The 121,041-nt window shown below is 32.8% G+C and overlaps 2 protein-coding genes across 2 annotated transcripts; one reads left to right on the forward strand and one right to left on the reverse strand.

Moving 5' to 3' along the window:
• Positions 1-240: 240 nt before the first annotated feature.
• LOC136971604 (alanine aminotransferase 2-like) lies at positions 241-21,120 on the forward strand (the record flags this gene model as incomplete). The annotated part of the gene is given in 9 exon segments (XM_067266079.1): positions 241-354; positions 3,261-3,390; positions 7,396-7,475; positions 9,565-9,698; positions 15,116-15,224; positions 15,313-15,378; positions 16,477-16,632; positions 19,593-19,705; positions 19,925-21,120. Coding segments are annotated over 9 exon segments (942 nt in total). The 3' UTR covers positions 20,016-21,120.
• Positions 21,121-24,363: 3,243 nt separating this feature from the next.
• LOC136971614 (zinc finger protein 423-like) lies at positions 24,364-117,432 on the reverse strand. Its single transcript, XM_067266091.1, has 21 exons — positions 116,917-117,432; positions 116,508-116,609; positions 74,446-74,660; positions 73,031-73,369; positions 70,366-70,566; positions 67,026-70,110; positions 62,130-62,269; positions 37,576-37,748; positions 35,809-35,893; positions 34,536-34,633; positions 33,291-33,400; positions 33,053-33,196; positions 32,815-32,960; positions 32,687-32,734; positions 32,503-32,599; positions 32,215-32,321; positions 31,974-32,116; positions 31,057-31,193; positions 29,929-30,170; positions 26,693-26,866; positions 24,364-24,519 (listed from the first exon to the last, which is right to left on the reverse strand). The coding sequence occupies exons 1-21, from the start codon at positions 116,954-116,956 to the stop codon at positions 24,409-24,411; spliced, it is 5,937 nt and encodes a 1,978-aa protein (XP_067122192.1). The 5' UTR covers positions 116,957-117,432; the 3' UTR covers positions 24,364-24,408.
• Positions 117,433-121,041: the final 3,609 nt, after the last annotated feature.

The raw sequence follows: 121,041 nt of genomic DNA on the forward strand, positions 1-121,041 counted from the left end.
ATTTATATAATAAATGATTTTAAAGTAAAATGAGAAATTTTGATAAAGTTAAATAGATTTATTTTACTTATTGTTGTATTGGACAAAGATACAATTTATACATATAATTATTTTGTATATCTCAGTAGTTATTCTTTAATCATTTTGTAAACTATTCCATTTATAATTTTGATAATTCTTATAGAATATCTCTAGATTGTTTTATGTTATATTTTCAATGTTGGATATTTTTTTTAATAGTCTGTCCTCAGCTTATTGAATTATTCTGTAAGTGATAAATTACCAGGTGTTATGACTCCTATTCCTCAGTATCCATTATATTCAGCAACATTAGCAGAATATAATATGGAGCAAGTAAGTTTATTTTAACATAATTTAAACTTATTTTTATATATGAAAAATACATTTATTTTCAGATGAGATATTTTCAGTAAACAATTGATTTTCTAAAGGTTATATATGAATAAATATAAACATCCACAACAAATCCAATACATATAACAATAATTATTTGCTATGTGAATGAAAATAATAGTTTTTTTCTATAAATAAAAAGAAAAAGTATACTTAAAAAATAGCTATGGACATTAAATATGTAAATAATTCTTATATTAAAGAAGAAATAAATGTAATAGTAAAGCTAGATTAGTAATGTATTTTCTAGTAAATTCTTATATAGGCCTATTCATAAAGGAATTTTTTAGATAAAATACAACAACTATATTAACTGATTTTCCTAGAAGAACTAATGAATCCAAAACAATGCTTGCCTTGTAAAACACTTTTATTTCATAAACTGCTATTCAATAGCCATAACAGCCATAGATTTCCATCAATATGGATACTAAATGGCAATTTTAAATAAAGGTATTTGACAAGGAAGGCATTGCTTTGGGTATATTAGTTCTTATAGCAAACTCAATAAATTAAGTGTCATAATGTGGTTCTGGAATTGACTGGAGCAACAATATTGTAAATTCTCCTGAAAATAAATTAAGTATAATGATATTTCTGTTACTTTCATATTTTAGTAGATTTTCAATGAACCACTACTGATCCAATGTTTATTTATCAGGCTATATTAAGATAATTAATAATTAGATATAAAGTAATTTGGCTACATGTATTTTACTACTGAGAAAGAGATGGAATATTTAGACCCATCTCTTTCCCAGTAGTAAAATGCAATAATTAAAAATAATTTAATAAATTTATCATGATAACAGCCTAGTTGTGTACCTCTAGCCAAATTGCTTTATATTTAATTATTAGATATAATACAGCCTGATATAGCCCAGTATATAATCCAGTAGATTGCTTGGCAATACCAATTGAATTGAATTGTTGTATACATTTATTTATTTGTTGGAAATTTGTTAAAATACGGGGGGAAAATGTTTAATAATAGGAAATCTTTTAAATAATGATAAATTTTTAATTTACATATATTTACTTTATACTTTAGTATCATAATTAAAAATTATTTATTAAAAACTTCACGTAAATGCAGTCTCTGAAGAGTGAACTATACTCTTCAGTGCAAATGCTTTTCCAATAGAATAAATATCAATAGAGAATGAGTAAATCAAATTCTCAACAAATTTTTTTACGTACACATAAAAAATTAATTATTTAATTAAATGCATATATAAGAATCTATAAAATATAAGAAGTTAAATTATCTTATAAAATGTAGAAATTATTTCACATAAAATAAGCTGCTAACCATTTTAAAATATTGAAATGTTTATCAATTTGACAGTACAGTAGACCCCCCTATAACATGGTAGATACATTCCGTGTTATATGAATCCGTGTTGTACGAGTCACTTAAATACATGAACCAATCACAGCCCGGCATGTGTGCAGCTTAGAGGCTACGGCTGTTTGAAAGGTTTTCTTCCATAAAATTAACCGATTCTAGACTAATTTGACTCAACATTTCCAAAACACGTGTAATTTTTTGGGAATAATCCATATAAACTATGCTATAAACAAAAAATTGTAGGATTACTTACCGAGTATGCACCATTCGACGATGCCATTGCTTAAGCTTGTTTTCATCACGGAGTGGCTCGTCGAACGGCGGGTGTGTGTTTTCTGATAAGTTATTTTTCTGAGAAAAATTCACTGAACTTTGGAGACATCATTAATATAAATATAATTTTTATGGCCGTTAAATAATAAATGGTTTTTAGTAGGTCCACTGCTCGTTTAAACTCAATGGTTTGGTCAATGTCCACTATTGGTCCAGATTCGACCAATCCCGTCGCGACACGAGTCGGCGATGACGTTTTACCGTGTTATATGAATCTCTTTTAGCGTGTTATACGAACACAATCGCAATTCTTTCGCCGTGTTATATGAACCCGTGTTATAGGGGGGTCTACTGTATTGATTTCTCGAATATTAACAGTTTATTTATATTGATGGAATTTTTTGCATAAATAATCCTAATCTAATAAATAATTTTTATCATATTTACATTACTCGTGATTTTTTTTTCTTTTTGCAGTTTTGAGTAAAATCATTTGTGTGTGATAAATAGTATATACTAAATTATAATTTATGTTTGCATACAATTTCATAATTGTGTATAAGCTGACATTTGGAATAATTTTAGATAACTTCATAAATTTATTTACATTTATGAAATGCTCTAGCCAACTTGTATGATGTACTAGAAATTTAATTTGTTCGATTTTCTACAATTACTTGTTTGGCAGTTTTCTAGAACAACATTGCAATTGTAATTTGCCATTTTAAATATTTGATTCTATGGTAATATTAGAATGAATAAGAATTACAAAATTATTCATAAATATATTTGTTTGAAGATTCAGGTTTAGTAACTTTATTAGCGGGGAAAAAAATTATTGCTGTACATATAAGAGTAAAATAAGAAATAAATTGAATTATTTTAAATTCTCTATAAATGATTGAATTTATAAAAACTTGATAATTTTCATATTATCTAAAAATACACAATTTTTAATTCAGTTTGATTTTAACTATAAATTTCAATAAAATCTTTTGTTTTTTATAAAGAAATTTTAATAACTAATAAAAAGTAAAAGTATTTTAAAAAGAATATGTGCAATACAACGAATACAAATATAATGATATGTTGTTAAATCTTCACTTTTGATTTATTTTTCATAAATATATACTTAAATATTTAAATAAAGAAGTCATTTTTCAGAATAATAAATATTTTATTTTAAGTTTTCAGGCTTTAAATTTCAGTACTTATATTATAGATTGGTTATTATTTGGATGAAGATAATGAATGGGCATTGAGTATTGATGAATTGAAAAATGCAATTTCTAAAGCAAGAGAAACTTGTGAACCACGAGCAATAGTAGTAATTAATCCAGGAAATCCAACGGGTAAGTAAAAAATACTTTTTGTATCTTGCCGTATTGATAATAAAAGATAATTGTGGTTTATTTAATTTGAAGTTTGCAATATTATATAATACATTACATCTTACTGTAAGATAAAAATAAAATACTGTATTAATTTATATATCAGGTAACCAAAAAAGTTCATGCACTTTTACAAAGTTACTAGTTTTAACCTTAATTATGTAGTATTCCTTGTAGATTGCATGTTATTGTTATTGCCATTCTAAATTTAAACTTTCACAACAATTTGTTAAAAAAATTGTAGCTGTGTAATTGTTTATAGTAAATGTGAAAAAAGATTGCAAAATGTCAGCTTCAAATACAGTTTTCTGAGCATGCTTACTTTATAAATTTAAACTTGAGACAAATGATGTATAAGCTCCAGAAAGATATGCATAGCATTCAGAGAAGGGTGGTTAGTGATTGTCTAGCCTAGAAATGGAATAGAAAATTTGCATCAGAGGATGTCTCTTTTGAAAATGCTCTCCATGAAGCATGTAAAACAGTCATTAATAACAATAAATTAAAAAATGCTATTGAGCCAAACTGGAGTCAAACATATAGACAGCTTGCATAAAGATTTGGTATGAATGACAAAACCATTTGTCTGCACTTGTATCAACTGAGAAAAGTGTACAAATTAAGCAAATGGATTCCAAATGAACTCTCAGCAAAAAACAAACCTATAGATTTTCAATTTATTTATCTCTTCTTTTTATCATAAGAGCAAGCTGCTTTTGGACAGACTACTGATGTGTGATAAAAAATGGATTATGTATCAGGTCAGTCCATAAGTTCATGCATATTTTTATCTACAAAAAAAAGCAGCAAAAAATTTTAATTAAATTTTATTTCAATCTATAATGTATTCACCATTATTTTGTACAATTTCTTGCCATCTTAATGGTAGCTTTTTAATCCCGTCTTCATAAAATGATTTCGGTTTTGAATCAAAATATTCAGAAATAGCCTTTTTTACATTGTTCTCATCCTCAAAAGTTTTCCCTTTTAAAAAATTCTGCAAACTGTGAAAAAGATGATAATCACTGGGAGCAATATCTGGCAAATATGGTGGATGAGGTAAAATTTCCCAGTTGTAGCTTTCAAGTTTCTGTACAGTTATTTTTGCAGCGTGTGGTCTGGCATTGTTATGCTGCAAGAGAACCTGCTTTCGGTTCACTAACAACGGTCGATTTTTTTTCAATTTTTCATTTAAACGCTCTAATTGCTCACAATACATTTGAGCTGTAATTGTTTGATTAGGTTCTAACAGCTCAAAGTGAATTACACCTGACATATCCCACCAAACAGACAAAAGAATTTTTTTTGGATGCAACCCACCTTTTGCAGTCGGTTTTGGCTGCTTGTCGCGATCCATCCATTGTCTTTTTCTCGTCACATTATTATAGAGGATCCATTTTTCGTCTCCAGTAACCAGCTTACCAAGAAAAGGTTCTAAAGCAATACGGGATAAAAGAGACGTGCAAATGTTTACATGTTGTTGTCGGTTAGCTATTGACAGTTCGTGTGGTATCCATTTTCCTAGCTTTGAAACTTTTCAGATTTGTTGTAGGTGTCTATGAACAGTTCCATGGGATGAATTTAAACGTTCCACAATTTCATCAACTGTTAAAGATGGTTCTGCTTCAACTAGTGCAGAGAGAGCATCATCAAAGTCAAACGGGTTTTCCAGTACGAGCCTTATCCTCCACACTAAAATCATTGTTTCTAAATCTTTCAAACCACTTCTGCACAATCCTTGCACTAATTACAATTTGATTATGTACAGTATTTATTTTTTTAGCTGCATTTGTAGCATTCTCACCACTTAAAAATGAAAAGTATAAAACATGTCTTTTATATTCGTGGGTTACTTCCATTTTAACGAAAATAAACAACTGAAATGTTTACAATTCTGAACAGTATTATATGAATGAGATCCAATTTAACACTTCAGTGTAAAAATTATCACATTAGACTGACATTTTTAACAGCAAAACAAGATTTTTCTCAAGGTCATAAAAATGGGCATGGACTTATGGACTGACCTGATACTAACACTAAGTGATCTTATTATCAGCTACCTTCCAGGAAATTTGGGCTTGCTGTGTCATAATCTGCACTTCAACAACAGATTTTGTTGTGTTTGATGGAATATAACAGGTATTGTTCATTATGAGCTCTTATCCTCAAACCAAACAATCACAGGGAAAGTTTACTCTTCTCAGCTGCAATGTGTGCATAAGAAGCTTTTCGTGCTGATTAATTGCAAAGGTATTGTTGTTTCTCACACTTCAAGAGTGACTCGGGAAAAGCTCCACAGCCATTCTTGGAAAATTCTACCCCACCCACTCTATTCACTAGACCTCTTATCATCTGATTTTCACCTTTTCTTGTCACTTGGCAATTATATTCAAAATGAATAGAAATTAGAAAAGGAGTTAAATGAGGATTTTACTTCTAAAAACAAACAATTTTATAAGATTGAAATTTATAAATTTGTTTCCGATTGGAAAAACTTATTGTGATGGTGTTTATTTTACAGAATAAAAATATTCTTGTTTATTTGTATGATGTTTTAATTGTCTTAACTAAAAAATTTGTGCAGTTTTTCTATCTGATTAAATATGTTAGTTTGCTAAATTCTTTTAAGAATATTTAAAATATCAATCACGATGATAAAATTATTTAATTTTTGGTCTTAGTCAAAAATTTAAATTAATTGGTAATAATTAAAATTTTTAAAACAGTATGAATGACATAAATTTATTACATGTAAAAGATGATAGCATTGTCTAAATACAGTAAGGCTCCATTTTTATGAACTAATTGGTTCCAGGAAAACTATCATTAATCAAATCATCTTATATCCTATAAACTCGGGTCATAAAATTGAGATTTTGCTCTTGAAATGAATTTTAACAACCAGCATATAATACTGAAAAATGATGATTAAAAAACATATTTAACGCCATTTATTTCATACAGTCATATCCTTAGGTACATGTAAAGCAACTGGTTGTAAAATGGGCATTTACTTTATATTTTTTAAATTTTGCTATTACTATTTTTATTACTACATTTTTTAATGTGTTATTCTAATTACAATAGAAGCACCACATACAAGTCATTTTGCATATTCATGATTTGGTATTTGTACCCATTTTTCATATTCACAAAGCTAAAATTTTCTTATCTGTGAAAGAAAGAATCAACAAATAGTAATGAGACAATTGGCTCACTCAGCTGCATCAACATGATAAGTCCTGTACTGGTAAATTTTGAAACTAAATTTTTCCCCTACAGAAATCCCTTCTGCATTCTGAAACAACAAACAAGATTTGACTATATTTAGACTGTTATACATGCAAAGTGTTGAATATGAGTATTTTAACTGTAATCATCCTGTATGATAAAACATATTTTTAATTTTCACAATGCCTTTATACTAATTAGTATCTACACTCATGTCAAGATTAAAGCAATACACACAAACATACGTAGAAGAAAATCAGAAATGAATGGTCCCTCAATGCAATGAATCAGTCAAATGCCTTCTCTGAAACATGTCTAATAAGCAACAGATGTACCACGAACACTTCCTAACTGTTAGTGGTCCTAGCAGATGAATGCTTGTCAGAAACAATTTTCTGACAAGCATTCATCCGTGACATAATGCATTTGGGTGCACTGCGATTGTGCCTTATTTGCATGATGGCACTTTGCTGATTTACATATGATGTACATTTCAGCTACTTATGTTTAATGGTTTTGATTTTTACACAGGTTTTATTTGTTACTTTAATTTTGGACAGCAGTATATAATGATATATTAACCTATTATGTTTTTTTATTTTAAACATCTTATAATAGGTTAATTTAAGTAATAAATATTTAGTTGCAGCATTAAACAACTTGATTAATTTTAGTAATTTCTGCAGTAATTATAAAAATTAATTTACTCACTCATCTTTTTCATAATAATAGGTTCAGTTTTAACAAGAGAGAATATTGAAAAAATTATAAAATTTGCATATGAAGAAAAACTTTTCATTTTGGCTGATGAGGTAAGTAGTGATTTAAAATCAGTTTTAAACAATGTAAAAATATACATATATGTGGATATTAAAGTCAAGCTAGAATTGTTTTGCAAAAATAAAAACATTATTATATCAATTTATGTTTCCAAACTCCTCTTTTTCTGTAAGTTTGCTCCTTGTTTCTAAAGTGCTGATGAACAGCATTCTGAAATGTTGACTATCCAGGAACATGCAAAGGATATAAAACTATTTACCATCACAATTTATCAATGAAAAATTTCTTAAAATATAATGTATAGACAAGCACTTTCCTAGATCAAATAAAACATATTTTGTGATTATTACAAAATCTTGGAAAAATATCTAATTACTGTTGATTGTGGAGTTATGTTAATTTCATAGATAAGCAATTTTTTGTTCCTCATTACTATTATTCATTCAATTTTGCAGAATTTTCAGGTTCACTCAAACTCATACCCCAGTTTATGTATGAAGAATAAACAAAAGTTTATTTGCAATTCATGTACACTCTTTGAGTATGAACAGTCAACATTGTTATCCTGACATCTCTCCAGAAATAAAAACAATTTTACATTAGGTGCACAATATTATGTCAAATCATAACTTTAATTAAAGACATGACTAAGTTTTGACTCTTCTTCAATTTCAGCAACAATTTTCTATGCGTAAATTGAATGTTTGACCATTATTTCAACTTTTCCAAAGTTGACTGGATTGATTGAACCACCTACTTTCTGAAGTCAGCAAGCAAATGACAAAATCTCTATTCCTAAATGAACTCTTCTTCAAACTCTTTTACTTGGCCATATTTCAAAGTTCTATGATTTATTTTAAAAACATTCTACATTTTAAAAATCAAATATCACTTGCATACATTTGAATCTTGACAATATCAAGTGTCAGGAATTTGTATCATCAAAACTATCTGTTAATGAGACAATGATTTATGTCTACTGCTTGAAGGAACATTTTGATTATAATAATACACTCAAACCTGTTTTTGTGCGGTATACCAATTTTACTGAAATTCATATACCACACAAAAAAAATCGCACAAAAACAAGGTTTGAGTGTAGATTGATGTTTCATCACATATAATATAATGAAAGGACTAAGGATTTAAAAAAATTATACACTTTATTACAAATTAACTGACAGTGACTGAAACTTGTCTTTTTATTAGTCACGCTATAAATCCATCATGAACCTCATGCTTAGAACAATAAGTCTTATTAACTTTCATAAAACCTATGATGAACTCTTCCAAGAAAACCTGAAATGCATGTTGCTATCATTGATGTCAGAAATATGACAAAGTTAATAAAACATTTACTGTTCTGAGCCTAGGATATGTGAGTGGTTTATAGTTTGGTGAATAAGAGTTAGTAAAGCAACGAATTGTTTTTACACTTACCATTCAGACTTTTAGACGAAAATGTTCATGGGTTAGTACTATCTCCACAACAGTTAACATACTTAAAATCATTGCTTTATTTGCTAGTACGATTACATGTTCATGCTTAATATATCCTATAACTTAGGTGTAGTTATTTTAAGAATTGTGAATCTAATAAACATTTCTAATCTGTTAAACATTCTCTACACATAATGATCAGCTTCTGTGGTTTTTTTTAATCAAAAAGTTTGCAATTTTCATTGGTCTGAACTTACAAAAATAATAATTCAACTTTCATGCAAACCACATACTCCTGATGATAATTACTTTTTAAAATTTTTTATAATTAATGTTTAAACTAGTTTAGCATGTTAAAATGTTAGTCCCTGCAAAATAATTAAGATAAATAAAATTATAGTTTCACACAAATTATAAAATCCTGAGTTCTTTATATATTTGATGAGACATATAATTTCGACTTATGCATATTTTTAATTGAAACTATTTATGATTAAATAATAATAATTATTATTATTAAATTAAATTATTATTAGATTAAATTATTTTTAACTAAAAGTTATGTAATTGAAATTATAGAAGTAAATTGCAACATCTATGAATAGTAATGTTATTTGACAAATGTCTTATCTTTTATTTATAATAAAATTGAAACTAATGTATACTGTATTTTATTCCTAGGTTTATCAAGATAATATATATAAAGATAAAATGCAGTTTCACTCTTTTAAGAAAGTTCTCACAGAAATGGGTTCCCCATACAAAGAATTAGAACTTGCTTCTTTTATGTCTGCATCTAAGTGCTATATGGGAGAGTAAGTTTATTTTATGAATTGCATAAATTAAAGACAAGGAGTTTTTAAAAAATTTTCATAACTATAGAATGGATAAAAATTATGTAAACGTCCCATTAAAAATAATGTGGCACTCTATTTGGATTCATTCACACAAGGAATAGAGCTACTAAATGTTTTATAAATTTTTATTGCTGTCAATTTCTTAAAAGATGCATTTTGGGCCAAGCCCCTCGTCAGTTTGACAGAATTTCCAGACCAGCATTTTAAACTGTTGAGGGGCTTGACCTGAAATGCATTTTTGAGAAACTGACAGCAATAAAAACTTCTAAAACAGTTAGTAGCTTTACTCCTTGTCTGATTGCATCTGAATAGAGTGTCACATTATTTGTGAATAAACCTCAACCTTAATAACAAGTATATATGGATTTTGATACTCATTGAAGGGTTCTTATTAAAAGTATATATTACCAGCTGAGATATAAAGCATGCTTCCCTGAGGGATCTTGTTTTGGGATTCACTGCACTTCAGCAATTTTCATGGGTGGTCAGGACTCAACTTAAACCATTGTGAATTTCAGTATCCAGCAGTGGCGTGCCATCATTGGAAGCGATGGAAGCGCCGATTCCACCTTCCAATGACCTTCCCTTGAATTTTATAAAATATAAATTTTCATATTTTAACGTACTTTGAATTAATTAAAATTAATATTTTATTATAACTGCATTATGTATCTTTTACAAATTTCTATACTACATGTGAAAAAAAAACGATAAGATTGCTATTGTATATTCGAATAATTCGGTGGCAGAAGGAATGTCGAAACCGGGTCAGTCTCCAATCAGCCAGATTATATAGGTATTAGCACATGCGGTTTACAGTGCTCCAACCTCACCCGGTTTAGCTGGTAGAAGCGACACACTCGTAAAGAGTACAGCTTTATATCCCGGAGCGGTTGTGGGCTGTTATCCGCCTGCCTGTCAACTTCCAAGCAGCCAGATTATAGGCATTGGCGCATGCGCTTTACAGAGCACAAACGTCACGGTTTAGCTAGTAGAAGCGACACACGCGTAAAGAGTATGCGACTTTATATCTCGGAGCGGTTGTGGGCTGTTAGCCGCCTGCTAGATATTCGGCCACCCTCGCCCGATTATGTGAATAACGAGGAGACTAGATCAACGGCGGGCAACCCGCGGGCCAGCTACGGCTGGCGAAAAGTTTCTATCCGGCCCGCAAGATCTTTAATAGATTATTAAATTGGAAAAATAATTAATAGTTATTTTTCCAATTCTTTGTAATTTTCGAAAACGATAAGAGAAATAAATGTAGTAATTAACTTTTTATTTATTTATTTCATATTTGCAGACTAAAAAAATTACGAGTCACAAGAAGGCGTCAATTAACTACTACGGCGCGGAAAAAAACGTAAAATTTATTCTGGCCCATGTTATAAAAAGGGTTGCCCACCCTAGACTAGATTTATAACAACCCAACCGATAGGAGTTTACTGGCACGTTTTTATGATAGTTCTGTATAGTTGACAGGAGTTTAAAAAAACTCCATTAAAATATTTGATATATTTATTCTGCGTTTATTCCGCTCTCCCATCTTATATTACTTACGGATTTCGATGTTAAACCGGTGATATTACGATTTAGTATGTCCCATCTGTAAGGGGATGCAGAAAAAACGTGTACAATTCTAGTACAGTGTTAAAAATTAACTGTTACTTTGGCAGCATCATTTACAACCAAATTTAATGAATGAGACGTACAGTACATACAATGGTACCAAAAAAAGCTCTAGAATTTATTTTCCTTAAATTTACGATTTATATATCCGTTGTCATAAAAATTTGTCTTTCCACTGTTTTCCCAAGACTACAGATATTCAGGTACAAAGTAACTGGTTTCGACTTATTTCTACTTAAGAAGTGACTAAATAATTAAGAGATTAGAATAAAACCCTGTTGAAAGAGCCAGAATTTTACTTAAACAAAAGCTTAACCAATTACTAGCTCAGTACAGTGGGGAACTGATTTCTGTGTACACCTGGTACTAAAACGAATTACAGTAGTTAGAAAACAAATGACTATTAAGTTTAACATATTTACATCTATGGTGAGAAACGTTTAAAATTTACAACAGCCCTGTGGCGTCCTTTGAGATATACTAGTGATGCGACAAAAGAGGCATTTGACATTGACCGGTATCGGCACCCTCGGGATTTGGCACGCACACACTCACTACACACCTACCTGGACCGTCACTAGTTCCATCCATTAGCTACTCGTATCAAGATATTTGACTAAGTGGATTGTTTTAAGATTTAAAAAGTAAAGACTATTTTATGTTATTTTTATGTACGTTTCTTTACAAAGCTATATTTTAATTATAATTTTCTTTAAAAGTATATTAATACAATCGAACAATACATTGTACCAGGTATGTATATCCACCGCACATTTTATTTCACCGAGTAAGTTTTTATAATTTATTTTTAATTTTAGCCCTTATATCGTGGCTAGCGATTCAGAATGTAATTGTGATATTAAAAATACATTTAGAGAAGTCTACAGTTTTTACTGGCTTATCGAACAAATGAATACGAATGGACCCTAGACCAGTGATTCTTAACAGGGGGCCGCGGCCCCTGGGGGTCCATAAGAAGTTTGCCGGGGGCCGCCAAATTATGCAAAATTTCCTTCGGAATATAATAAAAAGAAAATTGATGTATAATCCGAATATCGTATTGAAAAGTGAAATAAGAAAGATAAAGTTTTCCTATTTAGTTTTTATTTATTTATTTTGTATTTCTTCCTACATACAACTTTGTTAGTACAGAAGAAATAAATGTAAATATGCTACTTACACCGCAGTATTTACTTCTTTTATTCCAAAGCAATTTTAAGAAACTATTAATGCTTGGAATTTTAAAAATAATTAGGAAAAAATAGTAGGCTTTGAAAATTTAAATATTTTTGCAAAAGTTATGCAAAATCCTTACAAGTGGGCGTTTTAGTTTTAGTTTAGTTTTAGCATCGACGTTGGATCGATTTATCGACATGTTTCTTATTTTATTTTCTGTTAAAAATTAATGAGTTTTCGTGTTTAATTGTGAAGTTTGAATGTTATTTAAATAGATAATGAAATAATAAAGTTATGATTTACATTTATTATATAAAAAATAAAGCAATAATAAAAAAATCAATTTATTATAGATAAATTATCAAATTATCAAATATAAATTATTACTAAAAAATGGGGGTCACAAAAAAATTATGAAATATTTGGTGGGCGGCGAGTATAAAAAGGTTAAGAACCACTGCCCTAGACCATCACTGACGCGCAATTAACTGATTGCCCCTGGAAGTCGGCTTCTTACAGAAACACAGCTTCCCTGTCATCAGATGTCACGGCACGCCACTGGTATCCAGATATCTTAGACCAATTCTGCAAATCTAATTACTATCAATATGCAATCTAAGGAACTGGATCATCAAAATAATAGATACAATATATACATCTATTCACAATGTATTGATTTTGCTTTGTTAAACATACACACAAACACATTTTTTTTAGTATGTATATGTATATATAAACAAATACATATACAGTTCCTACTAAGTTTGGAAAATGAATTCATAAAAGAAAAGTTTTTGGCAGAAATGATTCAATTTAGTATCAGTCTTCAACATACACTCCTTCCTGATCTGGCATCTTGTGATTATCAGTTTTCTGGCCTTCTCAAGGAGTTAGCAGATCATCGCTTTGAAAGTCACAAGGTGTAAAGACAGTAGTTCAACTGTGGCTACATAAGCAGACAGACACATTCTATGAAGTGATATCTGAACACTTGAATACCACTCTTATAGAACTGTCTTAGAAACCAGGTGGAAAATAGACATCTAAAGCATAGTTCATACCCTATTTTTCAAATTCTGAAATAACAGCCATATTTCAAGAAAAACATAATTGGCAAAGAATTTTCAATTTCCCTTCATACATTATTTTATTTATTTGAAATTTTTTAATATGTTATTTCTTCTGGAATCTGTTCCAGTATACCTTCTGTCTCACTGAGGATGACTGTAGAAAGTTGATAAGTACACAAATACCTTTCAACTCTCTCCAATTATCGTCAAGATTCCAGACACCAGTTAGGATATAACAATTTTGTGTCCTAACTTGCAAGTAAATTATTTCTCTTTTCAAGTGGCTAAAGATGTTTAGAAACAGTTGAAATTTTAGGAAGATTTACTTTAAATACATGCATTATGTGAAATATGTGAATTACGTGGGCCGACGATAGGCATTAAATCCAATGTATTAGAATATAACTATATTTATCATACAGGATTATACATAAATGAAATATCTTAAACTATACAAGAATAACATGATTGGGTTCAACAATTATACAAAGGAGGATTTTTTATCCGAATCCATTAAATCTATCCTGACAGAGAGAGACATTGCACTTGTACTATCAGTTTCAGAGGAACCAAACTGTTTTCTCTTCACCACTAAAAGAAAGCTCCCCTTTTTACTTAATTTTTCTATCAAAATAATTTTCTTTTAAATATTATTTTAACAATTTTGTTAAAATAAATCCCTTAACTCCAGATTCTCACATTATAATAGAATCCACTAATTGAAATGTGTCCATATTTTAATAAAATTTGTCTGAGAAGAATAACTAATGAAATTATTATTTGGTTTGGTAATTGTGTAGAAAATTTTAATATTTAAATTATTTGAAAAACCATTATATCTATAATAAACTTTATTTCAGTTATAAATGATAGTTCTTAAAGATCTAGTAAACATTATCTATATTGTTTATGGAGTTTTCCATTATAATATAAAATTTATTATTAATGTTTTACTATTCTTCATTCTTCCCAAAATGTTTAATAACTAATGCATTGCTGCAGCATTCTCAGTTTATAAATGTATCTTGCAAATAGAAATCTTATGAATGTCAATCAAATGCTCTCTACAGAGAAGTCATGTTTAATGGCATTAGGAATGACATTTTCAGTTTAGAACTATGATAGTCAGAATTTATTTTATTATAAGCATTATATTGCAATTTTCTTGTATATAATCCTAAGAAGGAAAATTATATTAACTTTTATTGGGGTCACAAACCTACAACATAGATGTCCATAGTTCTTTTTCATGTGTTTTGCAGATAATTAGAATATCTTTAATTTTCGAGATTGTTTATAAAATAAAATTGCATATAAATATTTAATATTTGTGTTTAATGCCTTTGTTCATACATTATTCTCCATTAAATTTTCTGTTGTTATAAAATATGTAAGATTGGTTAAGGTATCAAATAGCAATAGTTTTAAATAATATATTAATGTATTTTAGCTTAATAACCTGTTAAACAACTAAAATTATAAAATATTACTTAAAATTAGATGTGGACTAAGAGGTGGGTACTGTGAAATAATAAATTTGGATCCTGATGTCAAAGCTATGTTACTTAAATTAATATCAGCTCGTCTGTGTTCCAGTGTTTTAGGACAGGTAATTTCATTTTGTTATACTTTAAATAATGCATAATTGTCCTCCCAAATATAATGTTACTTATTATGTTACAAAATTGTTTATTTAGGCAACTATGGATTGTGTAGTAAATCCTCCTCAGAAGGGAGAACCTTCCTATGAATTATTTATCAAGGTAATTAACTAAAACTGTTCTTATATTAATTAAAGATTTTGCACTTATATTATTAACAGAATTTGCATATAATAATTTCCTTTAGGGAAGTTAATTTTCAAGTTTCAAAGTTCATTAATTGAAATGAATGGCTGGATAAATTTATTTTTAGGCTGTTCTCACTATCTAATATTTTAGGCTATAATAATTGATTTTTTTTCTAGCATTATACATTTTGTATTCATTAAAATTTCTAAGAATGCCTGTCTCTTCTTTCATTTTCAGTAATAAATTATGTCATTGATAGCTCATATTTCCAAAAATTAATAATATACAATTTATAATTTAATAAAAATTTCCAAATCACTTAAATATCAAATTGTAGACATTTTAATATACAAAACTGTACAATTATTCTTTATCAAACAATAAATTTTAATTAGGCTGCAATTTATTGATTAAATCTTACATCATTGTTCTCATATATTTCAATATGCTTCTATCTTTTAAAACCTTTCATACACATCTCATATAAAATTGATTTCCATGTGTCACAACAAAATAATTTTACTGTGTCATTTTCGATGGCATGAAAAATATTTTAAGAAATCTTTTATTGCCATTGCTATTTAATGTGACCTACAGATTATTGTGTAGATACAATTTGATAATAGGTCACATTAAGAGTGATAGCAATATTGGTAATCCATTCCTGTTTCTCTCACTAGAAAATAGCTATTCAAAAAAATCATATAGATTTAGTATTAAATTAATACAGTGACTTATCGTTCTTCTCATATGTCATATAATCGAAGTGCTTAGTGGAAAAACGGCGTATCCTAAACACTACAGAATAGTTATTAACAGATCGATAGAAGATTTGGATTTGTACATCATCAAAGAAACTTTCACAGTTTAGTTGCATGCCCCACGGCTTACATTAATAAAATGTTGGTGAATTGAAACACAAATCCTTCTTTTTCTCAGAAATTTCCTAATGTTGGATATGCCACTTTTCCACCAAGCCCCTCAATTACTAATATGCATAGAAAATTTATTTTTAGCTGTAATACAAATCATATGAAAGAAATAAAAACTGAAACCTTTAATTAATTGTAGGAAAAAACTGCTATTCTGAATTCTTTAAAGGAAAGAGCAAAATTAGTAGCAAACACTTTTAATAGTATTGAAGGTATTAAATGCAATGAAGTTGCAGGAGCTATGTATGCATTTCCTCAACTTTTTTTGCCAGAGAAAGCAATTCAAAAAGCTAAGGTAATTATTTTATCTAATTAATTAAGTCAAAATATTTATTTGATGATTGTACTAATTTTATTTTTTCATATTTTAAGAGTGTTTAATTTTCTGTAATTAATATATCAGAAGCATATATGACTTATCCATATAATTTATATAATATTGTCTACTTATTCAATTTAAATGTTTGAAAAAGAATGTTAAGATATTGATAATACAGGTACCCATGCTCAGAGTCGTAACTAGTCTTTCATGCACCCGGTGCAAGCTTCTGTAACTACGCCCCAAAACTATGATATAAAACTTGGTCCAGGTCATTTATACACCCCCTCAGGGACTGCGCCCTGTGCCTGGACACTGCCCTAGTTACAGCACTGCCCATGCTATCCAAAAGTACAGCATTTCTGTGAAATCTTTATTGTTAATTTATATCAGAGAAATTTTTGAACATTTCCCAACTGAAAATTCAGTATTTATCATGTTATTTGATATGATTTTTACTAAATCATATCAAATAACATGATAAATACACAGCGTATATAAAGTAAAATATGAATACGGTGTAGTCTGTGAAACTACACCAGAAGTACTCTCTCCAGTAATAACCTGTAAGCTATGAAATTACCCTCATTTCAAAAGCCAAACAAACATTCATAACACTTTTAAATTCCACTTTTACACAATACTTTCACCATCCTTTCTGATTTCTTGTTATTGATGGATGTACTGTACAAAGCATAGCAAAGCTTGAATGAATTGAGGGGTGTACAAAGTGTACGCACCTCAATTCATTCAAGCAATAAACTTTCCACTTTATTTTGAGTATCCATTAGGTAAAATAAAATGTTAAATCAACATACTGTATCAACTCAAATGTAAGATGCACTATTTTTCAGGTTGTGTGTCTTAGAGTTGATGTAATATGGCATAATTAGCAACCTCTAATTTCATGCATCTTATTTCTGTCACATCATTTTATTGATTTTTATTAGACCAATATTAGTAATAGAAAATATTTAAGAGGTAAACTTAGCTCAGTGTCATAAGTATTTGGATGAAAATTGCAAAAAAAAAGTTGTGCGGCACTTTTTCAAAAATTGTTGCATTTCCAATCCTCCTGGGTATAGGCATATTCCAGGTTATAATCATCTCATGATAAAACAAACCACAGGCATCATATTTCTACCCCTACATGATCCAATACAATGCTTCATCCATTTCAAGTGTTGCAACCTGTCCAGTTTTGAAAGTCAATTAATTAATAAGTCATTTATAATAACATTCCAAAGTAGGGTCCAGATATTGAATCTTGAGGACAGCCATTATTTAGGGAACAGTTTTTTTTTTTAAGAAAGCCCAATTTAAGCTCAGCTGTTCTGTCTTTTAAGAAATCCTTGAGCAAGGAGAAAATATTTTGTAGTCTTTGGTATCTCTGATAAGTTTTAAAATTGAAAACCACCATGTATTGTCAAATGTGCCTTTGATATCTAGAAATATTAACATAAATCTCTTCTTTCCTTGCTGTAGAGTATCACATAATTTAATAAAAGAATCCTCTACAGAATGCTGGACCACGAAATCATATTGGTCATTACTCAAAAACTTTCCATGAGGCGAAACTTTTTGAAATAAAAGAGAATGTACGGGAAATGGCAATTCATGATAAAACCATTCACAATACAACCACTATTTGATGGAATGTATTATGTACCTAACCCAAGGTATACCTGTATAATTACATGTGGAAAGATGTGAACATTTAATTCAGTGTTCATTATTTTAGTAAACTAAAATTTTAATGTTTATTCAGAAAAGCTCTAACATGGCAAATTAAGAGGTTTCTGATTTCAATACCACTAAACACAGTGATATATAACTTACATTACTTGCAATAAATACTGGTGTCATTGACATAAATTTGTCTTAAGTTGCCTATTAAAAAATAATTCATAGACGAGCATGTAGAAATTAAGGTGCATCTAGATTTGAGTAAATATGTTAAAGCACAGATGCTTTTAGACAGTTCAAAACTAATTTATACTTAAATCGTTTATTTTGGAGCTATAAATATAACAAAATATTTTAAAAAAGAAACTAGTTAATAGTATTATGCTAAATATATTAGAAAGTATGTTTTAAAGAGTATATGCCTAAGTGATCAAAAATGAAGTTTTATACTAAAACTCTCTTGATTTTAATGTAGAAATAAGAATTTTAAATGATTTAAATATAAAAACAAAATTCACTAATTTTTATAATAATACTCACTCATTTCATTTTCCATAACAGATGTTTAATCCAAATTAGAATATTTATACTGTATGATGATAGTTTAACAATAATTAATGTGAATGAATTGGATATCATCAACTGTAATTTTTATCTGCTAAAAATGAATTAATATTTTTATTTACTATAAAAATTTTACGAGAGATTATAAATCGTATTTTTGTTATCTCTATCGCTTTGTTTTGCAATTATTCCGCAATAACATTCTATAAAATCAATAACAACTTACACTAAGTCATAAATGTTTATTTAAACATAGTTATATTTGTAACTTTGTAATCATCATTGCCAAAGGATGGTAAACTTTCAGATATCTTCTAATTTAATTTAGTCTACAAACAAAGACCACACTGGACCGGGTAGCATAATTGGCAATGCAGCTGCATTATAAACAGGAGCTGCAAGTTCAAATCCTATTCCGAATCAGTCTTTTCTTCCATAAAATTCTAATTATTAAATTAAAAACAAGATAGCAATTAATCATCTAACTTTAGTTCAATAATAAATCCAACTTGATTAGTAATGATCTGGCATTATAGAATTTGCACAGAGTTTTGTCATTTCCAAAAATGAAGTTGACAAAATTGACATCAGAAAAGTAGTAGAATGATTTAAGAATTTTAGTATTTATTATTTTCAATAAAAAATTTTTTACAAATTAAATAAAATTTTGATATTTCGTATCGTAGTCACTTAATCAAGAACCCGATTTTTTCTACGCAATGCAATTATTGGAAGATACTGGTATTTGTATTGTACCGGGAAGCGGATTTGGACAGAGACCGGGAACTTATCATTTCAGGTAATTTAAATATTTAATAAAAACTGTAAAATATTTGATTTGCATTAATCAAATGTAGATTGTGGTGTTACTGTAATAAATTTCATCATCGAAATTAGATGATAATTAAGGAAACATTTTATACTTTACCAATTATTAGGAAATGTTTTCAAAGTAATATATAATGTATGGAAATATAAAATTTAAACAGTTCATATAATTAAATTGTTTATGTTTTAGGACAACAATATTGCCTCAACCAGATAAATTGAAAATTATGATGAAACGTTTCAAAGAATTTCATGAAAAGTTTTTAAAAATGTATAAGTAAGTATTTTGATCTCTTTGAAATCTAAATGGACAAAGAGAAGCTCCACACCTATACCAGCAACAAATTTACGTATTGTCACACATCACACACTTCTTATTTGAATAATTTTGTGTCTTTATACAAATAAAAAAAATAGTTTGGACACAAACTTCACAAATCTCACAAAAATTGGCAATATTCATTCCATATATTAACATCATTCCCATTATGCTAATGATTTTATAAATATAATTTCATCAAAATTTAAAATTTATAATCAAGTATATGTTTTAGGGATTACAATGAATGAAGTAAAATATGCATTCATAAATTAATGTTACAAAAATATTTTAATTGACCAAATTGTCCAAACTATTTTTGTCATTTTCTTTTTTATCAAATGTTTTTTAAAGTAAAATAATACAAAAAAAATTTACTATTACTTAAAATGTTTATATTCTATACAATAAACAATTTTTTTAGTATTACATAAAGTGATTTAAGTGTTAAAGTGTTAATCTTCATACTTTCGTTTATTATTGGGACCACAATTCTTACGTGCCGAATAAGGAACAGATAATTTATTCAATGTTAAACTATCGGTCCACGTTAACGGAAATGTACGTCGAGTGTAAATATAATTAAAGAGATCAAATATTGTCGTAGCCTTAGTGCCTTCGATGTGTAGAGAAAAAGTAAAGTACTAACCGTGGAGTCACGAATGTAAAATGTACATACTTTATAACGTCAATTGTGTGTTTCCCGTACGTTTTGGAATGTTTACGTGAGTGATAGGAATGCTCAAGTTTATAACACAAATACACATATCTGATGCTTCCATATTATTTAGACAGAGTTATATGTTGTGTAATTAATATATTGTCGTTAAACAGTCTTAAAAAAGACTGCCTTTTCGGTATAATATTTACGTCAAAAATCGGCGGCACAATTTTCGGAGGGAATGAAAATTTCCGTTTAAAGAGAACTGTTACACCGAATTAAATAAATGCATGCACTAAAAATGGTTATAGTGTAGAAAAGATATGTTATTCTAATTGTTAAAGCAAAATTAAATATATGTTACAATTTACAGATGTATATTTTGAAATTAAATAATTACATTCCATCCTGTCTTTTCATGTTTGTATTTTCAAAATAATATAAAATTTAGCTGTCTTCTAAAGTATTATTTTTGAAAAATTGTAATTTAATAATTATGATTATATATTCATTCAGATCAACTTCTAAATCTTTCGAGATTGGACGTTTGATCTCATATTGATTATTTTACTATTGATAAATGTTCAATACTACGAAATGAATCATCTAGAAATAATTTACGTAGCCTACAGTAAAATAAAAATATCAATATTGTATATATATTGTCATTAACAAGCTATTCATAATAAATTTATAAACCTCGACTAACTGTATATTTTAAGAGGAATTGTTATTGCTTGCCTCATTTTTTCAGTTACAAGTTCATACGTTACATGCTTTAAAGAAAACTAGGGAATAAATGTATTTCATAATAAGTAATTATTATTCTTTGTGTACATAGTTAATTTTGTTTTCATTCAAAAGTAAATAATACGTAAACGAGCAATTACATGTTGTGACATCGTCACAATGCCGGGCTGCAATTTTTAATCATATTTTTAATTTATTTAATTTAAAATATATGCTCTCCACCTCAAATTAGTAGTGTCTTGCTCGTGTATGTATAACATACTTTTCATTAGACAATCGGCACAACTCTATTGTTAATCAGAAAATTCTGAATTGACGTAACGCGACTTTCGGTTTGATTCGTATATAGTCGATTGGGCCTCCCACCCATAAAGTTTCGATATCTGGTCTCGATTTTTTCAAATTACAGCCCAATAATCAAATTTACGTGATATTCTAACAGCTATAGTGTTTTCCAAGTGCTTATTACAAACTATTCTCAATTTACAAACAAAATCTATTCCTACAGGTTTTTTTTGTCATGTTTAAAATACCTTTAATTACTTAAAACAAAAATATATATTTTTTTAATTCTGCTACTTAAAAGCTTATAAAACAGAACATTTATTACTGTTTTCTATCAGTGCTTCATTATCTGATGCAGATAAAGTAGATGGAAGAGGATCTGATAAAAAAGTGGATAGACCAATTACTTCATAATATATATTATTAGAGAAAATTGCAAAGTTAGAGAGGTTTTTCATTAAAAACTGGTGACTTACTGCAGTCTCGACTTCCTCGTCGGAGCCAAAGTTTTGACCCAAGGTCTTCTTTCAATTTAGGAAACAAGTGGAGATCGCTAGGAGCAAGATCTGGGCCGTGGGCCATAGGCAGGAATGTGAGACTAATCTATTGCATTCACTGGCCTGCTTTTGGTATGTCACTCAGACTTGCTTCTCCCCCCACCCTCCACCCCTTTTTGTGCTTAAACTGTCCTACCCATTGTCTGTGTGCTCATATTGGTACATTTATTGTGATTAGAACTAGAACATCTCATTAAAAATCATGTAGTTAAAAAAAAAACTACATGATTGTTAGTGACTAGATGTCCTAGCTCTAATTATATATAAATGATAATGAATATAAGTGGAAAGAATGTTTTCAGCAGTCAAAAATTCAATAATGGCATATTGTCTGAACTGTGCACCCCCATTCCATTTTGACTGGTACTGAGGCAAAGTCCTATAGGTTATGTATAGTGGAGGGGAGATGCAGAGCTGGTTTTATCTAGTTCTCACTACTCAAAACAAAAATATGACAGAGGCGGAAAAACACTTTTCAGCCTACCTTTCTGTGTGTGTGTGTGTGTGTGTGTGTGTGTGTGTATTGTACATAGATACATTCATACAAGATGCTGAAAAATGATCAGAAATCAAAAAATAAATTATGGTAAAACATATAATCAGCACTTTTCTCTTAGTCTCTTGGTAACTTTTTAATAAAATACATTTCTTTGTACTTGATGGAAGATATTAACATATTGACAAATAATAATAAAGATGAACAAAAAGATACTCACAGTGTTACCCAAACTCCAGCAAATAAACCGGTGCACGAATGTTTTCAACTACCTTCCAGTAGGCATCTTTAGACGTATTACAATGATTCTACAATGAAATTCTTCATTTCGAATTGCACACGCCATCTAATAGGCGTGGCGGCCGTCTATTGGTGGATGCATACGACGTCGTAGAATTTGTGCCAGAGGGAACATTGTCGGTTAGTGTCGACGAATGTAGAATTTTCGGGCCCTCGAGAACGACCGTGTCCTTGCGGTCGATGCCACATTTCTCGACAGAAGCCTTGTATATCTCGTATTTCTCCATACGTTCCGTTAAAACAAAGAAATCCGTAACTTTGTCGAAGTTGCCCCACGGTTAAATGGAAACGCGTTCTTAGAAAGCAAATGTCTTGTACAATTTCAAATTGTTTGAATAGCCCAGAGTATAAAAAAACTTCAGAAATTATTTATGTACAGTATTTCTTTGATACAAAGATCACTGTCAATTTAAAATGGAAAGTATGCAAAATGTGGCATAAATTTATCCATCGAACTATCTATCGATAATTATTATTTGGATTGAAGCACTACAATAAATGAATTACAATACATTATACTCCAGATTATAGTGCTGGAGCACATTTATTTGTGCTCCAATGCCATTTCCATATTCTTTTTGAAGACATTAACTGATTAAAGTAAATACAGTATATACAGAATCGGGTTCAAAGTTATCATATAAAAAGTTAAGTTATATGTAATAAAATTTAGAGATTTAAATTCAACACTTATTAACAATGAATATGGGATGTCTCAAACCTAGCCCCATAGGAGTTATGATGTTGATGTTTGTTTATTCTTTTGCAGGTAAAATACAAGTAAGGAGGAAAGAATTAGAGTCGTCGATCCTCGGTCGACGTAAAGTCGTCAAAAAGTTTAAAACGCTACGTCCAGACTGCCATATACCGTCGTAGGAAGTCTGGCTACGGCGCGTTAAACTTTCTCTGGCAACTTCGTGCCGACCGAAGGTTATCGACATCAAAATAAATTTCGTTCCCCCTTACTCGGTGCCATAGTTTCCTGTAAAAGAATGAACAATCATCAACATAACTCCTAGGGACACTCAATATAATAGGATGACAGATACCCACGTACGAGTAATGACGGCCGTGACTCGGTTTCCTCTTCCACGGCTACTATATTGGCAGGACTCCTTTAACGTTGAACATAAAACGTGTCTCGATTTCGGCGATATTATAATAGAAAAGAGCATTTGTATTAGTACTGAAGAAATATACTAATAATATGAAATTCTACATTCAAAATATTTTCGTACAGATCAAGACAGACGCGTGCAAATTCAACAATAAATTTATTTTTATGTAAAATATACAGATAATCAATTCATCGACTGTCGTAATAATTCGTCTTATACTTAATGAAACGTATAAGATTCGTTTTTGCCGTCATAACTATGGGGTAATGTTCGCCCAAATTTTTCTTCTTTACGTTCATCTGAAATAACAAGTTCGTTCATTTAAATCAAACTTTATTGGTAAATTTTTTTGATATCTTAGAAATTTTGTTTTTATTAAGTGAAATCGCAAATAAAATATTTAAATTAGACATAAGTAGAGAACTAACTAACATCTTTGTTATTGGAAGAAAAGCTAAATATCATCGATTTTCTGTTTTTAATTCAATTGTGCTAGTGTTTTTAATACTTGTTTCAAGCAATCTATATACACCCGTATCTCAAACAAAATAAAGTCTCGGTAATATATGGTACCGTTTATGCCGACTCCGGAATTGCCATTTTTACTTTACTGCTTATTAACACTGGACCAAACATTTTGAAATTTGGCAGGAATGCTTCTACACGAGGCATTGATGCCATTACAGTTTGGATATTATATGTCAAAGGAGGGGATAGAGGTTTAGGGTGGTCTTATTTTATACCGTAGCAGAATCGAAAATTATCAAACCTGACAGTTTTGAAAAATAAACACTTCTAAATTTCGGGGACGAGCTCTACAAAGTCATCAATGAGCCGATAGACATTTGTTTTCACTTAAATTCTATTGTTGAGACCAAAGAAAGAGGAATGTATAGTAGAATTTCATTAATTTGTCACTTATGGGAGTGTAGTAGTGCCAGCTTATAGGTAATTTTGTATATTTTCAAAAACTTCTATAAGTTATATGCTATCCGAATATTGCAGACACTATGCGCTACTGTATGTTTTCCATTTGTCTACACACATTCTGATGATACGTTGCATGACTACTGTGTTAAGATTGACTGAAGATATGTAAGTGTTAATAAACATGCTTACAATGATTTCTATGCATATAATATTTATTTTCCAGGCATGTATTGTATACTTAAGTTTCGCAAAAGCTACGTGCGTACGGGATACTGGCATGCTCGATTATTCTTGGACAATTCCGGATTATCGGCTACTTTTCCGAGGATGCCCGATTATATATTTAATAGAATAAATGATACGATAGAACTATAACTAGTCATTTCGATTTTAGGAAAATCTTATTTGAATTTTCTGATATTTATCTCTCGGCTTTTCTCTATTCTTTAACTTTTTAATACGGTGGAACCTCGCTTAACAAGCATAATTCGTTCCAGAATCTTACTCGTAATGTGAAATGCTCATTGAGCGGAACAATTTTTCCCATATAAATTAATGTAAAATACGATAATGCATTCCATGCCAGAAAAAAAAACAACTCAAATATTTTATGTATAACGTTTATTTAAAGAAAAGTATACAATATACATTGTTAAGGAGCATGAATTGTCGTCGTCTTTTCTTATAGCGCAGAATAAACTAACCTGCGATGCGAATTCGATTTGCAGAAAAGAAAAAACAATACGATCAATAATATCAGAGATACTATGTCTGATAAACACACCAAACAATGTGGCAAATTCTTGGGCTATGTAAAGGCTATAATTAAATATTAGAAATTAATGAATTTGACTAGAGATAGGCAGTTACACTGCCATCTCGTATTAATTTTTAATTTAGACATTTCTAAAATTTAATTAGGAATTTAATTGGTCATTAAATTTAACACAAGATGGCAGCGTAACTGCCTATCTCTAGTCAAATTCATTAATTTCTAATATTTAATTATAGCCTTTACGTAGCCCAAGAATTTGGCATGTTTATTATATAATGGGCTATGGTTATTGACGTTTATACGTAATATGCGTGAACACAAGTGTTTGGAAAAATGCGTGATCACGAGCACCTAAAGTGCTAGCAGAACAAGTGCTAAAGACAAACTGATGAGAGCACGCACACAATCTGGAACTTCTCCTCTCCTCGTCACTTGTTATGCGAAATGTTGCTCGTTAAGCGAGTCATTTTCTTACAATTTGTTATGCGAGGTTCCACTGTATTAATTTATCTTGAAATAAAAGTCATTTTGGCTCTTATTGCTTAAGTCAGCATCAGAATATATTATTTAGAATTTGAAAATGTTAATCCTACTGAGCATATTAAGAGCACTTTTATTTTTTTGTACATTCATAAAATAAGATTTAATTTCAAACATGTAATGAAGATTTACAACTAAAAGTAAGAAATTATCGAGTAAATTATTATGCAACTTGATGTCGAGCATCATTTTCAAGTTACATTTAAATAAGAAAAGGAAGTACTTACTTTTCCTTTTAATGCCGAAAGAAGATGTTTTAGCCTCTCTAATAGCTGGATCTGTTGCGCTATGGGATCGACATCGTCTTCGGCAAATACGTCGAAGAGAGCATCCAGCGCCTCTGCAGAAACGTGAAGTTCTGCATCTTTGCTACTCACTTCTAGCAAATACAGACCGATCGTCTATAAAAGAAGAAAAGAAACCTAATCGAACTTGATCTTTTGCCTAGACTTTAAAATTAGACTAGACTGTAAATTACTTTAAAATTTACATGTTAAAATGAAATTAACATTTTGAATTTTAGAAGTATAGAATAGAATATTTTAATTGCTATCAAATACTATATTTATAAAAACAAAACAATAAATCAAAAATATGTAATGTTGATGTTTAGATTAGCATTCTTAGACACAGCTTGCCAATACAGAGGGGAGGGTCATCATTGTTCTCCTCTTTTATTGGTTTGCACTGACTTTCTTTGGTTCATTTCTCAAGAAAAGAGAGAGAGGAAAAAAGTGAATTCTTTAATTACAACTGTAAGGAAGGCAAATTTTATTTTTTACATAAATTTCTATTATGCGTGTAAAATTTTCCTCAAAAGACTGCAATTCGGTAGTAATTTGAGTTTGTTAAAATTTAGTTTACTTTGATTCCCTAATGTGATAAGCCCTCCGATTTATTATAGCTGCACTTAATTGGGCTAATCAATTTAATCTCAAATTATGTTGCGAGCTAGAAGCATTATTTAATAACTAATTTAAGTAGTAAACCAAAACTTTTCTGCTGTAAAAAAATTCATTTCTTTTACAAATTCTCACCTTTCAGAGAATCTTCAGTAATAACTTTCATAAAATTCAAATTATAATTATCACTTTTAATAAATACTGCATAAAATCTTTTAATAGATGATAAGACTTATTGTATTATCTTAAAAGTTTTATATTGATTCTTATAATTAGAAAATTTAAAAAATTATAATAGTTATATCTTATAATTTCATAAAATTTTATAAGTAAGACCCTACTTAAGTCGATATTTGTGATGAAGAACATTCAAACTAAATTTGACCAGTAAAAAGATGGGAATAAAGTATAGTAATACCTCGGTTTTTGTTGACTTCGGTTTTGATTTTCGTCAATTTCTTCTGTGAAAAATTTGTCTTGGTTTTTGTCGGTTGCCTTGGATTTCATCGGCAGGCCCACGTGACCTCACTGCTAATTTTACAAAAGCAAAGGGCAACCGAACCGTGTGATTTCCTGCTCGGTGTGGCATTGTTTCTTGTTGCACGAGCATTACCCCACACATCTAGCCAAATAATTCCATTGCTTTAGCTCCATCGTGGGACCAAGACCAAAGAAAGTTTTCAGAGCCAGCAGCCCTTAGAATGCCATGTTAAATGTTCGTTTATTCTTTACCTTAGTCTTTTATATTCATTTTATATTAATTTCTTATTGCTTTTAGTATTAAACACTATTTATTTCCTATAAAATGTGTTTTTGGTATGTATTTTGGAGTATCTAGAACAAATTAATTGGATTTACATTGATTCATATGAAAATAACTGACTCGGTTTTGGATTTCGCCAATTGTTTTCGGATGGATTATTGACAAAAACCAAGGTATCACTGTATATATTACTAGTCTATATATCATTAATAGTCCTGTATATTATTTTAGTATCTAATGTACTGACAGTTACAGAAATATGTTGGTGTACAGCAGGCTTAAAATCTACTCTAAGAAAAAATGCATGTGGCTCACTGGAAGCTACAAAGTCTCACAAAGAAAGTATGCATGCAACCTACATCCAGAAGAGTTTGATCTAAATAACATTAATAACAAATGTAATCAAGAGACAAAAATTATGTAAATTAAATTAGTGTAGAAGAATACACAGAAACTGTCATAAGAATTTGGAAGATTTACTTTATTTATAAATTATATCAAAGTATATAAAATACTTCTTTTGATTTGAATGACTAGTTTAAATATCTAGCTACTTAAATCAATATTTTGTTACTTAAACACAATCGTGATTACTCAATAAAAACAAAATATTTGATTGTTAATACTTAATCAGAAATTGGAATTTCAAACTCAATCAATTATTATGTATAAATTTGCTTAAATTTTCAGAAATTTTCATTTAATAACGAAAAAAAATATATTGCTACGGTGCAGAGGTTTAAACATAAGAACATTTGACAATAAAACAAATTCATATCAATAAATAAGTTCATAAAAGTAAGTAACAGACAGACATGTATATTTATCATTTAGAGATTTTAAACTATGGACTTGCCGCTCTGGATTTAGGTTTTCAGACTGTCAGATTGTCAAATTTTACTATGTAGTTTGAACCCATATATGTCAGGCTCCATCTCTCACCACTAGCTCACATGTGGATTTGTTCAAATCCATGATGGACATGAAAAACACTGCATTAAGAGGATTCTTTTTAACCTTTTTCTACCTTAATAGTGCCACCCCAACTTTTAATTTTTTCTTGAGGTTCTTTATATGTGTTACCGACAAAACTGGATTTTACGCCAAACTAGTTTAGAATTATTCAAGTATATTAATGGTTCAAATAAAATTAAAAGGCAATCAATTAGATGAACAACATTTATTCAAACATAGTCTACTTAATTATAAAAAACGAGGTTAATGTTACCGTAGATATCAAAGGTGGCGGCTCGTCTCCGATTCCGGCAATCGGAAGACAGGGAACAGTGAGGACGCACGTTCTAACCTAACCTAACCCATTCTAAGAAATTGCATAATTATTAGCAATCAAATTATTTTGCAGCAACTTGGAGTGTTGTGCCGTGGCAAACAAACTAGGTTGATGCAATGACCAGTTAAAAATTAGTGTTCGCAGAGAATGGAGTTAAGTAAGAAGTAAATAAATCATGTATTATTAATATTCGATATTTTACTTTCATGTAATGTGTATCTGAATAATAGAAAATGTTCCTATTTTGCTTGAATTCATTTGTGTTACAAAAGTAATATCTGTTTATATATTTTAATAATATTACATTCCTTTTTATATACTTATAACTAAAAATCTTGAAATTACAAATGAAAAAGATTTTAACTTTATATAAATGTATTTGTTTTACAAGATGAAAGCATGCCCATTTTTTGATCATAATTTAATTACCGATAATTAATTAAAATTAAAAGTTGTTAAAAGTTTTTCGAGTGTATTTTGCGTAAAATAATTATTCGTAATTCTTACCTTTATAATTTCTGAATAATCGTCGCAAGATTTATTTAAAAGATTGCTTAAATTTGCAAGTATTCGAATGACGTTAATCCTAATTCTCGTGTCGGAAGTCTGACGTCCGATGTTAATCAAAACGTGAACGTCGTCCAAAGTTACTTGCTGCATCCGAGAGTTTGCTTTGCTTTCCAGGAGTCTTTGTAATATTGCGCGTACGGCACTACTGCTTGCCTCTAACATCTGAGTATTATTTACATCTGAAAAAGTAAAAGAACTGAATTTTTCAGAACTTTAATGAATATTTTCTTTCTGGTAGAAAAATATTTTATTTTTAAATTTAACTATCAAAAAGAAAATTAGAATAAATGGAATTTTTAAAATAATAAAAACAATTTCAATCTTTTAATAATTTAAATATAGAAAATTTAATAACCATAATCATTATATGCGAAATTTGTCATTATTAGAAATTTCGATAATTTACATTGTTTTAAAGTATAATAAACCCCCCGTTTAATCATAGGAGTGTCCGCTATTGACAAAAGTCCATTAAATTGAATTGTTTTTTTAAAAACGTGTACATTTTAAGTTTGAAGTTACTATAAGATGTATTCAAATGTACCTCAAATGTTATAATAATGTATAAGTATGAATAAAATAATAATATAATGCACTGTACCTCAAGTGATTTATATTCATTGACTCATTGTTAAAATCTTTTAGCGTGTTCAATGTTCATAAATAAAAAAAGTTTTAAATTTTTCCTACAGGAAAGAAATTTTTATCTGCAAAATCAAGGAGTATTGTATTGGTAATTACTGATTATAAATGAATAAATTCAGATATTTACAAGCTTGTGATTTTTATTAAATGTAATTTTTCAACTACTTCGGTTACGATATTCAATTGCGTTAAAATTTTAAACTTCTTTCAAAGCATATTAGTCTTGAAATTCTTCATAATAAAAAAATTAATAACCCTAAGTGTCTAAATTTATTTGTTTATGTAGAGAAACGACATACAGTCATTACTTATGAGCGTAAGATAATAATTGTACAGATATATTAAACCCGTTAAAAGGGTGCAAATTTCGCCAGATGATTACGATCATTAAATCTGCGGTATTTGAAATTGCAAGGCGACCTGTATCCTTGAAAGCTAGTCTTGCCAAATTCATCCAAATCTGACAGACAGCATCCACTCCTCCCATATCTTCCATATCTAGACACTGTACAATATTACTTATGCATAACAGAGCTCTATATTGAATTCCTTGAATCCTGTAAGAGAAAATTTATTATAATTAAAAAATATTAAGTCATCCTTAATTTTAAAAACATTATTGACAGGAAAGTGATAAATTTTTATGCACGATTAAACCTTTTAATATATAAAGTACTACACACAAAATACTTTAAGTTTATAACTTACGTTCTCTTTCTTTTGATATTAAGGATTCGTGAAAACACAAAATTTCCTAAACTTTACTTTTTTTATGAATTCAAATCGTCTACTTTTAATTAAGTTCAATTAAATTTTAGTTTCAATATTTTTAATAAATTATCATTAATTACATTTATATTCATACAACAAACTGAATTAATTAATTATTATGTATAATATTTTTTATGTCCAGAATATAAATATCACTGTAAACGGTTTATAAAAAGAATTTGATTTCTACGAAGATTCGGACAGTCCATAAGATGCCATCCATTAATTATATGTACAATTTTTGCCACTTTCCACTCTCTCCCTCCCTGTTGCATACAATGATGTATGTTTAATTACATATACAGATCCCCAACATTGAAGAAATGACTTTAAAAGGTTCTGCAAATATTTCCTAACTGACAGTTTATTCACATGACTAGTAAATAGGCTTGTATGAAAAACTTTGTATGCTACTGCTAATACCACTAAGAAAGTCCATTTAAACTACGATTCAACCCTCTCCTTCCCCACTGCATACAATGATGTACTTTTTGTGACCCCCTTTCCCCTTAAACTGTACGTGTAATTAATAGACAGCCCCTAAGTTATAAAGCTTAACATTTTACCTTTTCAAAAAATCTCTACTTTGTTTAAAACTTTGTAAAACTGTGGAAATTTCTTCGGCCGGTCCAGCAGCAAAAGAAAAAATTTTTTGTAACAGTGACTGGCTGACAATTGCCTCATGTAGTTCGCAAGGAATATTCAAGAACTATTTAAAAAAACAAAGAAAAAAGTTTCTTATCTTGATAACTTTATACTTTTAACTTTATGCTGTATCAAAAAGAATCTCTCTTCTTGTTATATTGCCTCAATTACTTTATGAAATTCGTCGGTTTCTTCGCCATCCATTGAAACGTCGGCGACGTCGTCGCTCGTATCGCTACTGCTCAGATTATCCCATTTATCGGCTCCGTCTAAAACAAATTTTCGTATTCTTTATATTCGAAACGTTATTTGCCTCGTATTTCAAACATTACACTATCTCTAATAACTGTCGACAATTTCACAATTACGAGTAAAATTTATCAGCAAAGATACGGAAGAATCAACATACCATTTGTATGAATTTATGTCAGGTTTACAATCAAAACTCACCTTCACAAGCACACAAGTTTGTTAATAGTTCTAAAATAATATGTAGAGCATTCAACATGTCAGACGACCGAGATAACATCGTCTCTAGTACGGCATCCTGAAACAACGAAATTGTCGTCGTCATAAATAAATTTTTATTACCTTAATTTGCGATCATAATATAATTGAAATATTTAAATTTTACATTTTTTTCAATTTCCTCGGCCGTTTTATGATTCGTTTTCTTTCCTTCCTGAAAGAGTAGACTTAAAATCAGAAAATTAGCATTTAATAATTCACAAATTGAAACTTCTTCATGCAACCGATACATACCTTATAGCTAACTATCATCTCTGCCAATGATTTAAGTACAAGACCCACTTCTGCACTCAGAACTTCGGTGATTGTTTTTATAATGGAAGTGGTAGCCACCGGAGGACAATTTACAAACGTATCAGAATAAATATTCAGCATCAAACCTTTCAGAATTCAAATGATATTAGTTAGCTACATTAACATGTAAATATAAAATTTAGTTCAAGACAGAACTAAATTACTAAAATTAGCTTACTAGTAGCTAGTGCTCTGAGCAACAACCAAGGAGAGTCATTCTGAGGAACACTGACTAAAGAATGTATAGTTTCCAGAATTTCGGGCTTGCGAAGAGCTTCGATCACTTCACTGTTATCTTCAGAAATCGTATTTAGGCACTGGGCTTAAAATACAAAAAGAAAAAAAAACAAGTAATTAGGAACACTATCCGCAAGCACGACATTAGCGATACGTGCAATGATTTTCGAATCGCTCACCGACAGTCACGCAAACTTTAACGTCAAAGTTTTTGACATCCAAACAGTAAACGAGAATGGGTAACAGTTGCTCTTTAGTAAAAATATCGACTGCAATTTCGCTACTTTCACTGAAAAATATTCAAAAAAATCTTAAACTTTTTGACCTTAAAATAAATTATTATTATTATTATTTAATGCATATTTTCTTTATACTATGCTTTATCGACAACATATATTTACGTAGAAGATTTGCTCGACTAAATAACTTTATTCAATGAATCCGGGCAGCAGTCTTTAACGGTTTAAATCTAAATATTAAAATATTTTACTTACATTTCGTGAAATAAAAACACTCGGTTTCTAAAATAAAATAAATACTTCCTAACAATAACGCATTTTCTAACCCGTAAACTCTCGACCAAGTCGCCGGGACGGTAAGGTGTCGACCCGCCGTCGGCGGAACCCGAAATCCAATCCGGACGGTCAAAATAACCCCGGACGGTCGATCAAGCCTTGTGCCGCGCCGTCCAATCCCTCCGTGGCAAGCCCGGTCGAACCCGCAGCAGGTACAGTTAAAACAAAAACTCGGCATGCACCGGGAGAAAACAGCCAAAAAAACCCCAATAAGTTTTTCCCAAGATAATTTTTAAAATAAATTTATATTGCAATAAGAATTTTAGAAATTAAATTTTAAGGAAGATTATAATAGTTTTTTTTTTAATTACAGGAAGGGAAGCTTCACTAAAAGCTTGAAAACAATTATTATTATATATATATTTTTAAAATTAACAATAAACATATGAGAGAAGAAATTTATTCCATACGAAAAATATGGCAGCCAATAAGAGACGAGCTTACAAAAAAAAAAACTGGTAGGGCTTAATTTTTTAAAAATTATTTCAATTGTTCTTAATCTTTCTACAAGCATTATTATTTTTCTAAACGTGCAGTAATTTTTCTTCCAATTACGTAATATAATATTCTGAAGATTAAATATATAAAACTGGCAGCAAATCTCACGACACTCGGTTAAAAAAGTGACAGTGTTGCCGGCTGTTTTCGTGTAATTTAAATAGGAGGCGCTTTTTATTATTATTATTTTTTTTAAACAAGGCGACGTATTTAGTCGACTTACTCCCGACGTGATTAAGTATCATCAATCTTAACGATCGTTAAAAAAAAAAAAAAAAAAAAAAAAAAAGATTTCTTTTCTCGAAACCATTAAAATTATAACGAAACGTATTAATATTTGAAGTAACTTACCACAGGTTCCATAGTAAATTGACGGCCTCGCAGAAAGTTTCCTTTTCCGAATCAATTTTCGATTCCGTCGATTTGGCGGGTAACCACTGGCGATAGTACTGAAAAGAAATAAGGTTTCCGCCATGGTACAACGATGTTTAATTGGAAACAGTTACCGAGCAACACGCCTATCTCGGACTAATCGATTTTTACATCCGTAATCACCCGGAATTATTTATTAGCAACGTCGCCGAAGGAGCCGAAAACCGAATTAATAGAAAGAAAAAAAAAGGAGGGTGTACGATTACGACAGGTTTTTAACTTACATCTGTTTATTTTTTCTTTATTTATTTTTTGGTAACAGGTTAGGAAAATGACGAGAAGAAGAAAGTTTGCGGAGAGAGCGAGCGAATAATAGGCAGGGAGACGTCTGCCAACTTCCATTGGTTAGAAGTGAGGATTGGATAATTTCCAGCGCCGACTAAATCCAGTCGTCAACTTTTCCTATTTGGATTGGAACGGCATTAACTTTCGATGTCGTCACTTTTCCCATTTCCCGGACCCAGTGGCTGGAATGAGTTGTACACTTAAATCCAGCCACATGGAAGTGAGGGGCATCTGGGGAAAAAAGCCTTTAATACCTTTAAAGTAAGAAGCGCCGTCAATCACAGTATATAAAACACGGAGAGGACAGGAGAGCGCAGCATATGTATAAATCTTTCATGCCTTCCCCTCCCTTGGTAGTACTTTTCATTTGCATTGGAGAGTCAGGACCGTCTCGGCTCCAACCTAATCCTTGCCCGCCAATTCTCAGGCGACCCAGAGCTCATTTTGCATTTGCCGTCTCTGCAATCCCTCCGCCTCCCCTCTCATCTCTCTGCTCCCGATGCAGGCACGGAGACTAATTCGTGCAAACTAATGCCCTACCCGACCGCCGTCACGCATCGGACGCCGAGACCGTCCTCTCGCAGGACCGCCAGCTCATTAAACTTCGGTCTCCCAGGCCATAGTTTTCTCGTTATTTTTCATCGTTACAATGTAAGATCCGACGGCCGGGGGGGAAGCCGAAATATCAAAAATGCACCTCGCCGGCAGACGGCGTTGGAATTTTCTCGGTTGAAGGAGGTTAAACCCGCCGGGACGGGCGCAGTCGTCATCAAAATAACTTACGCTCGCCAGGCAATCCCGGCGACAAGAAAAATGACATCTCGCGCCGACGCAGCTGCCGGTCGAGTGGATGATGCGGGCGAGGGCGGGGGCACAAAATCGCCCTCTCGAACTGCTAATGACCAACCTGTCGGAGAAGAGCCACCGTCGGCGTCATCACGTCCTGGCGTATCATCTCGCGGCAAACGTCGTGTCCTCCCACGCTCAGATTTCTGTTCGAAACAAAACAAAATTTCCAAATAAATAAAACGAAAACAACAAAAAACAAAGAGCGCGACATTCCGTAAGGTCCCCGGAAGGACCAACACGTCAAGCGTGCCACGTGGGATCGCCGTATCCGGTGGGCCCTCAAAGTTTACACTCGATTCGTCAACGTGGAAACGAAAAGGGTCCGTAAATTTTTTTTTCCCGGTCGGGGGGCATAAATCGTGGAGACAAAAGAAATTTTAAAGAACGGCCCACTCTTCCTTCCATCCGAAAACATCGCGCGGAGTGAGGGATCTTCCATCTCGTGGGAGTAATTATCGGTTGGTAGAATCTCCGACACCTTTCCCCTTCCGGGTAGAGGCGCCGGACAAGCGACCGCTTTCAAAAAAAAAAAGAAAGAAAAATAAGCAGGACCGGCCAGGGAAGAGCCCGTGCCTCGCCCTACCCACGGGCCGGATTCGAATTTATTGCGCGAGAGAGGTGAATATCAAATGGAAGACCACAGATAAGAGTGCGGCCGGAAGCCACCCGGACAGTCCAGAAGAAGGATGAAGTCGTCGATGCAGATCCCGCTTCTTCGTGCCCGCTACCGGACCCTTATCGGGAGTAGGGTGTGTCCGTTTTTGCCGGCCAGGCGGAAAATTCGAGCATCTGCGCCCACCGCCGTCCCAACGCGCGCGAAGAGTCAAATCGGGCCGGAGTCACACACACACCCCGGGCGCCGAACTCCTCGAAAAAGGAAAAAAAAATTAAATTTAAAAAATATATACATATATACGTGTAAAATAAATCGAGCGGCGAAACCCCCGCTAAAGCTTTTCCGTGGATTCGAGATTCCTCCTCCTCCTCCTCCTCCCTCCGACTTATCGGAACGGGTTCGATCCGTTAATTAGTTCGAGTTTCGGAAAGAAGGCGTTCGAAAATAACTTATTGTTCTTGACGTAAAATTGGTCGCCGCCCGATCGATGCCGTCCCGGTGGGCGGATACCCGGGTAGGGTTTATGGCGTAATAAACTGCCAGATATCCATCTAGCATAACAATACCGAGCACGTAATTTATGACAGGTTGTGGTTCCTGGTACAAACCGTCTCTCTATGGCCCGAGCGCCGAAACTAACAAAAAAAAACATGGTTTCCTCCTGGCAATTTTCGTATATACTTCACCTTTTATTATACATATTATATATATATAAAACCGGCCAAATCTTTATCCCGTTATTAAAAATCGGAGTAATAGCGGTGGGCGTTCGTTAATCCGAATTAAAAATGAAACGAATAAATTCGATTTCTGGGCGGAAAATTTCGAATTAAAAACGCCAGAAAAGTCTGCAAACTTCGGATTTTAGCAAAAATTTTATAAATATTTATCTGGCAACACGAAAACTTCTTTCTGGGCGAAGATGTTTATCGTCATTCGATATTTCGCTTCCACAAGTGCGACGGATCGATAAATGCTCTTCGTCCGGCAGGGAAAGGAGGAAAATATATATATATATTCCCTTTAAAAAATTTGACTTAGTTAAATCGGTTAGTTGTAATGGGAATAAATTCGAATCCTGAAGGAGCGAATTTCTATCCCGAAAGTTGGAAGATTTGCAAAAGAGATGGAGGGAACCAAGAAATCGCTAATAGTTAAAAAATGAGGAGGAATCCGAATAGGATCGGAGTGATTTAAGATTTATCGTACCTCAACGCTCCTGCCGTAGTGTATCGAACCACTTGGTTAGGATCGAGTAACAAAGGACCGGCGATCTTGACTATATTGGCTTGAAGCAGAGATTCCACCGCTTCCGGACGATTAACCAAACTGGCTATGGTGCAAGCGGCGCATTCCTTATCTTCTCTGTTCCCGCTTTGCAACTGCAAGAATTAAAATTGTAAAGTTCTTTTAGCAAATAAATTTTTAAATTCTAGCTCTAACCAGTATAATCCTTCATCGATTTATGAATAAACGTGTTTTTATTCTCCTCCTCTGACCGGGGGTTTCTTTTTTCTTTTAGTAGTGCCGCCGCTTTTTTCGGCCTTGGCACAATACAATCTTGTCGAGTCGAGAAGTATAATTATTTATCGGCGATTCGGCGAGATATAAGCGAGTGATAATGCGATTGCATATTAATACTATAATTAAAGAAACCATTGTCATTAGCTTGTAAATTCATTGGATCTCCGAAGGCGCATTCTTAATGATCCTAAATTGGCACTACGGTATCTGATCGGAAACGGCTTAATTCGCTTGATTTACGGTGCCAAATGAAGACAGAAAATGCAGCGGAGGGGGAAAAAAGGATTTTATACTTATATATATATGTTTTAATATAGTCGGGCCATCTGTAAACCGAGGACGGTAACCTCCAAACAAGATTTTTATATTCCCGTCAGTGGCCGTTGTTAAGAGGTGTTTGGCTCCGGTGTAGTTTTATTTACAGGAATAAATAAATTCCAGTTTAAGAAATCGAAGCAATTAGAAAGAATGGACAAAAACTGGTGAATTATGTATATAAATCCATTTTTAAAAAACGGTTAATGTTACCTTAGGTAGCCAAAATGGCGGCTCGTCTCTAATTCCAGCAAGGAAACAGTGGGATGCACGTTCTAACCTAACCTATTCTAATAATTTGGTTGCTAATAATTATGGTAATTTATTAGAATAGGTTAGGTTAGAACGTGTGTCTCACTGTTTCCTTGCTGGAATTAGAGACGAGCCGCCATCTTGGCTACCTAAGGTAACATAAATTATTTAAAAATAAAAACGGTTATTTACTTTTATTTCTAACCTTAGGGCCAATTGAATAGAATGAGGTAACGCGTTACCACTCCTATAAATCGGTAAAATTAATTTGCATATTTTATTAGAACTTTTAATACTTTCATGAGTCTTTAATTAGTTTCTACAAATGACAAAAGGTTAAACGAATTTTTAAATAATAATAATAATAAATATTAAATTGAGGGAAATTTCCGTTTATTAAAGACGTAATTTTTAACGCAATTAAAAAGAAAAATCGACGTTTATGTATCCGACTGTTTACCTATTGGAGTATAGAAATTTTTAAAATAAACAAACACTTTTTAAAATGACGTTAAAAAACGGAAAATTCGTTAACTTCGGATGAAATTTTTAATTAATTTATCTCTAATGATGTTAAATTTCGTTAGAATTCTCTCTCTCTTCTCGACACCAGACAGCATCTTTAGTAACTGTATCCAGTTTCGCTGGAGACAAGATTGACAAAATAAAAAAAAGAAAAAAAGAAAGAAAAAGAAAACATTCAATCCAAATGGATTTTTGGAGACTCGAGCTATTCGTTCCCCTTGCATAACATAAGAAACTTATTTAAATCGCAAATTGGTGAAACTAGATACGAGCTATAGTCGCGTGTTAACCTACTCGCCTTAAAACGGCTGCCTACTGCGTAAATCCTCGATAAGATACGACGTGGTGGCGAATTTAAATCGTGTCGAAAACTTTATTTTTTAATTATAACAATTATTAAATTCGTTTTTAAAACAGGTACGGTTTTTATACTTTAACAATGGAAAATCATACTAATTTAGTTATTTGTTTACTCGCATTTCGCCTTTATGCTATTGATTACTGTATTTGACTAGTATTAATTAGTATAAATGTATGAAAAACAATACAATTATTGCACTAGAAAACTGCTTAAATGGAGCAGAATATCTTACAAAAAATTAACCACCTTTAAGTACTGGATACGTATCTAACACTCCTGGAAAGCTCTTTTTTTGTTAGTTCTCCTCCTCCTCCTCCTCCACCACCATTAAGTCACTTTTTATGAAGAAATGATTCGATTCCGAGAGAAAATTGAAGCCATTTGATATAATGAAATAGTAAATAAATGGATATTTATGTTCTGTGTGTTTATGTATTGATAGTTTCACCTGTTGCTTTAACCTAATGATAATGTATTCGTAAATAAACTAATGGTGAAGACACAGAGATGAGAACAAGAGAATCGATCTGATAAGGTGTACGAGAATTTTATGAAATTAAATTTGGGAATCTCTGTTTTAAGTAGAATCATTTGATTTGAAGTATTTTCTTCCTAATGTTTCCATTTTATAATCCTTATTATATAGGATTTATATAAAAGTCGTATTTTATAATTATCGAAAAAGTTTTTCTGAAAATTTCAGTAATAGAGGATACTCTCGCTAATCCGAACGGATTTTTTGGGCACAAAGAGGGCCTTCATCCGTACCCATTACGGATTTGGTCGGACTCACTGTAATGAGAAACCGGATTGGATTGATATAAGGCTACGCAGTATACGGGCGATCTACCAAAGGGGTGCCTCCCAAAAAGACTGAAACCCTATGTGTGTGTTACACGCGTGAAAAAACCGGAAAACTCCACGTGGAAGCGGTTAGGCGCGAGCTGGTGGGTTGTTCGGATCAGTGAGATTATGTATAAAGAGCAGGAAGTCTGAAGAACTGCAGGAAAATACTGTGTATATATATTAAAAACAATATACACAATATTTGGTACATAAAAATTTATTTAAAAACATATTAATTTCACAAATTCGTATATTTTTTAAATACAGTAGAGCGTCGATAAGTGGAACGTCGGTAAGTGGAACGATTTTCAGTCGGACTGTGTCGTGCTGAATCGAATGTTTTTGATACTAAATTTACTTCTAAAGTATAATTTTCATGTTTTTTATATTCTTTAATATATTTATTTTGTTTGTACAAAATGCAGAAATAATTTTTAACGATACGATAGCCTCGATGATTATTATAAAAATTTTCGTTAGGCTTAAAATCGACGAAAATTCAACACGAAGCGACACGCAACGGAGAAAAATTTGAACATCGGACAGGTTAATGTATTTTTTCGTACAAAGTCGGAAACTGGAACAAATCATTAACTGGAAGGACCCCAGTCCCCAATTGGTTCCACTTATCGACGCTCTACTGTAATCTATATTTATTGATGATGTTTCGGTTGAAACATTCGAGCAGAAAAACAAATAAAATTGTTTCGGATTAGCGAGATTACACAGCCTATACTTCAAATGTATTGTGTAAGAAGACAAAGAAAAGTGCATTAACTCACCCACAGTTCATAGGAAAATAATAATAATAATAATAATAATAAGGTTCACCTTTATTAATTTTAAATAAGCAAATCAATAATTATAATTTTAGAAATTCTTCTATTTTTCGATACTTTCGTCACTAAGTTGTTACTATTATTTCCTGTGTCCATCAGTGTCCGAGTGGACGAAACCATTGAACACTGGTGAATTCGCTCCTCGACACGTGGAGTTCTTCGGGTTTTCTTCACGTTTGAAACACCTAAATAATGTCCAGGACTTTAGGAAGTCCTCTCTCCTCGGCAGATCGCGCCAAGTGTGGCTTTACCGTATACAGTGTTACTCCCTGAGAATTATTATACGAGGGGAAACTTTACTGACTTCCCATATTAAATTACCACACACCTTATAAATCCTAATTTCCGTTAAATACTTGGAATAAAATCAATCGATTTGTTTGAAAATAACTATGAAAGTGGTGTTAAATATTTCGTGAGGGCAGTGAAATTCTTCGTATAATTTCTTCAATTGAAAGATCAAGAATTTTATAATGCAATAAATTTTTTTACGAGTGAAATAAAGAAGACATTTTTATGGTACCGACGTTTAAAAATTTGCTCCCCTATTGGATTAATAGACAATAATAATACTATAAAGCTATAATAATTCTTTTTATTTTGCAGTTTCGACGGATATAAACGTTATAACGCGTTTATATCCACAAACAATTACTAGTGTTTAGCGTAACTCTTCGGTACGGCAAACCGACACACGGACGATATGTCGAGGGAGATGCCTCCCGGGAGAACTAAGGGAAACTAGCCCCTATTTGGGTGTTACTAAAGTGAAGAAAACCCGAAAAATGCATGGCCAGCCCGTACCTGATAATTACTACCTTTTGATATAAAGAATGCATTTTCATTGACTAAGAGCATTTGACAAAGGTTTTCAGCGTGTGTAACACCTATTCCACCCGGGAGAATTAACGCAACCCGTGTGTCGCGTTAATCCTTCTCGATTGGGAGAGGTTAAACCCCCAAAACCCTCCCTCGACATAAATCGACATCTGTTATCGATTACGAGCTAAAACACAGCAAACATATCCTTAAAGAATTTAAGAATCAATAAACACTACCCGAAAAAGTTCTGTTTGGGATTCAAACTTTCAAAATCCAATCGGGGAATGTCGATATCAAAATAAAAACTCCTTGGGGGATTTCTGCATCAAAATTCTCTTAAAATGCTCGTCTATAGCACCAATAGAATATTCGATGGGAATATTTTCTTGTATACGAGAAGAAGAATTTGTATTCTCACAAGCACTAACTCCGAGTAAGATGCTAGAAAAAGTCATATAAATTTAAAAACCGAATTTCCTTTCGTTTCTCTCGGTTTATCCGACGGAACGAAACACTATAAACTTTTATTTATAGTAAGTTCTTAAGGAGGTTTGTTGTAAAAATGAAATAACTCGGCGGTGTTTTTAATTAGAATAAAAGCAAATGATTCGGTATCCGATTTTAACGTATTGCGAAAGCCGTGATGTAACTGGACCAAGACCAATAACTTAGATTTCGACGATGGTTTCTTAAACTTATTTTAATGTTTATGACGCAATAAGTAACTTCTATTGTTATAATACAATGTACTATGAACTTTTGTATCCTCGATACGAGATCAAACTCACTCTATCGGGGCGTTAAGGAAGAAGAAGGAAAAAAAAACACTAAAATCAATCAACGAAAACGTCAGTTTACATTTGCTTTAACCACCGGGAGAATTAATAATTGATTATAGACAGAAACTTCTTGCTTTTTATAAGTCTCCTCTTAATTAATTGCAACGAATCGGGGACTTTTTTCATCGTCTTACACATTAATTATTCTCGTATACGGTGTGATGATAATGTAAGGAGTTATTGTAAAATCTATTATTTAAAGTCGACCACGGTTTTCATATTTATCTTTTAAATAATTTAAAAAATTACGTACTTAGAAGGCAATGTATAAATAGAATTTTTTTCGGGCAAACTATTCAAGTTAATACGGTTTTAAGGGCATCAAATATAACCTTGGGACTTCAAGGTTTTTAATTCGTCTCCTTTGGGGATTTTTCCCCCTATTCACTTCATCGTGTTAAGATAAGATAGAAATGACGTACTGATTACGACACATTATGCCATTGTATAATATAAATTGACTATAAAATCCGAAATAACAGGAAAAGTCATCTACATTATGCTGAAATTCGCATTAACAAAATGAATTTAATTTTTTATAAGAGAGAGAGAATGCATAATCTGGGGTGTTTAAATATAATTAAATTACACTGTACGCTTCTTAACCGCCAACAAGAGGATTCACCCATGATATATCTGAAACATACCACCAATTTATGTTTGCCTTATACAGTATATTGATTATTAAACCTATAAACAAGCAGTGGAAAACAAGCTTTAGCTAGTTATTTTTCAATTTAATTTAATATATTTTTTTTTTTTTTGGAAAAAGATCATCCCGATTAAAATGATAGTATAGTTCAAATAAGCTTAAGACAATGGTTATTCCTTCCTTCGCCACCCCACCATTGGATTCTATTGATGTATATTCTTAACCACCTATTTACTTGTGCTTGTTACATCTAGTATTTAATAATACAGATATAATGAAATGATGATTTCGAGAGAAACATATTAAATAACATTAAGAAATTCATTTTAAAGTTTAATATTCTTACTACTAACCGAACTTACATTTCATATTTCTTCGTAAAGTATGCAGGAATAGGATTTATTACTTAAAAATAATTTTAAATAACCTACATTTGGTGTTTGTTTATCAAATTAATTGAGAAAGTGTCTACTAAATTATTTAGTTAAATATCCTACTGCAAGGTTTGCTACATTATACATTATCGAAAAATGAAATCATAGTTGCTTCACTGAAGTCATTTCATACATACAAATAAATCAGAAGAGAGAGTCACTTTACAGTAAATACCCATTTACTGTATTCATGATCGTGGTAATGAATTAGCTAGGAATTTTATTGACGAACAAGTTTGTCTAAAAAATCTATTGATATACCCATCCAAAGATTCAAAAATAGGGGCCTAATAAGGCCCGAAACTCGCAAAAAACACAAGTGCAAGTCTCGACTAAAATAAACTAAGAAGAACATTGCCAAGTGTCTGTGTGTCCACACCTTATAGTGTTTAAGAACCAACAATTCAAAAATTCAAATCTATTTACTTAACTAAAACTATGATTCTATAAATAAATTTTTATTCTTTCTTATAATATATATTAGGAAGATTCTGTTACAGCGGTTAATAGTTGTTCCTGTTAAATGATTACAGCAGTATCTCATTATAAAGAAGTAAAAATTGGCATGATTTACAATTAGAAAATAATCTGAAAACAGGTAAACGATTTCCAATTCCAAATAATTGTGATGAAATTTGTGAAGATTTAAGCATTTTATTCTATAATATATAGAGCTTAATACTTTCCTAATTCTAAAAATTCAATTAAATAAAATATCTACAAACGTGAGGGCAGATAATAGTAAGGACTTACTTAACGCACCATTCTATTATATTTTTTGCCATATTTTATCTAATTTAATTATACCAAGGGCTAAAAGCAATCTAAAAATTTACTTCCAAAGATCAAATTTAACTTACTTCTGTAAATAAGTAATATTAGATGAATAAATAAAAGACTACTAATTTGAAAGGTAGTATTTCTTCCTACTCAAAGACATTAAATCATTATAATAAATTTTAAAATTGAATTTATAACGATCACATTTGATTACCAAACGAAACAACGCAGATAGAAAAAGCTAATGTTTTCATTATTATTCAATATTCAAATTCGGACCAAATATAAAACATTATTTAAACTATAAAATCTACTTCTAAATGTTATATCTACAATGTACTTCTTGGATTATCCTGTTAAAGTGACTAACGACGAAAATAAAAAATAACATTCTCGAACATCCTCAATGCAGTAATCGTGCATACTTATATTCTATATGTTTGTAGACCGCGTCGTTACCGAACCCAGATGTGACTCGTTACTAGTGAATAGCTATTGTATCGAATTAGAAAATTAATTACCAAATCTCAAAGACAAACAAAAATTACAGAAAGAATAAATGCTTATTTGTAAATTGTAGTGTATAGATTATCTTAGTTCTTTAATAAAGTATAGTATAATATGCGATTCGGATTAGTCGTGCTTATCGTGTAACCATGCTAGGCTTACCGACTAGCTTTCAGTTTTCCTTTTATCACTACTATCCTCCTTTTGAATACAATTTTAGATGTTCGCTTTTGTTTACTTTTGCTTTAAATTACTTGCATGGATTTGGATGAGATTAATATGATGAGTAAAGAGAATAGAGGATGGAATGCTTCCTGTTATTACAAATCACTCACTACAACAGATGAGCGTATGATTTGAACCTGTATTCTTTACAAATACATTTTTCGAAACCTCTCTTTAGCTTAAAATACAAATTAGGTACAATTAAAATGATTGCAAATATATACCATATTTTACGGACTATAAGACGCTATGGACTATAAGACGCACCTTAATTTTTAAACAATTTAAAAAAAAAAAAATACCTATAAGACGCTACGGACTATAAGACGCACCTGAATTCTGGAGGCAATTTTTCGAAGAAAAAAGTGCGTCTTATAGTCTGTAAAATACGGTAATTCAATTTAATACAAATAGCTTACTGTAATCTTAAATCACTTGTACTGACTGTGTAGGTGCATAATATAATTGACCTTCTCACATAAGTTATGTCTATTGAATAAATTCTAAAATCAATTCATTGATAAATGTAAAATATATGTAACATGTTTTTTACTACGTGTACTGTACATAAAAATACATTTACCTTTCTAAAAAATCATTAAACCTTGAAGAAAAGAATAATGTAAATTTTTAAACCACAACCACGTCTTTTTTTTATGTGTATTTAATAAAACAACGTGTTAAGAGAAACTGTTGTATCTTGAATATAGTATACCTTGGAACATTTTCATGATCGGTACTTCTTTTAAAATCTACAAAGAAACAGTCAAAATATCTAGTAATATCGCCACAGGTGGTTGTGTAATCAAATTTTTAGGCAGATAGCCAGTATTTTGTTTGTTTAGTTATGGCAATGCAACACTTGGGCGATCTGCCTAGGGGGGATACTTTCTGGGAGGTCTTTTTAAGGGAAACTGGCCCCTATTTAGGCATTACAGACTTGGAGAAACCCGGAAAACTCCACGTGGCTAGCCCGTCTGAGCGAGGTGCAATCCCGCAACCGAACTCCCGGTGTTCGGGGAACAAAGACTGCTTGGCCACCAGTATTTTGTAGATACCATATTGTGATTAAAAGGTTTTACTCTCTGTTAGTAAAATTCTGATGACGATATTTAAGCTCCATAAAAACAGATATTGTCAGAAAAAAAATCATTGATGTTAGTTCACAAATTTGGTGGAGTATGATATAACAGTATTCTCAAGTTTCCAACATTACTTAGAGACAACAAATTTATTTTTCTTTGAAAATGTACCCTCTTGTATCTTAAAAAACACAAGCATCCTCTACTTTAAAACACTGTTCACATTCAGTATTTTAAAATATTGTATCCCATTATTCTTTAAGATGAAAATGTCAAGCAATAACTCTAGTATCAAGAGGAAAACAACGGATATATTAGCCTTGAAAAAGACCACTGAAGCTGTCACAGGTCCTGACTCACTCCTATCTTTATAATGCTAATGCAAATGGTAAAAAGTATTCAGCCATAGAATCATGTTTGAAATCAATACATTATGCTTACTATTTTTATTGTATAAACCCAATGTCCGAAACTTTTTAAGCCACAACTCTCTTTTGGAAGAGATTTTAGCTCACAATCTCCGACTACTTTGTCTTTCCAATTTATATTCCCCCCTCTTTCCAAGCCTTATGATACCTTATGCAATCTCATATCTCTGCAAAAAGATTTCTCATTAACGACTACCATCAAAACAAAAGCAGGAAATTGCCTTGGACGTGAAAATGATTTAATTGTATGTTTCAAATACAGAGCCCAGGTTTGAGAAGGTAGTTTCTGAAAAACAAGCACATTTCACACTAGTTTTTGTTGTAAATATAAAATAAATGTATGTTAATATGGCTTTTTTTCTTTTACACAATAGTAGGGACCACAAGTATATAGTATTTCATGGTATAACAACAGCTTCCCCTATATATATTTTAGATTTATCATTGAATTTATTCAACAAATACTAAAGTAATTATAACAATATTTTAGAAATTTATATTTAATTTTTGGCATACATCACTAAATATCATTGTCCTACGTTACTCTGAGAATGTCAATTGTAATATGCACTTAAATAACTTCCTGTAAATCCACTACATATATTAAATTGAATTATTATGTATTTGCAATCATCGTAATTGTACCTACTTTGTATTTTAAGCTAAAGAGGGATTTTGAAATGAATTTGTAAAGACTATACACTATGGTAATAAAGATTCAAGTTTGTACATCTGTCATAGTGAGCAGTTTGGAATAATAGAAAGCCATTCTAGCCTCTCTACACATCATAATTTTACTTTATTATCTCTGAAATATTACTGGCAGACAACATTCTAGTACTTTATTTTCTTATTCCACAGTAATAGTTTCGTCTTTATCACTTATTACATTAATGAAACAAAAAAGATACCACTATTAATCAGATTTGGGCATGCAAATAAAATTTTGGGACCCAATTAGGATGGCATTGTACAACAGTTGGTAATAATTCTGACATTAAGTTTAAAATCTTATTTATTTTTTTACGATTTACAGTTAGTCAACAGATATTTACAACAAACTACTCGGTTACAAATGTCCTTTTTCTGTACAAGAAAGTTGGCAACCCTAATCCATGCTCTGTCTGCCCTCATTACCATAGATAATTAAGTATGTATTGTAGTCTTCACTTGCAATTTTTGCTTTCTGATAAATGTCACTTCTCCTTTACAGACTATTTTTCTAAATTAATTCAAATGAATCTTTCTTCAAATCATATAGATCATGATAAAAGAAAAAAAAGGATAACAGTTTCCATCTGTTAGAGTTTATTTATTCTATTTGTCTGCAGAAATTATCACTGTAATATCAAATACTGAATGGAGTAGCATGTACAAATACAATGATAATTTTTGCTTTTCCTGACAATAGCCATCAACAATTGACAAATGAAGCTATCCCTATCCATTTCACTGAAATGAATATTTTCATTATCACTGCATCAATTATCTTTTGTGATTTCTAGCAAATTTTGACAAAATCTTTTGGAGACAAAAATCCATTCTTGGTTACATTCTTATCTATAGTATATTCTTTAATTTGCCATTTTCTTCATTTTGTGTAAGAATGTAAATATTAGACAAGTTTGAGATCCAAACTGGAACTAATAATACAGACAAAAAACACACCTCACTTGCTTTTCCAGCAGTTTCAATAGAACTATTTCAAACTGCTGGAAAAGCAAGTAAGATGTGTTTTGTTAATATTACATTGTCATTTTCTCTTAATTTTGAAGAAATTTTGACTCTGTTGGCATTGAATTATCAATCAATCAATCAATCTTTATTATTTGATATAACGGGTGTTATTACAAAGGGGTTAAAGAACATTGTTATTTTAAGTTAGATATATGAACAAAGAAATTATATAGTTTATACAGAGTTAGCATGGCAAAACTATCGCCGAATAAAATTTGGTAACAGAAATCAGATGGCAGTGTAGCAGCTCGAACATCCAAAAGAATGTTGCAAGAATCAAGAAGGTGTTCTCTCATATCCATCGCTGTTGTTCCGCAAAAAGAACATTCAGAGTCACCTAAAACATTAATTATTTTACCGAAAACCTATTTAATCTAAATTGTGTAGCAAATGACTTTACTTTATAACTCAAATTAGGCAATAAATAAGGCACTGGACTCCACATTCCATTAAGAAGCATTTCGCTATTCCAACCTCTTTCACTCAGATATCGAACATCTTTTAACCAATATAAGTCTCTTAGTCGTTGATCACAGTCCAGAAAGAACAAACTTTCACTTAAATACATATAACTAGAGGACAATCCAATATTATTTAGTAATCCTTTAGCAATAGCAGGCCATGGCTTCAAAAAGGAATTACCATTTATCTTTGAAAGTCTTGTATATGTCGATTTTCGGTAGTCATCTTCCGGTAGGTAAGTAAGTTTCCTCCAAAATCTAAACAATTTTATCGACAATCCAATAGCGAGGGGAAGTCTTCCCAATTCCATTCTCACTGCAGGTCCTGAGACAGATCTGTTAATACGGAACACCTGCTTAAAGTAGAATAACTGTATCGGTTCAAATTTGTCTGCTAAAAAACCGCCCCAAACCGGAAAAGCATAAAACATACTTGGTCCAATCAAAAAACCAAATAATTTAAAATAATTATTTAATGAAGACACTTTAATTTTAATAAGTAACTTGATGAGATTGGAGATTTTAGATCTTGCAGCAAGTAATCCTTTATTTAAATGATAGGAGAATGTGCCATGTGAAGAAAAATAAATACCTAGATATTTAAAATTTGACACAATTTCCAGTTTATGATTTTCTAAACTGAAATTATCTGTTTTTGTAAGTTTTTCACCTCTGCAAAAAATCATAGGCTTCGTCTTTTTCGAATTAATTGTCAATCGATTACCTTCACAATATCTCCAAGTAAGATTAAGTCTTTCCCTAAGCAAAGAAGCTGAATTAGCCAAAAGAAGGATATTGTCAGCATAAAGAAGACAGTTAATTTCGACACGAGCAGACAATGCTATCATAAAACTTTGACTTCTCAGAAGTTTAGGAAGATCATTCAAAAACAAAACAAAAAGGATAGGACTCAGTGGTTCTCCTTGAGGTAACCCTCTATTGGACTCAACATAATCAGTACAAAATGAAAAAGTTTCTATTAAATTAAATTAAATTAAATATCTAGTATTAGAAAAGAGACTCTTAAGTAAGTTGACAAAAAACGCAGAAAGACCAATGTTCCTAAGCTTATACCATAACAAATCATGGTCGACTGTATCGAAAGCTTTCTTGAGATCAATAAAAGCAGTATATAGTTTCCCTCGTTTCCTCGAAAGTGATATTTGAATAAGACCAGTCAAAATAAACAAATTGTATTCGACGTCTCTATTTTTAACAAATGCTCCTTGGAGAGGTGTAACGATATTAAACTCGTTCATCCAATTCCGGAGACAATTTGCAATAATGGTTGAAAAAACCTTTCTAAATACATTAATTAAAGCAATTGGTCTATAATTAGTTGGCATCTGCCTACATCCCCTCTTATATATCATTCTTAAAGCAATTTGTTTCCAAGATAAAGGAAAAGAGCAACTAGACCGAAAGGAGTTAAACATATCAAATATATCCAGTAGTATTTCTCTGTAGAAAGGTATTTTATCATTTCATACCTTATATTATCAGGACCTGGGGCCTTAGATGATTTTAATTTTCTGATTACAGTTTCCAATTCGCTCAAAGTGATAAGGTCACCCAAAAGAGGAACCAAGACTTAAATCAATATAAATTACTGCATTTGGTCCAGTGAAAGCATTGAATTATCATTTCTCAAATGAACACAATATAGGTATAACTATCAACTTCTTCATTAGTCATGCAATGCTCGATAATTTAAATTTGTCGACAGTAATTTTCAAATTTCTTTTATTCCTTTACAAGTTGAATTTCTTTAATGTATAATTCTTGTTCGTGCTGTTAGTATTCTGCATGAATAATTTAAAAACGCAACCAGCTGACATAAAATTACTGTTATATAATGAAAAGTTTTTATTTTGGATTATTTTCTTTATCCTAATTTTTCATTATAAATATTTTTATACACATTATAAAGCTCATAACAATGTCTTTCGTAATTTTATTTTGCCACGTCGATAATTTTATGAGGATTCAAAATATAGCAAATCATTACGAAAATATGAATAAGTAAAGACATCAGTAGTACTTCTCATTCGTAAATTAACTATGTACGTCGTTAATAATCCATATTATGTTTAATCTGTTGTTGATGAATTAAATAAATACGCTAACACTTGACTCAAAATAAATTATTACCATAAAAGCACACACTAATACCCATAATCCAGTTAAAAGAAACCAATTTATTATAATTTAAAAGATCGGTATCTTTTATTATTACTAGTAATTAAGGACCGATTTTAATTCGTGATACAATTTTGGCGCAAACACTGCTCACTAGCTTGAATTTTTCTTGCGTAATCTATCATACTGCTATCTCCAAACTTCAGTCTTCTAATTCAGATAATTTCTACAAAAAGATTTTTCAGTTTTTATTTCTAGTGAATGATCTAAATATTTTGTTTCATATTTTTCTGTCTGGATTTGATCTAAGCATTTTGCCTCCTCGTCGACTATTAACGAAGGATTTGTTTCTTTCATAGAGTGCAATGCTTCTAGGCTTACGGGAAAGCGGCGCCGAACGTCCGACGTACGCGTTCTCGCGTTTAAAACTTTGGCCTCGACCTTGCTAATATTTGTGCATTTGTGAAGAATGATGCATATCGAGAAACAGAGAAAACTGATATAAAATCTCAATCTTAATTATTATTTTATATTCACTTAAATATTACTCGCTTGTTTATATATATATATATAAAAACATGCACAAAAATTTAATCGGAAGCATGTTAAAGAAATTAATTTAAACTTGAATAATTTAAATTAAATTTTATATAACTAAATTCAAATTTAGAGTATATACTTAAGAGTTGCATGAAATATTAATGTTTACTTATTACATTTTGAATAAAAACTCTCTCTAGAAGACAAGACATAAAAGTTATATATATTTAAGAAAGAAAGAATTTAAGTAATAAATAGTAGAAAGATGAAAAGAAACAAACGAAAACAAAATTCAGAAATAAGAGCAACAAGAATTCATAAAAGTAACACGGTTTACTTAATCAGATTTTATGGAATCTTGTATAAAATGTATTATAAACAAAGACGAAAAATAAAAATAGCTCTGGAAAAGAATGCCAGAAGTTAATGTTTAATTCAGTTTCTAAAAATCAATAGAATCCGTATGAAACGACAAAATAGAAAATTGTATTTAGAATGAAAAAAAAGCATGAAAAATAATAAACAAACTATCTGAATTTTAAATCTAGACTTATATCTAATACATATTTAGTAATAACTCATCATAATTAATTAATTTAATTAAATAAGACAATTTAGATTAGCCAAACAATCTTCAAAACTATTTATAGAAGCTATTAATGAGTAATTGTATTCTAATTAAAATATATATTTAACGAAAATATGAAACACAATGAATTACTCAAAAATACTAAACGTTACGCGTAGCTATTTTATAAAGTTTCTCTTTAAATTTACAAAGAAATGCTTACATTTATTTAATACACCTATCTAAAAATTTATAAATTATATAATAATACAATGAAAGATAATTTGTAAAAATAGATTTTATAAAGAAGAATGTTATAACAATGAATTATCAAATATAATAATGCAATAAAACAGCAGGTATCTTACGAAACAAAAACGAATACTTGAAAATTAAAATATTGATCAATTTTTCGAAAATCTATGAAGTTTTGAAAAATCGACTCTGATGACAAAACATGCAAAGAATTTAAACAATTAATTATCTTATTTTATTCTTAATACAGAATATAAATTATTAAAAAGTTTTTAAGTATAATTTACAATAGCGAAATTAAATATTTTTGCAAAATTTATAATGAAATATAACAAATAATTGTGTGTGAAGGTTCACAAACACTTCCTTGGCCAGGAAATGGAGGTTAAACGGTCCGGTGGTTGCCTCTCCGGACATTCCGACGTTGTTTGCGTTTGCCAAAACGCATAAACCGACCCCTTCACTTAGACCGTTCTCGATAAAGCTAGGTCCCCAACGAGGCTACTCGAGAAGGCTATTCGCAATGTTGCCTCTGAACGTTTGAAAGGTTATATGTTTTCTAGGTAACAAATAATTATGTATACTTTTAAAATACAGTGGACACTCGTTATAGCGCTGCTCGCTATACCGCACACTCGGTTATAGTGCGGGCAACGCGATAAGCTTAAACACGTTTATACAGGTCCGTGCAGCGTTAGTGAGTAGCGCATTTTATTGTTACTGCGTATTGAGTAATTGTGTATGTATTGAGTTCCTGAATGTATTTTGAATAGTATTTAATTATTGTATGCATGATGAGTAAAAGAAAAGCTTACAGTGTGAAAGAAAAGCTTGACAATATTGCTAAAGTAGAGAGGTAAACCACGTTACACCGCGCCGCTCGGTATAACGCGGTTCACCTTATAACGCAGGTGTTGTTTCCCACCCAACATGCACGTTATATCGGGGGTCCACTGTATTTTAAAAATATATGTAATTGCTACTTTGTACAGTGTTTCACAATCTTTACAATAATGGAATACTTTTAATTGTTGTGAAGAACTGTTAGAATACAGCAAATCCTCACTTAATAGCAAAGTTGAGGCTAAAGTTTCAAACGCAAAAACATGTACGTCGGATGTTCGGTGCCACTTTCCCATAAGCCTAGAAGTTTGACAATGGCGTTTGGAAAGTCGGTGGAATCATGCACGACATTCCAAACGCCATTGTCAAACTTCTAGGCTTATGGGAAAGTGGCGCAGAACGTCCGACGTACACGTTTTCGCGTTTAAAACTTCGGCCTCAACCTCGCTAATGTTGTTGAGGAAAGATACAAATAAATTTGCATTCATTTACAATTATTATTGTTGAATTTTCTTTAATCAACAGTAAAATTGATCTGATGAGGTAAAAATAAATGTTAGAGGTTGCAAACACAATCCAATTAAAATAATATTAATTGAATTGTATCTTGTTTATATTATTTAACTTATAATAAAATCTGTTTTGTTATATATCATTTTTACTTAATGTGCAGTTTCAAAGAATCTGTGGTAAGCGAGGATTTGCTGTATTTATAACTTAACTGATGGTAAAATATTTTCTAAAATGTATTTAGATATGATTATGGGCTGCCTTAAGGCAAGCATAATATATGTAAACGTGCAAGTGTCAGACCATTAAAAGCATTGAAGTAATCTAAGTTTTTATATCAAAATATAGCTCTACTACACAGCAACGCAACTAAATTTGTCTTTATTATTTTTATATGAAGCAGGGCTGTCCAACCAACAACATGTGGCCCAGTGCTGTAACGAATGCGGCCCAACATAAAATTGTAAACTTCATTAAAATGTTGAGATCTTTATGTACTTATTTTTTAATTTTTTGAAATTTGCAGTGTTGTAATACTTTCTATTAAAAAAAACTGTCACACAAGGTGCCTAGTATACACTTATAAAGAGTTTTTAAAAATATACATTAAGTGCATTTCCTAGTAAAGCCTCTTAAAGTCAGTTTGTTAAAAGACAGTTAAGCTACAAGTGCTGAAAACAGAAGTTAAGATGGCTGCCATCATAAATTATACACATATTATGTACCATTACTCAAATGAAAAGATAAAAGATTTGCACCAAAATAGGCTACCCTTTTTTTAGTTTGGCACACAAGAAAATCATTTGCCACACTGGCTACTTTTTGGGCTACAAAAACTTAACTGGCTACATAAATTATTTCATTTGTTTTGGCAAATCTACTCGTATCAAACTTTATACATAGTTTTATGGTTTGTGTGTGGTTCAAGACAAATGTTTTTTCTTCAAACGTGGCCCAAGGAATCTAAAAGATTGGACATCTGATACAGAGGAATATTTACCAGATTTGCATTAATCTGCAAAATAAATGCTAAGTACATTCCCTCTTCCCTACTATACTATCAGCATATCATCAACATATCTATATGCCAGTAGAATGTCTTGTTTAAACTTCTGAAACAAAGAAACCTCAAACTTTAAGCAAATATCTACAAAGTCTCCTGCCACTGAGTAGCCTAAAAATGCATCTCTCATTTCTAAACTTGTAATTTGATTACTATACAATTACTTGTAGAAATTCTAGAATTATCCTCTTCAGTTTCCTTTCTCCTAATTTTTTGTGAAGGAATTTTACCATTAAATTATAAATTGAATCTGATAAAGGCTTTTATATTCCACAACCATTACTTCTTCATATCTCTTTGACTTCAGTCCTTGTTGGATTTGTTGAGACGACTAGAGTGAAAACAGGAGAAATCCTATTGAGTACTTGTCACTAGTTTATTTCTCCACTAAACTTTTGAAATAATATCAACTGTTGACATACAGTTTATAATCAAGATTGAGAAAATACCTGGAGGTTCAAGAAAGCAAATGTTTACAAAGTTTTGTTATGAAACTTAATAATTGGTGCAACTTGATTTTATATAGATAAAAAAAAAAAAACCTTCTGCTCTCAACATGCAGCTGAAATTTAGAGGTAAAGATACCATTGCTAAGTTAGATAGGATGAAAGTGTCAATCATACATCCAAAGATACTCTTACTGTGTGGTAAAAGGACTACTAACGGCAATATCAAGTGATAGTTTATTGAATATCAGAAAGGAGAGGACTGATAGAGATCCTTGAGCTTGGATCATGCAGAATAAATTGGCTTTAGCACATCTTTTGTGTGGTGTCATTATATTAGCATGTCTACAATGTTAAAAATAAAAATGAAATTAAATATGTTGATATGTATTGTAAATAATTTATATTTATGAATAACTTTGATTGGCTAGAAACACTACAAGCCAACCAATGCTGTGTGTTAATCGGGCTAGATATCGACTATAATGCTAATAAATTATGTAACAATTTGGTACTAGAGAGAGACATTAGGCACTGTCTAGTACCAAAGTTGGCCAATATCTAGCCCAATGACATACAGTATTGGTTGGCTTGTAGTTTATAATGTATCGGGTTGTAATGTTGTTCGTTAGAAATAGTTGTAATTACTTTAGAATTTAAGACTGATGTTCAAAGCATGCATTTATTCTAAGTATGTTATGAAAAACTTATGAGTATGTGTTTGTACTGATCTGAAAACAAATGTTTTACCATGGAAATGTTTATGAAATTAAATGTTTCCAGCTTTTAAATCTTTACAGCATTTTATCTTTGAGTAATGTTAAATATAAAGCTGATAAAAGCAATGTAAAAGTTTGGTTGATTTAAGGTTCAGATGATAATCAAGACTACGAATATATTCCTACTTTAAACACCATACAAAAATAATGTACAATAATAAAAGCAAACCATTTAGTCTGATATTAATAAAACTCCTATAAAAATTATTATTAGAAAAAAACAAACTATAATAAAATAGGTTATATCCATCATCATCAAGTTTAAAACTTTATACCAAGAACTATCACAGTCATCGTTTGATAGTATGATCCATGATCTCCACTCTTGCATCATTTTATTCTCTGCAGTGAAACAACCTGCTGTCCACTGTAGAGGATGCTACATATTTCTGATAGTCTCATGATCATCACAGAATTTGCCTGCACCATTTGCTTTGACATTACATCAGTTCTTATACCTATACCAGCTAGTTATGGATTTTGGGGCCAGATATGCCACATGCACAATCAGACAACTGCCTACATTTCATCCCATCTGCAACATGTTTTGAATGATGAAGATGGAGGATGAAATGTAGTCTTGTTTTTCAATGTTTTGGGTGAGCACACACTGCGCATTTGTGATAACTTCAGAGTACTGCTGCTCATATGCAACCCATAAAGCAAAACACAACATATCACAAGAAAGATGAAGAAATCGGATCACTGTGGGATGTATTCTGGAACATGAAAATAAATTAAGCATTTAAACAAATTTAAGCATTAGTTTCATATTTTTTATATTTCTGAACTTTTATGAGTTTTGAAAATAAACTTCAAATTATTTATGCAAAAATGTTTAACTTATAAGAATTTTTTGCTTAAAACATAATGAGAAATTATACACATAGGTAATACAAGAAAAACAAATTTTAAATCAACTTAGGCTTAATTAAATTTACTTCGCAAATTCAAAATAAGCCACAAACTAGTTAACAGTATCAAATAATCCAAAATTTGGCTAGCTCAAATTTTTAACAAGATTTTTTGACTTTTTTAAAAGGTCATCATCAGGACTTTACTCGTTGATCAGTATCAAAAACAATTCATACTACTACAATATCTACAAAACTATTAAACTAAAATTAATATAAATAACCCTAATTAGATATAAATACCAATAAACCAGCAATAATAAAATGTTTTCTTCCATTTTAAATGGTCATCCTCAAGTTTGAAAAAAACACATATAAATAAATGAGTTTTTTTTAATGAATAAAACAGAAATTTAAAAGTTGTATGTCTAATGCAGCATTTCACATTGTGTTTCAAACTGGATAATATGTTAAGTAACTGTTTAAAAAAAGAGAATTTTACAAAATATAAAATACATACGTATGGCTATTGTACCTCTATGTCTGATGTTGGCATGTAGTTTTTAGGCTGCAAGGCTGTAGTCCACCAAAGGGTCTAAAAGAAAACCTGAGTGTAGCGAACACCAATAATTGAGTGCTGCCACGAATAGCTAAGCGTAGAAGTTAGTGCCAAGTGGCTGTTAGTAGGAAGACTTATATCTACTTAATACTAATAAAATTGAATGTGATCGCATATCTTAATAATACTTAACAGCTAGACTGACAGAACGAAAAACAAACACAACGACAAACTAGATGAGACAAATGGACTGACAGAAGACACACGAGCAAGACCCCAGATTCTTTTAAACATTAACTTACTCACCAACTAAACTAACCTATCATAACCTAGGACAAACCTAACCAGACGACTAAAAGTAACAAACCCTAATCTAATTTAACCCAACCTATCATAACCTAACCGGAAACCAAGCTAAGTCCCTAATCTAACCTACAACTAGGACTATCTGAAACTAACCGAATTTAGACTGAAAAAAAAAAAAAAAACAGAAAATGAGAATTAAAATATAAAGTTGAAAGGTTAAAATATACCAACAGTTGAAACAAAGCAAAGGAAAGCTAATTGCCATCAGTGCTCCCGGAGTGAGTGCTCTCAAGAGCCCCACTAAGGAATATGAATGCAAATAGATGATGGAACATTATACATGTGTAATGAGTTAATGCGGGTTGCAAGGCCAGTTGTACCCTTCAAGAATAGCAGCTCTCATTAAACTATTCCTAATGTGATTGTACCCTATTGCAGTGAAAAACTAAGTGAAGTGGTGTTTGGTCCTCTTGAATATCACAATCGCATTGTGGATTGTCCCCAAGGTTAAATATATGCAAGTATTGCTTAAAGTTTCCGTGTCCTGTAAGTAGCTGAGTGAGGGTGTAACTAGGGTAAAAATAGCGAAGAGTCACAGTAGTGTCAACCTTGGGGATGAAAGTCTAGGTGAGCCTACCAGTGGTGTCATGGTCCCAACTGTGTTGCCAGAGAATGAAGATTTGCTTCTTGACGTGATTGTTAATGTACAAGGTAAGAATGTAACTGAAAGTACTAAAAACTGAAGACTTTGCAGCTTGTTTGGCAAGACAGTCAGCGGTCTTGTTGCCGAGAACCCCTTATGACCCAGGACCCATTGGAAATCTATTCTAATGTTGTTGTCTAAGTGTCTGAGATGTGGTGTATGAGATGGACAAGTTTTAAGCAGCTATCAGACTTCACAATCCTGTGTAAAGCTACACTACTGTCAGAATAAATGAGATAGTGTAAGTAGTGTCTTGTCCTTCTTACTGTCCTTGACTTTCAATGATAACATACATAATCTCTCTTTACAGGTTGAACAAGAAAACTGGATCAAAGAACACTTTCTTGATATGGACATTACATTACAGCACAGGCAGTTGATAACGAAAGTGTTCCATAAAAATTTGTATGTACCACTCTTCATCCACATAAAATCACATGATCCTTTCAATTATAAGATCTCCACTTTTAGGGCCCTTATAAGAAGAGTTTACACCCATTGTTTGATGGCAATGGATAGGAAAGTAGAAATTCATTGCATTTCATGTATAGGCAGCAGGAATACCCTGAGCACCTAATTAACATCCTTATTTCATGGCATGAACATCCCATGGAACTCTTACAATCATAAGACAGTTTCTTTTCAGTAGTTACATATAATAAGGTGCTAGCTAACGTCTACAGGGAAATATCCCGCTGCATGAATAATAGGATTGCTTACAGGAGATCTATGGTTTTTTCGAGTATCTGAAATGATAAGGACCTGTTGAAATGTGAGGGTCTACATTATCCCTCTACCCCAGGGGTGGCCAACTTTTGTGCACATAAGATCTACTTTTTATCGGAAAAATGTGTCGTGATCGACTTGTTGTCATAGGCATAGTCTAAGTGGGGAGGGGGAAGTGTGAAATACATACTATGTTTATACACTGTTTCAGTACGAAGTGCACTCACTGCTTATGAGTCGAGTCATAACTGCATGCATACAGTTGCGTTCGGTTACAAATATAATACATTAAGTCAAGACATCGCTAGCGATCGACCAAAATTGGCTTGGCGATCGACTTGTTGGCCACCCCTGCTCTACACAATCACATGGTGAATCGTCTATGCAAATATATCGAAGCCACTGCTCAATCCCTGAAAATGAGGATTAAGGAGCATCAATATACTATTAGAAATAATGAAGTATAAATTGAGAAATGAAAATTTTACAAGCAAAGACTCATTTCATCAAGTACTGAAAAAGGTGTGGAATTCTCAATAGTTACAGATTTTACAGTTTACAGTTTTTTCAAAAAACTAGTGCATTCTATGCCAAAAAGGTTAAAAGCAGTCATAAAAGCTCAAGGTGGATCAACAAAATATTAATTGTTGCGTTTTATGATGATAAAGTTTGTCAATTTCCTGTTAATTTCAAGTGTGCAGAGACTTGATTCATAATTTTTTTTGTTAAAAACAACAGAAAATTTTGTAAAATATTTGAACATGAGATGTTTGTTCAAGATAAATGATTTTATATAAGATATAAATTTATTTATGAGAAATGAAATAGTTTTGTCATGACTTAACTCTTTAAAAATAACAGTGTATGTTCACTTTTGACTCCGACTATAAACATTAAAAAATTAAAATAATAAATTCTTGAAATTAAACCTGAGATATATTGTCATCACAATTATATTCTGATTCCACTATTCATGAAATTTAATACTGTAATAAAAGCATTGTCTATTGTTTACTGTGTAAAGTTTTTAATCCTCTGATGCAATAAACATTTTAAAAAACTCCAATTTCAGAACCTACTCAAAGCATTTATTTATTATGATGTATTAGGGATAGCAAAAAATTATTTATCCACAATTTATCAAATTTTAGATTAAAAACTTAAAAAGATAAATCTCAATAAAAATTATTTAACTTCACCGGTCAAAATTTGACAAAACACCATGACATTCAAAGAAATTTTTTCTTCTAAATCTTATAATGTAGTAGTAAAAATGCATGTGTTGAATGGTTAATTATATATACATCTATATGAGTGATGATGATAATAATGATCTCCTAATCTTATCTCTCTTATTTATGTTATATCTATGATATTGTTAGCTACTTGGAATACATGATGAGCACAATTATCTCTTCTGAACACCATTAGCAAATTTCTTGGATTGTAACCTTGGAATTTTTCAAGGACAGTCTGTCCTAGATATGTTGGTTCCATTTCTCATCATGTAGCCATCCTAAATTACGGATCTAGCTGAACCCATGGTAGACATGGAGAACAATCCTCTTTGAACTCAAAGAATAAAGAGTTTAAAAGAAAATTACTTGTCCAAAAGTAATCCTTCAAAAGATATTCAACTTCTAAATTTATTATTATGAGTTTTTCTGGTTTGGGTAGAAAAAATAATAGAAATTACTTTTATGTTGTTTCTGTTTGTTGAAGAACAGAAGTTACTGTTTTTTCAGGTTTTTTTTTCCCCCATCAACTATTTACCAGGAAGAATTTTATAATCTGAATATTATATATATTAATAAACTATTTAATTTTATTACACTGACATCACATAGTTACAGAAGACTGCTAACATACATTTCATGCACAAGACTGATTCTGTATTGACAAATGAAAAAAAAGTCAATCTTACAGACTAATGTATGTCAGCAAATAACCTCACAAGTATTTTTAGTACCTCTTCTAAAAGAGAAAACAATGTTTTAGGACAGGCTTGGCCAACCCAAATTGTTTTGCGGGCCACTTTGATCACGCGTAACATTACGGTGAATCACAATTTAGGCAAATGTGCTTTTAAAAAAGTAAAACAAATACAAAATGAATAAGATTTTATTGTTATACCACGAGTTTGTACTCACAGTTGCACATTATAACAATGGCACATGCAAATTTTCATTTATTTAATTGTTTTGATATACACGTGATGGGAAACAAAAGTTTTAATAGATATATAATATCGCTTAGCGGGCCACACAATTTAACGAGACGGGCCGTGGGTCGGCCAGGCCTGTTTTAGGATATTGTTCTAATACTTTTGGTTTTAAATTTGTCATCGATTTTTGAATCATTTAACGTTGTAAGTTCTAATTTTTGAGTACTACATTCTGAAAAGAGCCCTTCTTACAGTTAATTCCTTTTATTTTTGCTCGCATAAGAATTGCCTACAATAGTGTGACCGGACGTCCCCAATTTCCGGAGACTGTCCCCGGTTTTGCCTGTTTTTAATATTTCATTGTAGAATCAATCTTTGAATAGAGTGATTTTAATAACATACCAATTTAAAGATCAATAAATAAATAAATAAATAATTTTTAAAAAATAATCAATCAGTTTTAGACCACCTTTTCTTTGATTCTGAATGTAAGTACAGTAAATGTTGGGTTAAAGTGTAACCTACAACCCTAGAAAACCGTTAACAGTATCCAGCAGCGAGAAACCCATATCGTTCCGCAAGTTCGTATTATATGTAAGTTAAATGCATAAATTGTCATAAACAAATAAATAAATACAAAAAAAAACGGAACTATTGAAACAATATTAATAAAGCTTACTTTCTCGATTAGGGTCTGATATTTACTAGGAGATTCTTCCAATAATTCATCCGTTTCTGCTTCTTTGACACTGGGTAAACCAGTAGGACGGTTACGATGTGTTTTTCTCCTCTGTTTTGTCTTTCCCATTTTCGGTATTCATAGAAAAAATAATGATAAAGTAAATAAAATTCACTAACCACAAACACGTGGAACCACTAGTCGGCGTACACAACGACTCCTGCCGGCAAGAAATAATGATCAAGTCGATAACATAAAACAGCATTTTCGTATTTATTTCGGTTATTAGTTTTAAAATTGAAAGAATTAAATATCATTATATTCGATTAATAATTTTAAATTTAAATTAAATTCGTTTTAAAAAAATAAATAATAATATATATATGTAATAAATTATAAAATACATCATTTTAAATATTCAAATTTTGTAAAACCATACTTTATATCATTTCTCTCGGGCCCGATATTTAGTTTTTTTTACATTAAAATCAATATTTATACCAAATTTAATTCAATGAACAATAATATTTTTTCTCATTTTAAATTTACATTAATATATTATTAAAACTCATTTTGTCTTTGTAATTTTAGACTTTTTTTCGTTTTATTTTATTTATAATTCAAAATTAATTTTATTTTTAATTATTTACATTCATTACAATTAACATTAATAAGTTTCGAATTACATCATGTAGTTAAATAGCCGAATGCACGCTGAATCGCAAGATTAGGAGAGTCCGGAATCGATTTCCATCGCTCTACTTCTGTATACATCTCTTGGGTCCTATCCAATCTTTGTTGTTTATTTCTTCACTTTTCCTTTGATATAATCCATTATTTAATTTAGAAGCGGCGTAAAATCTTAATTACTGAAATCCTTTATTTAAAAATTAATTTTTATAACGTTCTTTTACGTTTTTTTCTTTTATATTTTTAATGAGAAAGGACAATTATACGATGCTTTCGGCACTTGAAAATTACACTATCAACAATTTATTAATAAACACCAACTTAATAATAGTAGATCTGATAGAGCAATATTGCTTTAATCCGTGTATTATATCAATTTAATCCACTTTCATAACCATAATCTCATAATGAACATCGTGTGGGCATCGATAGATCAATTTCTCTTCGCGTTAACCAAAACTAATGGTTCACTTCATTGCACGAATTCAATAAAACGGGTCCATATACATTTTGACACATCTGAAGCATGGAAATTTCTCAAGATCTACACTTTATTTTATACGCTTACCTTCATTTTCCTATTAAGACAATATTTAATTAGCGTAACTACTGCTTATTTTCGTGTGTAAAATTTATAAAATAATAGATAAATTTAGCGATAGAAGCTTCATAATAGAGTATAATTATGTAAAAGTAATTATATAGAGGTTTATAGGCTATATAAATTATTTATGGATTTATTTTATTAATTTTAGAGATATATATATATACTCTTCTCACTAACTTTTCATCCATTTTCTAAATATATTAATTCAATAATCGATGGTATAAATCAAATGTTATCGTGCGATAAAATTTAAAGATTATAACAAAAATTTCCTCGCATAATATTAAGAATTATTGACATTTTATATAGGCCTATATTTAACAATACAGTACAATACTCCGCACGAACCTCCGAACAACGGCCACCGATGCCAACATAGGAAGTTGGAAGTTATTTGTATGCATTTTTGTTCGAAAAAATAAAAATGACCTGGGTTTAGAAAGTGACCGCTATTGAGAGGTTCGACTGTTTATTACAGAAGAAATAATTATTTTCTTCAGGAAAAAAAGTCAGCATCTGTAATTTACTCCAGTAATGTTTGGAACGTTTTAAGGAGGATTTAAAAAATAAATGTTTATGTGGTTCTACCATGGAAAAGAAAGAAGAAAAAGGAAAAGGAATACTTCCATTTCCATTGGTATCATAGTTGTTGCTAGCGGATCTCTTTTAATTTTCGACACATGCACGTAAATATCTTGTCTTCTACATCCATAACAGACACGGTCGTTGATTTATATATATTGATTTCGGATCTTCGCCTCTACTTTACATAACTTGACAGAGTTAAATCGATAAATTTCTTGCAAATTCTAGAGATATTTACAAGAACGTTTTACTTCTACAATTCTCTCAATTTCTCCAAATATTTCTACAATTTTAACCAAAAAATAATAATTATTTCATACTCTACAATATAATTGTTTATGGACTTACTTGTTTATTGTAGAAATAATTTTATTTAAAAAAAAAATTAACTATTATAACGCGTGTGGCATTTTTATAATTTAATTAATTAACAATCGGCAGTGAGAAGTTAAAAAAAACAATACAAATGCCGCCATTATTCACTTGCACTACCATAAGCCACTTTCTATGCATTAACAGTCGTTTTATTATTTTAAATGATTTAATCTAAGAAAATGAAAAGATCTTAAACATATTTTACATCCTACAGAGCTAATTTCGGGTGTTTAACTCTAAAAATTCGACCTCTGTAACATAAAAACAGGGGATAAATTATAAGTCGCGTATCATATCCATAAAGATGATTTTTATGTTTAATTAAAACAGAAAAATTCACGAGACGAATGACGAATGCCATTAAACATTGCAAACACCATTTAAAAAAGAAAAAAAAAAAAAAAAAAAAAAAAAATTGGCGCAACAAAGGGTGGAGAACCATTGAAGTTAGTGTCTCCATCTATCGTTAAGAAATTAAATACATTTGTGGGATAATTTGCCGAATTGTCAATCTAAGTTAGTAATTTATTTTGATTTTTCTGGATGAAACAATTTGTTTGTATAACAGGTTTTGACATTCTTAATCCCTCCCCTTTTTATTTATTTAGTTTATTTTCCTGTTTAATAGTTTCTTTGCCAGTTTTAATTAATGGAAAACCTAGGCATAGCTTCGGGATGTGGGTTAACCCCATTTAGTTTTCCTTAATTGTTGCAAATACGAGAACTGATAAGATTATTCGTTTTATTGTTTAGAATAGAAATTCGTATAAACAAGTATACAATTTTAAGTCGAATAATATTTGCTTAATTACGTTTATATATAAGACTTTTATGGAGTACTGACGCGTCGTCGCTTCGCACTTCACTTATCTTTTATATAAACTCTTCGTCAAACGTTATCCGTTCGTATTTGTTACGTAATAAATATTTACTTTTAAAGAGAATTTAATTTAATTTGCGTTTAATTTAAAATGTTTATTATTTAGAGAGAGCGACGAGCGACGCGACGACGCGCAATCGTCGCGTCACGTCGATGCGACGGACGTGTTTATAAACTCGTGTTAATAAAACGGTTTATTTATTCGGTTTTAAAATTCTCTAATTAGTGTTTAAAGGTTAAATTATCCAGCATTTTAAATTTAATCATTAAATAAAGCCGAAATTCTGCTTAGATTTCAAATTGTAAACTCGCGACCCCCGCGACAGGCAATCCACCGAGAATACTTAATTGGCAATCACGTGACCAATATTTTAAAGAGGGCTTTTTAACGTACGAAAAGTCGGTCCTTTCGACAATAAAGTATGGTATACGAGAAGAATGCCCATTACGAAAAAAAAAGAAGGTTAAGCGGCGAAGGGGATACAAAGTTGTGCTCCGAGTTAAGTTTGATCATTAAGAGAGACAAGCAGTTGATTCACATTCTCACCTTTTGTTAATCGTACGTCTACATCTCACCAGGAAACTCGGAAGAAATGCTATTAAAATGTTAAAAAGAGGACATATTTCATTGCGGGGACACCGGGTAGCATTGTATGCGCTCAACATAAAAGATACCAGCCGAGTTTCGCTGTCTTACTTCTCACAATTGGACTGCAAAAAGGCAGTTTTAAATATTAGACAAACGTGACTAGACGATGAGTTAACGTGATGCCAAATGTTTTATCCTTCCAGCTATGTCGGAAATTCGACTAAAAGGAAATATATGATACTTCGCGTAATTATTACTTTATATAATTTAACATCAAATGAGCTGCGTGAATGGTATAAAAATACAGATTTTAATCTTTCAAATTTTTCGCGAAGCCCGGAGGACCCAACTTTTAGGGAGTTTTAACAGTGACTTAACTCTTGTAACAGTTGCTTCGTGTATTTCTTTTTTTTTTTTTTTTTAAATCTATTATTTAAAAATGGGCCCGAAGAGATGGCCAGCCAACAAGGCCCTAGATCCTACTGTGTTGTAAAGAAATCAAAACTGGAATTTCTGAAAACTTGAATTTATTCTTCCGAACAGGTTTAAAAATTGTACACATTCTTTTCTTGGACCCTCTGTAAAATATATAAAAAACCATTAAACATCTACATTTTCGACGAAAATTAAGGAATGTGATTCCAATTTTTGGTTGATTGAAAAGATAGAATGGAAGATAAAAACCATATTCCCGTGTTAAAAGGTGAAAAATTTGTTCGAAAGAGATTATCGTCCATTTGACAATTTAACATTTTGACTTTCAACTCGATCTTTCAACATTTTATTGAGGGCCGAATAAATTAAAGTGTGTTTTGCAACGATACGCAACAGACTGGATATAGAAACATTTTCATAAATGTTTAAAATTTGCAAACAGTACCGAGGCTTTTGTGTGTGTGTGTGTGTTTTTAACACGAACAGTGCAGTTGGGTAAAAATGGTGCACACGAGGGGGTTTCTTTAGTTATCTTCCGTAACATCGCGTTTATAATTCTCCAAAATAAATACATAAATAAAAAATTCCATAAACGACGATGAGGAAGCCCTTTTTTGTAAACCGTTCTATATACACCTAGTGTATAAATAGTCATATTTATATATATTTATATATATATATACAACAAAAAGAGACACAAGGCAGCTGGTGATGATCGCTTTGGTGACATTTAACTGGACGCCTCGGCCGGGGGCACTACGCTATCATCGGTCACAGAAACGGGTGACTCCGCTCCTTCTTCTAACATACTACTGCATTCGCTACTTTCTAGATCTTTCAGGTCACCAGAAGACGAACTTTGACCCGGCGATGACTCCGACATCTCTTCTAACGAATTGTCTTCCACGCATGTTGTCAGTACTTGATGAGCTTTTTGGAGATGGTGATCGAGGCTCTTGGCGTGTTCGAATACATCCCCGCAGACGGTACACACGTGATCGTAATGTTTTTGATGAGCATTCACCATATGTCGTCTCAATTGTCGTGTGGAAGAAAATGTTTCACTGCACATTTCGCATGGATGAGTAGTCGAAGTTATGTGAATCCTCATGTGTTCTTTCACGTGACATTTTCTGGAGAAGGTTTTTCCGCAGTGAGGACACATGAACGGTTTAAGACCCGTGTGCGATTTTAAGTGAGCTTTTCTGTTTTCCTTTCTGGCAAATCGTTTCTTACAGATTGGACATTCGTATGGTTTTTCTCCGCTGTGGGATCGCATGTGGATGTTGAGATTCCTCGAAAGAGCAAATTCTTTATTACATTGTGGGCAAATGAATTTAGTTCCCTGCGTATGAATTCTCATATGACCTTGAAGATTGCTCATACAAGGGAATACTTTTTCACATTCCGTACACGGGAAATACTTCTTTCCTTCGTGAAGATCGGTATCGCTGTGACACCCGAAGTGATGTTGCTGCATATCGGCCGACGTGTAGAACACTTCCGGACACAAAGAGCACTTCAAAGTTCCTCCTTTTTGTTCGTGAATTTTTCGATGATTGTTTAGATTGACAAAATTCGCAAAGACTTTGTTACATTCGGGACACTGCAATTGATTACAGTGACTATGCGCTATCCCGTGATGTTCTAATTCTGCACGAAAAAAGAATCTTTGATGACATTGGCTGCAATCGTAAGGTCGTGAGTTGAGTCCGTGATCTAACATGTGTGATTGGATGAGATGAGGTGTGGTAAAGACCGAACTGCAAATGTAACACGCATAACTGGAGCATCCTTCGAACGTGTGTTCGATCAAATGACACTGCAGTTTGGCTGGAGAATCGAAAACTTTGTGGCACAGATTGCATTCGTGATTGGTTCCTTCTTGAAGAACGTGAGTAGCAACGTGTAACTGAATCTCTCCTTCCGTTTCAAAAGACATTTGACATTTAATACACTGATATGTTTTCTTGTGAGTAAGTTTATGTTTCTCTAGTTCCGAAATACTTTCAAATTTGACTTGACATTCTGAGCAACGAAGATCTTCAGTTTTGCTGTGAAAACAATCTTTGCACATGTAAGTATGCATACTCTCGTGTTTTCCTGTGATTATAAGATTGCTGGCTTCGAATTGTCTAGTACACACACAACAAGAATACAGTGTCTCGCAGTTCTTCAAATGAAACCTGGCGTGGATTTGCACTTCAACATCCGACATTAATGTCTGTCGACAAACGACGCATGGAGTGGGTAAACCGCTGTTATGTTTTTGAACGTGAGCAAAAAATTGTTCTTCCGATTTTAAAACCACTCTACACACCACACACGTGCTTCCTGTTACAACTTTACAATGAGTCAATTTATGTTCGGCCAAGGTGGTAGCCGAAGGACAGATCTCATCACAGATATTACATTTATGTTTACTGGGAGTTACGGTGTGAGATTTCATGTGATTTTCCAGCTCCGTCCTCGATTTGCACGACTCGTTACAATAAGCACAAAACAAACTGACTGCACTCTGTCCCGTCTTCTGAGTGCGTACGTTGTGAACTTGTCTACGATGCGTGCTCAGGGACGAATCTGACGGAAACGTGTTATCGCACAGTTCACAACGAATCGTTTTCCTGTGATCGGAAGTCGGAGACGTAGTGTCGTGTCTCGTTCTAGTTTTCAAGCTCAGATTTTGTACACTATCGTCAATATCTTGCGGATCCGTCGAAGCCATGGTTTCGCCGGAATGACGAGTTTGCAAATGTCGATCTAACAAAAATTCAACATGGAAAGCCTCATCACAGAGTGTACACACAAATTGCTTTTTATGACTCTGAAGATGATACTGTAGTTGCAATTCTGTAGGAAAAGACAATTCGCATAAGAGACACCTGAAAGGTTGGTGTTTTGATAAATGAGCAACTTTAACGTGTAGTTGGAATTCCATTTCGGTTCTGAATACGGAATTACATGTGGTACACTGAAACAATCGGCACTCGTTACTATGTTTAACAGCGAAATGAACTTGAATAGTAACTTTAGAATCGAACATTTCTTTGCAAAGAGCGCATCTGTACAGATGATGAGCGTGAATATCCATGAGATGTTTTTGCAATTCGTCCGGTTTAGTAAATAATTTTAAACAACACTGGCAACCATATTCTGTACTGGTGGAGAGAAAATGGGTAATCACGTGATTATCGAGCTGTTCTTCGCTGCCAAACTCTCCGTCACATTCGGTACAAGAGAACTTGATCACGTCTAAGTGAGTCTTCAAATGGTTTCTAAAAGACTCGAAATCGGGAAATGCTGCATTGCACTGGCTGCAGAGTAAAGTATTGGGATTGCTGAATTGAGAAGCACCGTTATAAAGAACGTGTTCTGTCTTAGCTTTCTTCCTGCCATTAGTTATGGGATGTTCGACAGGTTCCGTCTTCAAAGGCACACTTCCAGTTTCGTGGATAGTGCGAACGTGATCGGTGAGCATTGCAACACTCGAAAATACCATATTGCATTGGAAACAATAAACGTTTTCTCTGCATTTGGACAACACATCCGTGAAACTATGCACCGTTAGCGTATGCTGTTGCAAACTTTGAACAGAAGAAAATTTCATGGTACAATACTCGCAGTCGAAATTGCCAGCCTGGTCGATTCGTGATGGAGGACAGTGAGCTATACTAGGATCTGTTAACTGTTCGTTAATGTGATTCGATTGCACGTGCAGTTGGAGTTCTTCGAAATTATTAAATTCACCTTTATTGCATAAGCTACACGTAAAGTTTATATTGCTGAGTCCATTAACTTGCTCCGGTTCTTCCTTATGCAGCTGGAAAAGGAAAGAAAAGTTTAATTAGATATCTCTGCGTTACGATTACCAGAATTAAATTTATTTCGTAAAAAAGAGATATTAATTTCAGTCGTTCTAATGATTCGAATTACTTTATCGTGTTTTTCTTTATTTATCTCTCGAGCTACCATTAAGTTTTTGTCGAGTGTAATGAGTTATAAGTATAGGTTTCCGATTCAATTAGACAGGACGTAACATTGATGACATTGCACTTGCCAATTATAGAAAACCTACCTTTCTGTGTTGACTCAGTGCTTCTAACGATAAAAATGTTTCCTGGCAAATAGAACATCTACCCTGACTCTCGACAGGATGGACTTGTTCCAAGTGATGTTTAAGAGTGTTTGGTGTAGGACAAAATTGAGGACAAAAGGCACACTGGCAAGATTTATCTGCTGGAGAAGAACTGTCTTCTCTGTGAGTGTTGATATGATGCTGAAAATAAAAAAAAGAAGAGTCAAAGTGTTATTTATCATAAGTTAAAGATAAATTATCACCCGATACTCCACCGGGCGTTATTTTAACGTTTTTAGCAAGCGGTGGCAAGTCACAGGTGTCTTATCGTGACTATATTCTTCCGGAGAAAGCGATAAATTTACATCTTATAGTCACGAAACAGAATCATGGTTATTACAATGGAGGGCTTTTGAATTCGGAGAGCAGTTTGGCATTAAAAAAAGATTCGTCGTCACTCGGGATTTCTTGACTATAGTTGATTCGTTACGCTTCGTACCTCTCTCTTGTAATGTGTTTGAGTCGAGCCAAAAGGCTCTACGCCTTCGCCACTAGCTAAACCTGTCATTACTAATAAATTGCCCGAGCTACTTTGGTCGGTCTGTATTGATTTTCACATAATTATTGGGTAACGTGAGAACTACCGTACTGGCCACGGACCGTTAGTGAAGGGTGGAGTGTGTTTAGGGTCAGTGATCTTGTTACCAATTCAGGATTTGATATTGTTTGAGATCTCATCCGGATGATTTTCCGCTACAATGTTTAACCACCATTGCTTTAAATTACCAAGAAAATTGAAGTCGAAACAACACTTAAAGTCTTGACTTCGTTTATAAAAATCTACAAGTGTCCTTTATGCAATTTACTAAACTGTGTAATTCCCTAACTTCTGAATGCTCCACGTTATCATTAGTATTATTTAAATGAGGGATGAAGTCGTTATACTCATTAAACTTATAAATTAGTTGGTAACTTGTAGAAGAAATGCAACTTATTAGTTACACAAAGAAGCTCTTGATTAACCGTAATAAATTTCATCATAATTAAAAATTCAAATTGAATTTTTAGATTTTCCAATCCTTCCTTTCTTCGTTTTAAGTATCTTAATTAAAGAAAGCTTTTATCATCCCCGCACGCTAATTAGAAAACCTCATCTATCCCAATTCTGAATGGAATAAATCGTCAGCTTTTAAGGTAATCATTTCTTTCTTTTTCCCAACGAAATTGTTAAATTATACTAAAATGACGAATTATTTCTGCCATTTCTTTTATCGATAAAAACCCCTTTCTTCTTTTAATAATCGAACAAGTTGCAAGTTTTGATCGTCTAAAGTCGGCTCTCGGACACACAATAAATTTGCGCAGCTAATGAAACAATTACCGTGGCAAATAGCTATTCAAATTGCATCCGATCGTGATAGTTGCAGCTACTGTTGAATGGCAGTTAAGAGGTTGCGACTTGCGAGAAATTGCCGTAAACAACGTTTAAAGCATCAACCTCGTTCCGTGTGGGAGGATATTCAGTTCCAACGTGGATAAAGGCAGTTGTGGGCGTAAAGTACGTTGAACTGGACAATTTCGTAGCGTGAGGGCTAACGAATTTTACTTATAAAACCGATACTGGTACCGTCTTCTACCCCTATAACATTTTTCAGTTGCCGGGTGGTCTCTTTCTAATTGATATTAGTTTGGCTCGGTCGCACTAAAATTTGCACCATTAGCTCTTCGCAACAGTTTTGTGTTGTCAAACACGCAAACACCTGTCACACTTCTCTCATTAATTTTCTTTTTCTTACCCGTAGCGGAATAGATTAAAAACGCTTCTTCACTCTGGTACCATCTATCGAGCTGCATACTTGGTTTAACATTATCTAGACACGAAGGACCGGCTCCGGGCTAGGGCGGAGGGAATGCCTATTTAGTGGGTGTAGCTATTGCGTGTTTCATATCTGTCTGCCATCAATGCTTTACCCTACCATTTTCTACCATAAAATGATGCTGCTCTACGGTTTTAAAGAAATTCGAGGCCACTCAACTCGCTCTTCCACACCGCTTATTTCGATCCTCATCCAGCAATAAATCCAAGAGGAGAAAAAAAAATTATATATGTGGAAGTATTTGTATTAATATCGGCTTCTGATTGCTGTATATACATTATTTATACGAATTATCTGCATAATTACTTCAAATAACATGTTTTTCTCTTTCTGGTTAACGACTACACGGTTAAATTTCGTTAAACGATGATCAATCTCTCAGACAATATTTTAAAACGAAAAATAAATGGCTAACGATCGTCAAAGGCCTTTCTTTCGTTTTATATAAGCTCATTTTTAATAAATAAAATGCAATATATATCGATTAAAATGCTAGAATTCTCTACGCGCGTGTTTTAAAATGCAAATGAAGAGTGGAGAATAAATAAAGTGTCAAAATGGCTTTTTGTCAACGTGACTTATAGGCCTACTGTTTGTTAAATCAGTGACAGAAGCAGTTAACATCTCCCATGCTTAAGATGATATTCAATGCGTGCATTTATGGTTAACGATCGATGGCGATTCATGGTGGCATTTTTATGGTGTTAGATTTGAATTGTATGTATTGCGTTATGTAGGAGTGGTATTTTACCTAAAATCTGATATTTAAAAGAAGAGTCGATGCTTACCTGTAAATCCCTGGAGCTAGTGAAAGAAGCAGAACATTGGAGACAACGGAAGGGACTGTGTCCGGCCTGGCTTTCCTTTTTGTGGTTTTGCATGTGGGAAGTGAGAGCAGCTGCTGTGTTGTAGCCTCTGTTGCAAACGGTGCATTGGAAAGGCTTTGCATTGTCGTGAGTCTTCAAGTGAATCTTCAGATGGTCGCTACGAGAAAATGCCGATTCGCAATGAGGACATCGGTATTTTCTGTCACCCGTATGTAGTTTGATATGCCGATCTCTGCTCCTCTTATGTTTAAATAATCTCTGGCAATAGTCGCATTTAAACGGCATCTGGTCACTGTGAATCTGAAAGGAAAGGCATATTTTTCTTAAATAAATATACAGGGGGTGGACATTAAATCGATAGCGCCAACTGCTTGCTTAACTGAAAGTTATATGTGTAATTTCGAAGCGTATCTCCACTACTAATTGATTCAACGTGTAAAAAGCTAAATATCTGATTTTCCAGTCCTTCTCCGTCTTGTCACTTTAGAGAGCGTCGTTAGAAGAAGCGCTACTTTTGTATGACGTCCTTTACTAATTGACTAGCTCCCAAGGGGAGTGAGGCTAATTCTGTAAAAGGCTTACACCTGTAGCATAAGTGGAAACGTGCACCCTCACACACGCTGCAATATTTTGTCACAGTGATTTTAATTGTGATTTACACCACTTTCTGTCCCACGATAATTAAATTTCGTTCTCCAACATATCCTCTAGGGCCAACATTAGTGTACTTCCGAAAAGCAATCGATAAAACAAACTATCCAAAGTTTTAGTTCCATTTGTGAACAACACCAGTCCGTCTTGCTCCAGACTACTTAATGCGTTGTTCGTTCGGGGAATAATTTCATTCGAACGAGAATCTCCAGAATACATATAAACAGGCCCGCGTCATCAGAACTTATAATTACAAATATAATTAAGACAATCAATTTTTGAAGATTAAGTACGATTAAAGCGAATTTCCTCTTTTCTAACCGTCTCTGTTTTTAACTAATTCGTAAAACACGCGTTACGCTCGAATTACACGCACGAATCCTAGAAAAATTAAAATTTCCTCCGTAATCTGTTTAATTAGATATACACGTTTTGGCAACAGGTTAAAGTATTCAGAAAGCAACCCAAAGCCGGGTGAACGGACAAAGACCAGAATAAGCTATACAACCCTATAATAAGTGGAAAGCCAAACGTCATAAGTTGACAGAACGTGTCCTTACTCCACCCACTATGCACGGTAGGTTCCCGCATTCTGATTCATAAAGTATTTTTTAACAGACCATTGGCAGACCTTTCAGTAGATCTAATGGATCTTCTAGGTTACGACCCTCGATACTCGCTACCATCGAGTGGATACGGATAACCCCCAGTGATAAAATACCTACCTGTTCATGTCTTTTCAGGTAGCTGAGACGAGGAAAGGCCTTGTCACAAAACTGGCAGGCGTAGGGCGTGTTCTCTGTCACCCCAATGGTGTAGGTGAGGTCGGTATCTGGATCAGAGGGTGTGGCGCAGCTGGTAGGAGACAAGGATAAGGACTGGTCATCAGGGGTGTCCGAAGACCTCCACGATGTGGGTGTACCAACCCCGCCGTTCAGTCCTGAAAGCAACAACAAACGTTTTATACTATTTCGTCTTTTAAAGCTAACTCATCTGCCTCACTGATTGGACACGAGCATTTCTATTTTCTATGGTCCAAGATGCTTATCTATGTATAATATATCAACTACCTTTCTTTCCCATCTGCCCGTTGGCTGGCCACTCCGGAACAATAGATGCATCCGCAGATAATACGGGCCATCATTAATAAAAGTGATACCAATATTTAAAGAACGGTCTGTGCCAGACGTGACGGCACAGCTCTTGTTGATAATGCCTTCTACTATAAAAGCAAGGGTAGGAAATTATCTTCCTCCCATGTGTCGAAGCTCTGACACGAAGAATTATCCTATTCCTCCGGGGCTTAGGTAAGGTTAATTACTCAAGACAATAGACTTTTATATAAATCGACTCTTCGATATTTTCTCCTTTAAAGTGTTAACAGCTAAGCTAAATTCCACCTATGATCATGATTAGATTACACACGCCTATCTACGACATACCGCGACACACATTGCCAGAAAAATTCTCCTGTAGGAAGTGTTTTTTATGTGTTTACTAACAAATATTTCCTTTTTTATAAGCATTCTACGCTTAGATATACTCCGAATTTCTTCTATTTTAAATACCAATAATGGCACACGTAACGGTTTTTATAGTTCCCATTCGGAGTATGTGTATGTGTACTCGAGTAGCCTACATAAATTTCAAATCAGGCCTCTTTAAATCGATTCTAGAAAATTATTTTCCCGGTTATTAATACATTTCTAAGAATAATTAATTAATTAAATAGTCGCGAGGGGTTAAATAAATTGTTTATTCTCTCCAATAAGCTGTCGAATGAGTCAATCGTATGCAAAAATGCCCAATTTTTAAGGGCAAATCTAATTCGTTGATTAGTAATGGGATGAAATGTATAGATTAATCTGATTTTTCTAATTGTTAATCAAAAATTATTCGCATTGACGTATCATATCTGGGACGGATACGCCCAATATTTGACAAGTAAATTTCCGTATTGTTATATTGCAAAACATCCTAAAATTTAGAATGTATTGGGGATCGTGAACGACATTCTAATCTAGGGAAAAAAAAAATAATAATAATCTCGTATAATTAGGCCTATAATTCTCTAAGAAAACGGATAAAATTAGTGTTGTTCTTTTAACCAATTGCTCGAATCGACGGAGGTCTTAATGGATCGTAGATAACCGGAGGAAATTATGTAGAAAATTAGAAAGAATCCGTCCCGTACCAATGAAAAGGTCGGAGATAATAAAGACTGTTATCGTAACTGTAACTGTTGGAGGAGACAAAAGAAAGACAATCCGAGAAGCCAATGAAAAAATCGCAGATAATGAATTATTGGCGTGTATCGATTCTATAGACATAAGCTTAGGGGTAGAGTCGTTTAGATTAAATCTATAATTACAAGGTTGCAGATAAATGATTATAAGAAAGAGTTACGAAGTTTACTTTTATTAGATTTATAAAACAATTATTGATTTTTAAAAGGAGAAAAGTAAAAAACCTCCGAAAGGCGGCAAATTTCAAATTTAAACGAATAACTGTATAGAAGGTTAGCGATTTTGCGCCTGTTACGGGGGAAAAAACGTAACGAAATTACTTTGGTTAAAATCGAATTATTTGTCACGTTTAGAAGCCAACGAAATAAATTACCTTTCGACTGGGGATCCAAATTAGGAGGGCCTGTATTATTCCTATTTAGCATTTATCTCGGTTACGATTAATACGTTATCTATCAATAGTAAAAGGCGCGATACGACGGCGTATGCGACGTTTACCTGACACCTGTAACCCGAACGGCTACCGTAGGTAAAAGATATCAACTCACTAGCTATCACATCCATTAACTTCATGCTGCCGGTCGGAGCGGTAGAACTGGACTTGATCCTCAGTTCCGCTGGACTGACAGTAGCCAGTCGTCCTAGCTTGTCATCAACACACCGAGGTCAGCCAGCCGTGCTGGCAGGCTGCTAGGTAATTGGCTACCCACGGCCACAGGGACGTCCGAACTCTGTTGGTGGGAGGCTAGAGACGCCGTGTGGGGTGCATTCTACCCCCTCCAGACACGTGGGGGACAAAAGAAAGCAGGACCCACTTGGCTTCCACGTCACCGGGGAGAATAGTTGATGTATAAGTTTTGGGGGCAGTGGAAACGGGGTTGGGGGAGTGAATGCGGGTCTTCATTTCGCCGCCCCCTCTTCTCCCCGGGCCATCTGCTATCACTTTGTGCAGGGTTCTGACCCCGGGTCCGAAATAATGGCCTAAATAGAGCTATCGGTAAGGAAGTGTCAGGTATCGAGCTCTCACCTGCCACCCTCCTCCTAAGACCGTTATGGTGCAGTAGACTGCACATAGTTTACGGCCAGGTTAGGCCGGAAATGTGTCTGAGACTGCAATTGATTTTTTCTATTCTTTCTCTCTTTCTTTTTCGCTCCGACCGAAAAGTTCCGCCGTCGGTTTGCTTGGATTAAAGAGAAAAAGTCACGTCTATCATCAGAACGTCATTAGCGGTTTTCCTCCAAATGCGGCGTGTGCGTGCCGTCTTCCGGACGTTTGCCTGACCCCGCGAGATGTCCCTCGACCCTTTTCACACGTACCAACAGGAGGACCAACCGCCAGATGTTGCTCTAATCGCGTGTATCTGCTGGAATGTTTTATCGTTCACCGACAGCTCCCAAATGTCGAGGTGCATTCGACCTGGATCTACTTTACTCATCTACGCTCTCCCCCCCCTTTTTCAAATTTATAATGGCATCTGTTTGAGAAACGAACGTTGAATATTGAACAGAAGAGAATTTACCAAACTACAATTGGCGGTTGCTTAAGGAGGTGGTGTCTTCTGACAGTTAGGGGGCCCCACCTAGACTCTTTTATAGGCCATCTCCGACAGCCTTCTCTGGCTGATAAACTATTCCCGACAGCGATTTTATAACGTTGCAAAAATCGTCCCGGTTAATTCGAATTTACTAACTAACGAATAATTCATTTAAATTGCTTTTAAAAACGATACAATTCTAACAAATTAAGCATTACGCCACCATTATTACGATTAAAAATGCAATAAAAGAAACGTTTCTGAAATGCTTCTGTACAGCGAAGGGGGAAGGGAAAAAAAACACATTTTAATCGAAATTATTTTGCTTAAATTGGAAGTGATGGAAGCGGCAAAATTCAGTTGTTAGTCATGCAGTAATGTGTGTCAATGTTAACTTGTTCTCAGCGCTTCGCTCTGCCCATTAAAAGGTTTCGCTCTTCGAGTTACCAATTACAAGTGTTTCTGTTCGCTTGCCCAAGAAGAGTCGAACCAGATTTTTCACCCTATAATCTTATTGACCGCTGTCTCGTCCGAACGTTTAGATAAAGAACAATGGAAAAACAAAAACGTTAAATCAATTACAAGAAAAGTGGCAAGAGCCATTAAAGGTTACATTTTTAAAGCGAAACAACTATTGATAGACTTGTTAGGGGGTTACACGTCTCTTCTCATAAATTAGCTGGAATCTAGCTATTTTTGATTAGCGGGACAGCATTCAAAAAGACTCGTACCCCCGTAGAAAAGAAGTATTTAACCTCTCTCTCTCTCTCTCTTCTAGGAGAGTGACGAGATAAGAAACTTTTCAATTAGATTCACCCCCCGTTCGCTGCCAATATAAGAATGACATTCGATTTATTATAATTAATTAACTGCTAAGGCAGTGTTTGAAATCAATCCGAATCCGAGACAGTAGAGACCAGTTTGCATATTGATAGGGGTAGCCGGTTATAGAAGTGTAAACAATAATGATTGGTCGAAGTTCAAATGGTAATTTGCTGCTGTGCAAACACATCTGGGCCGTCGATCCCACACCCAAAAAGTTGTCCGGAGGGTAGCTGATGGATCGCGTATTATTATTATTTTTCTTCCGTCGCAACTCGCGCTATAATAAAAACTGACAAATTAGTTTGACCCAAATCCCTATCGCCTCTTCCCAATTCCATTTGTATTTCGAGTCGATAGGCGGAAGAACAATGGCCAGCAGGTGCGGCCAGTCGGACCACGGGGAGGGGGGGGGGAAAGAAGACCAGCGGAATACAACGTGACTATTCCCCCCAACATCGATCAATCGCGTGTTCACGATTGTGTAGGCTCGACCATTTATCTCGTCCTTAACCCCGAAATCGTCTTCATCCGGTCAAACAATCGCATCGCTTAATTAAAATGCTTCATCAAACGTCTAACTATTATAGATTACATCCAACCGCAGCGGGAAAAAATCGAAAATTCCGCCATTATACCCTCGAAACTAATGGAGGAATTCCACATTTCCTCTGTATAATCGGGCTCCGTTTTAGCAACAGAAAATAAATGGTACGTATTTACGCTTATTTTATATTTAGAAAAAAAAATAAGAAAAAGTATATCAATCGAGACAGAATCTTTTTCTTTTTCGAACGACTGAAAAGCAGGACATTCGTTGCTTAGTGTGAGAATCTAAAAAGAGGAGAAGGGGGGAAGAAGAAAATGTCGTGTGAACGTCCTGACAGGAAAACCACACGCGCTGTTTAAGATTTATAATCGTGTTAAATGTTTAACGAGAACGAGACGATCCGATCTACAAAATCGTTCTCGTTAAATTACATTGTTTAAACAATTTCTACCCACGCCGAACCACACAGTCTGACACGTTCTTTACGTGTTTCCGTCAGTCGATAATCAGAATCCACTTCGAAAATCTGCTACGAGTTTTATCAATCTCGATTCTGATAGCAATTTTTTTTAAATTAAACACTAGAAATTATTACAGGAACACGCAGAATGTGCCTTATTACGAATTCTACTTGCGCGTGTATCTAGTGTCGCTAACAATGTAAAAGGTTTTTTTTCCCTCTGTAAAACTCAATGTAGGACATTTTTAACGACTAATAAATTATATTATAATCGAATACAATGAATAGTAAAAAATTTTATCCGAGATATTCGGTATTTAACACGATATTCGGATCGTTTAACCGAAAAAAACACGAGAGGAAAAAAGGCGTGTGACTTTTTCAGAATAAATTGAGATTTCCTAATGAAATTAAAGGAAAGGTAATTATATTAGAGTCGGTAGGGAGCGTAAGTGACAAATAATGGCATTCAATCATTCGGGGCAGGGACCTAATTGGAGTAGAGCGTGTTGGCTAGAACGAAACGACATCGTCATTGGCATCCCATTACCCGAGTGTGGCCAATTAAACTCTTTTTTTTTTTTCTTAAATATTTATTTTTGCATATTAGGCGGCCACACCTAGATGGAAACATGTGCAGAGAGGTCCCTACTAATCGTTACATCTCGGGCCTTACGGACTTATCGGCGCACAGGTGGCGAACCGTGACGTATCGAACGACCTCCCGCGTGACGGTTAAATACGCGATGACTTCCGATCACCTATAATTAGGACTAATGACGACTCGGTATAGGATCCCACCGATTCGATCTCGAGTAATTCGATCGATTTAATAAGTGGGGTGAGGTGCGGGCCAACGTACCGGCCTACGGGCCTTTGGCGAGTCAGACCCTCGTACCATTTGCCACTGTCGAGGTGAGTGACCCGCTCGGTTCGGCACGGCTGGACAGCTTGGTACCATGGGCTAAGAGCAATTAGTCTGTACCGTGATCAAATAGCGGAAAATTTTGTCACACACCCGAAGAACTTTTTCGTCTGATGCCCGATTTGGATCAAAAAACGTCTTCTTCCCACTGTGACTGTCATGCCGAGTGATTGAAATGCTTACTATTAATTGAAGTGTGGCGTGCGGTTCTCACGGCTTCGTCTCGCCTCGTAAAATTATATTCCCCCCTCCCCCAGTTTGGGACGACCGACGCCTCGGGTACCACCCCGGGCTAGTAAAATCGGACGTGTCGGATCCCCCCTTTTCGACTTCTACACCCATCGATGACGATCGGGAGTGCTAATTCTCCATCCGAACTCCTATCAAAAGTCGGACGGAGGAGAAGGAAAAAAAACAGAAGGATGGGATTTGCACGAAAGGAAGGGAAAAGAAACTAGAGCGAAAAGAAAAAAAAGCAAATAATAAATTGAAACCCGGCGAGAAGGAAGTGTCCAGTTATAAAGTTAAGTGTGAAAAATAGGCTACTGCAGAGTATCAAACTCGTAATCTTCGTATCACGCCGAAACTAATGATTATCTTGAATTTTCGGATAGCCGCTCGGGTTTTTATTATTATTTCTAGTGAAGAGGATAAATGTCTTTTATTCCAAATATTTTATTTTTCGCCTACTCCAATATTAACTTTATCGCAACGAATCCTTTCGAGAGCACGATCGTGTTCTCCGGGAGTATACATCATCGCCATTTTTTTTTTAAATTATAATTATAATTATTGCTTTTATCGTCGATTCTTCTTCGTTTCCGGTTACTTTTCTCATTACTCGAAGAGGCGTGGACGATAGAACGACGATTTACGTACGAACGGTGGGTGCCACCGCCAAACAAACGGGCTTAAGTGGCCATTCACATTGTAAAATTGTACGCGGCTCAAATTTAAATTCCTCGAAGAATCGTCTACGCAATCTTTACACCTTGTTCGATAGAAGATTATTCGGCTTAATTAGTCTGAGAAGAAGATGATTAGAGGTTAGGGTCGTCCAGCAACTCAGATAACGTAGCCGATTGAGGAAACGTAGAGCAGCTGATTAGTCGGCTTTCACCATTGCAGGCATCATCAACGGCAGCACACTTTACTTTTAGGTGCGCGCAGGTGTACATTTTGACCCCGACGTCTCGGTAGTCTGAACCATCTTAGTCTAATTATCGCTGTAAATAGCGTATGCCTTAGGCCCGCTTTGTTTTAGCTGAAAGACTCCGGGAGATGATGGGGTTGAGAAAGCCGGCTCAGTTTTTGCCCGCACATCATATATCTCTTTCAGCTGCGGCCTTCTAAAGACGTTATCACTGCCGAGCCCGGAGCTGGAGGGGTGGGGGGGACTGTCCCCTCGGGCAAACCGTGAAGACGAACTAGATAAGGCAAGCCACTAAAAGATGCAAAGGGTTTCGTGTTAAGACAAAAGGGGGCCTCTCTCTCTCTCTCTCTCTCTCTCTCCGCTCTCTTCGACACAATCGGTGTGGCAATTAACATGACACTCAACAAATACGAGTTTGAGCCAAATCGTCCGGCAACTCTCTCACGCTGATGACGTCATTTCGTCATGTCACTGAACTTGCACCGAATGAAGCCACGGGGAATTCAAAAATGTTACTTTCTACTATTATAAAACCCAAACCGGTAATTGTTCCCCTATTCCCTAAATTAATATCACGCTTTCCCAGTCGAGACGTCCCTATAACGCACCGTTTTATTCGTTTGAAATCAATGAAATCGCCATTCAATCATCACACCTTCCTCCAGGGAATGATTCAAAACTCTCCATTTAAAAGAAAATTTAAAAAAAAAAAAAAAAGTCCAGAATTATTCGGGAAATAAGATTTTAAAACACGCGATTGTCGATTTACTGTGACAATTATTGCAACCTCCCCTTACAAATATCATAAATTTCATTTTAAATTTAAAAAATAACAATGGTGGAGGAAGAAGAAGAAGAGATTAAAATTTATGAATATCACCCGGACGAAATTATAGAGAAAGTCTCGGGTGCGTATTAATTAAGAATTTTTATTGTCGACATATTGTTTTTCAATCTTGCCCTTTCTGAGAAGAGTTTTTTTCCTCCACCAATTCCGAGAAATTAAATCTAGTTTGAATCGAGCCACACAGAACAAAAACCCCTCTCCATTTTCCTTCGGAACAGTGTCAACACAACAAAGGAAAGAACACGTTAAAATACTCGGTTTCGATGGGAAAAATTCGTAGATTTACTTACATAAAGAGGAACCTCCGCTGGACCGAACCCGGATAAAACACCCATTAAAAGTTTTATAGCCTTATTTTAACTCGTGTCACCACTAATTGAATCCGGCGTGGACTTTTAAAAGGTCCACGAGTCTGGTGTTTTATTCGCGATTATATTAATTAAATATTCGTAGACTAGTGTAATAATTGAAATTAGACAATTCGACGGGATGAGAAAGCCACTTTAATGAATTTTCGGTAGGCCCGAAGGAAAAGATTGCTGAGGGAAGAGAGAGGAATTCGAGAGAAAGAGCGGAGAGAACTCTTTTCTAATCAATAGAGGGAGAGAGAGTGAAGAGCTTACGTATCTTCCATAAACCTGTCAGAGCCGCTTGTGTCCAAACTGCCTCCTGTCAAGCTGATTGTTGCCCCAAGTACCGTTTTTACCTTTCTTTCTACCAGTAATAGCAGAGTGGACTTCAAGGACACGGCAAGGACGACTTTCGAGACGGATCTACCGATGTCGTTCACACGGCCTCTGACGTCACGGCAATCATGATTTCGGTCCCCCAAATCTGACCGAGGTAAAAAGAATTGTTTCCTTAATAAATTTACGACAAAAGTTTTGCCAATGATTAATGGTTTTATTCCCGACGGAATTAATATCTTGGCAGAAATACTCGAATATCTTGCTCTGATCGATTCTTTCGTCAAATGTCCGGGGACTAATAAGTCCGGATTGGCTTTTATTCACTTACTTAGTCAAACGTGTTAATACTTTTCTTAATATCTACAATTAAATATAATGAGCTCTGTGAGGATTCGGGCCGTTTCACACTGTTTGGCCATCGGAGAGGTCAATGGCAATCTAACAATTATTATTATTGTTATTAGTGTGATTAATTCGGCCGGCGATAGAGAGGTCGGAGTTAAAGAAAAATCGATTTTTGCAAGGACAATGAGTTCAGCAAAGTGTGAACGTTGCGGTGTTCTCTTTTGGGGGTGTTGGGTCATCCGTTATTACCTCCGCCAACGGTGGAGATCGCATCGTTTACCAAGGTCACTCGTGTCACAGCTGGTGGCCATTTTTCCTTTGGTTATAATTACATCCTGCGCCCGAAAAACTGTTTACAGGAAACGGAGGGGTTTTTGTTTACTTTTATCTACTTCCGAAAACCGATTATAGATTCTTCTTTTTCTAACCGAAAAGTATCGTCGTCGCGGTGGTCTTTTCCTCAACAGACGACAGACTAGGTGATAACTTGCCATTGGCCTTTGTCACCCAATAGTTTAGAGGCGCCGTGGCGTGCAAACAAGTAGTTAGAGGTATCTTCGTGTGCACGTGCGTCTTACTACACCAACAAACAACTGGTGCAACGCCTCGCACAATTAACTTGTGATACCTGATGTCTAAACACACGCGATCTTTCGCACAAACAACGCTCTCTCACTTTTCGGTACAGTCATTTTTTTTTGTTGAAGGTGTGGTCGCGATATTCTCAAAAATTATCGTGTGCTTTTCGTATATTTGACAATAATGGGTTTAAACTCGGGAATTTATAGCGTATTATTCTTCATACAGCTAATACAGTAGAGCCGACGAAGCGAAAAATGCAAAACATTTTTATGCAAATTAGTCTTTCTTTCGTTTTTTTTTTTCCTCGCTCATCGATAGGACAGAAGATAGTCAATCTTCGAAAATTATAGATTAAGGTTTAAAATTAATAAAATTATATAGCTTCATTATGCAACATCCCAATTTTTGCCATAGAAATGGCGTGCAACGACGAAGAAATGGAAGTTTTACGAGTCGAATCTCGGCTCAAAAAATCAATTTTTGGTCTTCTAATCCCGGCCATTCACATCCGTAATAAGAAAATCTACCTGTAAACATTCGTCAGACACTTTAAAAACCTTCGCCAGTATTAAAAAAAACACGATTAACAAAGCGATTAGTCGAACAAACACATATTATGCAACGATATTTTCGAGTTAATAAAGCTTGCATAGCCTAATTTTTAAAACATACAGCCTAATAAAACATGACCTTGTTTTATTTTATCGCTATTAAAAATAGTTTAAACGTACTTATCTGATTATAGAAGAAATTATCTTAGAAAAATACACACCGTAAGTACAGTCCTAATTTTCGGAGAGGGAGAAAAAAAGGTGAAAATTACAAAACACGATTTACACAACATTCGTGATAAATGGTTCGTTCGTAAGTAACATTTGTTCGATATACCCTACGGGTTAAATAGCTTATTGTATATTAAAAAAAATAATATATATATATATATTAAAAAAGGAGAGGGAGGAAAAAACAGGATAAAGAATAATTTTAAGTCTTTTTAAAATATCTCGTTGCTTCTTCAACCCCAGTTTTCCTCCACGTTAGCACGCAAACAGTGATTATCTTCGGTCATTTGATACGGGCTTGTGTTAAAATACAAGAAGCTGAGAGGACGAGGGAGAGAGAGAGAGAGAGAGCCATCAAAGAATTTGACAACTACGTTTATGCCCTCTTTTTTTTACACCAATATCTGCTAGATTCTACACGTGGACGGTGCCAAATCACCTAAAAATTTATTAAATACTAGAAAAACAACGTTGTTTTTTTTATTTTTTATTTTTTATTCTTACGAAATTCCTGTCTACAGTTGTCAAAGGATGATTATATATCTATACAAGACTTAAATGGAGTTACAGGCTTGGTTTCCTTCGATCGGGTCGATGATCAAAGTGCTTACTCCATGTTTTTTTTCACTCTGTCGACCCCCCTCTCTTTCTATCATAGCACTAAAAGCTACCGGTCAACTGGAGATAGCGTGAAGTCCAACTGGGGATCGAACCCGATGTAGAGACGAATGTGTAACACGCCTCTACATCAACCAACCCTCTGTCCATTGTTAACTGTCTAAACGATTTCTTCGTCTCGTAAAAATTACGTAGAATCTACTTAAGAAAATGCCTTAATAACGTAGAATGAATTTGTTTACTTAAACTTTTCTTAGCTTTAAGAGGGGGAAAAAAAAGAAAATGGCCGTTTACAAACAGGAATTTATTTCCTTTTTTTCTTTGAAAGATTTTTGACATTTTACGTCATTCAATTTCCTTAACGACGAGAAGAATTTCTGAAGTTAAGACTCGATAATCGTCCTTTATATAAAGGAGGGGAGAGAAAAAAAATTCAAAAAGTATAAAATAATGATTCCATTTCTATAGAAACCTACTGTCATTCTTTGATAACCTATCAAGATCTATAGAGGAAAAAAAGGGGGGGGGGTTTGAAAACGACCAGATAGATCTGAAGAATAAAGTTAAATAATCATAAGAGAAATAGCGCAAAATACCTTTGTAAGTAGTGTTTTTTTTTCATTAAAATATCCCGACAGGATGCATTTTCCTATACAAACGATGATTTATAAAATTCGTGCCGAAATTCGGCGGAAAAACGTTTTATTTGTTCATTGTTGGCGATTGTAAAAATATATATAAAAAGAAAAGAAATGGCGCACAATTCATGCAAATCGTTATAACAATGGAAGATAAAGGAATGCCAAAGACAATTTTTTTTTTTTTTTAAAGAACAGAAGAATTTTGTTAAAGTTGTGCCGATTTGTTTAATGAAGTTATTTTCGATAACAGACAAAAGAAAAATGCCAATTTTAAACAGGAAACTTTCCTATTTTTCTTCCACTTATTCGCCCTTCGTACACGAGTAAAATTAACAGATAAATCGATATATTTATAGCGATATTTATTAATTATATAAAGAAGGGATTAAAATATATTTATAACTTAATTGTTTTTTTTTTATTTTATTTATTCGCCATTCTGGCTGACCACAGAATAAAAGTTTTAGGACGAAGAATGATGCTTCAGTGATGCTGGAGATGATGCTCCGAATGATGGAAGAAGAAGAATGTCGAGCTTTTAAACATTATCTGTCGGTGGTGCACTCGAAATTTAATCTTGGGGAGCATATAAGGTGGGAATTTTATTAAATTCCCACCTTATGTGACCGTTAATTCATAAGTAATAGAAAAAAATAATAATTTTAATTAAGAAAATATTTTTGGGGAATTTACTAGTGTTGTTTTCCTTTCGCTTTGGGTGTGCCGGGTCCCCTTGGCTCTCGTGGATGCGCCACTGTTACCTTAGAAGCGGTGGTGAGGTTTTCGCCTACGTCACAGGAAGGGTAAACTCTAGCGATTATCAATTAAACCCGACCATATCGTAAATATTTTAAGGGCCGAAACGGGAACCGATTCCGAAACAATTCCAATTGATTCCGCGGACTAAGCGAGCCCAACAGACAGTGTTTACCGTTGAAGCGGAACGGCCGGCTGCAGATTGCAGCCCAAGTCTGTCCCCGGAGATGGAAGGAAATATCATGTCGACACACGCCGGGTCACGCCGAGTTGATTACACTTAGTTTGCTCGGTTAGTACTGACCACGGGGGACGTCACACGACTCCCCGGCCTACCAGGAAACTCCAACATGATCCTTTTTTCTCGACCTCTGTCTACCTGATCTCGTGCAATTGGTTTGCCGACTGCGGTCGATGAAATGAAACTGATTGACCCCTGTTCCTCGGCGTGACGTTCCCATCAATTATATTTTTCTCTGTATTTTTTTTTTTCTTTTCTTCTTCTTCTTCTTCTTCCTCCGTTAAATCTAATCCGAATTAGAAGAGCGTAAATAGAACGTCACCTTTCCTATTCTGCGCGTGTTACCTCCCCTCGAAGACACTAAACAATGCTCCAATTAAAAGCGCTGTAGGTGGATTTTTGGAAACCGCGAGGTGGTAAGTGGGGAGCGAAAAGAAGACATCTGTAGCCAACCTAAAGTACCACGTGTCCTTCGGGTCAATAGCGGATAAAGACTTATTTAAACTACCTGTTTGAGTGTCTACAATGACTGGACAGTTTGAGGTCGGGGTGGAAGAACTGTTGTCTACGTTTCTAACTTTACAAAAGGAGACGACGAATGACCCGAGCTTGTTCTTTCTATTGCTTATTTTGTTGCGGGGGAGTCTTTTTATGGCTTGTTGTGCCCTTCCGAAACCTTACCTATTGTGTTAAAAGCAAAGGTGTCAGCTGTTAGATTGCTGTTAAGCGCATAAAGGCGTTCGATTCTATTGTTGTTGTTTAATATTGAAGGATACATATGTTTGTATAACACTCAACTATTTAATAATAACGGGTAAGAGAAATATTTCACTTCAAAGATTTTTGCACGTGGTTATACTACAAAGTTACAACAGAATAAATTGTTTAATATAAGAGTTTTGTTTATTAAATCGTGTCAAAAAAATGTCTTTTTATACGCTTAAACATTAAATAAAATCAAAAGAAAGGGGGGAGAATTCGGTTCTATGATTAAAAAGTCTATAGAATTTGGGTACAAGTCGAAATGAGTAAAACAACCACAGAATTTCGATAAAATCATAAAATATTCACCAGACCGTAGAGATTAAAATAATAAATTTTTGAAAATGAAGAGGCGACATTTTTCTGGATGAAATATTGAAGATGAAAATGATGATAGCTCGGTAACTGTCCACATCTCAATCAAAGAAACGACTTTTAAAACTGTACAAAGGCGTGTTTACTCGCGAGCTGTCTTTCCTCCCTCAGGTAATTCGAACTATTTGAAGCAGACAATCGACTGATCCTTAAGATAGAAAGAAAACGTTGAACTTATTGATAAAAAAAATAATAAAAGAAAAAGGTAAAATTAATTAAACATGCAGATTGTGTTCGGCGATAAGCGAAAGTTGTAACTTTTATAGGAATTTTGCGCGTGTAGTATTTAAGTAAAGTGTCCGTTATTCGGGTTGGAGACGATGCAGATGTCGAGAAACGACGGTTGCCATCAGCCGGCAATTAATATAAGTGTAGAAAAAAGTATTAAAAAATCCATGGAATGAATACTTCTACATGATGCGAATGCGTGACAACCGAAGAAAAGAATAAAAACATGATTAACGAATACGTCTTATTCGGAACAGATCAGCCCTGGGCATCATGAACGTAATAATTAACTAACGATTATTAATCAGTGAAAGGGGTGGGGTAAGCCACGATTTCTTAGTTTTTAGATAAACCATATTAAAATGATGTGGCTGGGTGAAGAGAGAAGAAGTGATTTTTAAAAATGCAACGAGCGGTGTTTGAACGAGTTGATACGATTCGATTATCGATCGATCCCGAGTTGTTCTGATCCGATATCTGTGGTGCACACTTCTTCGGCGGTAAGCTGTAATCGATGGAAAACATTTGCCGGTGATTGAGACGAGCTATCGATTTCTTATTACACATCGAGTCGGATTATGTAGCTTAGAGAGGAAGGATTGTTCCGCCATCTAGTAGTATCCGGTGAGAATATAATGGAGTTAATTGCTGAGGTAGTAGATTAGAGAGCGGGATTTTAATTGTTTCTGTCTCCGGAAGAGATTTCGGAAGGAAGGAGGAAAAAAATCTGGAAGCCGTTCTTGCTGTGAGCTCGGTCGAAGACAATAGAGGTTTTTAGAGCCAATTGTCTGCTCTTCGGCCGAATAATTAAAGTGGGATGGGAGTGTACAGGGAAAGGATGGAGGCGACAGACGGGCGTCAGCAACCCTTTTCATTTAATATTTTAAAGAAAAGGATGAAGACGAATGAGATAATTTCTGTTACTAACCTGATTCTGTAGTCTCCTCTATCTCCATGGTAACGCGTCCCGTCTGTGGTTCACCCTAGGGGATAAGGGACAATCACCGGGTCGTCTATGCCTGCAGCGGAAGGCAAACAGTACAGACTCAATTAGAGGCACATTCCGAGAAGCCTCCTTGCCAGACCCCCTGTGGTTTCATTCCCACAGCTGTCACCCACAGGGGTCTGCTGGTCTTTGTTCGGACGGCCACTGGGGAGGTGGTGTAAGGCCTGGTGGTATTCAGACCCAGCAGGAGATTGTGCCCAGTAGGGTGTCGGCTGCAGAGAGATGTAGCTGCGGGAGGTCAACTTTTTCAGCACGTTTTCTTTGATGGGGAGTTTAGTTTCCGTCACAGAATCACACCAATAGATGGAGGTCGAAAGTTCTTAATCACTTAGACTAACAAATAGATACCGGACAGTCCAACGTTGCATTCTTAATCTAACAAACTAATTAGTCATCCAAAGAATAACACGTGTATTTCTCATATAAATATTTGCTAAACTTAGATAAGCGGGGGGAAGAAACCTTTACACAAATTTTATTTTTAAATTAATTCCTTTTAACTTTAATACAGACTTTTAAAGGGAAAACACAACCAATTAACTGAAGCGAACATCTCCAGAGGACGACTTATTAACGCATTCTAAACTCGCTAAAATATTTTATCTTTCGTAAATAAACAATACCTAAAAATACTAGATAGATAAACCGTAATAAATCATCTAATTAGTGTACAGATAAACAAATTAAAATCGCCTTCCCCTCCCGTAAAATAATCGGAATCGAGTCTCAATTCCAAACACGACATTCTTTAAAAATCCCCAAACCGCTGCAGTGATACACAGACAGGTTTTATTAACCCGACGACTAAAAATGCACGCCACGTTCTCTAAAGTCGATTTTTGAATTTCAAGAGGAATTACGGACTCCATCAACTGACGTCATAATATTATTCCGTTGTAGGTACAGGTCAACACTACACTTGTCTCGCAAAGTATTAACAAAACATTCTCTCCCACTGGGTGACAAATGATGTCGATGTGTGCAAAGCCTGTTCATAAGCCAAGAGTCACATTTCCGAATTCGCTTAATTGAAATTCTTTCGAGACCACATATCTTCTGCTTTTGAGTTTTTTTAAAAAATAATAATTGATAAATAAATAAACAGGTAAAGATCTTCGGATTCGAAATACCTAATCCTTATCGAATAAATAAATAAATAAAAGCGCTGGACATTATTTATTTTATTTTAAAAGATAGAAGGAAAGCATTTAATAATGAGAAATCCGTGTTTTAAACAAATAAACAGAGCAGGGGACGAGGTAAAAATCTGGTAGAAAGAGTAAACAGGAGAGAGAAAAAGAGAGAGAGAGAAAGTTAAAAAAGCAGCAAAGTAATCAGTGGAGTAGAGACGATGGAGAGCAGGTAGCAGTGAGAAAATAATGAATGCACGACCAGGGAGCTGTTGCCCCGTCCAGTCAGTAATTACAACAACACCTGCTGTTACCATTAGCCGAGTCCCATGCGGCAGTCACCAGTTGACCGGCGGGACATGGTTGGAGAAAAACCGTTATTACCAGTCGGGATCTCGAGGGACCAAACGGCCACTAGCAGTCCACTTTATTAGAATCCTTTTCAGCCGATTCTTTTGTCTGCTGGTTTTGCGCTGCACGCCGGGGATCCCAGTTGCCATTAGGTGTGCGCACTCCATGCCCCTGGGTTTACCGACCCACTCCTAACACCGAACATCTTAATTTGCTACTCAAAACTTGGTATAGGGGCCAATGCTTGCGTTTGCGCCACCAGCTCCGGGCGATACCGAGTCCCGCGAGGCACACTCAGCGACTGGAAAGATGTCTGAATTACACTATTGGATTTTTAGCAGTTCTTCGTTGCACGAACTGCAGGTAAGACAGCGCCCCGGCGGAAAAGCAGGCACGATTACAGAGAAACTGCAATATTCATGTTATTCCCAAAGGTGGACGAGACGTGAAGCAACTTCATAAAGTTGCTTTTTCTTTCTTTCTTTCTTTCTTTTTTCTTTCTTTCCTTCTGCCTACTCTCTCTCTCTCTCTCTCTCTTCCTCTTCTTCGCTCCATCTCTGTTCTCTTTTGCTCTGAAATTGTTGAAATTCTTTAATGGCCGTGCTGAGTGCAACCATCCATTTCGTCTGCGATGTTTGTCATTAAGAATTTGTCTTTTCATTACTTTTATGGCTGCAGCTATTCTAATGGAAGACTTGGTTTATTCACATCCCCAAAGACACGGCTCGCGCCATCACCCTTCCCATCCAAGCTTTCGGCTTATAATGAACGCTAAACAAGGTGAAAATTATGCAGTCTCTCTCTCCCCGAAGTCTCACTTGGGAATTTATTTATTAAATATATATTTCAAGAAAATAGATGGGTGGTGGTCCTGGATCCTCGTTACCATGGTAACTGTACAGAACCCCCAAGGCATGCAAATTACGCGAATAACGATTGGAAGAGAGGAAAGCGAGACACGACGCTCTTTGTCGCCATGTGAAAGGTGGGTGGACATTCTGCACTAATTACTTACAAAATGTCTGCCTTTTAAGACCCCTTACCCTACAAGGCGGCCGGGTTATTGTATAGGAGAGAGAGAGAGAGAGTACTAGGAATAGCTAGTGCTCTTCTATACAGTTATTAGCTCTTAATTATTTCCTCTCCGAAATTTTGGAAAAATCAAAGCGCGCAGCGATGCCATACACAAGAAAATCGATCCATTAGTTACAAAGTAACCTTATTCACCTTCTTTTCTTTACTGAAAGTCAAAGTCAACCATTCCGTTTACAGGAGAGTTTTCTGAATGCCACTAAGCTACTTTCCACCGCCGGTCTCTTAAACTAACAACATCTCTCTCTCCATACAAAATAATTATCACACGCTATAGCCATATAAATTGAGAATTTTCGACAAGGACAAGTGTCGATTTAACGTAACAGATTAATTCTAAAGTCATTCTAACGTAAAGAAAACAATTTTCTTTTTTTCGATATAAATTTAAGAATTGCCAGGCGATGACAGGAAAACATAAATTAGGCCTTGTAAAATTAATGGATTGCAGATTTATGAATGGCTTTCAGAAATATATTAAAATTAAATGCGATATCTTACGTTCTCGTAGAATATATTTTTAACAATAGAAGAGAAATATATTGAATCAGTAGTGTTTGAAATATTACGACAATATTTAAAGAAGGAAGAATTAAAATTGCGAAGGGAGCTTTATTGAGATCGACTGGTGGGTCCGATCGATTGGTTGCGACGTAATTTGTTACACAATTTATTCCCGGTCGAGAAGAAAGTAAGAAACAATTACTCGAAGAGACAACTATCCTTAAGAAGGCGTGTGTGATAAATGGCACAACTGTCCAGATAAAAAAGTTAGGGTGAGGTATAGACAAGAGTTGCTCTTCAATAGAACTTAAACTAGTCAGTAAATAACTAGGGTTAAAATGAAGATATCCTAGTGGTTGAACAGCGGGAAATCTGTCTTTCAGCCCGCGGCCAAAGGACACCCTGCCTCTCCTGCTGACATGTTGGGTATGTCTTGTTTTGGAAGACATTCATCTCCACCTGTCTGTGTGCAAGAGGAGACGGAGTGGGGCCAACTGATGGAACCACGCTGCTCTTTTCCCAAATCGAAATTTACTTTACTTTTTATAGAAAGCACCTAAACCAACATTCTTGCAATAAATTCTTACAGTAAGACCGCTTAATTTCCATCTGGAAAACCAGCCGATGGAGAGAGAGATGTATTTAAAAAAAAATAAAAATAAAACAGGATACAAATTATAACGAAGTAATTATATCATTAAGTGATACATTTCCATACGGTAGGTACAAATTACATTGACAATCGTGTCATTAAAACGGAATAGAAGTAATAAATATTACTATATCATTAATTTTACTACTGGCTTTATTGCAACGAGCGACAATCATGGACGAATTCCTATTAGTAACTATGGCCTAGCTTAGCCGAAAATGGGCTTTTTCCGTGTCCGGTATCGATATTTAAAGTGGAAAACATCGAGACTTTTTTCTTCTTCTTCCACTCGAAGAAACGGTCTTCAAACACAGAATAAATACCCGATCGAGTGTGTGGTTTCGATGTCGATGGCTGTGTTCATCCTTGTTAGTCAGTGCCTGCATTATAATGACAGTGGCTTTACCTCAAGGATAACTGATAAATTAATATACTTATTAGCAAACTCAGTAGGCAGCATTCTGTGAACTGAATGAGCAAGGAAGAGAGATGTTAACTGCAATAGACCAGATGATCCGTGCAATCGGGGACACCATCATTAACTAAATTCTGCTACAGGTGATAAATTATTTCAACTTTATCATATTCCATGTTAGGTAAAAAGCTTTAAAATCCCAATTAATCAGAAACAGGACGATAATTTACTTGTCTACCAGTGATTTACATCGAGTTTCCAAGTGCCACCTGGGGTTGGTAATTATGTTAGTGGCACGTAGCAGCCAGATACGTGAGGCCGGGCGTCGTGACAACTATGGACAAAAATGATCTAAAACCATTTATTAAACGAGAAAAATATTCCTATATAATGCCAGGTAATGCAAAGTAGTTAGATTCTTTGACGAAAATGGTTAAAATTTCGTAGTGGAATTGTCGATTTCGATAAATGCTCTTTAACTTATTACGTGAGAAGGACTTGCGTAAGTTTCGGGACGAGTAAATAGGCGAAGTTTAAAAATATCTCTGGCTAGTTTCTATCGTTTGATCTGCAATCAGTGTAGTCATCTAGCCCGTTCATAAATCATTAATATCATCCGCCCAAATAGCAACGTAGATTGGATAAGAAAATCTGCCGATCAATTTAACTAAACTCATCTGTTACATATCTATGTACAGTCTACCTGTACTTCCTATGCTTACTATACATCATAAACTACGACGGGTATTGTTTAAGCTTGATGACAGCAATTTGTAAGGTTAATAATATTTTATTTACTCGTCACGTAGTTTCATTCCCACAGTAGCTATTATTCGATTGTGAAATATCCCGAAGTTAATCATTTATCTACTTTACATCTTCGACCTTAAAGTTTGCAAGATTGATGTCGTCTTCTACGTCAATTATCTTCTTTTATTGGTATTTTTCTGGATAATAAAATGGATAAATTCCTTGTTTTTCCCTCCCTCCCTCTTCTTTTTCCCGATAGAAGAAGCAATTAAATGGTCTTCTTGGTCTTTTCTGATATTTAACGAATTTAATCGTGGAAGAGGAAGATAAAAACATTACTTGTCAGCGAAGAAAAATGTTTTCTAATAAATTAACTGTACCAGTTTAAATATAATTAAATTCTACTGGTTTATAGAGCTAACATTAGCGAAAAATAACAAGTATTTATATAGGATGATAAACTGGACGTCTCAATTAATAGCCAAAGTAAGCATTTGAATATTTATGTTGTTAAAATTTAATGATAAATACAGATATATAACAAGATATGTTTTGCAGTTACATCTTCAATGATGGATTAGTACTCGGCCAAAATATATTTTAACGCTATTAAAATCAATCTTCTTTCGATTAAAGTTCATATTTGGAAAGGTTCTTATCTGACTGTCATTTATGAAGTGCAAAGTAAAACTGCATTTAAACCCGGCGGCCACAATTACCGAAAGATGCTAGAAAGAGTCGCTTACAGGCTAGCAGACAGCCTTCAAGATCCTCCTTTTGACTCCAGGCTCTGACATGTCATTTAAATATATCGATCGACACCGCCTTCACCAGAGATAGCGCACACAGAAGCTAACATCTTCCAAGTCTATCTGAGGGAGTCGGATGGAAAGAAAATGGCAGAAAAAGTTATTCGCGATGACCCGCAGCCAACGGCGGAAGTTGATAGTCATTGGGTGGATGGGATGACGACATCTTCGACTACACCGATACAGCGAATCAAGCTCTGGCATCTCAAGAAAAGAGTTAAAAGCAACCAAGGAAAAAATCACTGCCAACCAATTTAAGAAAATTTCGATGTCCATCGTTGTGGAACGATTTAAATTAAGTTCGGACAAAAATGGAATGAGCAAAGTGAAAAAAAGTATTAAGAAAGAAAGAAAAAAAACTATCTCCAGCCTCCAGGTATGAATCTGCAGATAATTGACGGAACTACTGCAATATGATGGTTAATTGTTTCATGGATGTCATGCTTGGACTATTACCTAACCTGTTTTTCTATCTTCCTTGTCGCCGGCATCTTTGCTGCTCCGTTTAGTCAGGGGTCAACCACCAACCTCTTCCATTAATTGCCGCTTTTGTGAATATATGAAGAATCGCTTAACTTCGTCTCCTCTAAATACTTCCGAAATTACAACTTACACCATTAGTCGTACTGTACTACTTTTTTCTTTTCCTGATTACAAATTCTACGTTAATCAAACAATTTATTCTTCTCTTCTACGCGCATTTATAACCAGAGATTTAAGCATAAACAAGTCATTTTGTTTGTTTGTTTAAGTATTTATTGCTTCTGTCTATTGGAAAAACAATTTTTAATTACTGTACAAAGATTTACAGGTCGAACAGGAAGGAGTATAGCTTGGGGCAGACAGGAAATTGCGTCATCCATTTCGTTTTTCATCGGATTTCAACAGTGTTATTATGTTCACTCATCAAGATTGTGAGCAGAGTTTGTGTTGTTAAATCCGAGATCGATGCCCTGTTTTCTTTTCAAGGTGACAGAAACAGATTTCCGACAAGGTCAAGGACGGACTTTAGATTAAGCCACTTCATTTGTATGAATACTTCTTCTTCTCTGCCTTGTTTATTTATTATTCTTTACGTAACTCTTTAATAAATTCCATATTGGAAAAACCAATGCATATTATCGATACTTGACTTCAATACAAATAAGAATAGGAGGCAAATAAGAGAAATCTGCCATTTTCAAACTTCTGAAAGGCTGAAGAAGAAGAAAAAAACAAGCAAGACGTAGGGAAAATGGCCTCGTTGAAAGCGGTTCAATGACAAGACGAATGCGTTCTGATTTATTAACATTGTCTTCTGGACACTATGTTAGCCATTTATCAAATGTCACACAGAACTCATTCGTCACTCGATCTCAATTGATAACGTTTCTTTTGTTTTACCTCATCCTAGAATGGTAGCGAGTCGGGGTAACCTTCTTCGGATACGTAAATCGACGACTATCAATCACGAGCCACTGTAAAACAGTTGTCGAGAAGCGACCTGTTGAAGAGACAAATCTCACTTCAAATAATGCAAATTCTCCATTTTTATGGCTTACAAAAAAAGAAGAAGATCTGTCAAAGAATGGGTTTACTACTTCCGACACTCTACCGCTTGTTCTTATTTACGGGAATAAATGTAATTACATTCGGATTTTATAGACGATTATGTAATATTATTACCATTGAAAAATATTAAAAATGTTTCTTGTTGAATAATACAAAACGTGTTGCTCGATAATCAACCTTTTTTTTTCTTTTTAAGATTTAAATAATTATGTATAAGCTGATAAATGCATAAAGAGAGAAGTGTCATGGCCACACACCCCGTTCAATGCCACGGTCGCCACACCCATCACAGAACTGTGAATTCGGTCGCATTTCCATGAAAAATAGTGCTGAATCGAAAGGTAATTTACATGAACCATTTAGAACAGCAAGACAAAACTCGGTTCCCCCCCCTTACTATATTAGTAAGGGAGGGGAGGGGGTCTTGATCGAGTCTCACCTTTATTCGTTTACCTTAAGCAACACGTGGGCACGTACGGTACGTAAATATAATTCATTGGCGTTAAATTTATAAGGTATTTTCGTCCACACTGGCTAGACATTTCGAGATTTCAAAAACCCCTTCCGCATCAATGATATTAATCTTATAGACATAAAGTAAAATTATAGAGGAAATGAAGAGCAAGTAGATGTTTATCTCTGAAGACGTGAAGGACTATCTACCAATCAAAAGTATAGTGTAAAGGGGGGAAAAGCATTCTTCCAGAACGATATATTAGTCGTTAAGAATGTAGAAACAGTGCAGAGTTTGCACGTAATTCAGGTGCCCGACAACGCTCAATTATATTACAGCTGGCAGGTAAACCATTGCAGGGTTTCGCAGTCACGAACGTTGGAGACAGCAACAGTGCAGAAAATTATAGGAATCAGATACGGGATTTAAGAAGCGTTGTCCGGCCAACGGGGTAGAATATATAAGACACGCGTCAAGACGTCACGTGAAAATGCAAACTGTCACGTCACGATTGTGACCGGAGAGGAACGTGACTGGGAAGACAGTAATCGTTTTTTTTTTCAGCCCTTGTTGAAAATCATCAAATGCTTGTCATTAAAGTAAGATGTTTGCTGACCCCCCGACCGGTCATCACTCTACCAGTTAAAATAATGATTCGAGTAACTGCCGTCCACTTCCTATACGGAATTACTTTAAAAAAATAAAATAAAATTCGAGCCGCACCCTCTATTTCTATTGTAACCAGTTTGGTATTAGTTAAATTGATTCGTTTACCACTTCCTGAAGTTCAACCCCCTCAAAAAACAATACTTTTAATTGTCGTACGACGGCTATAAAATGGCGATTATTTTTAATAGTTTGCAAACAGGTGTTAACGAAACCACACCGTAACTCGAGATGTAACGATTAAAACAATTTATTAACCAGATGCGGTTCCCTTTCTATATAATTTTGACCCAAAGAGCGAATGGTTTAAGTGCTGTCGATGTTTTAAATACCACACCCGATGCCAAACAATGGAACTAGATATTGTTATATTGAAAACTTGAATCAGATATCACGAGGTGGTGCGATAGGTTCTTATTTAAATAAATAGGTCTATCACGAAATAACCTACAATTGTTTTATCTCCTTGAATTTTTTCTCTTCCTTCTAACGTAAATTTTAAACATTTTTCTATAGAAAGGAACCGTTATCAACGACCTCCTGTAAGTGTAATTTCTTTCTCCAATACGACGATTGTTTCTTTTGCATTTCGTCAAGCGTTACTTTGCACCACTAATTAGGTAAACACGATTGTTTCTTTAATTATGTGTAAATCAGTTTTTCACTTTCGGAACACCTCTAATTGTAAAGGCTTGGCTTTCTCCGTCAGACAGTAATTTTTTTTTTTTTTTTTTATTCTTCTTCCTCCCCCTTCCTTCCTGTCTTCTTTTCTCCTGATAATTTGCACAATTAAAGTTACATCTGTAACTTTAACCACTAATGGATCTATTATGATTACGAAAAAGACAAACGAAAGAAAAAGAATGAAGAGAAAGAAGAGCGGAAACGAGCTCTAAGCTGTCACAGCATTAATTATTTCGAGTGCAATCTGTGTATGAATAGACAATAGGAAAATAGCATCATTGATCGCCCCTGGTGGGAGTTTTACCTCTTTGTTAATAATTACACTGCCTGTAATTGAATAAATAGAATATTTACCCCCTTTTTATCACTCTAATATGCTAAGAAAAGCCTTAGACAACTATTGACAAATCTCGTTTAGTAGCCAATAAAAACCATCCCACTGGTCGCCATTTTTTTAAAGAAATCGACTCCACGTACTTCTACCGTTAAAAATTAATTTATTCTATAAAATTTCCTATATTTTATAACGTTAAATAAATAAATAAATATATATATATATATATACGAGGATAAATAAAGAAGAAAGTAGCGTATATAATATAAAGAGATATTCGTGACTAGTTTTATAATTTTCGGAAAAACAAGTAGACGAAAGCAAATAATGGAACAACGACGTAGCTAAATGATTATGTTTGTAAAGTCACAACTTCTGTAAACATTCCAGTCTCATTTCGAATCGAGTAATCAATCATTTCTTTGGATATCCATTCTTGCCGTGTGTTCACTATCCATACACGCCAACGCAGAATAATAACTGTCTGTATACGGTCAGGTACAAGTATCTCATCATTCTTAATCATCGCACAGATACCAAGAAATAAAAATAAGATTAAAACACAAGTTTCCCAGAAACGTCTTATTGTATTCAGCCATAAGAGACTAAAAGTTTATTATTTAAAAATAAATTGTTAAAGTTGTCGGAGAACTTAAAATTGTTACGGAAAACTAACTTACTTTTAATTATCTTTCTTATAATAATTACTAGGTGAAGCTGTTAATTGTTTTTTTTTGTCCCCCTTCGAAACGTAAGTCTTATTTTTCGTATTAAATTCGATCCAACCGCTAGACACTTAGATAAAAAGCTCTTCTATTCTTATACAAGACGTCTAAATGTTGCACATTAAAACTACCAAACACTTGGGTGCAAAACTCTTCTGTTCTTATACAGGACGTCTAAATGTTGCACATAAAAACTGCCAAACACTTGGGTGCAAAACTCTTCTGTTCTTATACAAGACGTCTAAATGTTGCACATAAAAACTGCCAAACACTTGGGTGCAAAACTCTTCTGTTCTTATACAATACGTCTAAATGTTGCACATAAAAACTGCCAAACACTTGGGTGCAAAACTCTTCTGTTCTTATATAAGACGTCTAAATGTTGCACATAAAAACTGCCAAACACTTGGGTGCAAAACTCTTCTGTTCTTATACAAGACGTCTAAATGTTGCACATAAAAACTGCCAAACACTTGGGCGCAAAACTCTTCTAGTTTTATACCAGATGTTGAAATGCTGCACATTAACTGATGGATTAGAATAAGATCTTTATGATAGTTATATGTGTCAGTTTTTTAACATCCGGTTTATGAGAATTAAAAATAAAAAATAAAAAAAAAGAAAGAAAATCTGATAGATTGAAGGGAACTAGTAGATTTACCTGCACTTATAGTCTAGTCTAAGGTGTAGGCACACCTGTCTGTAATGATAGATGAGTTTCGCTGCGAGATAACTATTGAAGGTATCCAGAAAAACGAGCTGAAGGGTGAAAGATTGCTCAGAGATAATGGATAGATATGTGTGTACACTTAGATCATTTAGAACAAACATTTACCATACTTCAACAATGTTGCCTCGCAAGCTGTCTTAAAAATCGAGTTTCGGACGTCTCGAATAACCCTAGACTTATAGGGTTATTTCTCAAATAACCCTAGAAGTGTAGGGAAAAGAAGTCGGAATTATGAAGCGGTAGGGATGCTTCGCGTTTTAATTTTATTAAGTGATTAATACCTGGTCGACTTTGTGTATATATTTTTAATGCATTACTCTTGCGAATCAGAAGGTATTTAAAGAGCAACTCGGAAAATTGTGTATTGCAGGAGAATAAAACAAATAATTCATACGTGTTTAGATGTAAAGGAATCAATATAAAGTCAGAATGTTTCTCTATTGATTCGAATTAAGGCAACTTCTAGACTCGAAAACTGATGCGAAAATTTCATTTTCAAACGTTAAATTTCAAGTATGAAGAATTTAGAATATATTTAATTTAATAATTTAAAATATATATATATATTTTTATTAAAATCTCTTCTATAACTAGTAAGGAATAGTTCATAAGTTTTATATAATAAACCCGTTTTAAATTGTTATCTTACGAGCAAAAAGGGCAATTACCTAAGGCCCCCGCACCAATATTTTATAAGAAGATATTTCCCTCGAAGAAATACAACACTGTAGGCTACATAAGGCCCTGTAATTGAGCCCCATTAAGCCCAAGTAAGGTCCTACAAATTTAAACTTGTATGGAAAAAGACGTGATTTAAACGAAAGTTTCTATCCATTTTTTATTAGTTTTAATATATATTTTTATGGCTTTCGAAGAGAGGCGAGGCCCCACACCTATATCTAGTACTCTCGGGCCCTAATTAGAGCAATATCATTATGAAATTCTTTTCTAAATGTATGAAGATAGAAACATTATGTATACAGTATACTTAACTTCGTATAAAAGTTATCAATTTTAATACCGAATAAAGCAATTCTGCAGCTAAATAGACCCTTATGAAAAGGTATTATTAATTACTCGAGTAATATATAAGCATATTTTTTTAAATAACTAATTAAAAATTGAATAAAAATTATCCCTCAAGTGCTATTGATTCGATGCATTCAATTTGAATATATTCGTATTTAAATTGCAAAAATGAATGTTACCTGTCTAAAAAAAATAAATAAAAAATAAAAAAAATAGTAGCACACACGAATTTATAATTGTTTGTAGTATATTATTAAATATAAATCCAGTGAAGCAATGTTTTCTAGAGTAGAATTATTATGCTAAATGATAATTAAGTTTTGCTCCCTCTTACCCCAAGGGGAAGTTAGACAGGGTTGGGATAATATATTTGAGCATATTAATTAAAGCAATTTAGACTTCTATACTGTATTAAGAGAAAATAAGTGTTATTAAACTTATATCAAACGGTAGATAAATGATAAATGTTGAAGAAAATAACACGATTCCAAAATTTAATCTATATTAGAAACTATTAAATAAAAACACTAAAATAATAATAATAATAATACTAGGGATAAACCCCAAAAAAACTAGCCTATTAAATTTTTAAAAATATATTAATTAATATTTAATTGCCTTCGATTCAGAGACGTATTTAGAATTTATGGTGAAGAGGGAGGGCCCTTTATTTCTTCCCAGTATACGTAGAAACTGTTATAACGAAGCCCTACAGTTTAGGGCCTCGTTATAACAGTTTATACGGTTTAAATTATACAGAAATTCCATCTATAGCGAGTTACAAGTGTACATAAAATCGAAGTGAAGCGAAATAGGTGTAGTAGTAGTAGTAGTAGTAGTAGTAGTTTATTCTTTCATTTAATCTTCTTAATATTATATGTAATAAATTAAGTAAGGTTAAATAAAAATTTTAAGCTTATTTAATTCATTATTTTCAATTTTACTCGAACTATAAATGTAAAAATCTTTAAAAAAAACAAAAAAATCTAATGAAAGTTATCGTTACGCTACTGTAAGTTACAACTTCACAAGTCTAATAAATTTAAGGAAAAGCAATATTTTTGGGTACAGTGTCAAAAGCTTTAAAGATCATAAATTTTTTTTCTTCTTTTCTTTTTAGTTCTTCTGAAAAATATTGAAAAACAATAAAACAAAATCTTCATCTATTATTGTTTTCTCTTCGTAATAAACCATTCTAAACCATTTAAATTAAATTATAACCCTTAAAAAAACTGTATTTATAATATACGAAATCGTTAAAATCGCATTTTATAGCAAAGAATTAAGCTTAAAAAATTGTATAATTTTTTTAATTATTCTTCACCAAGTGTCGACGTTGAAACAAAGAGATTAAGCATTTAAAATCTTTCCTGTTAAAGCTATAATAAGGTCTATATACTGATTTAATTAAGCAAATATTCTATCACGTTTAAAATTTTTATGAGCTTATTTTATCGTATATTTTATAGAGAGATGAGAGTGAATAGTTCCTATAAAAATGCTTAATAAAATACACACAAAAAAAGGAAAGATTTTTAGATATCATTACGTACTGTACAGCTAATAACAAGTAATATATCTTGTACAAGATACAAGTGTATAAGGCATATTCGTTTTATTGTAAGCAATGTTATATTACTTCATTAATATTCAATTTGGAGAAAAGTGATTTTGATTTACGAAAATAGCCTCGAGTGTTAAATATTATTCATCCCTGATTTACAGGATATTAGTCTATCGTGTACAGAATGAGAACGTACAAAATTATTTTCCTATTCAGCATCCATTCTGTTCTAAAGATAATTAAGTTCTCAGTTATTTCTACAAAGTTTTTTTCTTCTTATTTGTTGAAGTTGGCTTAAAATTTGCTTCCTGAATGAAAATATAACGTTATAAAATGCTCCTGGATATTCCTTACATTAAATTAAAATCAGTTTTGATTCAATTTATACTTTGTTTAATGGTAAAATGAGCATAGAAATCAGATTATGGATTCAATTTAACGAGGTTCGAACGTTACTTTAATCATTTTTTTCCTTATTTTTACCAATAAAATATGTAAATTATTCACCAGAAAAATAAATAAGATGTTGTTTAGCATTTAAATATAATTTTTTTTTTTTAAATTTACATCAATTATTTTATTTTAAAATCGATTAAACGAGACTTTGTAGCATTTAAAAAAAAAACGTTATTGTTAAATTGAAAATAAATGGTTAATATGAATTAAATTCAAATAAAGTGACAAATTAAAAATAATTTTTCATTTCACCTATAGGAAAGAGTAAATAAAATTATTCAAATTGAATAAAATTAATCACGATAATTAATATTAAGACCGGTTTTTATGTTTAAGTTCGATTAATTATTCTTTAAAATGTCGTTTAATTAATCTTATAAATTCTTTATTTAAAAAAAATCGATTTGCAGAATTTTTATTCTTAATTTTAATATCATTTTGTATATAAAATCATGTATATTTAAACAAAATATTATATATTTTAATACATAAAACACGAATTAATCTTCGAGCGCAATGACAAACCTCTAAAGACTGATTTAAAAAATTGAATATTTTTATTTATATAGACGTTTAATTTATTAAAATCATTTATTTTATAAGAATTCTTAAAATTCCATTCGAAAATTATGTATTTTTGCGTGTAAATTTATTAAATAGTCGAATAAATTATATTTTTTAAGCACGTAGTAATTTAAGGTTTAAGTTGGAAGTATTAGGCTAAATAATAGCGTTAAAAATGTCGTGTATATTATAAAATCTTAAGGTTTAAATCGATGATAACGTCGAGACATAATAGCTTAGTAAACATCATAATTGTAATCGTTTTATTCTATTCTTTTAAGTAAATAATTAATTCAACATTGGAGAATACAGTTGACAGCAATTATTTTGGAGACATTTCGTTTTACAGCGGATCACATAGAGATAATTGATTTTTACATCAAAACTCCTGTAATATAAGCATTGTTTGATGGCTTAGAAGCTATCTAAATCATTACAAACACAGTATTTTTCCTTACAGATACTTTTATGTATAGTGGCCTAGGCTCTGTTCAAGTGTATCGCTTACATTTTATGTATATATATATATAAAAGGATCAGTAAGGAAGGATTTAATTATATTTGTATATAAAACGATAGACTTAAATCCTTTTTATTTAAATAAAAATTCATAGATTTATTTATACGCTTATTAGTTTACTTTAAAGAATAAAAAGGAGGGAGGAGATTTATCTAGAATCATATCTAAATAAATGCAAGCTTGAAAATATCTTATCTTTTCCTTATTTAATGATCGAATGTTTCCAAGAACTTAGCTATTAATTACAGAAAGAAGCAAAGGCTTATTAAAATATACTCTTATATCAGCAAAATTTAAAGCATATTTTACTCGTTTAAATATTAAAAAAAAGAGACTAATTATAAGTTTATTTACTTATAAATGTCAGGTATATAATTAATTTGATTACTTATGTATCTAAATATCTCGAGAATTAATAGCAACTTTTGCATTATATACAATAGATTATTATATCGTTTTATGAATTAATTCAATAAATATGTAAAATAATATATAGAATATTATTAATATTTTAAAGAAATATGTTTATTCTCGAATAATATCCATTAATTAACTATATATTCCGGTGTAAATGTATTCGAATTCGTAAATAACCTTTTTATTGAGTGAAGAGTTAGATCTTCGTGCTTTAAAATTTAATCGAATTAAATATATATATATAAATTATTCATTTATTAAAAGACAGAGTCGTTATTTAACTTATAAATCCTGTCTTTAAACCTAATTTTATCCATTTAATTGAGATATAAGCCGAAAATTTAAGGCATATTTAAACCCGATGATAATAATGCATTTTAATAATATTTTAGGGGTGTGGTCCACCCCTTCATCCTCCATTTCCAATCTCCCAATACAATAATTTTTTTTTAAATATTAAACATTATATTTTATTAAAAAACAGTAATAAAAATCGCGGTCGTGTATGTACTGTACTGTACTTATCGAGTTATTTTATGATCTGTGAATAGGTTAAGTAAGGCCATTTAATATTTTTAACATCAGAGAGGAATTTATTCAACAGGAAAATAATAATAATAAGCATGGTTTAATTAAAATCAAAATGAAAATGGAAGAGAAGGAAGGAAGACAATTAAGTTGCTTGTGACAAGAGTTTTTATTCGTTAAAAGAACTCGTTTGAAAGTTAGTATACGGACAAAAACGACACATGTTAAGGCCTTCCTTTGTGCTAAGAATTCTAAAATATATAGCTAATTATCATTAATCGTTGGTTTTATGGCCCGAGTTAAGCTATTAATATTGTCAACACAGAGACGTTGTTGTTTAGAAAGGATTCCTTTATTAACAAAGTTGAATATGTTCAATTATAGAAGCGAATCTTTCTAAGCATTTACTGCCTAAGTTATCGAGAGAGAGAGCGGACATTTAAGAAACCATTAATCAAACTGTATTTAAAGATAGACTAGCGAGATTTTGAGATGCAAGGAGGCGAGTCGACTAGTCAACTTGGCATACTGTAATAGGCCCCCCCTTCTTCCACATCTTAGCATTGCATTTAAAGTGGCTAATCCACGTAGCTTAATTATGTCAATGTGGGTTGAATATCCTAATATGATGCCAAAAAGGCACTTAGAAATTTAAAAAGAAGCATCCATTTAATAAAATGTCTCTGCTTAGTAATGAAGCACGTAGAGAACATTAAGCACTTCTGGGCAAAGTATGGGTCTAACGCTGATACTGATCTCGGATAGAAGAGGTTCATCTTTTTAATTGGCGATTAAACTTCTAATTTAAAAGATATCCTTATTTATGGTATATGAAATATATTCTGAACGTTTTCTAGTTATCTCGTTTGTATGCTGGTTAAACATCAACGCCCAGGCGATGTTCTTATAATTGTTTGGTGACAAAATATATATTTCTTTTTATTAGTTTATAGTTTTTTAAACATATTTAGATACGATACTAATTTAAAAAAACTGATTTTATCGCTTTAAAACAATTATAATTGATAGCCGAGTCTGTGTATCATTCTATCGTCTATTATCCTAACCTAATAATATAACAATTGATTCGTAGTTAATCAATATAAATTACGAATGTAATGTACTTTAATATCAACTTAAATACATTCCTCGAAATCAATTAGAAGCCAACTAATTGATTTGTGTTAAATATTAATAACCCAGTAAGTTAATTAAGTTCTAAGTAAGAGCAAAACTACTACTCGAGAAGATAGAAAAAGTTTATAAATGAAATTCGATGAAACATGACAGATTTTTTTAAAATCTATTTTATCAATTGATCGACGTTTCTTCGAAATAACAATTAGTATAGACAATAAACGATGCGAAGGGAATATTAATACAGTCGAGTATTAATGATTTCCCCTATCCAACCTCTTAAAAAAATAACACTTACTTCAGTTCTCATCATTTAAAAAGCTTTACATCAGCTTAAATTAAATATTAACTAGACAAACTTCTAAATTATTCTTTACAATTACGAAAAATAACAAGAAACACATAAATTTTACACCTAAGCATCCCCCCTCATCATTTGAAGTTATGTGTCTTAATTAACAATACAGCTAGCGAATTGAAAAGAAACATTTCAAAAGATGTTAATAGAATTAATTAAGCGTGTTTTCAGTATTAAATTTTTAATAAATGTTCCGACCATTTAATCTATTCTTATAAAGAATATCGCGATAGACAGATCCATAATGACTTTACAAAATGGCGAATTTCTGAAAGATAAAAATAAATATTAAATAATAATAATTATAATAGGAAAATTTAATGGAAGAAGAAGAAGAAGAGACGATAACATTCAATAATAACACAATACAATTTTTCATTTAAAGCGATAAAGTAAAAATATATTTAAATTAAGGTACCGAACATATCAGATTATCATTTGTTGCCGTGTTAAAAATTATAAGAAATTTCACGCATGGATATTAAAAATATATTTATATAATATAAGTACGAGTTGCAATATATAATCATCTTGATAAAATTTACTTTGAACAAGTAATTAAATCTAAAATGAGGATATTAAATGATTGCAAATGACTGATGCGGTTTGGAAAAAATTCCACTCACCCCTATTTAATAGCATAGAAAAGTTTTTTTAATGATGCAGAGAAAATTGCTAAATTATTTTTCCTGTCCATTAAGAGTATATTTATCTGAATAATACATTGATAATAGATAATAAAAGGCAACAAACCAGCTTTCATTATGTTACTGTTGATACTATAAACTGGATTTAGTACGTTATGTTTTAGCTTCATTATTTTAATAAATGATAAGATATGTGAATAAAAATTTATATGACTTATTATTTTAGATAATCGAGAGAAAAAAATATATATTTTAATATTAACTTTATGGCTCTATATTTAATTAATAATTATAATACTTAAGAGTTTTTTACTCCCCCCTTTCTTCTAAATATTACCAATTAAAATTTATCTTTTATGATAATCAATTAAAATTGTGAAGATGTGTAATAAAATTCGAGTCAATTATTTCGGTATTTAAGCTTTAATTAATTAAGAAAAACAAAATTTAATATATTTTTTGTGTGTTTTTATTTAAATTTATAATAATATAAACAAAATTTTTCGTTTATTTATTTAGATAAGCTTCTTGTATTTTTCAATATAATTAAGTAAGGTTTATTTTTAATTTAGTTTAATACCGTTTATATATAGAATTATATTTAATATTAAGGAGTATCTGTTATGAAAATAGCATTATTTAAACACTAAATTAATTCGTCAAGACTAGAAAGATGTGTGACGTCTTGATAACGTCAGTGTCATCGTGGATGCAGTAGCTAAGTCGAGCGATGTTTTCCCCCCTTTTTTTTATTATTCTTAAATGTATTTTGTGATAAAATCAAACAAAACTTTCTAAAATATCTTGATTAAACAAAGTTTTTAAAAAATACATTTAAAAATTCAATAATATTCACTGGTAAAGCTAGACAATTTTGACGTTTTCTGACATTATTAAATACCGTACATTTGTGTTTTTAATTTAGAAATTTTACAAACAAACAGAATTTATTCTTTGTCAATTCTTCGCAATTTTAATTATTTACAGCGGAGAATACAATAAAAAGAATTCTTTCTAGGAGAATAATCAATATATAAAACGTTACAAATACAATGTGAATTAAATTGGATGCGTGTGTTTGCTTAAGTAATATTTACAACTAAACAATGGAAATTTATAGTCGTGTTGTAAGACGTGAATATAAATTCCATTGTTTAGTTACTCTACAGATTATAACTACTTTATAATTTTACATATTGTCGATTATATAACTAAGATATTATATAAAATAGCTCTGTCGAGTATACTACTTAAGGGTATTAACAATTGGATAACGTTAACATCATTCACTGAGAATGATTTTAATCCTATCCAACAGGATGTAGATTGTTCCCTTTCTCACTCTATCGTGTTTACATCATTTTAATAAAGTACACGATTAGATTTATCATTTTATAATACTGGAAACTGTGTTGTAGTTAGTTAAGCTTAGAAATTCTGTACATAACGAAAACTTGTTAATGGGGCTGGATTTGCACATAATCTAAACAACTTAGGGCCTCACTTTTTTACACGTACCTTTACTTGATTGAGGGAAAAAAGGGCCTGTTATATGTTATACCTTCTGGCCATAACAATAAGTCCAGCCTTGTAACATATTTTATTCCATCGACTCTACATAATCGTAGATCAATTCAACCTAAACAAGGGTATTATTTAAATATTTAACATTGTAGGGTATTATTATTATTATAGGGTAATCTTGTTTAGATGGTATTGCCTAGATACGTTGTAAATTACTTCAGACCAGATTTTCTTTTCGGTTTATATTGTATAGCGTGAGACAGTCGCAAGAGAATAAGAATTATTTCGAGATAAATATCAAAGAAAAGAATCCACAAATGCCCAATTTTGACATGTAAACTCGAGTAATGATTATGGAGAAACTATATAATTTTTAATATAAACAGGTGAAAAATTAAGTGGCCAAAACTAGTGATTTGACCTTATTTTCTATTAACTATACCTCATTTTAGATATATATTATTAAGGTTTTTATTATCTTAAACTCTACTTTCCAGAGCCATAAATTTTCTTTGGGACAGGGAAAAATCCCTCGCTTTCCCTCTCTCTAGCTGACCGTCACCCAAATTGTTTACCTGCAAAAATCCCTATATAAAAGGAGGGTGCGTATTATACTCGATATAATAGACTATGTTAAAAAAAAAAGAAAAGAAGAGACAGTATAAAAATTTCAGATTTGTTTATGATATAACTTAAGAAAATTTCATAAAGTAATGCATATAAACATGAATATTTTACGTTACATTCATGGGAATACGCTTAAAAACAGAATAATAATGTGTAAGAAGAAGAAGAAGAAGAAAAAAAAAAAAAAACTTTATATGAAATTTAAAACAAAAGAAAGTAAATTCTCATTGCATACAATGAAACAATACAAACAATTCTGCTGAAGGATTTATTATTATTATTATTAATTATTTATTTATTAACTCAATGCTACCAAATTAAGTTTAAGGAAGAAATAAATGATCATAAATGAGTGTAAAATAAATAAATAAAATCGATAATTGATAATCATTTAAGGAAAATCGATCGCCAGTCTTAAAATAGAAAGAGGGGGGGAGAAACCACCTCTTTCATTAGATATCCTTTTAGAAAATGAAAGATAGAAAACCAAAAGGAACAAACCAAATACTGAATTATATATGTAACTATCTGCAGCGTATAAGAATTTAATATCACAAAACGAATTCGACCCTTTGCAAGAAAATCAAATCATCATTGCTAAAATCTCATCCCTTCTTCTATCGATTCTATATGAAAAGAGTGCGATAGAAAAATAGGCGAAATATGCGTAAAAATACAATAATTACGGGCCTAATAATACTAATTTACGCTAGTTAAATATAATTAAATATCTTATAAATTATCTGCTTTTTCCTCTTAGTAAAAACCCTTTAACGTTTCTTACTTCTATCAACATAATTTCGGATATAAAGGTTATAAAATCTCTTTCATTTTGCCCTTTCTTGTCGCCGCAACAAACACTTTCGAGTTGAAGTGCATTCCATATTGTACATCCATTGTATGAGGAAATATAATAGAGTTGAATTCTGCAACTTAAAAAAAGGATGCGGAAGATGAGGAACATTTTCCAATTTCATCCAAAGACACATATTGTAAATTATTGGACATTATAAAAACGTCACTGGCCACTACCTAAAATGAGTTTTGATTATATAACCGGAAAAGGGGCCCTCTTTTACTTCTTTTTAAACAATCAAATTAAGAATGAACTTCATCCACAATGGTACAGGGGGTGTGAATTCGAGATCGTACCTTGTAATTCGGGCATCCCCTAATGTAGTTAATGATTACTCGAATATGTTTAATTGTGTTTTTTTATTATTATTATTAGAGTTAGTACTTTAAAAAATTCTCTTCGAGCCTTGGCTCGATTCTTTTGTATTTTATAGCAGTGTCGAGCCAATAAAACGTCTCTTATATTAAATACAATTAGAGACGTGCCGCTAATAAAATATTCAACGACTTATTTATTTTTGAAAGTTTTGCGACTTATTAATTATTCAATAAGTTTTGTACATTAGTCGAAAGGGTATTGTCTATTAATTCCGCAGACTCTTTTTTTTTTTTTACATAGAGTAAAATATTGGAAAAAACAAGAAAGAGAGACTGAAACGATAAGTAAAAATATTAAAACTATCGAACAAGTTCTTAGTTTAAAATTATAATACTGGAGTTGTAATTCTGAATAAAAATCTGCTCTTAAATCCTACCGTAACTTAAGTCAAACCCGTGTTAAACCATCGTCTAACCTCAGTCTAAACGATTCGATTAAACGAAAAATACATGGAGAAATTTACAGTTTTTAATTTCAATTTCGGCGATTGTAAATCACGTTTTAACGCGAAAAATAGCTTATAAACTACACGGGAAATTAAGAAACGACATCAAAATATGCTTCTCTCCTTCATTAACATTCGATAACACGCTCATCCGCTACATTCGAAGCTAAAGTTTTCTTATTAAATCACAGTTTAAAGAAGGAAAAAAAAAAATGGGGGATGGAACACGCGACTGGAAAAGTTGCAAAAATAATCAGATTGGAATAAAATATTTGACTTTTATCTACATTTTAAAATGAAAATGATGTAAGTGAATAAATTATATGAGATATGTGCTTACAATAATCTATCTGGAAGGAAGAAAAAGCATTCATTAAGTGCAATGATCTTAAATGAATGTGGCAGGTCTGAGGGCAGTTCCCTTCAAACGGGCCTTCTTTTTAACCATTAAAGAGCATGTTCGATAACTAGACTACACGAAAGTATGTTTTTTTTTTCCCCTTTCCTTCGACTGGATAAACCCACTTCCAAAGCGATAAACATTTATAGCTCTGTGCATAGACCTACTTTACTACAATTAAATACACATTTTGTAATTTAATTACGTTTCGTGACAAACTATTCATTTGCTTTAAAGCATAGAAATTTAAACTATAATTATTTAAAAAGAATACATGAAAATGCCAGCATTTTTTTATTATTAATTTTTAAAAATTCCTTGAATGAGTATGCTTATCCGAATGGGTTTCAATATAATTATATAAACAGAAAAGAATTTATTTAGAAACTAGAAAAAATTCTAAGAGTGCATTTTAATAAACATAAAAGGCTCCTGAATAATTACCTAAATTTGAATTAATTTAACCATTTTCATATAAACAAGTGGGGGGAAGAGGGAGAGAGTAAAGGATATAATTAACATTTAAATAGGAAAAATTAATATAATACTCGAGTTTTTATCAGATTTATTTTAAACGTCTTCTATAAATATTTAATTACCTGTATTTTAATAAAAGTAGGAATAATTTTTTTTTAATTTAACGACTTCTTTAATATATTTTTTCCCTTTTTTAACCTTTTTTTTTATCGAATTTTTCGAGAAGAAAATTATTTGATAGGTTATCTTCCATCTCTCTAGTCAGATGTAACGTAACTTAATCATCTCCGTGACAGCTTGTTATTCGTACGTAAGATATCATTGAGATGCAAATTTTGTTTAATTAGCTATAAGAAAGTTAATTTTTTTAAATAAAAAATTAAATAATTCCTTCGAAGTTTAGTAAAATTTAAAAATCATAAAGTTAGATCAAGGCTACCGTTGAAACAAATGGAATTTCTATCGTTAAGATGCTCTTATCTTCGGTTTTTATAACATAATTATATAAATATATAAATGATTATTACGTATTGAAAAATTAAATTTATTAATATAAATATAATAGTTCATATTAAATAAATTTACACTTGACTTTTATAATTCTATCATGGTGTAATTTAATTCTAAAAGTCGATACTAATGTAGTAATATTTCAAAGTATTTAATGTTAAATGAGTTTAATAAATTATTTTTAATACACGACTCCTTAAAATAATCTATAATTATATGTAAAATAGAATGTATGTTTGGCTGTCTGTCCTCTGTACAATTCTAAAACCCTTTAAAACCAAAGTTATTCTCCAATACTCCATAGAAAATATAGGCTTATCACAACACCCATTCCATCACTATTAACTCCTAAACCTTTCACCAAATTTTCTATAGTTTACACTTATTTTTGGCTTTATAATTGATGCAATTCTGCTTAAATAACTCTGGAAAAAATACCTTAAAGATGTAGATTTTTATCAACTATTTGCTCCAATAAAAACCCCCTTTTTTTTAAATTTTACACCTGCAATTCTGTTGAATATTTATAAAAATAATAACGATTTTATAGAACTACATTTTAATAAAAAGTAGAATTCATAAATTTGCTTCTTTCTGCTTTAAATACATTTAAAAAAAAAGGAAATTGTCTTTTATTTTTATGCCTGGTTGGCAATTTAAACATTAAAAAAAATGGCGATTAACATACAAAAATGATTAAACACACACCGATTTAAATTAGTGGAATTAATTTGCACTTGAGCATAATAAATTCGTTTGAAAATGTAGAAAAGGCACACATCTTTCCTGAGAGAATGAACGGGTGGAAAGATTGAAAAATGCCCATTTTTTTTAAGCCAATGGTAATATTAATTAGTTAGCGCATTTTGAAGTGAAAGAAGACGTATTTTCGAATTGTACTAAAGAAAAGTGCGGTGCCCCGGGCATTATCTATAAGAATTTCTATCTAATTATCACAGTTTATGCCATTTTCTTTTTATATGTAAACAAGAACAGTCTCTTTTCATCCGTTGGGATTTCGTGTTATTGAGATAGACGACCGCCGAGTTGTTTATTTCTATTCTACAACAACTTTAGTTTCAATACAAAGCTAGACTATTCAAATAATTCCTTTCTAGTAGGATTTCCAAGAATACATAATTACAGATCAACTGTCTGTAACGAACTTATTCAATTAAGTTAGGTCGCGGGTTCTAATTGAACTTCTCCCTCTCAATCGGTAAATACGTTACAAACCAAAATGGTTGGTTAGACTTTTATTTAAAAAATAAAAGGCAAATTTAATCTTTACGAAATGGAAAAATATCATAAATTATTTCATTTATTATAATATTATGCGAGATGCTTAGAGGCTCCTTGTCTAGGGCCCTAAACTGGAAAAAATAAAATAAAATAATAATATTACCGTTGTAATTGTATATCATAATTTATAAATATTTCTGTAGATTAGTTTATGAAGTAAAATTACGTCGAGGGGACTCAAATCTTCTGTATCTAGAGGCAGTTTCGCCTTTTCCTACGGGCATAAGGGGTAATTGCTTGCGGCACCCACCAACAGGAGGACCAAATAAGAAAATGTTTTCCTGGAAGAAAACACTGTACTCGAGGCCCTCTAATTCAAATTTGCATGGGCCCCACGGAGCTATAACGGGCCACGGAAGGTCTTAATCTACCAATGAATACAAAGGATATACTTTGGTATACAAGAATACAGTAAAAGCATGTTAAATTAATTCTTCCTTAGATGATCCGTTCGAAATTTAAAAAAAAAAGAAAGAAAGAAAAATCCATTTAATAATTAATCAAATAAATAAAAAAATTTAATATTAAATATAAAATTTCTATTTATTTTGTAATTATTTTGCAATCTTAAAGGAAGTCTTTCGTGTATTTTTCCCCTTCTCCCCTCTCTCAAATCGTCACTTCATTTAAACTCTGACATTCAAATCTGTAGAAGAACGATAATTGAGTTACATTTTTATAAAAATTGTTCATTAAAAAATAGTATTACAACAACATAAATACGTTACCAAAGGCAAAAGAATGGTATTATAAAAGATTAACGCCTGCAGCAGATGTGTATTTGAATCTCCATCTTAAACACTGCCAATTCGAGATTTAAATTTTATTTATATTTTCGGTTTTTAAAACGACTTTGGAGAATTTATATTGGCTTTTTCCCCCCCTCTTATATATATAAATATCCACAATAAAAAGAAATGTGATTACCAGTTTTTATTGCAAAAAATCCTCCGATGGAAGCTGAATTTTATATCTTTCGACCTGGAGCCTTGTTTAAAATTAATAAATTTATCATCGTAGGGGGGTGATGTGTTAGAATAAATTCTGTCATTTTATAATACCGAAAATATACAGATTTGTAGAATTTTTAATCCCGAGATTGGCGCCCACGTTTCCTAAAAAAAAAGAGGCACCGTTGGGTGATGAAAACGAGGTGAGAAGTAATTTATTCCCCCCATTCGTTCACGTATAAGCTGCGACCAGTGGGAGAAGTGTTCCTATCTGTTGCCTTAAAAAAAAAAAAGTGTATCGATCTCGTGCTTAGGCATTCCTAAAGGCTTGCTAAAACGAAAGAACATACGGTCGAATGGCAACAGATTGAAAGTCTGGAAGTATCAATAGAGAGAAATCATTCGCACGTTTTCCACAGATTACCAGAAATCCAAACTCGAAACGTGATTTAGCTTTTAATCAAAACGTCGTTCTAAAGAAAAAAAAGTAATTATCTAATTATTCTAAAGGTTAACCTTTTACTTACGTAATCAATAAATGAAAAGAATGGCTTAGAGGATATAAATATTGTCGGCAACGACTAATGGGCAAATGAATACAATTCAAACACGTAAGTTAATCAACGAAAAACTGTGCGAAATTATAAAAATCATCACTCAGAAGATCCCTATAGGAGCCGTCTTCTGTTGATTATTCATAGGGTGTTCGAACGTTCGTGACTACCGAGAATCACACACTTAATAGAGCCTTTATCATCCTCCAATAGCTGTACATGTAAACGTCCATACAACATCTTCATTATGTCAATTTATAAGTTGCTCATGTTTACGTTATTAGACATGGTGAAGATGTTTCGCTACTTGTTATTCATTTCTTATTAGAAAGTGTTATACATAATATAAGTTATAGACTATGAAAATAATTGTTCGCTTATAGGAGCGAAATCAATAGAGAAAAACTGGGATTTATCCGGAAGCAAGACAATTACCATATATAAATACGTAATGATGTGCTACCGTATCGACAGTAATTACCTACAATTAGTATACTGGATTTTTATCAAACGATACTTTATTCCTTAATAAAAGTAGAAAGATTTTTTAAAAAAAAAAAGACCCTCTAAAAGTCTAGCATCACTCGGAAAAATGTTATTTTTAAGCACTTATTAAGTATTAAAAAAACAATGATAGACGATGCCGAAATGGTCGGCAACTCCGGCATTTGTAAATGATAGAAATTAATTGTATTTAACATCCTCCTCCGAAGGGAGGGGGGAAAAACGAGTAGAGACGGTTGATATATTTTTATTTAAATTAAAATTCTGTGCCCCGTTACTTAAGAAAATCGGATATTAATTTGACGAATAGATTAAAGTTTGCCCGAGGAAATTAATTGGTTAGTAAACAATGGTTTGTTTACCGCCCATTGAAAAGTTTTAAACTAGTTAAATACGAAAAGCACGATTGAAATAATGGTTATTATTTAGTCGAGCAGCTAGAAAAGATGTTTTTCCGGAGAAAAACAGAGTTTAGGTCATTCAACTGGCACAGTATATAAACGAAGTTTACGCGGACGATGGCTATCCTACTAAAATATAAGACCCCGGGCTCTTTCCTTTTTATCTCATTCCTTAAGTACATTGTTGGCGCCTAATTCGTTCGTTAGCATACATAATATGTTGACTTACCTAACATAGGCGTGGTATCATCGTCGCAAATTCCAACAGAACAGGGCATGATTATTTCCGGACTGCTTTCGTAGCACAGACTTAAATCTTCTAAACCTTCACCTGTAGGAACGAGAGAGGGGAGGAAAAAATGATATTAGACGGGCATGTGGAATTACACGATGCTTAAACCGCTAGCTGACCAAAATCTGTGATTTACTAGCTGTTTCACGAGTGACAAGCACTGTTCTCTTACGCCGCATCAAATCAATATTGTCAACCTGCGGTTAACACAGTTAGGGTGGCTATTAGATCTGTCTATCTAGCGACTACCGAATCGGAAACTTTACTATTATATTATTTTCTCGGTTAATAAATGAATAATTATATCAATTTTGATGAATTTTTACGTATATATATAAATACTTACGTTTCAATGCACGGGGGTTAGCCTGTTTGCGCCGGGACATGGTCGACGACGCTTTATGGGTGCTGTCGCCTCCACCCCACGCACACTACACACCACACAGTGACAGCTGACTGGATACTCTCGTATTCAATCTAAAGCCGAGTCTGGCATGTGGAGGACGCTACGTCATGGAGACTGTCCCCGCAGGAAATGAACGGGCCGCGAGGAGGTTGAAAGACATCGTTCGAGTCGCTCGGGGAATTAGCGTACGATCGAACGAGAAGATGCTGTGTTCCTGCTGAGCATTATCGCACTCGGTACTCGTCTTCTACCCATCATCTGACGGTAAACCATTTAGCATCGTCTCTGCGAGAGCTTAAAGGGGAGGACAACCGAGTGCTTACCATTCTACTTCCTTATCACTTAGCAGCGTGTGGGAAACTTCCGGTCATGCGCAATGGCGGCCAAGGACAGGTGGGGCATCACGTGATCGCGCTTGACCCCTAGGGAATTTTTTCTATCCTTCTCCCAAGGGACTTTCCTCTTGACGTCATATCGTAGATGAGTGAGTCACCCAGGCCAATTTCCTCCGATTCCCGTCTTTTATCCATCGGGGAAGAGTTTCTTTCCGATGTTTTGATTTAAGTTTTTGTATTTTCACGCCGATTCTCTGCATTTGGCTGCCATTAAACACGATCCGCGCCCTTTTAAATTTATCAACCTCGCGCTCTTTTATTCTAGTTAAACAACAAATTAAATGCACGCCACTTATTTTTTTTTCTTTTATAACTTTAAATCTATATATTTTCTTAATATCCAACGCTTATCTTAGCATTTAAACAATCGTTAAAGAGTTTAATACATTTGAACAAATGTTTATTATTTTAATTAAAGGGTGTTTCATTAAATACAAATTAAACTCTGCTTCCTATAACATTTCGTATAACGGAACACGAGACAAAAATATAAATTAAAGATAGGTACGTTTTGAAAATAAAATCGATAAAAAATATAGGATTTGTGTCGTACCGTCCCACTATATTCTTATACGTAATTATAACCCAACTCACCCTATCTTCTCTCTTCTTTCTTATCCCCTGACTCTCTTCCTATCTTCGGCTCAGACTCCTAAATGGACTCTCCCCCAATGATTATTATACAAAATTTAACTTAGAAAGAGTTAAAATAAATAAACTTTTACCTTACAAAATGCCATTCCATGTCAATATTTCTAAGTAATCAAATAGGCTATCTAAAGACGAGGCATTGTATAGAACGTAAGCACAACCCGTATAATTAATTAGAGTTAAATACAAAATGGACATTCTGTTTAAGTATTGGCTAACAATGCGAATCAAATATAGGTATAATTGGAGCAGACGAGGCAAAAGTTATTCTGTATTCTTCCCACCTGATATCATTAGCCAATTATTACGTCATGGCACAACTCTCAAGAATGGATAAATGGAGGTCGACAGAAAGTCATCAATCATTTCTGTTCAAAAAATTCGAGCTTTGTTGCTGATGAACTTAATGGCTTTGAAATGTTTCCAACTACCTACGCATATGCCTTTGTCTAAAGAGTAAAGTAATTAGCGTTATAAATTTCTTCACTCGGTATTAACTAACGCAGTGTTATCCAATGGCTTTGTATTCTTTTATAATATTTCTATAAATCTGAAAACACAAACACCAATTAAGGAAGAAGGATTTACACTTAAACTAAACAGCTTAGGGCCTCTCCTTTTTTTTAAAGATCTATTATTATTCGGGCGAGTTGAAGGGCCTTCTTAGTATTGTTCGTTACCGTGTTCGTTTATGTGTTCGTTTAAACAGCTAACAAATATATATTTGATTTTAATAAGCCTATTTAAATTACATATTTAATTATTCCATTGTTATGGTAGCACCAAGTTTACAATAAAAAAAAACTCTCGTGTTTATTTTTTCTCGTGAATGACATCCATAAGAAAATCATTATAACAGAGATAATTAGATGAAAGCTTGCTAATGACCTTTTTAAATACGATTATATTATTCTGTTCTATTTAAAGCATTTGATATAAATACGTAAACATTTTAAAAAAATATTTAAAATTTAAAAAAATTCTTCTAGGGCCCCAGAAGGCCTCTAGGCATGGAAGATTGGGGCCTCTCTACACACGTGTAATTATGGCTAATTATTAATAAATTATGGTACACAATTGCAACGGTAAAACTACTTTACTTTTTTTCCTAAAAGTAGGCCTTTTTAAGTAGGCCTGTAGGCTATATTTAATAAATTTTTATATAAATGTAAAATTTAAAAAAAATTAATATAATTTTAAGTTTATTTTAAAATAAAAACTTTTTGTAAATTATCTTCAATACTACAACGAAGATAAATGCCTTCAGTTCTGTTTATTACACGTTTAAGGGCCCTAAGCAAACTGGTGAACTCGACCCCTTTCTTTGAAATATTTTAACAATATTAAAAATAAATTCCTTACATGATTTAGGGCCCTATAAACTGAAGTTTCTAAGTAGGCATCTATTTATAAACTGTAGTTTTGTAGGGCCCTAGAGTCCTAAAACTGCGCTGTAACTGACAGGACTCTTTTACCAAATAAACCTATATATAAAACTGTGCGGCCTAAGCTGTAGATTCATAACGTGAGGCCCTAATTTAAATATGTAAGAATTTCTTAATCATCTGCATCTTGAATAACTTATCTATTATATGATTTTACTTTTTCATTTATAACTCAGTATAAACCCATTTAATAATGTAAAACTTCTATAGACCCATTATTAAATGGGCCTATAGCAGTTTTACATTATTAAATGGGCCCATTTATATAGCAGCATTTAATAATGAGCCTATAGCAGTGGGTCGTACTGTAATTAACATTATATACTTTAGATACATAACTACACACAGTTGTATAGTGTTAAGTATTATTTTCTGTTTTAAACCCTTACAATGGGATAATATAAAAAAGTTTTATCTATTATTTGCTGTCAATTTTTTTTTTTTTTTTTTTTTTTTTCAGAGAATTCCGATTTAAAAATCTTTCTTGAAGTCAAATTCGAGATTACAATCGATGCTTTAAGGCAATAATCTAGACTACAGATGTTAATGCTTAGTCTACACAAGCAGAATCAGGAAACAAAGTATTGTAAGCCCAATTATACGCATTCTAAACAATGACCACAATACAGTTGAATGTTAATTACCGGAGATGTACGATACAAAATAACCTAGGACAATATAAGAGGAAGTAAGTTGTATTCTAACTTTTCCATTCTATGTTAATGGTCTAGAAAAATTAGACCTATCATCATAGGCTATATTGCGGATCTTATAAAATTTTTACTGTATAATAAGAAATATTCTTGTTTATAATATATTTTTAAGAAGTAGAAATGCTTCAACACACCTATTCTTTCAAAAGATACTGTACTTACGGACCTACTGTATGTACAGTATCTTCTACAGTAGGTCCGTTTATACAGTAAAAACTTGTCTAAAACGGAACATGAATAAAAGAGAAACCCTGCAAAAAACCTCCCCTTTGGGGAGGTTTTTTGCAGGGTTTCTCTTAGCAAATTAAGGGGCTCCACGTAGAGTACAGTAGTGTTGATTTCAGACATTTTTTTTCTTAGAGGAGGAGGAGTATTTTCTTATGAAAGATTGGTTTGAGGCCTCCTATTGGAGAGGGCTCCGGGAAATTGCCCTTTATGCCTTTTATAAACTTTCATTTTAATTCAACAAGTAAATAAATTCATATTAATATGTTACATAATTGTTTTTTTTTTCACGAAATAATTTGCCAAGTTTCAAATTTTCTCTATGTTAATTAGAATATTTACATTATTTAGGAATAGAAGCTTACTTTAATTAAAAGCGTAAATAATTAAATATCCGTTAATATAAATTTATTAGTTTTTACAGAATTTCCAATAAACTTCGGCTGAAACTACTTCAGAGAAGATTCGACTTATCCCCCGAGACTTATACAAACCTCAGATATAAAGAAATTTATCAATAGAGTTATATCTAGAGAATTTGATAGAATCTTTACATTTATATAACCGAATAAAATAGCATTAAAATGCTATTTTATTTACAGCGAGACCTGCGTAAAACGGACTCGTCAGATTTCC

This window comes from Centruroides vittatus, unplaced genomic scaffold (assembly GCF_030686945.1).
Source record: "Centruroides vittatus isolate TY-2023 unplaced genomic scaffold, ASM3068694v2 contig_2634, whole genome shotgun sequence".
NCBI lineage: Eukaryota > Metazoa > Arthropoda > Arachnida > Scorpiones > Buthidae > Centruroides > Centruroides vittatus.

Bases quoted from the DNA above. Each gene is read 5' to 3' on its own strand.
- LOC136971614 (XM_067266091.1), bottom strand. From the start codon at position 116,956: ATGTCCCGGCGCAAACAGGCTAACCCCCGTGCATTGAAAC. The intron at 32,117-32,214 runs GCAATATAACAA...TTTTTTAAATAG, and splicing joins AATTTCATAAAGTAATTGAG to TTCTTGAATATTCCTTGCGA. The intron at 31,194-31,973 runs GTAAAATGTTAA...TTTCTCTTACAG, and splicing joins AGTAGAGATTTTTTGAAAAG to GATTCAAGGAATTCAATATA.